We start from the raw sequence: 111,663 nt of genomic DNA, 5'->3' as shown, positions 1-111,663 counted from the left end.
TGAAAAAAAAAATTATCAATGGACCGGGCATAATTTGTAATCTAGGGGATAATGCATGGGTATAGGATAGAATCTTGATTCTAAGCAGCAGCCAAATCTGCGAGCGGCTTCTGGTTTTTTAAGGTTTGCCACTCTGCTGACAACTTTCCATTTCCAGCTGTTATTATGCATGCAGGAGATAACTTCCTGGGTTCAACATTGAGAAGCATTTCCATCAATGCTTGTATTTTAATTCTGGTCGGTATGTATATATATATATATCAGAATAATAATCATGGGAAACAAGATCTTTCTGACTCATCAGATTCTGAAAAAAAAAAAAAAAGCATCGCTATAGAACAATGGCTATAATCCAAAGCGTTATAGTGTAATGACTTGTATTAACCTGAATTGTGGGATCTTCTGCCCATCAATAGTGCAGGAGTCTTGTCCAATGTTTTCTTCTTGTTTAAGCAAAGTTCTTGAAACGTCTACACATTAATCCTCGACTTACCTACAGCAGATGATTTACTCATCCGAAGAATCAAAGATAAAGGACTATTTCGTGTATGATTTCATGTCACTTCATGAAACTGTGTTGTTGTTGCATGGATGATTCTTTATCTTCTTTTTAGACTTGTTAATGGTAGTGGAGAAGTTTTGTGGTTAAGTTCTGCTTTGCTAATCATTCGAGTCCAATCAAACCATACCATATAATCTGGATGAAGATTTGTTTGGGGATGATGATCTTCTGAAATTAGTAATGGTCATCATCTTCTGCTTTAATTACTAGTCGTTTTTGAGTCCAGTCAACCGTAATAAGTGAACCATCTTGCTGAAAAATTGTTTGATGATGACCATCTTCTGTAGAATTACTAATTGATCGAAGTGGACAAATTACCTGGTTTAATACTGCTTTAATTTGCTGCTAATCGTTAGTAAACTACCCAAGTGAAAAATCTGCATTGAATCAAGAAAAGGCCAAAAGACAGTTGTACATGAAGGAGACAGACAAGGCAAATGGAACCTAATAAGAGGTACAAGATGCCTTAATTTTTACCCTTTAGAAGTCACCTTCTGATCCTATAAACCAATATATTCTTTGGGCAAATTCTGCACTACAAACATGAGCTTGGATTTGAAGTAAAAACTTTTGGTAATAGAACCATTTTAGCTAACAGAATTCAGTAAAAAAGAAGGGGAAAAAATTTAAATTAAGGCTCTTTGTACTACTTTTAAAACAAAACAGGCTCATTAAAATTATCTCTAAAAGCGTTTATTTTTTGATTTCTTGGGCCTCTTTTGTTTTGGTCTTTCTTTCTCTCTTTGTTCTCTAATGTACCGCAACACAATAGAGTCGATAACTCGATATACAGAAGCTTTAGATGGAGTGAAGCCTTGTACCATAGTTTTATGGCCTCCTTGTTGAAGAACTCATCTAAAAATTTTGGAAGTTAATGGGCCTAAGAGAACAAAACACTACTATATGATGGACCAGGATCCATGAGAACCACAGTCAAGCCTGAATTTATCTTTTTAAAAAAAAAAAACTCAAGCCTGAATTCCGCCTTTTCTTTTTTATAGTCTTAAAGGAAAAAGAATCTTAAAAAAGCAAAGTCATGTTCAGTAATAAAGAAATATATGCAAAATAAGTCCACATAAAAAATAATTTATTTCTAAATTACACCCATTGAGTGTACCATTTACCACTGATCAATATGAAAAAGACCAAGAAAAAAAAAAAACACCGTGCACTTTCTCCACCTGGAAAATTCCCTCCAAAAGTCCCAAAAGCCCCGAGTCTCCAGCAAAAATGCTCACAATTATTCTCCAAACCTACGAATCATGAATTCTAGGCTATTGATTTCAAGAATGATGATGAAATATTCAAGGGTTCTCAGCTACCCATGTTTCTCCAAACCCACCACAACTATGACCATCATCCCTGTAAATCATTCCCTCCAAAATCAAAATCCCATCTTTTCCCACCACCGGCACCACAACCCCACAACAAATTTCCGGTTTTTTTCTGCTTCTGTTCAAGGTAAAACCCCCTTGCAAAACCGCCCTACTCATCATCATCAACAGCATAATCATAAAAACGTGAATATTATGGAACCCGCTGCTCCGGTGGGTGAAATTCACGTAATTGTGGGTCCCATGTTTGCTGGTAAAACTACCACCCTTCTAAGGAGGATTCAGACTGAGAGCACGAATGGAAGGTGATAATAATATTGTCATCCTGCTTGTAGTCTTGATTTTTGCATATCGTACAATTGCTTGTACGATTTATTTTTAAGCTATTTAATTTTTCATTTTGTTTTCCTGTTGAATTGTTACTTTGTTGGTGGTAATTGGATGCTGTCGAGCTGTATTAAAAACTTGATCTTTGAAGAATTTTATAATCTGTTTTAATTTAGGTGTTGATTGTACGAATATATGTCGGGTTCTGTTAGAGAAGCACTAGGATGGGTGTTCATTGTTAAGCGTGCTTGGGTGAGATGGTATTAGGATTGAGGAATGACTACCTGTGAGGATATTATGTGTTTTAACTGAAAAGTTGTACCCTGGGGCTGCCTTTATATCTGGATATGGACAGCATGCAAGAATGGCAGAGTTTCTGGACTTTTATTTTTCAGAGGAAACCATGTTGGACGTTTTGCATTTTTGGCTGCTTGTAGCCATGGAGGGTTGGTGAATGAGTATATGAGGAGAGAATGTGGAGTTCTGCCAAATGGGAAGCATTATGCAGTTATGGTGGATATGTTAGATTTTGTCAAAATTGCACCTTGTAAGGATCACCCACCCTTTTGTGTAGGGCGTTTCAATTGGGGTTTGTAAGGCTCATGGAGACACTGGCTTGGTAAACCTTGTGGCTAAGAACTTTGAGTTAGAACCAAAGAATGCAGAGGCATCAAGTTTTCAATCACTATGGTGAATTATATCTCCCAAAATCTTCCTGTTCTCTTCGTGCACATCTTTTGTTGGAACTTGATTACTTGACGCTGGTTTAGCGAAAATATGATATACCTGTCTTCCTGTTTGAAATTGTACAGTCTGAACGGAATGTGGCATTTTTGGTGGATGTAAACATGACTTCTTTATACATTGATTTTCTACTTAACGCCGTAATACAGAAGTGTTGCAGTAATAAAATCAAACAAGGATACTAGATATGCATTGGATTCAATTGTGACGCATGATGGAGAAAAATTACCATGCTGGCCAATGGCGGATCTTTCATCATTCAGACAGAAACTTGGTCCTGAGGCATATGATAAGGTATGGCCTGTTGAAATTAACCGTGTAGTAAAGAAACAATGCAGCGTCAATAGCATGGCCTTTCTTTTTTATATGCACCTAAGATATTTCGAAAGGAGCATACAAGTTTTCATGATTTTCTCATATCCATCATAAGGGTATCCTCAATAGCAACTTTTAACATGAATACAGCTAGAAGTAATTGGTATAGACGAAGCACAGTTTTTCGAAGACCTTCATGATTTCTGTCGGGAAGCTGCTGACCATGATGGCAAGACTGTAATAGTTGCTGGGCTGGATGGGGACTATTTAAGGTAGTACTGTTTCTGTCTATGTTTTTTCTGAACATTATAAAATTGTGAGGCAAAAAATTGAGCCAACTCAAGTTTGTATTTCTCTGATTCTGGGAAAGTTTCATGTTTTGCTGACCTTCCTCCTCATGATTTTAGGAGAAGTTTTGGGTCCGTTCTTGAAGTTATACCCCTTGCTGACTCTGTAACCAAGTTAACTGCTCGGTGTGAGCTCTGTGGTAAACGTGCTTTCTTTACATTGAGAAAGACAGAGGAGACTGAAACAGAACTAATTGCTGGCGCTGAAGTATATATGCCCGTTTGTCGAAAACATTATGTTAGCGGACAAGTGATCAAAGAAGCAGCAAAGAAGGTCCTCGAATCTGAACCGGTTCCATGTGCTGCAGTTTTATAGTCCAAAGCTGCTCGTATCTCAGCCCAGAAATATCAAATCTATAACTCAAAGTTGAGTGTACCCTCTCTGGTCCTAGAACGAACAGATACATCTAAATGGGCCATTTCAGCCTCGGATTTTTTTTTTTTTTTTGTTTACCATACAGTAAAGATGTACAAGATTTTGTAGCATATAAAATGGGGTGAAACTCCCATGAATTAGATATACCCTGAAACATGATATGACAGCTGCGGTTCGAAAAATGGTCTCTACCTTGGCTATGAGTCTGTCGTAGCCTGATATATTGGAGCATCAGTCCAACACAAACCAAATTAAAAGCCATATTCTGCAGCAAACTCAAAATTTTGATGCTACTTTACATTTTCTTCGTTATGATGCAATTTATGCAAGGAATAACTGAACTAGAAGGAAATCAAGCAAAATCATTTCACAGCTATACAAGAACTAATAATTTTTACACCGGGAACTCCTCTCTCTCTATATGTTGTGTAAAAGCTGATCTACCTCACGCCTTGAGTGGATGCATAGACGGGATTTGCTGTCATTTGCATCTCTTGGCCCTCTACTTTACCTACTCTTGTCCTCTCAATCCTAGTCCGTCGAACAGCTTCTTGGAGCTGCCGATCGTGCTCCTTTAGCATCTGATCCACTTTATTTGGAGGGACGCCCAATGGACCAGAGAAATGGATCTTGGTTGCCTTGCTAGGATGACCCTGCTAAAGCAGACATGGATAAACAAAAAAGAGAAGACGGAACCAAGTTAGACTGATACCGGGAATCATATTTGGTTTGTGTTCTAATACAGGTCTTGAATGGAAAGATAGAATATTCGTTCGCCAACAAAAAGTAACCATGCTGGGATCAGATGTAGACATCCGTCCAGAAAACATTGTGACACTGACAAACTTTAATTATTGTAAGCAGTGAAAAGTTTAAAAAAAATGAAGTTATAAAAACACCAGTTCTTGGTCAAACAAAATCAATCCTATCACTAGAGCATAACTCAAAACAAACTGCAATAAAGTATGAAGAGTTCACATAATCAATTCAATGTATTATTGGACCTTAAAAGGAATCAAAGATAAAAAAGTAACCATTTCACAGCACTCCCACAGGCTTAAAGTCAATATGAAACTTACCAGCACTGGTCCTTTTGTGGCTCTTCCAGTTTCTAGATGATGAGAACTAGCTAAATTCTCCATGCGACGTTTCTGATCATGCTTTTTCATAGGTTCCCCAGATAAATTCAAAGATTCTTTTACTTGATTTGCTATCTCTACCTGCTGGGAGCCATACTTTTCCCGTGAATCTTCAGATGGCAAAGTCCGAGATGCAACTAATCCAGACAAAGTCGACAAATCAGCTTTATTTGAAACAAATGAAATATCATCATATTTCTTTCCAGACATTGCCCATCCTGATGCAGGACCAAGAGGACCAGAATAAGAGACTCTCTGTGGTGGATGTTCCAAGGTTGCTTTCCTTGTCTCTATAACGCCCTTTGATAGTCTAGGTGGATCAGCAGGAAAACCACGGGAAGTTTCTTCTTTATGGCGGTTGAACTGCTCACTGCGATTCTTTGAATGGGCATTTCTCTAAACAGAAGATGAACAGTTGTAAGAAAATATTATTGAGGACAACTTAACTAACTACTAACTAGAATCATTAGCATTCTCACTTCTTTCGCGTCTAAAATACACAGTAGATTAACAGTAAAATTGAACTTTCAAAGATTATACTATGTATTCTCACATTTACTTAGTCCTTTAGCAGAATTCAAAAACCAAAACCAATTTTTACTTCATCTTTTTCATCTCAAGTATACATATTTAGGCCCGGTAAATTAGAAGACCTTCTCCCAATATCCAAATTCGAACATCAGTCTAAACGACAAAAAACAGGAAACAAGCAAAACTAAAGTAGTTGCAAAACACCACCCTCGTCATAATCTTCTTTGAGAGGAACACTAAAGCTGAAATAAGCAGATAAGTGGCCCATTTCTGTATGACAGGAAAGGATTTTATCTCCGCGTTTAGAGTTATGACTAAGAAAGATAGTCAACCAATACGTTAGTACAGTGGCAAAATATTAACCAATTTAACTACCTATCCTTCTTATGTGTGTTATTGTATGTGAGGGAAAAGATTATAAATCAGTACAACCATAATGATTAGTCTTATCAACATACAATAAGTCATTTTCTCAGAAGCAAAACTAATTCCTTTGTCTTTCTTTACTACCCCCGAAAAAAAAAATTTCTAACTTTACAACATTTTCCAATCAAGCAGAAAGTTCTACAAGAAAGTTCTACAAGATGGCCCAACTCTCAGAATATCTGAAGGTTTTCAAAGATGCAGCATTTTATCTATAGAAAAAGAGGAGAGCTAAATGCATTTCTGACTTCCAATTTCTGACTTAACTATGTAAAAGACAATGTAAACCCATTCATTTAGAACATGATACAGATTTTTGAGTTCTGTTTCCTTTATTTAAGCATAAAGCACTTGGAGATTCAGGTACAGAAAATTGTGCCATAGCATAGACCTGGCTGTTTGACTTGAAATCTCCAATCTAGGATATCTTGCTTTGGGAAATGGAATTGAAGATAAGCTGTAACAATGGAGAAAAATGGAAGCCTCCCAACTACATGATTAAGTAACTACAAAATATTTTTATCTTACTAATTTATTGTGTCATTCTAAGGAAACTTCAAAACACGATATATGTAATGTTGTCCCATATGGAAGAGATGTCACAACCATATTTTCATCAATACGTAATGGTATCACTCTATACAAAAAGAAGGAGAAAAAGAAAATTCTATATATAAATTAGAACATCATCCAATCACCTTCATTGATGAAACTAATTCAGCATTAGCATCAGGTACTGGAACAGCTCGCAAATCTTTAGATCCCTTAACTCCCTGAGCACCTTGTCTGCAAGGCATATTGCAATAAACAATATGAGCATAATCTCAAACAGGTATGCATGTTAACAATAGACTTATTTCCACAAAAAGAAAGGTAGGTACAGAAGCTTGAAAACAAATAATGCAGCTAACTGAGAACTTCAGACAGTAAACACTTGAGACAGCCAGAAAATGACACTTGGATATCCTGAAAATGTTAACTTTTTGTAATTATTGTAGAAATATTTAACATGAGAAGACAACATCCCCCAAAATTTAAATAATGCTACCCCAGAAAATGCTTGCCTAAAGAGTAAGTCAATGAATCTTAAAGCTAATTTCCACTTGGAAGATGAATAGCTTATAAGTCTATACCTTTTAGCTTCCTCTTCCCGTAATTTTGCATCAATCTCCTTACTGGGTGGGTACTTGGGCAAAGTTGAAGGATCACATGCAAATGGCTCCGTCTTGAAGAACTAGTAGAGATGCAAACCATCAGTCATGCTAGCAATTCTAGATTGTGAAAAGTTTGGAAATTGAGATAGAAGTTAAAAAAGCTCAAAAAGGTGTTATCAATGAAATATTAGTCTTATGGCCCCATAATATGCATCATCAGACAGTAGGATACCTACTTAGTACCACCAAATTAACTCTTTCTTTCTGAAACTTGCAAAATTAAACAAGAAAAGCTCCTTTATAACGTGAGAGAGTTTTCTTAGAAGGGAAGGGAACTAAATAATTATCTGAAACGAGCTTCAGCAAAAAATGTCCTTGTTTGGATTGTAAGTTATTTGAGATATTTTTATTGTAGCACTTTTTGTGATGTGATGTATGTGAGATAAAAAGATAATTGGAAAGATAAAAAGGTGTATTGGAAATTGTAATGATGATGTAAGCAAATATATTTGGAGAAATAATCAGCTGTCCAAACAAGGTTAATGATAGTTCCCCTTCTTGTATATGTATGTACACAGGCAAGGGAATGAATACCTCACTCTTGAGGGCAACAGCTGCACTTCCTCGTTCTGCAGGATCTATGGAAAGTAAAGTCTCCATTAGCCCCATAGCTGCAGGAGGAAAATCCTTAAATGTTTCTGTAAGATGCCGCTTATAAGTTTGCTGAGGCCTAAATACCGTTGAATGCGGTAATTTTGCTTTCCTCCAATACTCTTCTGATGGTGAGCCACAAAGTTTAAAAATTTTATGAAGTTGTTCAACCTATAAACCAAATACGTGAATGCATCACGCAACATTTAAGCCAAAAATAAGTACCAGAAGTTAGGGAGAACAAGCAACAGCATGATAACCCTTTATGATAAGAGGGAGAAGTTTGTGCTTACTATACCTCTGTTCTACCAGGCATAATAGGCTTGCCAGCATAGAGTTCTCCAAGAATGCAACCAGCACTCCATAGATCCACTGCAGCTCCATAATGACTTGCTCCAAGTAATAGTTCTGGTGGTCGGTACCACAGAGTCACGACACGACTTGTCAATGGAATTTTTTGATTACGATCATAAGAGGTGGCCAAGCCAAAATCTGCAATCTTCAAGCAGCCATGGTTGTCAAGTAGAAGATTTGAACCCTTTATATCTCGATGAAGAACACTATGAGTATGGCAATGATCAAGTCCACTTAGCAGCTGCTGCATGTAACATTTGACCTAGATAATGTGAAGGCGTTAGTTAATATCATCCAACTGAAAGAAGAAGGCTTAAGGAAGTCACAACTGGCTGACAGCATGGCCAACATTGCACTATGTGAATGAACAAATAAATGAAATGAAACCAAGACTTCAATGAGCTGTGATGGGTGCCTTTACAATTCAACCCAAAATGAAAAATCAATCCATCTAAATTACATGAAAACAAAAGTTCAAATACCTGTGGTTCACTAAACCGAACACCAGGAAGTGATGCCAGACCAGTTAGATCATGCTCCATGTACTCCAAAACAAGATATAAACTAGAAGATGTCCTTGAGGCAACCAAGCCTTCCAGCTTAATTACATTTGGATGATCAAGCCTTCGCAAAATGAGGATCTCTCTGGCCATAAATTTCACACTTTCGGTGTCCATATTGTCAAACCGAACTCTCTTAAGGGCAACAAGTTTATTACGTGTCAGGTCACGAGCCTTGTATACACTACTATAAGTTCCTTGACCAATCTGCAAGAAATAAATGCTATCACGCATGAACCAAATCCAATCATTGAACAATATCAACAGAGAGAATAAAGAAAGAAGTTACAAGCACTTCACCATCAAGAATTATGAACTTTAAACATGTAAATAACTAATCCCACTTAATATATCAAAAATACAATACTGACAGTCAAACTGTTTCCTACAGGTGTAAACCACCTACAAGACCCGGACAACCTTCTTAAACTGAAATTAAAGGTAAATGAAGGATTAAGGAACAAACCTAGGGCATTAAAAATATTACAAAATGAATGACAGAAAGGAAGACTTAAACCATAAGAAAGAAAGATTGACGATTTGACGTGGTCAAAGGTAAATATAGCAAAAATGTTTCAAAAGTAAGGACCAATGTCATATTGACATTGTTTACTTAAAGACTGATGCAAGAAATGCAGATTTCTTTCTTTTATCTTGGAATTGAACCAAATAAAACTTTAGGTAAATTCTTAATCTGCAGAATGAAATGGTAACAAAGAAGGAAAGATTACTTTACATTCATTTTTAAACATATCTTCCTGAAATTACAATAGACCAAAACTAAAATATACTCCACATTCTTCTTTATAAAGGAAGGGCAACAACCTATAATTCAACTCACATAGTATCGATACTAATAGTTAATTTCTGAGCTGTCATAAACTGCTTAACAGCAAGTAAAACACTAACAAATTACTCCCTTTCACTTCAGAGAACAAGGCTACTCTATGCAACCAGAACTCTGCCTAGTGGCTAAGAAGGGGATAAGCATCAAGCTTCCAGGCCGAGCCAGGCAACAAAGCCAGAAAATTAACTTTCATCATGGTAGAAAACTAATGAGTCAAAAAAAAAACAAAAAATTTTGAGGACAAACGGACTGATCACAGCATACCCCTCGGACATATTGTACTTTTAAGCCAAGATCGAATTATAATGCTAGAGAACTTATACCAAGACATGAGTAATGATCAGTTAAAACGAAGTTTAATCAATTTCAGCAGAAATAACAAGAACAATATCAAAAATAAGCAATTTTATCCAAAAAAGAAAGAAGAAAAGACATAGTCTCTGATCTCTCAACCAATAGGTAAGTAAAACCAATAAATATAAAAGGCAGACAAAGAACTTATTATTTGCAGACTTGCTGTGATCAAATGCAAAACCAGAAAAATACCTTATCTAATTTCTCAAAAGTATCAGCTTTTCTTGGGAGCCATCCCTTGATAGCTTCACCAGCTGCAGAAGCAAGCCAAGAAGGCCATCCTGCAGCAACCTGTTCCCCTTCTAAACCTTTAGGAACACTTCCAGGCCCTGGATAATAATTGCCAAGAGCTCCAGAATTCTCTTTATTTTTATCATAGTAATCATCTCTAACCCTTCTTGAACCACTCAGTTTCCTATCAATCATATGAATTTTTATCTCACCACTATTGAATTTCTTCTTCAATCTAAAACTTTCATCTCTCCTTGATGAAACTGCTCTGGTCAAATCAGTTTGCGACGAAGCTTTTGCTAATTTCCTTCCATTTGGACTCTCCCCACCATCCTTGATAGTTGAAGAAGACTTTCCACAAAGATTTCCCATAATTCACCAATATCAATAGCAATAAACAATCTTCCCTTATACTTGAAAAATCAGCAAACCATTATTAACCACATAGATATCCCTCTGTTTCAGAAACCATTCAACAAGTCATCAAACTACCAAAAACCCAATTCACCGTACGATCATGCAAGCACAAAAACTTGCAGAAACCGCCTTCAATAAAGATTCCCAGAAGCCCAATTCTCCACAAAACACCTCACAATCCAAAAAGACTCAAACTTTCCACAAAATTCAATAGAATTACTCCTCAATTCAACCACCTTGAATCGAAACAAGAACAACCCACATGAGATAACATAAAAAAATATTTAAAAGAATTGATCTTCACCACTTCTTCATTGGGATTGGGAAAGCCTTTTAACCCCACGTACACTAATGCCAGAACAAAATAAAAAACACAACTTGGTTCTGAAGAAAGAATGATTTGCTTTGTTCCCTTTTGACTGTTCAACACGGTTATACGATAATCCCAGCACACACAATATAATACTACATTATATACATATACTTTTACTTTCCTTTTATTCAGTTAAAAGTTAAAGGTTTTTTTTTTTTGAGGAAGTTGAAGGCTAAAGATTCGATTGCAATATGCACCCCTGAACTGTCACTAATTTATGGTTTGTATCTAAATTAATAACATATACTATTTTAGCACTTTATTATGTCAAGATGTGGCAAATATCTTTTTATTATTGACTTGATAGTTTAAAGGGTGAAATGCAGACTAATGATAATTCATGGACACATTGCAATAAACACATAATGGTTGGGGAAATCCGAAAATGCAAGGTGCCGGCAAAGCTTTAGGCTTGCATTTAGCTTGCAAACCATATCTGCAGTCAAATTACGGCAAAGGCAAAGGATGGGACTTTCCTCATTCGTGGGACTCTCTTTGTTTTTTTCAACACAAGAAAATGTAAAAGAAGTTGTTTGGAATGTCTGGGGAGGGTATGAATGTTGTGCTTTGACACGGTCTTCTAATAACTGTTTGAACCAAACAACTTTAAGAATGTTTATTAATGGTGGAATCTAGTGTTACATGGCGTAGCAATTGATATAGTGGTCTGGTCTTGACTTTTAAAGTGATTGGATTTTCATGGAGTGATGAAATTTAGGTGTCGAATTTGTGATTGGCTTTTGGAATGTTGCTAGGTGCTGAAATCTATGCAATTCTTGGGGTTAAGTATTTCTTCTGCTCTTATAAAAAAAAAAAGTATTTCTTCTGCTTTGACCACTATGATTTTTTTTTTTTATTCTTCTTCAGTGAATAGTATTTTTCTATTCTTTTTTAGTACCACTAGCATCTCAGGTCAGGTGAAGTGTTGGTGGATTGGCTATGCTGACAAGTTAATTCACCCCAGGGAGGTAGAAGTCAGGAGAGGTTTCGGCTTTGTTTGGATTGAGCATTATTTCTTCAATTTTATTTACTTACATTATTATTACAATTTTCAATACACCTTTTTATCTTTTCAATTACCTTTTTATCTCACATACATCACGTCACAAAAAGTGGTACAGTAAAAATATTTCAAATAACTTACGATCCAAACAAACCCAACTCCCAAAGGTATTTTTCTGGCCCTGGCGGTTTTTACTTTTCTCGCTGTAAATTCTAGAAGGTTTTTAGAATTCTGGGTGAATTTCTAGTGGATTCGTTATGCTACTGGGGTAATATGTGCTATGTGATTAGTTAGGGGGGACCAAGTTACATACTTGAATCCGAATCGGACCAGAATTGGGAAACAAATTGGAATCGAATTATCAAAATCAGAACCTGAACTATGACTGTGACTAAATATTCAATTTCAGGTTAACCAAAAACTTGAACCGAAATCAAAATCAGCAGTTTAGAACTTGTTTAAATTGCCTAAAAGTTTAAAGTTCAATATCAAACACCAGCAGCCTCAATTTTAGCCTAAGAGCCCATTGTCCCATTTCATTGATAAGTCTAAATTCCATAACTAATCGAAATTCAAAAGCAATCCAATCTAATCAACAACAGTTTTTTTTAAAATAAAATTCACATCATTTTTTCTTTTTCCTCACATATTATAATATAATAAAGTACTTATTTTTTCTGCATTTATTGTCATATTTTATTTTAAAATCAATTTTATAATAATAAGTGTTTAAATATAACTAAAAGAACCAGATTCGTAACCAGAAGAAACCATAATCATAACCAAAATAAAATTAGAATTAAAATTGAATCAAAACCGAAAGTTCAAAAACCTTAATTGTAACCACCGCTATAAGGTTTGTTCAAGTTCCACCTTTCAAAGAATTGAAACCATCACTTTTTAAATCTGAACCGATAATTTTGCTATTTGGGGGGCGGGGGGCTAAAAATAAAAGTATCGCGTATGATTCTTTTGACTTTTGGTTTCTCAAATTGCATTTGGATGCGATAGTCTATTTTCAAAGGTCAAAGAAGTTGTGCTATTTCCTTTTCTAAGAGGAGAATAGCAACAAATTTGGAAAGAAGCATAGCTAGTATAGATAATAAAAAAGCATAGTAATAACAGAAGACACGGTTCTCTAAATGAGTGTGTTTGGATTGCATTTTTTATGGATTTTTCGTTGGAAAATTATTATAACGATTTGATGTATGTAAGGTAAAAAGATGATAGAAAAATGTGTTTACGGAAAACAATATCATTTTTCGATGGAAAATGACTATCCAAACAAGCCTGAAGTTATGTACGAAATAAAATGCCACGATTAGGCACTCCCAGTAATGTCATTAAATTGGGATATGTGTTCACAATATTGGGTTGCTTTAGGAGTCTAATGATATTGGATTACACGTTTTTTTAATTTAAAAAGTAAGTACAAAGCGAAATGGCAAATTAAGTTTTTTTGTCTTTCTATCAATTCAGAAAAATAAATAAAAAAGTTTTTTCGCCCAAAAAAATTTTTACTTATTTTTCTGAATTGATAGAAAGAAAGTTGTGCATTTGATATTTTCTGATAGATCCTCTATTTTTTTTCTTGGCGTAGTGTCAACATGTTTAAATGAAATGTTAGATGTGATATGTGGGAGCAAATAGAATATAGCATAAACTTTGTCGAATTAGTATTAGAATTAATTCTTTTAAACACTGACAGCATATACATTATCACTGTTTGATGTATGACAACTAATCTAATTTTAAATTTGAATTTTGGATACTGTATACACTGTATGTGTATGTAATATTAACCTTATGTATTATCTTGGAGTAACCTTTAATGTCTTCATAGATTGTGTATTTTCTTTTTCCTATGATACTTGTAAATTAATAATTACACATATTCGTTGTCCCGACACAACAAACATTTTCACGCATATTCCAAATCAATAATTCAATAAATCCTGTTATTTCCATCAATTATATGTGCAGTTATATGGGTTTAGATGTTGACACGAACTGTCTTGGTTATACATCCAGACTAGATCATCTCAAAACATACAAAAACTTAGAAACATAATAAACAGTTATTTAATCATGCATGGTTTATGGAATTAAATGAACAGTAGAAAGAGGCTACCTCTTCTACAAAGATTTAAGTTATTTTTTTCAAAAGGTTTCATTTCCTGTGCCCATGGTAAGGAGGTTTTCCTGAATTACCTCCTTAGGGTTTACAATCATACAGAATTTCAGTACAGAGATCAAGTATCTTTCTTTTCTTTTTTCTGTTTGATTGATAATGTATATAACTAATTTTTTTTTTTTGAAGGAATGTATATGGCTAAGTTGATGAGTAGTCGAATCAATGCCAATGGAAACCTGACAACGAGATAAACAGTGATAGTATGATTAGTTTTAAAGTCGGCATGAAGCATCATTCGCTTTCTGCGTCTCTTTTCTATAGTAATAGTATAGCTTCGCTTTCAAGTTTTAGCTATGAAGGGGGTAATAATCTTGTGGTGATTACTAATGAAACAATTACCTAGAGATCACCAAAAAAATTAAAGAAAAATAGTTCAAGGTATGATAATCGACGATGCATGAAGATTCAAGACTTAAACCCCAGTATTTTGGCTGAAATAGCTACAAAAACCCATCATCAATTGATGCAAGAAACATATCATTTTGTAATATCGAAACCAAAAAACATGATGGTTTTTTTTTTTTTTTGTGTCTGCACCAATTCTACGTCAACTTTTGGCATTACACACTTTTGATGTTGATGTAAATCAAATTCTTATTATTAGATTTTATTTATCTTTACCTTCTGTTTTCTAATTCTTTGACATCTCCAATCACAACAGCAAAGCGACCAATTGGTACACCATATATTAGTTGAGCAACCATTCATCGGCAATTTCAACTCTTGGTAGTTCAATCCTAAGACTAATCGTCCCACACTTGGAAAGGTCAGTCCTATCATTCAATTGGTCATTTTTGGACTTCAGTACCTAGTCGACCAACTGTAACCAGAACCCCAAAAAAACATAATTTTTTTTTTTCTGTTTCTAGTTTATTGGTATACCATAGATAGATGAATCTTGTTTTGGTCCTTTGAACCAAAAAGAGTGGGCATATATGATTAAGTTAGTATACTTAATTGTATACTAACCCTCTAACTATTATTTGTATATTTTTAGCCAGCCCTTTAACTCCTAAAAGCGTATCTTTCTGACCCTTTTGTTCATTCAAAATGTTAAAACCAACACAAACTACATCATGCACAATACACAAGCAAAAATTTACTCATAACTAGCAAGATTCATAGAAGTTTAGAGTTAGAATCTAATTAAAAAACAGATTCTAAAAATGTAATTTCATCTAATATTCACAACACTATAATAGTTGTCAATTATTAGTCAATAACAATCTATGGTTGGTCATGGCATGTAGTAGTTGCAATGGTGATTAGATGTGATTGGAAATAATCAAAATTATGTCAAATTGAGATAGATTTCGTTAGGACTAAACGTTAAAATTGATAGAATGGCTAGATTATACGTTTTTTAAGAGTAAGAGGGCTAAAAGTATATGAATAATAATTGAATGACAAAAAGTGTACAAGATTAATAGTTCGAGGATCCACGTATGTTTTGCCCTTGAAAATATAATGGGGTCTAATGTGGACAAAAAATTGAAGAAGATTTTGGAGTGGGATTGCCAAAGTGGGTTGATATTTCAATGAGAAAATGCCAACACCAATTTCCATTTTCAAACAGCAATTGAGCTTTGTGGTTTGACTTCAAATGTGAGGTGGGATTTTTCTGCTGTCCACTTGATCCACGTACTCAACTTGTGGAGAACAATTTCCACCGTCTTCTAACCCTTCAACTCCCAAGTCGCTTTGTAAAACGTTGATACAGTCCCTTAGATGGAACTAAAACGTTTTCTAATGATAAAACCTTCGTTTTCTTCTAATGATAAATCAGTTTGACTGTTGAAAAAAATTATTTAACGATGGGAACACAAGGTTGAAGGAACAGCTGTGATAGGTGACGTACGTATACTTTGACGTGGTCCTAAACTTTGAACGCCAAGTCGTAATTGTTTCTTATTAGATTTTTGCTTCTTCATTTGACTAAAAGAGGAAGCTTCTTCTTCTTTTTTTTTATGCCCTTCTAAGTTTTGGGTTAGCAATTCTCTAAGCCAAGTGCATCCTAATCATGGCATCCAACATCTTACTTAAGGCACGATTAGGACAAATTCCCATTAACACTCTAACCCATCATAATTCATAGACTTCCCCTAAAATTTAAATCAATTTTTGAATTTTTCTAGTAACAGACAAGAGGATAGCTCAAATGAGTAATTAAGGATATGAATTGTGAATCCAAATTTGCTTTAAGACAAAAGGAAATATAAATATATCTTTGAAACGGCTTCAATTCAATTTAGATCATCTAATTTTGTTACCACTAATATGTGAAATGTTTATCTTTTTTCCAGTACTATATCAGTATTTTTTTTTATTTTTTGTAGCTACACATATTGATTCAATGAAAACAAAATAATGATTGAACTTGGGTGATGTTTGAAGAATGCCATGATTACAGTTTACACAAATCTAAACTAGTACTCGATCATTTTCTCTAGGAAGAGGGGCAGCAACCGTTCCTGACAGTTCACGGTCAAAATTTGACCAAAAAAAGTTGTACGGTCCAGATCTCATCTTGTACCTCGGTTTTAACATGTATGGGATCCATAAAATTTTATTTTAGAATTACACGTTGTTGAAAATAAGTTACATCATGTATAAACAGAGTTACGACGTGTACAAAATATACATAACTTTCAGAAACGATTGCTCCTGCAATCGTTCCTGCCCTTGATCCTTTTCCCTATGCCCCCAGCAGGGAGCTCAGCGTGACCACATGCGATAGTATCTCGTAGGTTACCAATTCAAATCCTGTTGTGCTAATATTGTTGTGCATCCTTGGGTGAAGCTTTGTACAGCTGCAGGGGGATTAGTCCGGTAAATACACTGGGATACCCCTGTGTCGCCAAAAAAAATAATCATTTTCTCTATAATTTGTCAGCATATATGGCTTGCAGTTGTTGTAATAGGAAATGGAGAAAGGTTGAAAAAAGTTTACCAATTCCTGGAGGAATTGTAATAGTAGGAGTGAATAATTCAAGAACTCGCGTCAGTTTCTTGTGGTTGCAACAACCTAGCTTAAAAGGTGTCCATCAGTAGTCGTACAAGGAGGATTTCATTTGTGGTACCATATTTATTCATAACAGAATACATAGAATTCTGTTCTGTGGTTATAAGCTGCCTAAGGCTAGGTTCCGGTCCAACGTGTGTCCATAGTTGCAGTCATGTACAAAATAATACTAAAGATACATTAACACAGAGGGGATACCTGTAAGCTAGCCGTAACAACTGTGTTGGTGAATGATTTATAAGAATCTCAATAAACAATTTACGGTTTCAAAATCATGTTTTGACTTATGATGATGATCAGATCGAACCCATTCAAATTTTTATCTATAAAAAAAAAAAAAAAAGAGGACATAGGTTTTATTTTATTCTGAATCAAAAGAACACGTATGTTCCTGTGAAAGTGGGATAATTTCCGCGTAAGACTATATACTAAATTATCAGTTATGGACAGATTAATTAAAACTTCTTGAAGCCTGACAAGTTTGACAGATGACTATATCAAATGTTTGTTGCAATACTACAAATATTTACGCTTTCTAACTTACACCAAAACCCCAATTATATAAAACAATATCATCAATTCATTTTTTCTTCTTCTCATACTTATTTTGCCGTCAACAAGCATTATTATTAATGCCCATCACCATCAGCATCATACTCGTTTGAAATCTGCTTGATTAGTGAAGCAAGACATAGATACTGACCCATCAAACTTGGACTAACAATAATGCAAATATGAAATCAGAGTACCACTTCAAGATTAGAGGTTTCTTGCAAAGTTGTCCTACAAACTCATAATATGAAGTCATTTTGGACCGGGGACTGATTCACATTTTGAATCTAGAAGAAGCCAACTGGTATAGATTTCCCAAGATTTATACTCAAATTTCATTTTTTTTTTATATAACTAGGCTCTAAAGCTATTTATTCTTTAGCTGTTTCCAATTTCGGCTATTGGTTTTTATTTTCTAAATCGTTTTCAGCTTTGGGTTTCTATCAGGAAAATGAGACCACAAGTCAGATGCTCTACATCTGTCCTACGCTGAATATTAACATTAGAATCTTTCCAGGAATGATAATTTTCCTGAGGATGTAAACATGCCACCAACCCCTAACTGTAATAAGAAGACTTGAAGTCTAGATGTCTTTGGAAAATCGAGAGTTTTGTTTCCTCTCTTTTACATTTAAAGAAGACTTTAAACCTCTAGAAAAAAAAAATAAGAATTAAAGAATGGAACAGAAACAAAGATTTCATGCTTAGAGTTGAATTTGGAAGAAAATTCTCAGAGCTTATTTCCACCAAAACCTAAAACTTATGAGATGGACCATCTTTTACTTATTTCCAACGGATAAAGTCCTATTGTATGGAAGAAAATTTGCTGCTAATCCATGCCTTATCCAAGGTTTTGTAACATGGATGAATTCCTCAGAAATTCAAGGTAGAGTTTATCAAATGCTGTGGGCTTAATACAATTCTGATTGATCCTGAATTCAGTTTCCAGCCCGTTTGTTTTGACTGCTATATTATATGAGTCAACTGAAGAGAAAAAAAAAAACCTCTAATTAATGTTTTAAAATATTGTTGTGTTTAGTTAATTAGCAAATATTCATAGATAACGAAGGTAGAAATTTCAAAAATTAGAAATTTTAAGTTCAACTTCTGCTTCTCCTTCCTTCCTTCCTTCTTAAACTCCCCTCCTCATTTGATAAAAAAAAAAAAGTTAAAAAAAAAAGAGTAAACATTCAAAGATGACAGTATAAAATTTCGATTGTTGTAGGAATGGATGGACCACAAAGGATTATAATAATGATTTAGGCCTTAGTGGATTTGGAATTTCCGATGTAGAACGGACTTTTTTTTTATGCGCATTTGCAAAGGTAATCAATTACTATATGATTATCTTGAGAAGCAGAAATAAAGTGAGCCTTGTGGCTCACATTTTGGCATGAGTTTGTCGATTAAGACCCCAAAAGTTTTAGCGAATCCAGGGCTGGAGAGTTGCAATTGCTGCACTATTATATCAAAGTATGTGGTTCTCACTTTTTCTGCTTTTCTTCCACACAATACAAATATTTCTGATGATCCATGAGACCCCTTATCATGATTTTGTCGGTATAACAATATTGGCCATTCATCCATACAAGAAGAAGAAGTTGCTTTCTTGTTGCAGTTATGGTACCCCAACTATCCAAGGCCAACTTAGCAATGAGCAAAATAACTGGCAAGTCTTGTCTGTTGAGGCAACTTTAGAGACAAAATTCGAAGGAAAAAGGGTGTAATTTCTGCTCTGTCGAACTTGCTGCACTGGTGTGGCATCCAAATTTTCTGACAATGTTGTCAGAAGTGGTTTTTGAAGTATAGATATAATTTACGCAAGCAAGCAAGCGCGTCCAAGCCCCTTAGGATTGGTTCAGATGGTTTTGGAGTAGCCTAGTTAGATCTCAAAATCGTGTGTTCGAATCATCTCTCTACCGTTTGTATATCCTTGAGGGGCGGGGTGCTCAGGCGCAGAGAGATTAGTCTAACAAATTTGAGATATTCCCTGTGTTTAGAGATGGCAATGAGGCGGGGGTAGGGCGGGGGACACCTCCCCCCACCCCGCCTCATTGCATTTTAAGGCCCAGAAATTCCATAACAAACGCCCCTTCTTAGAGGCCGACGTCCTCGACGGCCCGGTAATTTTGGGACTCCCCCTTCATGGAGGCAGAGCCTCTGCGAGATTCGAACCTGAGATGTTGGGTTCGTTGCTTGGCTCTGATACCACTGTTACGAAAAGGTTAACCTGTCCGTACAAGATCCAGAAATTCCATAACAAGTGCACAGGCGCAGAGAGATTAGTCTAGCAAAGTTGAGATATTCCCTGTGTTTAGGGATGGCAATGGGGCGGGGAACACCTCCCCCACCCCCCGCCCCATTGCATTTTAATTCCCCCCTCTCCGTCCCCCGCTCCACCCCCGCCCCGCCCCACTTCTCCCGCAGAAGCACTCGTGGGATTAAAAAATTTTATTATATAACTTAATTATAATTAAATTTGAGCAAATAATCAAGTATTAAAATATTAATGCATCACCAAATTATTATTGATTGTAACTTTACAATTGAAACTCATAAAAATAATTAAACAAAGATTTTTTTAATACAATCTAATATAATAAAACAAATATAATTAAAATAATCAAGTTTTCATTTTTGATACAACTACAATTACTAAATTATTATTGTGTTTTTTTAGAAAAAGTGTTATTGTATTAAGTGTAGTTAGGAATTTAATATAAATATATTAATAAATTTAGTATAAACAATTAATAATTTTTATTAATAGACATGTATAATTAGTAGTATAATTGATAATATCATTATATATATAATTATGTACATATATATATATATATATATATATATTTCAAACGGGTGGCTGGGCGGGAGAGTGTACCCCCACCCACACTCCCCCGCCCCGCCCCGTTTCTAAACGGGAGCAAAAAATTCCGCCCCAATGACCCCTCGCGGGACAGGTGCCCGTCCCCATTGCCATCCCTACCTGTGTTGAAAAAAAAAAAAAAAAAAGGCAAGCACATACAAAAAACTATACAACGCCTTTTGTTTTTTCTTTTTCATAACAAAAAAGTTTGAACGATTTTGATTCTAATCACCACTACGGATCAGATACAGTGTTATATCAAACAAACAACCGGCAGTTGCATGTATATAACAGGTATTGTTAGAAGGTATATTGCTCGTTGGTTGTTAGTTTCTCACTTGGCCACATATCTTAGTCAGCTGAATATCAAATTATCAACAATGCATAAAAGAATCAGAAAGTATCACTCCAAAATTATACAGAAATGGAGTGCGAGTAAAGTGCACAACTACTAAATGCCTGCAGCTCGCCGCCTACTACATATAGACTAAGGAGAAGTGACAAAAGAAAGACCACATTTCTCCTGTGGCATTCATTTGTGAAGTTACCGAATGAAATTCAGACGTTTTTTTTTTTATCTTCTATATTCCTTAAGAAGCGAATGTTTAGATCATTGTTTATGCGAACAGAAATCTTTCAAGCGTTGCTTCTGTGAAGGTAAAACTCCTTGAAGTGCAGCTAACTTACATGATTGTCGTGTAAATAACTGATATGTTGATGGCCTCTCCCATGGAACAATTGCAAAATCGTCATAGTACTTTTCCATCCCTCCAACAAAGAATTGCCATACGAAGGATCCTGCCCCAGCCTTGTCTCTTTTTGCAGACTTGTAGATGATATCAAGAATAAGTTTCATGAATTTATCTCTTTGAGATGGCGTAAAATCCTTGTTTTCGTCTGACAGTCCAAATTCAGTAAAAAGTACAGGCTTTTTCAGCTCTCCGTCACCATCTTCAATGTGAGAAAGCATCCATTTAGAAACAAATTTGAGTTTTTCTTCGAAGGCTTGATCGTGGAACCTACAAATAAGTAACCCATAGCATGGTTTTAAATCATTTGTTCCATGAGAAGAAAATGAAGCTAACCAATAAAAAAAAATGTAGCTGTCTGAAAATATCAAGTTAAATATAGCACATGCGGCTAACAAGAACCCAAAATGGCATTGAACCTCTGTACAGACGGGAAAGAACCGGATATGTCCCAGGCCATATGACTCTAATTGCAGTTTCAAAGCTTTCTCCATTCACTTATTCTCAAATTTTTACCCAGAAAACAACCAAGGTTCACAGCTTCTGCCTCAAGGTGACTTCAGTAGGGAAATGGACATCAAGAGATTTTTGAAAAGAGCTTAAAATGCTATACCAGTAGGAGCTTACCAGTGGTCAGGATAAATATGGACAGAGGCAAAATCAACGGTTGAGATCTTGGAATTGCGAATGAAATCAGATCCCAGATCAGCAGCCCAAAATTCTGGATTGACAGTCAACCTTTTTGGACTTTTAGGACCATAGAATCCTTCAAGACCCACAGTTATGAGATGATTCCCGTCAATTGATTTTACATAAGTTGACATTTCTTCAATCCAGTCCTGCATTTTTATGACATAAAAGTAATAATTATGAAGAGAAAAGATCAACATCTGGACTAAGAGAACTTCCCCCATGGGCCAATAAGTCATAACTAGCAGAAACATCAGTGAAGAAAATGCCTCCTTCATCCAAATGACTTTGGAAAATAAAATAAAAGCTATCTGAAACTTTGACCGAGCGGATGGATATTTTGTAAATTTTTGAGTGGCATTCTGGAAAGATAGTAGAAAAAATTGTATCCAAGTCTAGAAAATTTATAGACTATGGATACATAAACTTGCCTTGCAGGCAACAACTAGTTCTCAGCACCATGTTCCACAGAATCTGATGATTTAGGTATCTAAAGAAATAATCAGCAGTTAAAACTGCAAATGTAGTCACAAACCAGTTGTAACGTAAATAAGCAGAAAAACTAGCATGTGCCACACATTGAGCAAGCAAGATAAGTTAATGTATCATGGTCGTGGTAACAACATGGTAATAGCTTGAAGTAATTAGTTTGAACATCACAAGCATACACTGATTAACGTGCAGTCACTAAAATGGGTCTAATTCCATAAATTCTGGCCAAACTAATATATAAATCAAACTGCAGAATTCCAGGCCAGAAGAATTAACGTAACCAATTTAAGCTATAAGGGATAGGAGTTACTAAAATGATTACAGTAATAGCAAGTTAGCAACAAAATAGTAATGTCTTTTATTAGTTTGATCATCACAAGCATACAAAAATAATGCCAGGAGTCACTACAATGTGTCGAACACTATAAATACTGCCCAAAATAATATATACATCAAACTGCAGAATTCCAGACCAGAAGAGTTCAGGAAATCAATTAAAGCTAATAAAGACAGGATGCTTGTAATTCACTTGGTATAGTTTTTGGACTACACCATCATCAACACACAAATTCAAAGCAGCGGATGCGACTAAAGACTTACTTGGAGAGTGTCACCTGAAGGGTCAGTTATGCAGCGGGGTTCATTAATTAATTCCCATGCAAGTATAGTAGGGTCATCCCTGTACTCAATTCCAGTGATTGTGTTCTTTCTTGTAAGAACTGTCTGGAAAGAGAAAGATTTATAGAAATTACGAGACATGATAGAATTTACAGTAACAACATTATTTCATATATTTATATTGCTGACAAAGAAGCATGACCATTATTGAGCAGCTGCAAATATTCAAGCAAGAACAAGGACCAACTCACAAAACTATGCATTATTTAATAGATTGATACGCATATATTTAGTCTATCATTTAAGCCAGTGCAAAGAGATTGCAATAAACATTTAAGTTAGTGTCTTTACTAGTAAAGATGAGTTAAACTAGTTACATCGTCGTATTCCTGCACAAAAAATACAAATACTTGTCGCTGGCCAACTGTGTTAAAAGAAAATTTTTTATCATTTTACCCAATTAGCTGATATTTACTGATTAAAACTCCAGTTTCTGAGAAGATTCTGGGACATTGTTGGAGCTGTAATCAGAAAATTTGAGCTATCATAGGCTATTATGGGAGAAATAAAGAAAAATTGAAGGACTCTCATTACAAAATTGCAAAACTGTCAATATATTGACTTAAAATACTTAATTTACTGTCATATGATTGTGTGATTATTATTACAGCATGAACGATTCAGAAACACATTAAGGATTCCTACAAGTTTTGATTTTTATTTTTCAAATCTAAATTGTCTCATAAAATACCTATAACATTGTAAAGGTGTCCCACAAAACTAAATAATGCTACGTTCACTAACTGTCACCACAGGCACTAGGCAGAAACTCATGATGTCTCATCGTTTCTTCTTGCATCTTCGGCAGCCGCTTGGCCACGCCCCAGATCAGAAGAAATCAAATAAGTTTTTGCGTTTGAAAAGACAGTGAGTCAAAAAAACAAAATCTTTTTTGCCATTTCTCAGGAGTGCTGTCAAATTTTTGTTGGTTCTGGGAAATGGATTGATCTGAAAACAACAAAATAATGATGTCCGAGTACTGTCATATGAACTTTGGCACCGAACAAGAGCACCGTATTGATGTACAGAAGAAAACTGGACTGGAAACTCAAGCTAAAATAGTCCTAATAGGTGATGTAATTTTCAGCTGCCGTCTAATAAGACAAGAAATTCAAGACAAACTGGACTGGAAACTCAAACTAAAACAGTCCTAATAGGTGATGTAATTTTCAGCTGCCGTCTAATAAGACAAGAAATTCAAGCTTTCTGAACAGAATTGACTCAAACATGACACAGGAATACTGACAAGTTACCTTGGCATAGTTTTTGAAGTAATGACGGATGGATGGATCGTAGAAGAAAGAATCGTTAGAAGAGCTTATTCCAACACCCTCATCCCACGCCCATTTGACGTATTGAGTCTTTCCACCATATGCTTTCAAGTTGTTGACTAAGCAAAGGATAAGCCTGATTCCTTGTCGTCTGGCTTCTGCTATTACATGATCCAAGGCCTACAATAACACAGCTCATGCAGTCAATGAAGTTGTAAACGCGAAAGTGAAAAATACGACGCTACATTTGTCAAGAAATTAATACCAAAGAAATAAAAAATAATGGTTATTTAATTCAAATATAAATGCTCATATCCCAGAAGCCATGGAAATTATCAAAAGCTTAATCAGAAGGAAAAAAAATCATGACATCAACTTCAGTGTTTTCTCAAGTTTTCAGTAGTTTGAAAAGGCGATATCAGATTGCAGTTCACTAGGTTAGACGTTTTGGCTTTCAAGAGTGCGAAAGAGTAAAATGAGCAGACAAAATTGTTCAGTGAACCAGAATCAGCTGAAATTTGGGGTCGTCAAATTAATCCTACAAAGTTTACACATTTCTTTTTATAGTTCAAATAAAAGCTTAGAAATTTAGATTTCACGTCTACGCAGTTAATTAAGAAAAATTCTCAAGCTAGTCATAGCTCCAATAAATTAGTAAAATGATTTGATTGATAAAAAGTATCTGCAAAAAGGCACAGATCAATGGTAAGCAATTATTATGACGCTCAAATCCTGAAAAGGCTACACTATGTGACTAAATCAAACAAATGCAAAAATTCAATAAATGAAACAAAACTCGCTTACTCTGAAAACTTTTGCATCAAATCGACCAGGAGAAATCTGGAGAGCATTGTAATCACCATCATTGAAGGCCCAAGTCCGACAAACAGTGAATCCCATCTTCGCTCCAACTTGCAGCATTGCTTTCACCCTAGGTCTTTTATGTTCATCCACAGCATGGTCCATCATCCAGTAAGAATTCCAACCATTAATGTAAAAAACTCTACCATCCAGAAAGAAGTGAGTCCCATTCCTCTCCACAAAACTCAGCTTTGTTTCTGTATTGAAATTAATCCAAAGGTCCCCAAATGACAAATATATGAAAGCAATACACGATGCAAAGCCAAGAATTGGATATAGCAGGCCATTTCCTGCTAGCATTCTGCTCATAAATGATTTAACCATGACATAAAAGAATCAAAAACAGAACCACCACAGCACCTCTAGTTGTAAAAACTGATTCTTGAACAGCTTTCCACCTCAATATCAACTAAATCTTGGCGTAATAAATGCCAAAATGGAAACTTTCTTAGCTCCAATGAACAAATTATGGAAATCCCACCGGCCTATATGACTCTTTGATCCCTGAAACCTCTTCAACTTCCACAATTTTTACACTCCACGGAAAAAGACAAGATTTTGAAGAAATCCCAGATCTCTTTCCCAAAAAGGGTACCTCAAAATTCACTTGGAAGATAACCAAAGCCCAAGAATCATAAATGGGGCTTTAAATTTCAGAAGCTCACATGAGACTGAATCATGGTTTTTCTTTTCCCCTCTGTGACTTGTATCCTGGGAAAGTTGGGTTGAAGAAATGACTAACTATTATCACTTTGGCGGTTCGGCCTCGGTTCCCTGTTACTAGTAGGGGGAATAAACCATTGGAAGGTTAAAAGTGATGGTTGGGAAAATGAAACCTTAGACTATATAGGAGAGAGGTAGGGAAAGCATACCTAACATGTTCCCCATTATCCCAAGTCCGGTCAAAAATTAAGGACAAGCATCTGTTGGTGACTTGGTGTTGGACATGAGGTGCAATGTAGTGTCAAATTTCACCTAGTTAGATTAGATCCCTTGCTCTTTGAACACTCAGGCTTTATATTGAAATTAATTTACTATGAAATAAATCATAGGTTTATAGAAACAGTGATGGGCCAACGGTGATACGTGCCTCGCATCTTAATTTAGTACTATTAGATTATAATTGTCAAGAATATCTCCATATTTATTATCAGAGGACTTATGGATTGTCATTTATTTGCTTGTGCCCATTTGATACTCTACTTGTTAGTTGGGCAAAAGAATACATACTGTCTTTGGAAGGACCTTTTACGCTTTAGTTGCAGAACAGTTGTTGCACCGTCAACATAGTTAACCGACATGCTAAATTATCGTCATAACTGACCTTATAGTTTCGTGAGCATTTTATTTTGGCCCTTAACTTTTAGATCAGGGGGTTTTTGGATTCGAGTCTAATAAGTGCATCACGGTTGTCCCAGGTTGCACCAACTTGGGAAATATTTGCAAAATGCAAATGTTTGTATATTTGTGATGCATGATGTGATAATTGATGCTAAATTACTGGCAAGAACCGTCGGAGCAGTAGACTACGTGAATGCTCATTTTGATAAATAAATATAAACTCTAAATAAGTTATGCATGAAAGAGTTGGTCGAATTGTTTTGGTTGTGATCCATATATGACGACACTTTTGACACCTATTGCTTTTTCTAATTTGCATATGATTTTTGGAAAGAAATTGGTAACTCTAATTCTAATTTTGCTCTTCTGAGGAGGCTTTCAAATAGCCGAAATGTTAAAAGCCAAGGGATGAAATTCCATCATCTTTGCATTCTAAGAACTAAAATGAGATTTTACAGAACTTCTGGGGGCCATTGCACCAATTCTCCCTCAGATGTACCTGAAACTTCAAAGGACTTGCCTTCAAAGCAGGGTTTCAAAGACAACCCAAGTCTTGATCTCCATGTGAGATCTGGATTTGGGGCTTAATTGGTGCACCTCTTTATAGTTTCCATCACTTTCTCAGTTCTTTTTCTTTCTCTCTTTTGACTTGTTTAATATATTCTTTTCATCGTAATTTGGTATGCTGGGACTTAACTTCCGTATGACCCGCTACATGTCCAGCATAAAACCATTTCTATCAGCATCATCATGTAAAAGGGTCTATACTCCGTATTCAATGGCATTGTCAACCATATAGCAATGAAAAATCAGTTAATCAACTTTGGCTGACAATGATATATCTTGAAGTATATATATATATATATACTTGTAAAAAGAAAAAAGAAGTATATATATTTATTTGGAATAGAATAGTGATGCTTAATTAGTTAGCTGCTTTAATTTATAAACTATTAATGCTTGAGGCACACCTAATACGTATGCAATTAACAAAAAATATATTTAAAATATTTGATTTGTTTTTTGTTGTAAAATAGTAGTTTAAAGGAGTTAAACTATTTTTGTATTATAGTGAAGTTGTAGCTTTTTGTTAGAAAAATGATAGTTAATTTTAGTGGATGTGGAGTGGTTGTTTGGAAATGAGCAGTTGAAATGATATAATTATATATAAAAATAAAAATAAATTAGGTAATATATTAAATGACTCAATTTGTTTATATAGTAAGGTATTTTTTGGTGTAAATTAAGATATACATATATATATATTTATGTATTTCTTGTTAAAATACTAACTGAAACCTCATTTCAACCCCTAAAGAATTTTTGTACAGTCAAATCCTGCAGAGGTAAAATATGGTACTTTCTTCACCTTACCAAATGCAATTAGTTTCTCCTTTGACGTCTAAGCAGAACTCCACCAACCATTTCAAGTTTGTAATTTCCAAAGTTTTCAGGTCTCCAAAAACTTTAAAAAGTTCAGTAACAATAGAAATTATTGAGCTCGAAAGTGTGTCATGCATTTCAATAAAACGTAAATGCATTTGTTCACAGCGTAAATCAATTTGAATACAATATAAATTTAGTAATCTTTTTTGTACACTCCACAGGCACACATAGTATTAAAAACAATGAATATTTTGTAATTTGAGCCATACATTTTTTTTTTCTTGAGCGATCAAAATCGTGAACCTTTCAAAAACCATTATTGTTACTGCAATCGTTCCTGTCTAAAATTCATATTTATTATAGCAACTAGAATTTTACACATGCCTTAGCGCAGTTTTTTTTTATTTATTGTGAATTTATACAAATATGAATAATTTAAATATAAAAATTAACAACTGTTTCAAATTTTCAACCAAAATTGAAGATGATGACATGGCAAATTGATTACAGAAATAACCAACTAAAAGCAGACCATCATTCATTTTCTTAGTTAGCCCCAAATCATCAAAGATGATGAGAGCAATTAAGGTGTAATTATGACACCAAATACTCCGAAAGAAAGGCAAATCAGTCAAAAACCTGCTGAGGTTACCATTATACTGCATATCATTGTCCTGTGAGTGGGATAGAATATTAATTGTCCCTTTTAATTATGTTTCTTGATCACCACAACGCAGACATGATCATTTTCTTACTTAATTAACCTTTTTAGACTGCATATGAGTTTACCATCTTGTTGAAGTTTCTCAAATAAAAAGAAACTTGTCCGAGTAGTTTGCACCTCCTACAAAGGAACGTGCTGATATCCTTCTAAAGTTAGTATTATTAGGGGTAAAGGTAGGACACACAATAATATGATTACAACTTTGGTAACTTAGCATTATTTAACACCAACATTGATAAGAGACCTATGAAGCCTTAAGATTAAGAATTTGATGATGCTTTTACTTTTCAATACGTTATTGGGTTTTTCTATCTGAATCCTTAGGACACTCCTTAATATATCTAGTATCACCTAATCTATCGTGCATATACACATACTAATAATTATTATCCTCTCTTATATTTATATACTTTTTCTATTTAATTTTACTTACCCTGCATTGTATTTATCAACTTTTCCTACTTAATCTAACTTATATTTTTAAAAATATAACACCTAAAATATATATTAACTAACGAATGCCCTATGGGCACTCGTCAAACAAACCATACATTATTTAGTATGTGATAAACTCATTAATGGGGAAAGAAAACTACACAGCCGCCCAAGGTTCCAAGAGTTGTGTTCTCTCCATTAAAAGTCTGCAACCATAAAGAAACTAGAAGGGTTCTGGTTGTTGCTTGCTCATTTTGGATTGGGTGGTTAGTCATTGACTTGCACCAGGCAAATGAAGAATGGGTTTTGCCCTTTCTCCATTTTTGAAGAATTTAATTTCTTCAATCTCCCCTAATGATGGCATATTAATTTGCTTATCCTTCACCTGAATCCAAGTTTGGTACGGACTTAAAAAATTCAAGATTCTCCAACTAAAATACTTCATCTGGCCCTGATGCAGGATCCCACTTTTTCTTTTCTCTTGATATAGGATAACTTGATGAGAAGTCACTTAATATTTTGAAGTCCACGATCTTGGGCTTTTGGTCATGTCAACAATTGAGACTGTATATATCACTACTAAAGAAGAGATTAACAGTAATTAGCATTTTCTCAACAAAGCTGAAAATGTAATTAGGCTGAAAACAATCCAAAAATCCAAGAGTAGATTTTGAACGTAAAAAAAATCCAAGGGCAGCTTGGACCTGGGTACCGCCGCAGATCAGAATCTGCGAGCATTATTTTTACTAATATATACTTGATTAGTACGTCTAAAATATACTTGATTTATCATATGAATGCACATATTCATATTCATTGTGCTCCTTATAGTTAAATGCTTGTACAAAAATTACTTATTTGCATCACAAACATATTTTTCAATATACTTTTTCTTTTATCTTCTGAACCACTTTTTTATCTAACATAGATCACATCTCAAAAAGTAATACACAATTATTTCAAATAAACTTCTATCCAAACGCAATCTTGCAGGATATTAACACATGAGAACTTCTTTTGAGAGCGTTCGTAGAACACCTGTTAGCTAAACCCATATAGCAATTGTTAAGATGTTTTAACAACTTTCAAATGGTCGTTAGCGTTAAGCATAGTGTAGAAGATTTATACGTGCTAGGTCCTTTTTTAAAATTTTTAAATTTAGTCCCTGTCAAAATATTGACTTAATTAATTCAATGACCAATGTTTGAGCAATCAATTCCTTTTCCATCGGGATTAAATGCAAGCCAAGGTCCATGTTTCATGCTTGTCAAGCTCATGCTCCTGCACGTGTACGAAAGTGAGAGGGAATAAAATATGATGACCCCTCAATCTATGCCGTCTTGATTGTCAGGCGAGATCACATTTGAAAGATTTTGCGTATTTGAACACTTCTCTTTAAGAAATAGACAAAATTTGGCCATATTTAGCTTCTTCTTTTTTTTTTCCCATATTTTGTCCCTCTTTTCTGGGTTGGGATGCCTATATATCTCTTAGTAAAATTATTAAAGCACAGGCATAGTATCTTTTATCCGGAAATTACTAATCATGGAATCTCAATATGATCTTTGTAGAACTAGTTACACTCCCCCCCCCCCCCCTTTATTTTTTATAAATTGAATTTATTTTTTTTTATTTTTTTGGGTGTCAATCAGGGTCCAAAATGATAAGGGATGGACCAAAATTCATCTTTCATTGCAGATTAAGGAGTTATTATAAAATCCAGTATAAATGTGTCATGTCTAGCCTATCTCATTTTCTATTCTTGCTCATGTCTTGTAAATCTCTCATTTTCTATTCTTGCTTATGTCTTGTAAATCTTCGTTGACCTTCATATGACTCTGTGTTATCTCCTATAATAGACCCTAAAACAATCATCGAATTATATTCCTTCCATCTCAATTATTTTGTCATGCATCGAGAATGCAACTTTTAAAAATAGCAATTTTATTGTGATGTTTGTACTTCTCCTTTCAATCTTAACCTCACAAATTCAAATTTCGAATTTAAATAATAATATGCATATAAGTAAAGGAATGGACTATACCGGAAAAAGAGACAAAAAATGGTTTTACTTTCTCAACATGACAAGCATTTTAGGACATTTCAAAATTAAAAAAAAAATGACAATTTTAATGGGACGGAGGGGAGGGAGTATCAAATATTCCCAACATCTTAACCCTTTAAAATACTAGACTAGAAACCACGGGTTGTCCGATATTTGTTGGGAAAAAATTAATTAGAGTTGAGTTTGACTTCCTAAAAATGAAAAAAAAAAGGACTGGACTTGACTCAATTTCTTAACTTGCTTAGTTTACTATCCAAATCTAGCCCATTGGGCTCAAAGTCAGGTAGCCTCCTTTCCAAATTAGCACTTCGGCTAAAAGAGCCATGTGATGTGTGTATCTAGCCTGAATGCTCGCTTAATGGGCCAAGGGAATCATCTTTAATAAGGATAGTTGATCTAACAAAGAAATACTACAAGACATCGTCCATTAAGGGCCCGGAGACAAAAGGCCTGCATAAAATTTTGACCAGTGAAAAGATATACTCCTGCTAATTTTACCTTTCGTTTGGATTGAAGGATTTGAAATCCTTTCTGATTCCTCCGATTACTTAAATGACTTAAGATGGATTTGAATTTGTAAACCATCAATTATTGTAATATTTAAAATATATTTTGATAATCGGTAAATTACAGATTCAAATGCCTCTTAAGTAATGTAAACAATTAGAGCGTTTTGAAAAGAACAAAGAAAAAAGCCCGAATAAGTCCTGAGGGCTTTTGTGATCTCTCTTCTGATCCAGTACAGCTCAGTCAAATTAGGCCTGTGTTTAGCAACGGATATGTGTAAACCCCTTCAAACTAGTTCATGTCCCAACCCTACAGAGTTTCAGAGGATTGAATTTTGCAGAGCTAGTCAATCTTCCAGAGCCAATTTTCTCTTACTCATAAACTTTGGCTTGGGGGTTGTTTTTTTTTTTTTTGTGTTTTTTTGGGGGTGTAGGGTGTGGTGGGGAAGGGAGCAAGAATTCCCAAAATTATCTATTCTAAACAACAATCACTGAACATCATATGAATTTGTCAAAGAAGTTAGATAAGGCTGAATGGTCATGTCACTACCTAATCACTTGCTCCTACCATAACTTCCAGCAAGAGACATATGTCCAGTTCTAAATACTAATGTAGTTAAAAAGAACTACTGTAACCAGATGAACAAAGAAATTAAGTGCAATGAAGAATTTACATGGCATATCTGCCTTCTTTTTTCCATTCTCTGTAGCACAAAGCATAAAACATCAGCAGAAATCCCCCCCCCCCCCCCCCAAACCCCCATCCCACAAAAAAAAGGGAAAAAGTGTTGCTTTTCTGCAAAATTTCACCCAACAAGCAACAGAAATCCACAAATATTTAATTCTGCAGAATCCGGCCTAATAGTCTAAGACCACCATCTGGATTTCGTCAAGGAAACATGCACAAAAATTATTGTTTAGAGTCAGATCTAATAGTCACCAGCAGTAGCATTTTCTTTGCCTCTCCTAACAAATGCAAAATATCCAAGAACAGCACAAAGTGCGGCCACAATATTCCCTTCTTTGAGCAAAACCTTCACCACAAATCCAGTAATATCAGCAGTCAATTTCTTGCCTTCCATCACCAAAGTCCTTCTGGGCTTCCCACAAAAAGTCAGCAAAACCAGCACAGTAATCCAAGTAACCAAAGTAGCAGGAACAGCCACAACCAAGGCTGTCACCATGGAGAGCACTCCAAAAGCCACACCTAAAAGAACTGATGCATACAAAGCTGGCCAACCTGAATAAACTGATGATGATGCTGAACTTGATGAAGAGTTCATCAAAGTTGTTTCATACCAAGCAAGAACTGATTTCAGGAAATTCCAAGAAAGCGATAACAAAACCGTGTAAACACCAAAAAACAGGCATACCCATGTTCTTCTTTTGCTCATAATCCTTAGGAGAACCATGGAGGTGTTCGATGGAGTTGGTAACTCTTGTTGGGCTTGATTTTGCGAGGGAGGTGAAGTTGAAGGTGGGAAAGTTGTGGGTTCTTCTTCCATAATCTGTTCTGCCATGGTTGATTGGATGCTGTGGATGGCTAAAACTTAAAGACTGAGGCCTTCAAAGGTTCAATTTTGATGGCTAATGATTTTTTCTTTTGTTTACTATTGTTTTGTTTTGGGTAGTTTCAGTTGTGTTTCTGCCCTCTTTCCTCTTTGCAGGAAGGAACAGTACCTTTAGAGAAAAGGGGCTGGTTTTCTTGATGACAGCAAGCAGATTGTACTATAGATAGGTAAAGGTTGAGGGGGTGATTTCACAGGCCCTTTGGCGCGTGGTAATGTTATGTACCACTAAAAAGAGATTCGCGGAGGAGCACGCTGTTTTGACTATAGTAGTGTGCTATGGTAAACTTTGGACATGGGGCTACGTTTCCAAAAAAAGGGAACGGGGCTCAATTTATTTACTATTTATTTGGATTTTAAAAAAGGTTATAATCACATAAGTTCATTATAATCTCGGTTTGATGACTCTTCGAGTGTTAATCTAACCAGCCACGGATTTAAGGGGGGGGCTGGTGGGGGCTTAAGCCCCCCCCAAGCCGCCGGAAAACCCCCTAAGTTTCTGACTGTTCTGCAATACTCCAGTGAAATTATGCAGGCGCTGTTTTTTTTTTTTTTTGACTATTGTTTTCTTACTGTTCACTAATTAGTAGTTTCCGCACTAGAATGTTAGAGGACGTGGACATGTTTTTAACTAAATATTCTGGGTTCATGTGTAAAGCTCAAAACTAGACGAAACCTTTCTTTCACTTCTTTTTGATGTTCTTATGCTGCTGCACTCGTGTCTTTGTTTTTATTTCCTTTTCATTGATTTTCCCACTCGTGAATTCTCATCCCAAACTGTCCTAAGCCCTAGCGACTAGGAAGATGCGTTCTTAGAGCGAAACGCTCGATTACGTAATTTGTAAATGAATGTTCCAAGTGAGCTGAATTTCGCAACGTGGCCTTTAAAAAGGCTGGTTCGAGTAATTGTTTGTTGTCCCTAGCTGACATCGAACAATTGCTGGGATACATACAATAGAGGATCAAGAAACCGTTGATTTTTGCTGGAAAGTCTTATACAAAAAAAAAAAAGAGTAAGTCAAACAACCTGAAACAATTCGATCTCCTACCTCAATTTTCTGGAAATCAGACGCATTATAAGCTTCACGGTGGAGTGAAATGCTTGCACCATTTGCAAATGGATCGCAAAAGGAAGTCTGTGAGGCCGAGACTTGGAGCAAATGGATCATTAGCTTATGTCCGTGTTATTCGGAAGTAGTCACGGTTTTTAACACTTTTTTTTTAATGATCTAAACCCCCATCTCAACGATGAAGACTCGCAGAATGCAATTGCCTCCTCTTCGTTATTCGAGTGCAACAACTACCAATACTTCAAGTGTTAATCAATAACAAATTTTTGGGTATGTATAATTATATGTTTTTATTATTTTTATAATTATTGATTCTAAATTTTACTTGTTAAATATATTTATTTCGTCACAAAAAAAAAATTTTAATACACTTCAGTCCCCCCAAAAATAAATTTCTGGCTCCGTCCCTGAATCTAACTGTGTGCGTGTGATTTTTATCCTTTGCGAGAAAAAAATCTCAGTTTGATTGATTATGTTTCGTTATATATTTTTCCCTAACATATTTGGATAGCAATTTTTCAAACACATTTTTCAATTATTTTTTTACCTTACAAATATCAAATCGTTACAATAATTTTTCTACAAAAAATTTAAAAAAATGCAATCCAAACAAGGCCTTAGTTTCCTATATACATAGTCTTTCTGCGTCTTCTTTTTTTTTTTTTTACATTAAATTTCCAAGATTGACAGAATCAAACTTGAGAATAAAATCTTTGACATTTGAATAAAATTAATATCATGCAATACTAGATTTAAAAGTATAGAAGTCTAATGGATCAAACGTGTCAAACTTGAAATAAGGAGCAAATTGAGAATATTACAAGAGAGAAAAGTGCAATCACCCCACGAGCTAAAGAAAGATTTTAGTAGTAATTCTTTGCTTCTTTGCTTTAAAGTTTGTGACTTGCCCTTTTCGGGCGGTCAAACTTACTGGCAAGAATGGAATCTAACATTCTAACCGCAAATACAAATATGATATGAGTTGTTGGCGACAGTTCAATATTCGAATGCAAGGGAAAAAGGCAAGCAATATATTAGAGGAAGAATTTGGGTGAACTGCTTGGAAACTAGTAAATGTCTTGATCGTTTGACCAAGTAGAACTGTCATTAGGGTCGGATAAATTCAAGCTTTTTTTTTTTTTAAGAAAGAAATTCAAGTTTTTTCAGAAATTCAAGTTCAACCCATTTGGCTGAGGAAAAAGTTTGAAAAGTAGTCTAGTCTTTCGTGGACTAAGTTGAATTTGGATTTAAATATTAAGTTCAAATTAAATGTAAGTTGAGTTTGGACCTATTAAACTCAAACCTAATATTAACCCGACCATTTAGTCTGCATATGTATATAAGAAATATTAAATATACAAAATTATATCAAAAGATTCAGAATGACAAATCGTACGAGTAAATTGAGAACATTTGAAAATGTATTGACTTTTGATAATATTTTTTATGTACTTTGAATTAATTGGAATACATTATTATTGAAAAATTCTTGGTTTATATACTTTTTAATGAATTGTTATTGGGTCATGTATAGTTTTTTTATTGTGGTTCTATAGATATTAAATTAGTTTTAGAAATTAATAGTTATAATAATTATATTAAGGAAATTAAGGAGTAATAGTGAGATAAACCCAAATTAGGTTCACGGGCCTTGGTTCAGGTAAGTGTTTATCCATGGGACCAAAAAGATCAAATGTATTTTTCTGGTCGGTGCTCCATTTGGCCGGTTTGATCAAATGGTGATAGAAAAACATTAAACAATTGATGTCTTCAATCAATCTAGGTTTTTTTTTACCTTAAAACTTTCATGTCTAACATTATGATCTATTCTTAATTTATCCAATCTCGAATAAGTTTGGATTGGCTCTTGTATTGATTTTCATCTTTTTGTTTTTTTGTAAGTAGGAAGTTTCGAATCCGTCTCATTTACACTTTTTCCCCCCTCCTCGATGTGACCTAATCCAACTTACAATTTCTCTTCTTTCTTATTACCCAACCCAACCCTCCATGTGATTTTTATCTAGCTTGTTTGTTAGTATGACTGTAATCAAATGTTTTTACAAGAACCCATAATGTCACTTAAATTGTTATACTAGAAGAGCAATGTTAGAGACTCTTCTTTATTTGTTGATGACACTTTTTTTTTGACTTTTGTACTCATGCAAAAGGAAAAAAAAAAACAATAATGATGGGTGATTGTAAATTCAATTAAAGGTAGAATATTTTTTGTATAATTAACATGATAAAATTTAAAAGGCCAAAGAAAGTGCCATTAAAATTGACCAAACTTAGAATTGCCTACATGCCTAGTGACCTTATAGAACCGATCACTTGTATGGCAAAGTAGGAAATGTGCAATTGCTAAATTATTCTGGAAAGAGGAAACTTTCCGGACGGCCTCTAAATTATTGCCTTTATACGGTTTTAACCCTCAATTTTAAATTATCACAAAAAAATCCCTGAACAAAAAAATTTAGTTTAAGAACTTTCGTCAATTTTTGTCTTTAAAAGTGACTGAATTAGGGACAAAACCAACAAGCAAAAAAAATCAACCCATGAAAACAGTCCAAAAGACCTCATTGACTGATTTTTTTTCATCAAATTAGGGTTAGAGAAGATGGAAGATGAAAAAAAAAGAAAGAAAATTAAACGCGGTGTTATTAGTTGACTTAACATAATTGGTTTTTAATTAAATAATATGTTGGTTTTTCTGTTTGGTTGGTTTTGCCCCTAATTCCATTACATTTGACATCCAAAATTGACGAAAATCCTTAAATTAAGTTTTTCTTTTGTTCGGGGGCTTAGTTGCGACAATTTATAGTTGAGAGACCAAACCACGCAAATTGAATAGTTTAGGATCCTGTTGGAAAGTTTCCTCTTTTGAAACTATATAGAAGTGTTACTTCACTGAAAGGGTCCTATCAATAAATTCATGTCATTGAAAATTCATTTCTTCTTTTCTCAGGATCGACAGTTGGAGACTTGAAATTTTTTTCTTCAGCAAAGTTCTGTCAAGAGTATATTGTTGCCGTCCTGCTTAGGTTAGGAATGCGAAGAAACCACATGTATGATCCATCTAACACGCAAGTTCAGGACTGGAATGGTCATGGAATCTGGTGTGAGCTTTACTCTTTTCTAGGAAATGTATTCTCTTTTTCCTTGGTGCTGGGACTTAGGATTGCTACTCTTGTCCTTCTGAAAAAAAGAGGGATTGCTACTCTTAGTGGTCCACGCTGAGCGGCATTAATGCTGTCCTTCAAAGAACTGGTAAATGATTGATTGGTGATGGACAAAATATTGTGAAAGTCAGTAAAATTACTGAAACAGGGCACAAATGTATTCAAAGAAGTGGTAAATGCTTCTCTTAAAAGAAGAAAACAACTTCAAATTTAGCCAAACGTTCAACAGCTTTTGATCTTCCTCTACATGTATAGGTTCCATGATCTCTTTGGTCAAATGCATATCATGTGCAGAACCAGTAATGAAATCCATGGATAAAGCTGAAAAGGTGCCTTTTCTTTTCTTTTCTTTTCTTTTCTTTTCTTTTCTATGGAAGAAATCAGGGCTTGATGTACTGTTGTAGTTGATCCACTTTTTAAAGAGTAAGTAGAGCCCAATAAATATCAACAATTAGAATTAATGATCTTTACTAGTAATCCTGCGACTCTACCGCTTCATATAATTGATAACCCTTTTTGCAGTCTCATCTTACATAGAACGAAGATGGGGAGGTGCCTTAGTGACTCCTGAGGCAAGAGCTGGTTCCAACCATCAATCATGACCCACAATTGGATCTGCACCCCTTTACCAATTTACCAAATCACACAAGAAAACTTGGTTGTTTTGTCCACCCGAAATCAAGACTCTGCAATCAGCGGAGACTTTTGGGCTCTACAACAAATCAGTGGCCCCAATATTTTTGACTTCTAAGTTCATTTCAGGCAAAACAAGACTGCCAAATAATGTGCTAATAATAATGCTCGCTGAAACTTCATCTGTAGATTCTAGAATGAATTGTCATTGTTATGAAGAGCAAAGAACTCAAAAGCGAAAACAGAAATGAACACAACATCAGGCTACTTCTGACACACATAGATACCACAACGAAGAGGAAGTTATTAATGCACAATGTTTAGCATATCATCATCCCCCCAATCTGCCTCAAGAACTGACCTCAATTCACACCTGTGGTGGTGTATATTCAAATTTATCCTTGAGAATGAGAACAAAAAAGGTGTAACCATTTGACAACAATGCTAACTTGCTAACATCCTCAGGAACAGAAGTTTGAAGAATTAGCAGCAATTATTCGACAAGAGATTTTGCATAAAGGTGGCACATCAAACTATATTCTAAGGCAGGAGTTCTTATACATACTCAAAGCATGCAATTAGAGCCAAGACTTTTCTGAAAATATGATAGGCTTGTCACACAGTTCAACTTTCTCATCCGTTTAGATGAATACACTAGTAACTACAAATGACTATTCTTCCTCTCTGTGGAGCACTAAGCAATCATCTAGGCACAACACATAGAATCCATGTTCACCATAGCAATTCCATTAAACAGACGTGGATTTCAGATTCATATTTCCAATTATTCCCAAATCGAATTGCTTTCTGAACTTGATTGGATTTCAGATTCGGATCCAAGCAGAAGTCAGACATCAAAATGGACAGCGCTTCCGGCAAAGAGATTTGGTTTATCATGCTTGCTACTGCCAAACGTCTCAATGTCTTGACAGGACCAGACAACTAAGATTATGTTTGAGAAAGCCAGCAACCATATATAGCATGGTCTCCATCCGTTACTACTGAAACTCAACCAAGTCCTAGCTTCTAGCGTGCACTGCTGCACACATGATGGTCGCTACAAAGTTATGCAGCTATAGAGGCACAACAGTTGAGCTCTAATGAAAAACAAGTTGATGATAGAGAGGCTCATAGTGGACAGAGTAGCTACATAATCTGCTTTCTAGGCAGAAAATTGCACTGTCAGGATAGCTTTGTGATACAACCTTGTTTGTTGCAAAGTAATTCTTTCAATCAGATATTTCAATCAACATGACATGAATTTGTTCAATCAGATGTTTCAATCACCATGACCAGAATTCAACTCCTTAAAATGGCAATATTAGTTTGAATGACGACCAGATCACAAAATAGTATCCAGATGATCAAATGGTAGGGACAAATCAAACCATCCAGAAAAATATTTCTATCTCTTTACCAAGACCAAACTAATTTTCCCTGGATTTTATGGATTTCTAACAGTCCGATATATCAATATAGAAAACCAGAATAGTTTTTGGAAGTCATAAAATAACATAAAAGCTTCATATATCAATTTCTATTCTATTTATTCCAATTGCAATGGTTAAGTACATTTCTGAAAAATCAGACACAGTAAAGAAAATCAAACTAGCAACATCGGTTCCATCAGAGATAAATTACAGGCTAACCAAAGGTTCATGCTGACAACAAACTCCCCTTCAAAATTCAACCACCATTTTATTTGGCAGATAAAACAGGCATTTTAAGAAAGGTGGTATGCTGTGATCCATTAAGCACCATAATGCTACTCTGCAACGCAATAGAAATCTTTTCAGAATGGTTGACCTGCTACCAAGCAAATCTTGTGACTCGGCCAATCAGGAACATAATTGTTCATCTCAACTCGTCTAATCATACTTTTCTCTCCATGAGTATACAAGAAAGAACACCCACGAGAGTGCCAGAGCAAAGTCACCAACCAGCTGCCTTGGCCAATCATGAGCTAAATCCTCAAGCTTTCTCTCAAAATAAACTCTCCAGAGTGCTACCAAGACATGAATGAGAATAAGCCCCTTAGCGAAAAAGCTCTGAAAGTCCCTGTCCTTGACAAAAGCCACCATTAACAATAAAAATCCAATCACAAACAAAAGCAACCCGGCAAATGAATTGGATATCTCTATTAACAACTGATCATGTGGAGTTGATCCCAGCATCTTTTTAGCTGTCTCAATACCGTGCCCAAAAGCAGATATTTCATTGAGATAGAACATTATCAATGCACCGCAAGTTATAGCAATTACTGAATGTAAAGTGCATATAATAAAGAATCCGGATGATGCCATTTGCCAAATTACCACCCCACGATCTATCAACCCAAGTTTCCGCTATACTTCCAGCTCAAACCTCAAGTCTTCAATCAAGTTAAAGCTGTAATATTCTACAAAAGAAAAAGAAAAAAGTGAAGCCCAAAAATCAATCTTGGTAAAACTTCAATTAAGGAGAATGCAAATGCGGGTTCAGGATCATATATTATTACCAGCCTACCTGAATGTTTGAGAATTTGATACGTAAAACGAAGAAAATATGGCTATTTATACAACAATTATGAAATAAAAGGAGGTATTGAAGAAAATAAGATATCAATGTGTGCAAGATGATCCACAATTGGGAACTGGAATACAAAACCCTGGGTCATGGTTTTGAGGTTTGTTGCTAATTCCCAAACAATGGCACGGAAATTGGGGATTTTAAGAGAGACCCATTTGGGGATATCTGCAATTTGAGATAAACCCCAAATCCATTGAGAATTTCGATGTCACAGGAGAGACAAAATCATTGAGGAGTGGTACCATTGTGGAAACCCTAACCCAAGGATCATAGTGCTGGCGGAGAAGGAAGAAGGATGGTGACGGGGTGACAGATGGCGATCTGTCATTGGTAAGTGTGCATTCACAGTTGGCGGGTTTGTTGTCGGTTGCACTATTGGTCAATGGTCATTGTAAACTACTCGTTCTCTTTTTTTTTTCCCCTTTTTTGACAGATAAAATTGAGGTTTCTTTAGGTGTTTCTTTTTGGTTGGGAAAATTATGAATCACTACAGTTTTTAGGAAAAAAGAAGAAGGAAAAATTCTCCCTTTTTAGTTTGGGCAGTGATTTGACTGGTTTTTGAGAATTAGCTTGCTCTTTTTCTTGAAGACTCACACTGTATCTTAATAAGTACAATTTTGTCTTTATTTTATCAATCAAATGGTTTCTTTTTTTTGATGTTACTCAATATTTTGAACTTTACAAACCATTTTCTAATCTATCTTATGAAGAAATATAAACGAAAATTGACAGAAAAAGTAAAAAAAGATGTTCAATTCTTGACCAAGAAGTCGAGAACATACATTTGCTTTCATGATTAACATGTAGAAGCCCCCAGGCCGTTAGTATTATTGGGTCCTTATCCAGAGGTCACGTTTCAATTCCTATTATGGTGGTAATGCATCTTTGGGACCGGCTCTGCATTATCGCAGGAAATGGATACCCCCTGCATTAGGGAAAAACAAAGGAAAAGACTAACAAGTAGAAATCTTGGACCAACTAGAACTCAGCATCACTCATTCTTACATCAGAAGCCCAAGACTCTTATTTTCCCAAATTATTTGTGTTATGACTTTGTTCTCATGTAGTATTTTTTTTTTTGGGGGGTTTTGGTAAGAGTTGCTAATTGCGTAGGTTTAATGTCAAATTAATTAGCATATTATCACTAGCTATATATAGTATCATGTTTAATAACCTCAAATTAATTGGCATTTTCACCAATCCATGGTAGTATTATGCTCGGTTGAGTTTAGAAATTACAAAGTCTTTTTATCCCTAATATCATTGCAGTCTCAAGTCATCAATCAAGTCACTTGTTAAATGGATGCTTTGTTACTTGAGAAAATGAAATTGATCTTTGGCAAAGCTCTGTAAACAAGGGTTTGAGTATATTTACAGCGTTGCTTGAAATCTGGTTTCTGCCCCCAAAAGTACATTCATCAAACGTACATTCATAAGCAAATTTTCATGAAAATGCAAAGAGGTATTAGAACAGCCAAAATCCCTGATTCGTCACTTTCTAATAAATCAAGAAGAATATATACAACAAATTAGAAGGCCAAAAAAGGAGAAAAATCAAAAGCAGAAAAAGATTAGTGCAAGATTAAACCATAAGTCTCTTCTTAAGTATATAGGTAGCTATAAGCCTAAAATTAACAGCAGAATACGCCATTGATTGTCAAATTCATCCTCTCTTTGCTAACCTAGGGGAAGTTCTAGTCCCTTTGGCAGCGACAGCCATATCCTTCTCTCCCTTCTTTTTTCCAATTTCCTTCTTACCCTTCAACTTTCCTTTAATTTCATCCTGACCCCCTTCTTCCTCCTCACCAACCCGGCCTCTCTTTCTCCCTGCCGCCCCACCACCACCAGCCCTAGCCGGACTCCTCTTTTTCTCATTAGCCACCCTGTCAAAATCATCTCCCAACTTCCTAGCCGTCTTCCTAAGTTCCATCCTCTTCTCCTCTACCACCTCCTCCTCCTCCTCCTCCTCTTCCTCCTCATCCACCAACATCCTCCTCCTCCGCTTCACAGCCACCGGAGCCGGCGGCGTCACCGGACTACCGCTCCCCTTCTCCTTCTGGGCTTTCTTAAAAAGCTTCTCTCTTTCAGCCCGGAGCTTCTTAACGTTCCCTTCAATCCTGCCTTGGAGGCGGTGGCGCGTGAAACTCAGACCACCCATCGACCAATGAGCCTCCTGAGCCCACGACATTAGCGGATCCATGACTGGAACCGGTGGATCCACCCTCTCGTCGTTCAGTTTCACGTCTGTGTAGAACCTTGGCCTTGGTAGGCTGCTGCCGTAGAATTTTCCGGGACCAAGAGCCACCACCATTGCGAGATCTAGGAAACGTTGTGTGAATTGGTGCGTGTTTTGTTGGCGCTCGGTTGTATTATAGCACTGGAAAATACGTTTTTTGAGTAATGGCGGAAGATTTTGGCGCCAAGTCTTAGCGCCAGAACTTTTCACCGCGCTGAGATCTAAACGCCGTTACTGTTAATTCATTACCACGTTGACGCCTTTTCACGTAACACGTTAAAATAAAATTGAGCATGCAAACCTGAGATAAAAGACTTTTTCTTTAGGTATTTTCTTTTTTTGGCTTCTTATTTGTGATGGGAAAGGAGAAAAAAAAATTGAGGAAAAAAAATGTTTTCGAAGGAGAGAAAAAGAAAGAAAATAAGGGCGTCGACTAATTAGCAGGATTACTCTTTTTCGTTTTTGGGTACGAAGCAGTATGAGGAATTAATTTCCTATTATATATATATATATTTTTTTTAGACTATTGTAATTTTTTATATTGTTTATAGTTATTAATTTAAGTAAATAAAAAAGAATTCAAATAGGATGCTTATGAAACAATAATAACAATATAATAAAATATAAGACATAAAATAAAATAAGAAATGAGACGGAAGATTTTGCGGCGACTCATAAGTCAGTCATAAATATTAACTAAGGTGTCAATTTTGTTAAAGATTTCATGGGATACTATTAGGTTGTGTTTGGATTGCATTTTCCGTCATTTTTCATGGAAAAAATACTGTAGTGATTTGATATATGTGAGGAAAAAATGTGATAGGAAAATGTGATCACGGAAAACAACAATATTTTTCGACGGAAACAAGCAATCCAAACAAGGCCTTAATTTCTTTGCCAATGTTTGAGATTGCATAAGAGTTTGCTTATCATACCACCACCATGTCTGTTTGCTTGGCGTAAGCACAACACAATTACACTCTAATTATGTGCGTAGTTGTGTTTAGTTATGGAATAATCAGCTCAAAAGCAATGCCTCTTATATTTGTGGCAAGTGCTAAATTGGATGGCAAAGGCCGAAAGCGTTTACTTGTTTCTGCTCAACACTTAATACATAGGTACCGTTTGTACTTTACATTTGTTCTCTCATTTTGGTGCTATCATAAGGGAAAAAAAAAAAAGGTGCTTTTCTTGAAAATGCTGCTTAAGAATTTAAACAACATACCCCTCCAAAAAAAGAAAGAAAGAAAGAGGAATTTCAACAACATAGGCGCGCTTATGGTATGTCGCAGCGTAGTAATTGGAAGGAGTCTATTATATGAAGGAATTGTACCAATTGGTTGTTCACACATCATCAAAGATGATGATATCATGTAATACAAATTTTCCATATTTTATCCGATTACAAAATGATTGCATCTTGGTACTAGTTTTGAAGACGTTATATGTCAATTCATCGTCAAATTCCTGGTACTCTCTCCATCTCTAGTTTCCTCACCCAATATGAGATCTTTTTTGTATCCGGATCAATCCTTACCGGGTCGACTAATTCCCTGCGGTCCGGGTTTGGCGCTCCAACCCGGCCCGAACACGTTAAGTGCGCGGAGGAATCCAGCAGAGCGGAGACTCGAACTTGTGACTTCAAGGTTCACTGGTGAGAGGCGCTATCGCTGGACCATTCATACGGGGGCAATATGAGATTGAATGACTAGAATTCGAAACCAAAAAGGACGACCAATTGAACTCTGGTCACCACTGCAGATCAAGTCGTGTCCTTCAAACCACACATCATTTAGGATTTTTACTGATCTCTTATTAACATAGTTTTGAAATCATAAATTGCTTATAAAAATTTTTAGAAATTACAATATTTGAAACATATCGATAACGAAATTCGAACACATTACCTGTTTTTTATCAATCGAACTAACTTATGAACTAACTTGTGTTGACAACTTCTGTATAAGTTGGATACCATACCTAATCAACTGAGAAATGACTTGTGAGGCAACTTGAGAACCTACTTTTGTTCACTTCTTCTGTACAAGTTGGATGCCATGCCAAATCAACTGAATGTTCATTTTCACACACCATGCATGATGCAACAGGTAAGCTGGGTAATTCTTGACCTTAGCGAGAGTAAAGTTGACTGATATCATGTTAGTTGGGATGTCTTGTTGAAACCGGGAAACGCATGGACTCAAATCAATGGCGTACTAGAAATGAACAGGACGGAGGCCAGTCACTATGACAAGGTTGTGGACATCATTCATGAATCATAGGACAAGAGAAAACGCAGCAGTGTCCTCGGACATTTCAACAGATATAAACTTCTTCTGCAGCTACCATTTGGGATAATGCTGAAGGTCATTGTCGATCCCTGGAAGCACTCCCACTGAAATATGAGAGATTGGACACCACTAGCAATCTCAATTGCAAGCCGAAAGAGTATCTGATCGGATTATGAAAAGATTAAGGACCAATACGGCCATAATTTATGTTTATGTAAGTTTCTAGCGTGCACGTGCCGGCACACACATATAATGTTCAATTTCTTGTATGCTAGGTTGTCAAGTTCTACTTGTCTATATCATATCAAGTGGACTTGAGGTCCTATCTTTTTGTCATGTGATAAAAAAAAATTTTGTTTTTGTTTATGTATTTTTTTGATGGATTTCATTCTTTTTTTTTGGTAACAATTAATTTACAGTTCTTTTTCACTCCATTATTGATAGTAAATTTCAATCAATTATCAACTACCTACCTTTTATGTATTTGTATCAATTACTTACCTTAATTTACAGTCCTTTTACTGTTTATATGTTTGCGCTAATTATACGTTTCGTCTTATTTAATCAATTAGTCAATCAATCAATCAACTCGTGGTTTTAATTCTCTTTTTCAATCATAAGATTGTCTTTTTATCTGTGATTAGGGAAATTTATAATTAGTCACATTTTTTTTCTATTTTTCTACAACTATTTCTCTTTTTTTTTTCCTTGCTCCTATTATTGAGTTTGGTCACATGTTTTTTTTTTCTTAACGCTTTGAAATTTGACTCTTTTTTTCATTAATTAATATCTTAATTTTAGCCTATTACCTAATGCCACTAATTCAATTTCATTAGCTCAGCGCAATGAAAAAGTTTATTTTTTTCATTCCCAAACCGTTTTTGCATCCCGAGTAAAAAAAAAAAAGTTTATCTGTCAACTGAATATTTAGATTTTTAAAATTTGTGTTGTAATTTCTAATTATACTATTGAATGCAATACGAACTTTTTGCATGGGAAAGAAATTAATTATAGATATTACTGTTATATATATATATATATATTACTGTGTATTTAAGAACTTCAGGACTCAATTTAGCCTAAAAATCAAGCAGTAGTGAACCAAGACAACAGAGAGTCTCTTTGTTACAAGATGTTCTCTTGAGCCTCAAGTTTGTGGTCAAAGAAACAGCATGCTAATCAGGCAAAGGAGTTCCAACTTCCAAATTCATCCAAACCCTTTTGACTAACTACCTATTGGAATAATCCTCTTATCTAATTAACAAAGCAGATATCCATGAATAATGTCTAGTGCATGGTCGCATGTTATACTGACTGAAAACCTATTTGTACTACTTTTTGCATGGCTCTTCCTTTTTGGAAGAAAAACAAAGCGTTGTACTTCTTTGAATGGAAACCATCAATACTAACCGTGAATTATGAACTTGTATCACGAGTCATGTTGCGTACAATCTGCAAATTATTCTGTTCTTGCTGATTTAGCACCAACCTAATCTGCAAGGCTAAAAAGCTTGATTGTATAGGAATTGCATGTTTTGAAGTTCAAAGCTTCTGCAACTTGAGAGGTCCAACATATCATTGTCATGATGGTTTTTGATTATCATTTATTCCTGATGGTGATACTTATGATCTGACAATCGTCAGTTCTTTTAACATCATAAGTTCTACTACTTTGATGGATTCAGCCTTGCACATTTGCCCAATGCCAGAACATGTCAAGATTTGTGCCAAGTAACTATGGACTTAATAATTGAATCCCCTTGTGGGATGATTTGAGATCGATGCCCTGTACATCTTACAAAAACTAATATTAATCTAGGCATGCCTATACAAACATGTTTGAAGCTGTGCAAAGTATACTGCGGTCGAGCCAGAAAAAATTCTCAGTGGGGCAAAAACAGCATCAAAATTTTTTACCTACTTTTTTTTTTTAGTTTTTTAAGTAAAAAAAATATTCACCAACAAGTTGAAATAAAAATCTTTTTTCAATTTATTTCAAATGAAATTTTGTGACTCACATATTATTTTAGAATATTAGTTCATGAACAAACTTAGAGGATTATATAATTCTTTCACTCCTTTCAAAAGAAAATTCCAGAGACATACTTGAAATTATATCAAAATTTTATGGATACTATAGAAATTTAAAGGGGTAGTGAGGGCCCGTGCCCCAATGCCGCCTCCACCTTAAATCTGCCACAGAAAGTATATGAAATATGTAGCACTGATCATAGTCCAATACTAGTAACTTTTCACCTAAGACTGATTATATCAGTAAACCTTAGATAATTTTACTCAGAATAGAAGTAGTATCTCCTGATGAGAAGGATCGAGGAAAGAGTCATGAAGCTAGAACTGCAAACTACTTGGGTCTAATCCTTGCCGCCGAAGTCTCTTATTAGTCTTGGTCATATCTTTACTTTCGGCCTTGTCGTCCAAGAATGTGCAGCTTGACTCAAATTCCTCTATTGAATACAATGAAGAGTTCCTACTTTCCAACCGCCCAACTACACACTACCCGGTGTTTTCTTTATCAACTTTTTGTTGCCCACTACCGCTAAACTTCAAAACTCACCCATTTGTATCAAGATTCTTGATGTGATTATTACGTGTGGACAGGGTTTTTGGTAGTTCTAAGGAAAATTTCATAGAAATCACCAGTGCTTTTCATAGACGAAGATGATGTATTTGACTGCTAAACTATTGATTTTTCCCTTTTTCTGAAGTTCGTTACAAGAGAATGAAAAGACTTGTACTGTTCAAGGGATTTGTCTAATTTTTGTTCTATTATTGGTTTTCTTGTTTCTAATAAATTTTTAGAGTGATAAAGGCAAATAAACATCATGAGTAACAAGATGCTAACTAGGGCTGACTTCATTCACCTCAAGGAAAGTTTTCTGTCCTACTCGAGATAGTTGTTAAACTCGTGCTCCACATCAACTCGATAATAATAATGTTAGTAGTTTTATTATGAATGTGCTGGTTGAAGCGGTGATTTATAATATAATAAAATAAAGTACTTAGATTATAAAATGATATAATCATTGAATTAATGGTTCGACATGATAATTTTTTTGGACTCTACCAATGAAATCAATTGTCGTGTTTTTTGAAATTACATATTTATATAAGGTTCAAGTTTCGCTTGACATTTGTATTTACGAAACTAACCATTTGAACCACCAAATCAGGCCGAGTTTAATAACTATTATACGTTACGGATACCCCAACAATAAAAAATGGTAATCGCTTCTTCTAGTAAACTTTTTTGCTTTTGAAATAAAAGACAAACAAATATGGAGTAAAAAATGTTACTAAAATAAAGAGTCGTACAAATTAAATTGTCATTCTGGCAATCAATCCCATTGAAAAGATCTTTTACAAAGTGTGACACAGCGACAAAGACTAGGGGCATATCTGGAACTTCAGAAGTCATCCAAGTCATGCATCTATTCTCTAATCGACGATCCTCCAACAAATATTCCCATACTCCCCATCTCCCATACTCCCCTAATGACTCGTATTCCCATTGGCCGTATCCTTTTCTAACAAATCATCCATCAACAGGTGTCATTCCGCGTGCACCTGAATGTAGCCTAGAAAAGACAGTCCGCCCATAGCACCACGGCAGCGAAGCCTTGGCTACCTAATAAGGCGCGAATAACTCGCTCAACTCGTTAACCCAACCCGGTATATATGTAAAGCCCTCTCGAAACGGGACTCTTTTGCTCTCTCTCTAAAAGCCACTCGGCCACTTTCTCTCTCTCTACCTATACGTACAACTGATGCAGATAACTCTTTCTATCATTACACTCCTACCTCCTCGCCGGCTCGAGGGAAAGAAAAATTCGCGAGGGTTTTTTTGATACAAATATATTTATTCATCGATTTCGGCGTCAATAATTGGGAATAAAGAAACTAACAATCATGGCGATGGAAATCGATCAGTCTGAAGATAACGTCGCGAAGAAGCTTAAAGAAAATGAGGTAACTGACTTCTTCGAATTAAGTGGATTTTTTTTGGTGTTTTAGTGTTTTGGGAGGAGTTTTGGTGATGTTGTGTGGAATTTTGCTTTTGTTGGAGGTTTTAATTGTGGGATTTTAGTTTGTGTATGTTCATTCGATGATCGTCGTGTTTGACTAATTGTAGGGTCGAATTTTCTGTAAGATTGGGTCTTTTAGGGTTTCTTCGTTTGGGATTTAGTAGGTCTGGTGATTGTTTTTCGTTTTTGTTTTTATCATTGTGATAAAGGTGTGAAAATTGTGATATTGAAGAGTAATTTTAATTTTAATGACTGTTGTTACACAAGTAGCACATTGTGGATGTTTATTCTATTTGTATGATCGCAATGATTTTTGAACTGGGACTAGTGGTTTTTAGCTAGTCAGGTAGGCCGGCTGTGGAAAACAATTGGAGCTGTTCTAGTGTTTTGGTGCATATCCTTCACTAGAAAGTGAGAAGATGTACTGAGGAGGAATGGTGCAAAAGCTGGTGGGTCGGGGAGCAATTGGTTATTAGAGAGTAAGAGTTGAGATTGTTTGACTAAGGGGATTATAGTTGAAGAAGGTAATCCTCTCTGAGATTTTCTTTTGGGGTGAGCTGATCTTGCATAATAGAAGTTGATGTTTCAAGTTGGTTAGAGGTTGTTTGTGGGAGATTAAAGGAACAATTGGAATATTTACCCAATTGGGGGTCATGAGGTCTGATTGAATTCCTCGGAGGATTTTTTTTCTGATTGATGATGCTGTAACTGATGATAGGTTTCTGTTACATGTGCAGCTATTGCTAAACATATTCCCTTTTGTTTTGCTTTTCCTCCTGTATTTTCTCTCTGTCCTTGTTTATGGCTGGATCATTGGATTGCGGCCTGCCCTGATAAAGGCTATGCTTGCCTGACTCAAGATAAAGATGATGTTTTTGTGTTTTTTCTCCAGGAGGCTGTTACTAAGGATCTTAATAATTTTACTAGTATTGGCGGGTCGGGCTCTGGATCTCTTTCTGTGGAAAATGTAAATAGTTCAAATTCGGACTTGTCATATCATGATGATGGAAATGACAAACAAGATGCAGTTGATGATGATGTTTCTGACTATGATGATAATGATGATTACATGTTCGATGATGACGATGATGATGGTGATTACTTGAGTATGCAAGCACAGTTTGATAATGTGGATTTGCCTCCAGGTGTGGAGGCCTCGGTTTCTTGGCTGCAGGCATCTTCCATGAGTGCCAGTATACCAACTCCTCCAGCAGTGACAACCCAATTTCATACTGCAGCTCCTTCTGCAGATGCAGGGAGCTCTTCCTTTGTGAATCTGTGTCCCCATAAAAATGAAATTTCTGCTTCAAGCAGTTCAGCTGTGACTGTAGAGTCAAGTTCAAATGGCAAAGAGAAAGAGGAGAGTGAGGATGAAATTATGAGAAAGTATGAAGCTTTCAAATCGTTTGATACCGTTGAAGATTTTTCTGACCATCATTATACTAACATGGGCTTTAAAGGTCAACAGGTAATTTCAGGATGAAGAAAGTTTCCATTTCCATCTTTTTTCCAATTTATGAATTGGTGGAATTCCTTAATGTTTAAGTTCTTGCTTGTTGATCAAGTATTGATGTTTAATTTCGTCATGTTTCTTGTCCTTGTAGCCACCAAAGGCATGGACAAAGAAGATACACGATGAGTGGAAAATTTTGGAGAAGGATTTACCTGGTAAGTAGTGGTTAGGATATATAGGTGGTCTGGATTGTGTAATACTAGTAAGTCTTAATTTTTTTTCTATGAAATTTTTTCTGAAGTTCTTGACAATATAAAAAGTGTTATTCTGTTTTCTCTCAGACACAATTTTTGTGAGAGTGTATGAAGCAAGGATGGATCTCTTAAGGGCCGTTATTGTAGGACCACAGGGAACTCCATACCATGATGGTCTTTTTGTCTTTGATGTTCACTTTCCTTCTAACTACCCAGATGTACCCCCGGTATGCGTGCTGTTGTTTTACCCTTGCTCTTTACCTCACTTTTATCTCTTTCACCCTCGTATTTGAAACTTGTGTGTTTTTATTTTCCTTTTAGATGGTTTACTACTATTCTGGTGGCTTGCGCCTAAACCCTAACTTGTATGATTGCGGAAAAGTCTGCCTCAGCCTTCTTAACACATGGAGTGGTAAGGGAAATGAGAAGTGGATGCCTCAGACATCAACCATGCTGCAAGTTCTAGTATCTATTCAAGCTCTAATTTTGAATGCCAAACCCTTCTTCAATGAGCCCGGTTATGACACTCATTATGTTGGAGCTGAGGGGGAGAGGCGTTCTAAGGAGTACAATGAGAATGTATTTATCTTGTCATTGAAGACAATGATGTACACACTTAGGAGGCCTCCCAGGGTATGCTTTATACTGCCTTTTTGACCAATCCTTACATTTGCCAACATGAATATTTGTTAATTCTGAACATCCATTTTTTCCTTTGCTTTTAGATGGATTAAGTCTGTTTTTCTTTTGTTTTTCTTTGGCAATTTAATTTGAGCTGACCGTGACAACTAACTTCGGTTGTCTTAAATTCAATATCTGTTAAAGAGTTGTATTTGTATTAATTGAGCCCTTCTAGTTATAGCTTAGAGGTCAGTTGCTAAATATTTTTATTTGAAAGAGTCTCACTACAAATACACTAATGCTCTGCTTCATCCAGTTGCCATAGATGTGGTTTATTTTTATCTTGTTGCTGTGTATTATGACTCCGGATAGCTCCCTTGAAATTGTCCGTTGTGTCGTCACTTTGTAAAGTACATGATGTGATAATACTGTCAATAGTTGTGGCCTTTTATGATGTGAAAGATCTTGATATGATGATTTAATCTCTATTTTACTATTCATTGGTTTGAAAGTTTACCTATTCTTACAGCATTTTGAGGACTTGGTTGCTGGTCATTTCCGTATTCATGCATGTGATATTCTCACAGCCTGTAAAGCTTATATGGAGGGTGCTCCAGTAGGCTCTCTGGTCAAAGGAAAAGCACCTGATGTTGAAGCTGCTGACAAGAGTATGTCAAAAGACTTTAAGGAAGCAGTTGCTAAAATGATGAATGGACTCGTTTCCAACTTTACCAAGTACGGTGCAAAGGACTGCGAACAGTTCCGTCTTCCTCGCTGATCATGTTGGTGGTAGGATCACAGAGTATGGAAGATACGGCTGTTTTTGAAGCTCTGAGTCCGGGCATGGTACTCCAGGCTTTTCACACCACTGCACAGCACTACTACATATATAGAACTCTTTTTCAGACTTTGATTAAGTTGTAGATAAGCTAGGTATATTAGAGATTAGGGGATGCCTTTATTGTTGATATGCTTATTGCAAATCTCTGAACATGCCTCCTATTTCATGGAAGTTTTTATTTAGTGCCTGCTGATAGTGTGTTTGGGTGTGCGTCCGTGGCTTTATTTTTTCGTTCCATCGGGCTTGAATTTTTGGCTGATCTGCATTCTTAGATGCCGAGCTTGCACCTTGGAAACTATCTTTGGCTTGAGCTCGGATTAACCAAGAGGCTAAAAGGGAATATATCATAAATCTCTAATTTTGTGCGTGGCGTTCAAATAGACATGTAAATTTGGCGTATGGACCTATCACCGAGATGAAGTACTTGTTGGAACAAGCTGCTGCTCCGTCCTGACAAACATCATATGCAGAATTTAATGCTTGTCTCTAGCATTGCTGAAAATTATCCTTCGGGCTTTAAACACCAAAGGTAGCTTCTTGCTTTCGTGTTTTGGTGAACAGGTTTGAGTGTGGCATTTTAGTGTGGTCCTGTTATTTGGAATCAATGAGAAGGAATTGATGTGGTGAATGGAAATCGTCTGTGATATTCAGGTTTTTTAGTTAGTTATCAACTTAGTATTTTTATCAAATTGTAGATGATCTTAAAGTCAGTTAGTTATTGCCTTAGTATTTATCAAATTGCAGGTGATTTAAAAGTCGATCTTTGAACAGGATCGTCCAATCAATTTGGGCTTCTTGTACTGCTTATGCCCTTTTATTTGATGTTCATTTTTTTTTTTTCTGAAAAATGTGCTAACTTTGTCACCGTCCCTTTATCTTTGAAGTGTTCACAAGACCTGGATTTCGACTTGGTGGTGGAAAATTAGTCCTAAAATTTTGCCTTTAGACAATCAGGTAGAAAAGCTGCTAGTATTACCCAATTCAAGAGTACAAGATTATGCATTACAAACTCTTTTTTGTATTCGGTGATTAGATCGACTAAGATAAAGTACCTAGACGCTTTAAGAGGGTCTCGATAGAGCTTCCCCTTGTGTCAAGCCATTGCTTTTGAATAATCCTTGCAACTGCATCTTTCTTTTTACTATAAAGTTTCTATTGTAGAAGTAGGTCGTGGCCAAGTGGTAGATTAGCAGATGCATATAAGCTAGCTACTACGTTAAGGTATTGTAACTCAATTGTCTAATTTAAAAATCAGTTTGGATTAGCTGTTTTTTGAGATATTTTTTAAAAATTATGCTATAGTAGAGTTTTTAGATTATATTTTAAAATATTTTTAAAAAATATTTTAAAATATTTAAGAGCAGAAGAGTTTTTAGAATATATTTTGAGTTATTTTTTAAAATTTTAAAAAAATTTAAACTAATTTTTAGATTACCTTTTAAAGTACTTTTTAAAAAATTTTATTGTATTTAAAAAATTAGTTTTTGAAAAATACTCCCATCCAAAAAAAAAAAAAAAGAAATAATGTGGATTCTCGGGGAAAAAAAAGCACCTAGACATTTTATATTTCATTAGTGTAGTAGAGGCGCCATTCATTATACACCAAATTTTTATTGATGAAGGAAAGAATGTGCGCATGGCCATGGCAAACACAAGGGAATCTTAAACAGGCACTTGCAGAAAGCTGTGGAACAAGCTATTACGAAGAGATGAGAATGACAATGACCTTACATCAAGATGCAAAGAGAGGAGGGAACAAAACGAAAGCAAAAGGAGCGAGCCAAAAACAAAGAACTGATCTGAAGGAATAAAAACCAGCACGGCATCATCCCATTTCCTCTACCATGCTATAGGCAACTCAAACATCAATTCTTTACATGGCTTAAGCTCTAACACGAGCTGTTGGCCTAGAATGAGAGTAGCCACCTCATAAGTGATTGTTTGTGCTCCCCATTGTTTAGTAGATCCTGTTAAAAAGCAGGGAAATAAGATGAACGAACATCAGCAATTTAGTAACAAAATCTTGCTCATCTGAAGACATACGGTAATTAGCTCTTGTATTATCAAGTGTTAATAGCTATAAAATGTTGACGTTTGTTGGAAAACAGAAGACATACGGTAATGCTTACAAAACTATGCCTGATAAAATATAATTGCTGTTTTCTTTTCTTTTCCAAGGAAAGCAGTAAAGAGTTTTATTGGTTCAAATCTGCTGAACAGAAAATTTCTGTCAAAATTTAGAAAGGTTTGGAGTTTGGACATCCTTCAGGATGATGATATGTTCTACCAGCATGTAGTAGCTAGCTAGCATACTGATCTCTCTCTCTCTCTCTGTCTCTCTCTCTATGTATATATATGCTGCAAGTAACTGGAAAAAGGTGAAAATTTTCAGTCCCCTGGTCAGTTGAAATTTTCACCATGAGGTAAGACTCACTAAACATTAAGTTCAGTAAAATTTTAATCTCTGATAGTTATATTTTACCATTTTACAATAATGCAACCAATAAGGCGTGCTCGACTTCATATACGGTAAGTTCAGTAAAATTCTAATCTTCTTCAGTAATATTTTACCGTTTTACAGTAATGCAACCACTAAGGCGTGCTCAACTTCATAAACATTGTATTATCGTGAAACAAATTAATGCTTCATCTATCAGCAACATGGTAAGGTATACCAATAGTAATGCTTGACATATAAAATACAGTGGAACAAACTAGTGAATTGTGTTTAAATACCAGGATCGAACGGTTTAAGGGGTTGGTTCGGTTGAACGTTGTGTCTTGTCCAGCTCAGCACTTAGCATATGGTGGAGAAGCATATCAACTCTCTGACCTCGTGATTTCATGCTGCAGAGTCAATGACTTGTCAATTGAACGTATCTCATATAATCCAGATCTAAAAAGAAAATTACATATTGAATAGAATGACAAGACATACCCAATATTACGTCGGTGTTCCTTCCGGCTTCCTTCCTGATTGTAGAATAAGGTGGTACAAATGAAAGGTTATTACTTGGTGAAAAAATATGCATCTAAGCCACAAGTCATATCAATAGGATGAAACAGGAGGGAGAAAGAATTTTTAAGATCAAGAAAATCATCTTAGTAGCTTGTTGAGCTGACTGGTTATAATTGATCATTTTCTAAGGCGGTTAACTGCTCTGAAAATTGTGATTGAAGATATGCTCTGAGAATGACACACTGCAATATGTATCATTCACCTTGTCACTGGTGGACAATCAAGAATTATACTGGACTGAGGACCTTAAATGGATGTTTCCATATAGAAAATGAGAGCAAATGAAAATACCACAAGCATCAGATGGGGTCCATGGAATGGCTAACCCCAGAACTTAAGCATCTAGGAAAGAGAGCTGCTACATATTCTGTCAAAAGACTAATGATACTAGGTTGGTGATGTTTACCACAATATTCCTATTTTTATTGGAGACTAAAGAAATATTGTGGGTTTCAATGAGGTTCCCAAAGTAGAGAAATCGACATTAACATCGACCTTATAGAAATCGAATTTAAAGTCGATTTCTTTCTTCCAAGCAGATAACCCTGCAAAACCACTAAGGCACAACTCTTCTTGTTGATTTGAATTGTCCCTTTTCTTCTTCTGCTACTGATGATGTTTCTTGGCTTTCTCTTACTCCTGATTTTGATGAGGACAAGAAGGGCTTTATTTCTGTAGCTGCTAGCCTCAGGATTTGAAAGCAGTCAGGAACGCCTGACCCACAACACCAGCAATATTTTGGATGTGATCTACTTTAACGTCCTTATGATCGTGATATTTTGGGCACCAGGATTTGGATAATACGCCGAATGAAAGAAGGCACCCCCGCGGTGATAGTTTGATATCAATAATGGTGGCAGCGGTGGTCATGGGAGAAATTGTTAGGAGTGAAATATGCTGGATGAGGCAGGGATCCCATGGTGTGCTTTTGTGGCTGCTCTTCTACTTTATTCTCTTCTTGTATGTGCATAAAGGATTTATGGAGAAGAAGAGGAAAGGGAGAGGGAGAGGGAGAGGGAGGGGGAGGGGAGTGAAGAATTTGAGAAAAACAGAAATAATAGTAGCACAAGAAGTAGAAGGAAATGGTAAAGAAGAAGGAGAAGTCAATTTCTTAGAACTTGATTTCTCTATTTCTGGAACCTCAATAAAACCAACAATATTTTTTATTTCCAATAAAAAAATCGGTTTTGGCAAACAACCCTACTAGGGTGTTTAGACCTTAAAAGTAAGCCAGTTTGCAAAAGTTCATTAGTTGTCTGGTGAGAATCCTCTTCCTGTAAGCATGTTGCTTGATGGCGAATCTTTTTCATGCCAGCTTAGCTTTAAACAATGCTTAAACAGGATTTCATTGAGATTTCAATATGCACAGCTCAAAATCTCGTTCTTCAGCTCAAGCTTAGTGTCTTCATGAAATAAAAACAAGAGCTTAAGCTAGAACTCCAGCTACCATATATAACTTAAAAATTTTACATGCTCATTTCCATGTACATCTAAACTTGACATCTTCAAGGCATGTACATTTAATTCCATATGCACACTAAATAAAAGGGTTGCAGTCTAGGCATAAGGCAGTAAAGTTTATACCTCTTAAAACCTTTCAGCCTGAAGCTTGACTTAATTTTGCAAGAAACCAATCAAGTCAACAAAAAAAAGTCAACTGAAATTGCCAAACAAGTTGATCTAGCGATTGACAGGCTAGTGCTCTCAGTCTAGCAGATGTTAATTCATTTGGGACATCATCGTACATATAAAAATTCCTCATTGTAAAGACATCAAGGTTCTCATTTTTCTTAGTTTTCTGCTCTGACAATTTCGAATCTAGCATACAGGATTGCACTAGTTTCACTTATCCAGAAGAAACATGATCTAATGCTTGAATATGACATTTGTGGCTTAAAAGATTAATTTGCAACAAGGACTAGGCCACACGTATTTCCTCCAATGGCTAATTTAAACTTGCAGCGCAGAACTGTAAAGCACTTCATAGAGAGCCAGCCTTGAAGACGTCTATAAGTAAATAACAATAAGAAGGAAATGGAACTACGAAGAATTTCTAAGATATTCAACAAAAATTCCTAAAATGACAGTTTGATTAAGTACCTTTTAGCAAATGATTTACTGATGAACACAATTTTATGGTACCTACAATTTCTACTCTGATAGAGCAGCTCAAATGAACTAAATAGACTAACCTGGGTTTCTGTGTCTTCACATTTCTCTGAAGTTTCAAGCTCCATCTCCGCAAAGAAAGCCTCCAAGACAAAAGCCACAACCTGAAATGAAAATGAAGAGCATAAAGTCTTAGCTTTTGACATCAGGAATCAACAAAAATGTTATATCAAATAAAAGAATCCAACTTGCTTATTTTCTCACAAGATAGAACACCATTCAAAAGCAAGAACACTAGATTTTTATATCAACAAAGAAAACAAAAGTAAGCACAACAAAGCAAGACAATAGGCACTCCAAAGCCATGTATGTATCCGAACTTTATAACTGCTTTCCAATATGAAAGACAATACTTCCCCACCTCTGCAAATAGTTTAAGAATGCAGTAAAAGTTCCATGAAAACTGGAAGGCATTCATTTACAGTTATCAAGTTCTTTTGCAAGGAGAGGTGTTGACACACACCACACACAACTGTAAAATATGACCACTCAATTATCTGGTAAGGATTTTAAATTGGAACAGAAGCTTACCAAATTCAAAAGCAGCAAAACAGTGATAAGGTAGAAGCTGACAAAGTAAGTATAAGCCCAGGAAGTTCCAGTCAAATCCACGTAGCTCTGAAATTTTATCATGAAAGTATCAGAGAATCCAATATGGCAACTAAATAGTCCTAACAAAGAAATTCTCATTATTTCTAAGTTATGTTATGTAAATGGCTGCAAGACAAAGCCACAAAATAGAAATTTCAGCATCTGTTAATCTAAGGCAAAGTTGAATGCACAATTAATAATATCCTGCCATTTAGATAATATGTAGACATATTCAATCTCTGGACAAGTACATAATATCTGTCAATGGACAAAGTTGCAATTCAGGTGAGTTTCTCAAGCAAATTATTTATTGTTCTAACAGTTCATAGAATTGTGAACATATGGGTAGATAATCAAGCAGTAATTGTGATGTAAACTGGCAAAGGACAACCATCCTCTGAAGCTAAGCAAATTTACGAAAATACAATTGTTGATAATTCTTAAGAAGTCTCGCTTGCTACCAAGAATCTGAGAACTTCTCATAACTCCTGCAAGTATCCTTTCTTCTCTGATGAATCTGTATGGAGCTGAATGTGATAAATGAGCAACGGAACTTCCTCTGATTGCAAAGAAAATGCAACTTCAGATAGAAAGCTGTAATGCTTAAGGGTGAATCTCAATGGTATCTCCACGATGTTATACCTCCTTGATTAGTTAGGACTAATAGCGTTTCACACTTTAATCTTAGAAGGGCTTGAGTCAAACCCCAAAGTCAGCTGAGAAAATGAAGTGAGGGTGAATCTTAATGCTAAAACATTGCTGTCTGTTTGTCCCTCCTAATAAAAACAAGAAACCGACATAATAGTTTATTATAATACTACCTAACACCTTAACCTAAATCTGCAATAACTAAGAGCTGGAAAAGACAAACCTTACTGAAAACCAATCCCTAGCAAAAGCCAGGCCTACTAACCTTCATGCATGAACCAAATGAGGTTGGTTTTAAAGCAAAAGGGTAGGCATAGAGAAAGAATGCTCAGACAGTATAAATTGCAATTTATAAAACCTCGATAAGCAGCTTGCTGAAAAGATAAATATCACAAAAAAGAAAAAAATAGAAAAAAAAACAGCAAAGTAGCTTTTTGACAAAAGCATACATTTGGTAACCATGAAAAAATGCTCAAAATTATGGGAATTATAATACCTGCATCCACACTTGCCAGTTCCCCATCACCAGTAAATTGAAGAGTGTGACCATTCCATTCGGGTAATCGTTGAAGTTAAAGAGTAAATAGCTAACTTGTCAAGAAAATACAGAGAAGGAAAGCTGATTCACACAATTCACTTAAGGAAAAGGTCCAATAGTTTGTCAAAAAACAATGTGTGTGTGTGTGATTATTAGACATGCACTCAAACAAGTACATATCACCACATCTCCATTTACATATACAGATATATAAATGCATACATACATTTCCAGAAACATCAGTGGATACTTGTTATCAGCAAGATCAGTGCTCTCCAACTTGGGGTTGCCAGCATTCACAATCCCGCCAAATACCTGCAAGGAGAAGATGTGCAGTAATAGTATCTATAAGAATACACGAACCGATGTCAGATAATATGATTATAGTTGGCTAATGGACTCAAAGCACTGAAAATAATTAAATTGGAGGATTATAAAAGTTAACTGGGCCTAATGCTGAATTTGATGGAAGTAAGCAATATTAGACAGATTTTGTCACATAAATTTCATCTAAAAGCAAGAAATCTGCTGAATAAAACATTATAAATCCAGTCAGAAAAGGATACTTGATTTACCTGTACGCCAATTGAGCAGTAAATGCACATGACACAAAATATGGTTCCCAAGTATGGCATCAGACTTGGTATGAGGGTCAAGAAGGTGGCAACAAAAGCTCGATATTGTGGAACATTCATCAGAAGCCTTATCAATCTTAGCATTCTCAAAATGAGAAGATAGCGGATCCTGAAAAGATCAATAGGCATTTAGAATGTATGCAAATGCTGATTATTCTCGATTACAACCAAATAAGGAAAAATATTAGTTGGAAATTAGGACGTCCAACAAGTTGTCAGCCTGTAAAGAAATGGATTCCATTTATCGTAGTCCTAAATTGTAATTACTCATCAAGAAAGACAAGGCGATGAGCCCTGGATCCCAAAATTAAGAACCAACTTTGGTAACAGTGGCATATTCAAAAATTCGGGCCTACACTGAAAGTTCAGTTTGAGTGGCTAAAATTGTCTAGAACATTACACAGGGTGCTTAAGCTGCTTCACAAATGAAGGATACAATTATTTCATCAACTTATTGCTGAGAATTTAAAATAGACATTATAAAAAGTAATAAAAGTGCTAGACCTGACCATACAATTTGAAGTAATAAATATCGGAGGGGAGAAGAACAAAACCGTGTCAAATGTATAATGAATAAAGTAAGTCATATCTATCAATTTTAACCTTTGATTAGGTGGGAATGTGCAGTACCAGATGAAGCTACGATCATGTTCATTAGATCAAGCTAGTCTTGTACTAGACATTAAATCTAGCTAAATCTGATAACATTTATGCAAATGGAGGGAAAAAACAAGAAAAAAAGAAACTAATTTGGTCTCCAATGATTTAAACCTTTCAACGGAAATGGTCAATCAGCAACCAAGAACAAAATTAGGCATCACACCTAGAGCTTGAAGTTAAGCAGAAACCTCATTATGGCCACAAAAATATCCAAAAACCCATCAAGCATATTCCCATAACATAACAAAAACTCGGTTAACAAGCAAAAAAACCTGGTTCTACATGAAATTTGACTCCCACTGGCAAACTAAGTAATCAGTGAACCTAAATTAACTTGCCAAAATCATAAAGTAGCTGTATGAGCACAAAAAATCAAAAGAAAAAACAAGTAGCTGCAGCAATAGTATTTATATAGGACCATGCATGACCATTGCTGTATTCAGCCGTCCTCTTTTATTTGCTTGGACATATCACCAGATGCATCAGGGAATTACTATGATACAATGAAAGCATATATATAGAGCAGTTTTGAAACACCCATATGCAGCTCTTAGCTCCAAGTCAATCAAAACTTTGATCTGAGCACTACAATAGGAAAACTAAGAAGATTAAACATTCTTACCATTCCCCATTTGAAAGAAAAGTCAGCCTGTTGGGAGCCACAAAAGTGGCCGTTTCTCCAACAACTGCAAAAACAGAAGTCATCTACCACATCAGAGACAAAATGGCAAGTTAGGCAATGCAATATACTTATGGTGGATGTTTCCATTATCTAGTGACTTCTCCAAATGGATGTTGAAGTTATGATTTGCATTATGACAAAAGAGTTCTTATTTGTAAATAGAAAAATCAACTGAGTTCCATTTATTGATCAGCTTGACCCAATTGATCTTTTGGGTGGATTCAGATAAATCCAACCTTTTATTGCTTGTTTGTTTTCTGCGCAGAAATAGTTTTTAAATTGCTGGTAGAAACAGATTTTCCTAATGGAAAAGCTTTTAAGCTCCTTTTAGTGCTTTTACCAAAGATAATAACACCTTTATGCCAAGAAGACAGGGCCTCATTCGTCTGGTCATTGATCCATGATAGTCACAGGATTCCTGGGACTTGTGTTAGTGATCAAGTCAAATCTTACAAGAATTAAGGTTGTCAAAGATGGCGATATTTCGAAGAACTAAAAGCCCAGACCATTTCGCCCATAATAGCCAGTATAGAAGTTCCCGAGGTTCACAACAAGAAGAAACTTATATGGGAGCATCAGATATTGAAACATAGGGAACTGAAGATTGGATGGTAAAAAGTGGCAGCAATAATGAATATAACCTACCTATCACCAAGGTGACAATAAAATCAAAGCGATTTTGACCATCCCTCCAATAGTTTTCAAAACCATAAGCATAAATTTTCAACAGCATCTCCAGGACATAAATCCAACCTGTAGACACAAATGCAGCTTCTTGAACACTGACACGTGAAGACATATGACCAATAATGCGACATCCTTAAGAGAGGAGTTAATTGCATTACATATTGCAGTAAATGTAGTATGCATGTTCTGCAGGAACTGAGAGAGAAACAAATTCATACATATGCATAAATGTAACCATGTAGCTCAAGAGACAGAAAAAGGAAGCTCTAAGCTCATCTACCTGCTTTATTGGTGTGATCATGTATTTGGTAGAGGTAAAGCTAAGCAAAATACTAAACCTCAAGCCAAATTTTGACAAATATTTAGACAGATAAATAAGAAGTTAATGCCTAAGAAGAATTATATACCTTGTCTTTATCATGGTTTCAGACTCTTACAAAGTCAGTGTGAGATTTCTCCCCACCCCCACAAACAAGTACACAACACTGCTGCTGGTACGTCAAACAGCAAATATGCTTTGAATACACATTGTATTATAGTTGATTGATGGCTTACCAAAGACGAATTCAACCTTCTGCCAAGCCTGTTGAGCAGAATTGTCCTCTATATCAAGCTGAAACCAATCAGGTTATACAATGAGCAACATTAAAAAGCAATTATGTGAAACAGTACACACAAATCCCTAGTACTTAGGGGTCGAGAACGCATGTTTATATGCATAAAAGGTACACATAAGATTGATTGTGTCAAATGTCATAATTATACCTATATCACAGTGGCTACTAATTAACTTCACTTATTTGACAAAAAAGTAGATGAAACTCGGCCAACCCAATGTGGGTGACATACTACCATTTATAAAAGTAGTGCACACTAATATTGTCAAGAACAATGTTACTTCTCTGAACACTCCCCCTCAAGGTGGACCATGCATCTCATAAGCTTCTAACTTGTCACAAGTACATGGCACCTGTGAAACCTTCACTCATCAGCAATCAGTTTTAAGGTTGAATTGGTATGTAAGCTCCACTTTTCCAGCATTCCAAACTTGTTCACATTGCAGCTTTGAGATGTGCCAAGTGCTGGGACGATTAATAGAGGTGGATGGTGAAAAGGTCCCTTCAATTGCTCAATCCTAGGTAAGTGATCTCATTCCCATTGGATTATAAAGTGAGATTAAGAGTAACACTTATAATGACTTTCACCAGTAAAAGGATAAAGCCTCAAAAGAAGGAAAATTGATGAAATTTCTCTACTTGAAAGATCCTGTATCCTAATTCTCCTTGACTTCATCAAATTCACAGGAAATGAGTGGATAAGGAATACATACGCATAATGACAGAAAAAAATTGTAGTTAAGGCATGTTATGACAAATACTGCAACATAAACCACTTCAACCCAGCAAATAGGACTTTGTCAAGCTGATGCTAACCAATTGTAACTACTGGAATAGGAGCCAGGATAGTCTAGACAAACGTTGAGATACTTATTGCCACTTCCTCACTTTGAGACCACTATAAACTGTCTTCTATCAAATCATATTAAATATACTGTTTGTTTTCCATATTCATGCTTCAAAGTTCTACAATATCCCTCCCTCTCTGAAATAAACAAGCCTTTGCATATCAGTGAACTTTATGATTCTTTATCTTCTTTTTCTCCAACTGTACAAAACAAAATCAGATACAGCCCTAAGCCAAAAAGTCTGCTTAACCTAGAAAGTTTGACTGCAACGATTCGAATGAAATGCAGAAATAGAAGAATCTTCAAATACCAGGAACAGAAAAGGAAAGAACAATGCTTCAGCTACAAACCCTAAGCTCTTTTCTTTTTCTAATTTTTCCTCAGATCAGTATATTAGAATTGAAATCGAACCCACTTGCAACAAATGTGAACTCCCTAAAATAGCTACCCTGAAATGAATCAAAAGTCCCTAAATATTCCGGATATTTATATGATATTCTAGCATTAAAATGGCATGAATTTATTCAGCTTTAAGGTTTTGCTTCGAGCATACAACCATGACAGGGTCTGTTGACAATGACTTCATTTAATCATGCATGACAATTACGTTGGTAAACACAATCCAAACTGCATCTTTGAGCTTTACCGTTGTCTCAATAATGACAGCAACAAGATTCAAGACAAGAATGAATGCTACGATATATCCAAATGTAGGGCTTCGAACAAAGTTCTTCAATCTCTCAGAAACTGGCGAATGATAGATTGATGGACATTTTTCAAAGATCGGTTCCTGTGAAGAGAAAGCAAGGAATAAAAGAATCAGAGCAAAGCAATGGGAAGCAGGAAGAGACAGTTATAGCCTAGTTCAAAGAAAGTGAACTAACTGAATTCTCCTTTTGAAATCTCAGTGCTATGGCATTGCAAAGATCAGCAAATTCGTTCAAATTAATCTGCACGAGGAAGAAAGAGTGCAACAGACAACATTTACATTCAGTATCACGATCAAAACACTGTTTGTCACTTTCACACACAGCTATGAAGGCCATAAATCCTTGAAAGCAAAACCCTAGCCTCTGGACACATCCAGAAGGAGAAACGGATATGGGAATGAAAAGTACTATCATATACATGTTCAATGATGAATAACAAAATGATGGTGTCAATTGATGACAAAAGTTTTACTGATTGGTGCAAAAAGAAGCACTGACAGCAACTCTTGTGCTCTAACCCACCCAAAAACAATTACATATATTGTCAGAAACTTGGAAAATTGTAAAAGCATCAAAGATAAGATGATCAGAAAATTTTGAATATTTCCTCTAATTGATAGATTTCTGATTATTAAAACCATTAGATAATAGGCATGTCAACAACAACACCAACTTACTCCAACAAACAACTTAAGAATATACAAAATACCTTGAAGTCATGACTATCATCCAACTCATCAAATATTAGTTCGAAATCTTCCTTGGATATCTTTGGTAATGTTCTGAACACATGAAAATCAAGAATGGTATGAAACTAAATTAATGCCAAAAGGATTAGTAAATGCATCGTCAATATAATCAAGACAAAGAAATGATTATGGAACAATAAACCAATAGTAAGTTACAAACCATATAATCCCACAAAATATTTTAAGGAAAAATCATTTAATAGACAATAGTTAATGTTCAATCTTTAGAGAAAATATGAGATTTTTAAAAAGCAGGATTCCTTTTTTTTTTCCAGGTGGGGGGGGGGGGGTGTAGGAGAGCTTGTGGGTGGTTAGGACAAGAATGCATGAAAGAGCTTTTACATAAACGTGACATGTATAAAAGCTTTATACTTCAACCTTGAAATAGAGCCATGCACAAAATCTGAATTAAATACATTTCCAACTTAATTTATAGCTGTGTTCTGGTTGTTAGCAGTACACAATCTGCTTCCTAGTTCCAATAGCCGCCTAAAGAAGAGCACCATCTCATGCTTGAGCCACTTTTTTGGAATAGAATGACACAACCTACCTTTTATGCATCTCATTCAAGCTCCCCATCACATCACTCTTTAAACAATCTTTGTAACTGCATCTCACATGCACTATTTTTGTGGAATTCTGGTTTATCAGCTAGTTTATGTGACTCACTAAATTTCAGACGAGCATTCATCGCTATAAAATCAGTATAACACAATGTTCACCAAAAAATTAAGATGAACCATGCCTCACTACTGCTGTTCGTAGACATCATGACTACGGATCTAAAGATTGCTTCTAGGTAAGATATCTTTTTTAATCTTCACAGTTAAGAATTTTTTGAACAAAAAAAATTACACATCAAGTTCTAAAATTTCAGCAGGAGGTCAGTATTATATATGTGGTTGTAGCTGCTAAGGATCCAATCACTTTGTGAACAAAGCTCAGCTTGGCTTGTATGTTCAAGTCAACGAGTGAACACTAAATAAAAGTACAAACATGAGCCTAGTATGCAAACATAGGCATAAAAATCTTTTCACCATACAGAGGGTAACTACTACTTCCCTCATTTCCCCACTCTGCTGATTATTTCAGAAGACTGCAGTTTCTTTCCAATCACAACCACTGCCACCATTCCCTATGACCACCATCTATCACCACCAACACTCTCTTCCAACCACCAGCTGGCAGCCAACCACACCCACCACAGGCCGACTAGCGGTCTGCACATGGTAGCCTCTGGTAATTTTTCTTCCTCACTTCACTACCCTATTCACTGCTGCCGTGACTCAGAGTTGGTGTTAATTAACTTTGAACTAAATCTCAATTGATGTTTTGTTTAAGGAAGTGTTTTTAGTTGCTTGGCTGATCAGCTCTTGATTGATCTTTAAACAGGTAAATCAGCATGTCCAAGCATGGTTAATTTGTATTAAACAAGCCTAGCTTGATCTCAATCTCTATAATCATTCCGTCTCAAAGTGGGAAAGTTTTTTATATATGATGAGTTGAAGATGGTAGGAAAAATACACCTGTATTTGTTCAGCTCTTCAAACAGTCGGATGCACTGATCTTTGTCAAGGAATCCAAGATTCTGTGCACAATAAAAGAAAATGTTAAAATGGTAACAAGCCAAAAAGGAAAAAATACTAGAAAAGAGTCACAGACAATATTATGAACAGAGGAAACAAATGCTCGTGGCTCCTGTCCGGCTGCAGCTTGCCGTGTCAGCAGTGTTTATTGTTTTACTTCTTAAATCCATTTCATCTTGCTATTGCATCCTTGTTTTTACTGTTCATTCTTGAATAGTGTCCTAAGCTGACAACTAATATGCCATTTCTTAAACCCCCCAGATCATGTCCAAAACCCACATATCTTTTCCAACAGAACAAAGTCCACAGCTTCACATTCCACAGAGAGCACCATAAAGAGGGAGAGGAGACCACAGCATCATGCAGTCAGAGAAATATGAAACTAGAGGTTAGTACATTGTAAACTGTCAGCGACATGCTCGCATTCCAGTCGGAAGTACTTAATGCTTGTCAAAGCCCCAATTTTGTGAATGGACAGGTAAAGATAGCAGATATAGCTGATAGAAGCCCTTGCCTGTTGCTTTAATAAGATTTCATCTTTTTGTTCTGCATAATCTACTTAACAGTCTTTGACTTTAAAAACATGGTATTAGAGAACTCAAAGTTTACTGCAAATTGCAAAAACTGCTAAGTTACTTTAGGACATAGCAGATGGTATGTCCAATTCAAAGTTTGGGCAGAATATCATACATGCATGTTTTGTGAGGACATGACGGGCTCTATCATTTTGTAATTGGAAAAAGGGAAGAAGATGGAAAGATGAAGCACAGGAGCATTAGGCATACAGTTGTGCAGCAATGACTCACAAGACAAAAGCAGGAATCATACTCACATAGGTATCAGCCAGAGTAAAAGCTTTGCTCAGTGTTCTTATCCTCAAACGATCCTTTTCAGCCACTTGTTTTACAAGCTATGTACCATGAGAAGGTGAAAGAAAGAAGGAAACACATATGAATGAGTATTAACCCTCAAATAGTGGGACAAGAAACTGTAACCAGCAATAGAAATAATAAAATAAACAAAATTACTGTTTTTATGGCTACCTTTTATTTGAACTTATTTAAAAGTTGAAAAACACAAATTATTTATGCTAAGAACAAGTTAGATGTAGCACTAAATGTGGTAAAAATAGTCACATCTGAAGAAAAATTCTCAAATGCGATCTTTCGTGAGGATGGAAAGAGATGCCACACAAAGTTTAGAATTCGCAAGGAATAACTCAGACAAAGAGCTATATAACCATTCATTAAAAAAATGGAAAGAATAAAGCACAAAAGAAACCTATACCTCATTTTTAAAGCTATCGTAAACAACGGCAAGGATCAAATTGGTGACGAAGTAAACACCGAGAAGCACAAAAAGAACAAAAAAAAGGCAATACCAACGGGAGGCCCTAAAGAAATTATAAGACAGAGAAGTTTCGTTAGCGCTATGTTAAACATTAATAAAACGAAAGGATTAATAACCATGAAAGATCAGTTATTGTAACAAGTTCAGAAATCTGTTCTATATAGAGTGTCATTTCATGGAAGCTTAATCTCCTTTCCTTGATCTGTATGTTTATGTATACATGGACATACTGGAACTAGGATGATGAAATTAGAATATTATCAATCATTCAATGCATTTAGCAAAACCACAAGAGGTGGACAACAGAACTCCACCAGATGTAAAATAATTGCACAGTTAACTTCCAATTGTAATGAACGATAGACATCAAAGTACAATTTGTGATGTAACTTACTTGTATGCAGGAATCCAGACATCTGGATTGTTGGATGTGGTAAATAAAACAAACATTTGGTAGAGTGTCATGCCATAGGAGGTAAATACAGTGTTCCCCTGTTCGGTGTCTTCAAAGATGACAAATGCTATCCAGCTAGAGAATAGCAGAAATAAAAGCGATAAAGCCTGAAAATAGACATTGTTTAATGAAAGAGGAGAAAAGGAAAAGAACAAGCATTAGATAATGTTGGATAACAGAAGAGTTTCATCACTAAGACAGTCATGTAACAACTTGAAATATTTTTTAAGTTCTCTCCAAAAACATACAAAAACAAGATTAACAAATGATAGAGAGGAAAACACACCAGGACATTGAGATACGTGCCCAGCATTCCAGCTAGTATAACGATGCTGTTGCACAAGTCCCTTGTATTGAAAAGAAACCATCCAATTTGGTAAATCAGAATTCATTTAACAGACTCAAGAAAGATACTAAATGGGGAAAAAAACTAATTATGTGCAATTACAACATATTTGTGGAACACGAAAAATCAAACCAATGATTCTGCGATAAAATTACATGGCTGCTATTATCCTTGGATTTCAACCTTGATAGCCATTCACCAAAAAACTTTCAAAAGCCAAAGAACCAGCAATCTGCTCTGATTTTACAAGTCTGTTTTACCAGCAGAAGACATGGACATTACTTTTAAGTCCTTTTTTCCCTTTTTTTCTTATATAAGTTTCTTGAAAAGAATTTAGAACCTAAGACCTTTTCTCCATAATTGCTATTGTTAATGGCCTACATCCATCTAGAATTACATTTCTACAAGATTCAAGAAATATTTAGATCTCCATAAAAAGATCAAACCTTTATACTTGATCTCTTGCCAAGAACAATAGCAGGACAGGAGGTGATACTTATAATTGGGGAATGAGGTAAAAATGAACTTTTCATACCTAATGCTTAGAATGAAAAACACAACCCTGACATAGGGTGCAATCCTGAATGGAAGAGAGTTGAAGGCCACTGGAGAGAGAGATAGAACATAGACTAAGATATCAGCAACCATAATGAGCAGCAAAAGGACCTGAAAAATCAGTGAGAAAGAAATGACTATTAGTCAATGCCATTGAATATTTTCAGTTGCCTCACAACCTAACGTGTATAGTATTTCATTGATTCCATTAAAAAATCAATTTCAGAACCATCCCCAAATTATTCTGTATAAAAATGGCCCAACAGCCTATGCAATTCTGCCTATATGGTTGATTTGTCATACAGTGTCACCTATTCATATGAAAAATCAAGAAAGCAGGAACATTTATACAAGTTCTAAAGAATTGGCAACGACATCACTAACTGCAATTCATGGCGCAAAAAACCAGTATCAATGGAGCGCCTTTTCTAGCCTTTGAAGTACATCAGACTCGCCTTGACATACAGAAAGAAGACACTGCCAAGCTAACAAGGAGATCAAGTAGGGCAGCCACGTCATGGTGGGTTGAAAGCCACTCAGGTAGCTGGTTGGAAAGAGTCAAGATAAACCTAGATATGCCCAGGTCTACAGTTCAAGGCCTAACTTAAACAATGTGGATCTGCGACCCATTTTAACGTATATTACCAGTTATTGGGCACCATATACAATTTAACTCAGTTCGTGTTACCCAGATCACATAGGATGTCTAAGTGGGTTTGCCTCTTTAACAAAAAGACATGCTGATGCTACATAACCAACTAGTAGGGCCTAATGCATAAGCAATCAAGTTCTGGCTGTCATCGTCAAATCTCCATTACCTAAGTTTCATACTTAAAGGACTTGTCACTTTCATATAACAACCTTAAATTTTTTCTGTGAAGAATAATTACATTTTGGACTTATTTAACAAGAAGAAATAATGATTATTACTTTGAGTATTAATGACTTGTTTGTTGCCCAATCTCGAAGGTTAACAGAGGCCTCAATCTGAGAAGTGATGTACTGCTGTTGGACCAGGACTTATTTTGCATCTTAAAACTTCCTTGATCCCCATATTCTGTCCCTTTTCACATCACAATGAAAAATATTTGGGATCCAAAGAAACAAAAGAAATCAATAGAGGTTTGTAGGGACTTAATAAACCAAATTCAGAGACCAAGTACCTTCAGTTGGTTAAGCAGACGTTTCCAGTAAATAGCCAACCCCTCATATGATAGGGGGAACAAGATATGTACAACGAGAATTAGGAGAGTCACACCCTGTAAAGGGGAGGGATAACAAAAGGTAATTATCATAATAATGACAGAAGAAACAAATTCTAAAAAGAAAATTCAAGAGTTATAAACATTCAAAAATGCAGGGGAAGCTAAACATCAAGCTATCTCCAAAGTAGTAGTAATAAGTAAAGGAATCAAAGTTTCCCAAGGAAAGTAACCGAGCAAACAAAAAAAACTGAAAAAAAACTCAGCCACAGATATGGACCTTACCTCATATATAAGAGACTCAGTAGAAGTTAAGAATGGTAGTTGTCCTAGGAAGAAGTACTCTCTGTCACTGCAAGTATGTACAGAATACTTGGAACACCACAATGGTTTCTAAAACAATTTAAACACCAGCCAGAAAAAATGTGGTTCAGCAAATGAACAGAGCATAATTAGAATTTCTATAATACAGTAAAGGAGCTTCTGCATAAGTTGGGTCAAACAAGAAGCTAGGTGGGGACCACCTACCTCAAGAAAGTTTAATATAATCAAAGCAAAATAGTTAAGGGTCCAAAGGAAATCAAATTTAATGAATGTGAAGTAATATTTTGCAGCATTTGCAAAGCTTGATTCATCAAGAACTTCCTCAGGTAGTCCAATGCCGTCCTCAGCCTGCAAATGCAAATGATTCAAACTGCAAATAAGTTTAAAGGTACCAATTGAAAGTTGAAACAAAAGATTGAGAAAACCGTCTGATAATAAATTACAAGTCTATAAAAATGATTACTAGAGATACTAGTGTGGACTGGTCTTACACATTTATACAAGTAAACCATAACAAATAATTGGAAAGAAGCAAGATAATGACAAAGAAACTGATTGTTTAAATTTCCCCTCATCTGTTCCACTAGAAGTTCCAGAAGCATACCGATTTAGTTCTACAGAATTTTCAAGGCTGGGGAAGGACCAAGATCAAAGAAGAGAATTCAATTGCAGATCTAATTATCTAAAAAGCAATCCAACAGTGACATGTCAGCTCTCTACATTAACACATTTGGCTAGATTTTTAGTTCTAGTATTACCAAGAGAAACTGCACAAAGAAGATAAAGAAGAAATGACTCCAATCCTCAAGTTTTCAACAAGCACCTGAAGGGTAACCAAAAGTCAACATCCATCTTCCACATGCAACGCTAATGCATGAACAACACAGTGGAAATGTGAGTGTAATAAGTACCAGGCCTCTTTTTGACTCAGGAAAAATTTTGTTCACGTTTGCAGACCACTTCTAGTTGAGTATTGATAGGACTATGGCTTCATTGGTCACATCGCAGATTGAAAACAAGAACACTGATCATACTTTATCCTATTTGTAGTCAAATTTTCATTTTCCAAATGCTAAAAGAGATGTGGACCATGTTTCTTTCTCCATCCATGTTTTCTTTTGCATTCAAAATCTTAAATAGTATACAGACTCCCTTGCTTCTCTGTTGGTGTAAATATAGAAACAAGAGATAGGGTAAGAAGGCTTTAGTTTCTTATTCACCAAATTCCAAACCAACACAAGCATGCTGAATTACGCCCTTCCTATCAACAAGAGGAAAAAAGTGAATGTTCCATTACTAGGCTAGCTAACTCAAGTGCTTGATGATAATCAATTTGTAATTCTATTCGTCTGTCTACACAACCAAATTCAGTAAATGACTGAAAAGATCGTACCTTTACAACAAATCATGATACTTAAAACCAACCAGAAAGGGAGATAGGTACTAATAGGGAATAATCATAGACCTCGGAATCTTTAGAATTTTCATGATGTGTAACTAACTGTAGTCTTATCCTAATTAATCTTTTTCAACAATTCCTTCAGTTTTCAAATGGAAAAGTCATGTTCTTTTCACATACAACCGAAAAAACCACTTCACTATAAGAAGTAAGGACCCATTCAGCTCATGCAGGTCCTTTTTTTGAGAAGTTTTATAGAACATTTACTAGCACCAATATTACAAACTAGCACGAATCTTTTAAGATAACAGACTATCTACACAAAATCCAAGCCAAGAATTCCCAAATAAACAGATAAAACACGGTAAGTGTAATAAAAAGTGAGGATAACACACAAGATCAACCAAAGCAGCAGCTTTCTGATAAGTTGATCCATAAGCAATTGCATCTGATCTCCTACTAAAACCCCCTTTTCGAATTCTCCCCCAAGCACTTGAATGGGTTCCACTACTTTCTCCTCCCAACAAAGCTTCCTCCATTGTCTCAGCAAACTGAGAAAAGGGTCGCTCCTTTTTTTTTTTTCCCCTTTTGTTGTTTTCTTGTCTTGATTTTTACCAACTAGTAGCTCAAAAAAGCAACCTTTAACTGTAAAATATACTCTTTCCTCATTTGATAACCGAAATATCAGAAAGGTCGTTATGCATTTGCAGAAGAAGGCAAGAATTACTGCTAAAGAAAGTGTAACGTGTGTCTTTGTTAGTAGTAGGGTCTGGTATAAAGTGGCATAAATCAAGTCAGTGTCAAAATGGGAAGTGCTGAATACGTGGGAAAAATATGAAGCAGTTGATGTCGATTAGTTCAGGGTCCTGGTCGGCTGGTCCTTCTGGAGGTTTTTCAAAATGGATTTGATTTGATAAATTCTTCAGAGTTCCATGTGGGGTAATTACGATTCTGTCGGCAATGCGGCCTTGTGGGGCTGGCATGGTGGAAATGGTTATTGATGCATTTTCATTAATGCTGGGACCGGACACCCTGACGGTCCGCCAATCTGCACACATCTCTTGTCCAGACTGCAGGGGCAAAGTCCTATTGCCATTAACTCTCGAAAATTTTATTTTTTTAATATATTTCTCAATTACTTTTTTACGTCAAATTAATATAATATTTTTTATACAGAAGATAGCAATACAAAAAATTTTAATTTTTATTATTTTATAAATAGCAATTTTCTAATGAGTAATTTCTAAATATAAGTTGTGATTAATAAATTGGTGGCTACAAGCTTTATCAATTTAAACAACTATCTAGCAAATGTTCTCGAATTATTCTTGATGTTTCAGTTTTTTGCTTTAGCAAAATAGAGACCAATATTATTAATAAACTAACTAAAAATGGTTCAGCACGATTTGATGTTTCAGTTCTTGTGCTATTGTCTTCTTAAATTCCATACTGTTTCTTCTTAATATTTTACGAGCTATCACAGAACCCATGAGAGAAGCTATTCAGGAGTTTATACATATTCCCTTTTTAAAGGAGATTTTAGTTTATACAAATTCAATACTATTTCTTCTTGAATTCAGTTCTTAGTATGACCCTGTTTATTATATCCAATCGTCATTAATACTTGAGTCATATAAGGCTGTAATCAAATCGAACTGATCACGAGTTCGAATATCTCGATAAGCCAAGCAAGTCGCAAAAACAATGTTCGAAGGTTCGTTGAGCCTTATCAAGCTTTTTATTTTTAATTATTTAATATATTTATTATTATGAAATTACCTTTATGCTCAAAAGAGTGGTTGAATTTACGAAATGTTTCAGGTCGTATGAAATTTTTTAAAGGGCGATAATGTCTTTCCATTCAAAATTGTTAAGAAAATAAAATTTTCTGACTCGTGTTCGATAAAGCTCTCATTGACTCGAATCCATGCGAGTCAAACTCAAGTTCTACGAGCAATGCATCGAACTTGAGTTCAAATTCTAATAATACTACTTGCTCGATTTCGAATTCGAGCTCGAGTATCCTTCGCCATGCTCGAACTTAACTCGACTCGATTACAACCCTAGAGTCGTAGATACTAATAATGCAAGTCATCAATGCATCAAAAGATCCAAATCAAAAGAGAAAATTGTAGATTTAAATCCTTCTATAAAAATTAGATTTAAATTCATAATAGACCCCATTCTTGAAGTTCCACAAACCATATGATCTCCCAGAATTCGAATTTAGTTATGAAAATAAATTACAAGATAAAAACAATTATTGGGTGCCAGAAAGTCAATGAAACAATTATTATTAAATTGATGACTTTTATTAGTGAACAAATTGGACTTTTAAAAAAAGAAAAGAAAATGTGAACGCGTAGAAACTTTCAAACAACTGATTCGAAAAAATGAGCCGAAATCTAGCGCCAGCTATAGGATCTGATCTAAATCCGAAAAGAAATGGAATATCACATCAAGTTCACGTGGGCCCAATGAATTGGTAATACGGATTATTTCAGAACACGTGGATGGTATTGGACGACCTTGGAGTGAACAATGACCGGTATTGGGCCATGGGCAGCGGTGGAGTCTTAAATTTGGCCCTTATGAGCTGTGATCATTGATGCTGACGGAACATTGGAAATTTTCGAAGGCAAGTGCTGAAAATGAAGTGTACATGCTTGACTTGCAAATAAGGCAATTTTGCTTTCATGTGCTTTATCTTATTTGGGGTCAACTTCTTTTCTTGACTTCCTGCCAAAAGAAAAAGACTGAATAGCAAATGCAGAAGGACAATAATTTTGGTTAATCATGACAATTTTTTCTTTTGTAGTGTTAGTTCTAAGTAGACCTTCCAAAATATATCAGTAATTGGCTGCTCCCACAAAAAACTTGAGAAATCAACATTATTGTTAGTTGAGCCCTTTAACCGAATATTTATAACTTCCATAAATTGTTTTAATTTATAAGTGGATTAATCCGCCCATCGATAAAAGGATTTTATTGCAAAAAAAAAAAAAGGAAAAAGGTAGCTACTTCTTCAGTTTATAGAAGCTATAGTTTTGACCCGTGATAAAGGAAAATAAAGAAATAAGCATAAAAATTGAAAAAGACTAAATTGGAAATGCAAATATTGAATCAGTCAATATACATAGAATATTATTTGGAAACAATTTTAGAAAAGTGATGTCAAAGATCTTAACTCTTGATGGAGGGGGTTTGAAATATATTATGCGCTTCGGCTGAAATTAAGTATTGATTTTGAGAAATGTTAATGGCACTTCATTGTTTTAATGATATTTTCACAATTTGTCATATGATCTAATAAATGAAAATTATATAATAAAAATGATAGTAAAAGTATCATTAATAAAATGTGGATTGCCAGCTGACAGTTCCCTCGATTTTAACAATCTAAAGTAAATATCATTTCAAGTATGCTAATTAAATTTGACCGTGACATTTTTTTAAAAAAAATTGTTGTCTTTTACTCTCTCTTCCCTCCTCATAACTTTCTCAACCCCAAACTATTAGATTCAAGATTTAAGATTTGAATTCTAGGAGCCCTCTTTTGGCAACTGGATCAACTTTAGTGGTTATTAAACCACAAGAACCTAATCCCAAATTGAGCCTAAAGAAGAAATTTGGCAACATACTTTCCATCGGATTCCTAGCAATTGGTTGGGTACTTGGGTACATAAAAACTTCTTATTAGAGGAAATATATTGGGTTGGATCTTACTATTCCGACTTAATATTGTCCAAGCAGATAATTTAGAGGCACCCCCATGCAAATATATTTTTAATGAAATGGCCTTAAAAAAGAAAATGAAAGAGAAAAAGAAACGCAGGGGGAAGATTTGTTATTGGTTCAAATAAAACGTACCATAAAAGTAAGCCTACATTCATATTTACTTGTTGGAATTATGTTTACTTAAAATCCATACTAAGTTATTGGTTCAAATAAAATGTATCATTTTTAAGAAGTAGCAAACACAATTGGCCCCCAAAAGTGTAGTGCAAGAAATTGGTGCCAAATATCAGGTGCCCATGAACAATCCGGAGTCTGCATGAATAGAACTTTCCTGGTACTCCAGACCTTTGGTGTTCAGCTAGAGCGGTCTCTAGGGGCCAAAAATATGCCATGTGGATGTTATTAGTCCACTCGCAGGTTTGAGTATTGATAAGGAGCAGTAATAGGCATTGGTGAAGCGTAAAACATGGGACCGAAAGATAAGATCATGAAAGTTTTCTGTAGAAGTGATGAAAATTAGGTGTATTCAATTGAATGGAAGTCAATTTAAACGATGTTTATACTGCAACAACTCATGAATTCAAATGCTAATTTCTATGTTGTTTGACAATCTATTTGTGTAACAACCAAATTATATGCTTAAGTAAGCTCTGCACACTATGAATCCTGGGGTATTAAAAATGAATGACAAGTTCCCCATCTGGGCACTAGAAATTTGCGCGGAAAAAACTAAGTAATTACAACAATAGATGAAATCTAGCATTGATGAAAAACCAGTTAGTGCCTCTGCCCCTCCAACACTGGAATCAACAGACGCGTTATAGTAAAACTGCTGCTACAATGCACACAAGAAGCTCTACAAATAGAAAACAAAGCTAGGGTGTCAAGTCCTGTACGGTACCTAAGCTTCAGTCTGACTCTAAACCTGCACAAAGACAACCAATAACATCATATGGGAGTTCAAGGTCATGTATAAACAAGCATTGATTGCAGGGCGACAAGGATAGTTTCAAATGAGGAATTAGATAGGAAGAACCAAATTATCACTTCTATCTCAACTCTAGATTCAGAAACCTCATAATCCATCTCTCTACGTGGTCCCTTCCATGTTTGTAACACGCATTCCAGGCACTGAAAAAATTATATATGCTTGTTCCTTCTTTTGGAAAAAAGAATAAGTTCTAACCTGCCTCTGGACTAGACGAATGAAATCTTAAAAGGTTTGGGAGACAGATAGGAAGCGTTATAGCTGGATTATGATTAAGTAGACAATCGATTATGCAAGGTAGCAAGTCAAAAGGATAGATCATCTATATTTAACCCGTGGATGTGTTTCTGAAACATGGTTGGTTTAAGGAGGACTTAACTTGATCTTTCAATGGATCAAGGAAGCAGCAACTCATTACCAAAGACCAAATATACAAACCATGGCAAAACAGCCAAAGGTGCGGCATATTATTTGTTTCAGAGAGACTACAATAAACACCTGAAGATCTTGTGTGACAGACAAGTATTACTATAAGCTGTAGAGATGCTGTAAGAACATTATATATGAACTGGATGAGCAAACCACAGGGAGAACACCAAATGGATTATTATGCAGAACAAACATGTTTATAACTGAGAATAAACTATAATATCCATAATCCCGAAGGTCAGAGTAGCTTTTGGGAAACATGATAACTTCTACTAAAGTAAGTAATGCAGAAAGAATAGAGCATCCATGTTAAGGTTTCACAAATTCTAAGTAAATTATGCCCCATATGCAGAGCCCCCGAACAAACCCAGAGCTCAGGTGATCCAGTTGGACAACCGTCTACTGCCTACTGCAGTAGGCTTGTTTTGTAATGATGCTACAGAAAGTGTAGCCCAATTCTCTGCCCTCAAAGTCTGGAGAGACAACTGACAAAACCAAATAAATCACTCAGCCGCATCCCCCTTGTTTGACCACAGCAATTGTGACAAAAGACAGGGCGCTATCCAGAAAAACTATTATTATGTTTTATAAATCTCTTTTTCTAGCCATCATCACGTAGAGGAGGACCAAGTCTAGTTGTATTAAACCAGCTAGGTGGGCATGCATGCGGAGGATCCCAAAATTCAAAATAAGCTAAAAAAAAAATAGCAAAAATCCAATTTTATTGAACAGCATGACTATTTACAATGACTATTGGAGAAATTATGAGAACTAAACAAAGTAGGACAGATTGAACTTCCCGCTAGGATACAATTATGTCATATTTCTCCAAAAAAGCTACTAGCAACTAAATCCTATGATGGGAGCAAGGATACAATATTGGGCAAAACAAATAGGGCAAAGACAAAAAAAGTAAGATTAAATATACCATAGTGAGAAGCAACTTGAGATACAATGTCACATTTTGTGCAGAAACTCCAAGACAACAGCAAAGCCACCATATGGTCGTAATACATGGCCTAATGCCAACATCTGCAAAAGAATAAATATCTGAAGTCAGTTGAAACTCGCAATGCCAAAGAACAGAAGTCATACTACGCTAGTAATATAATCAGGAAGGACAGACTTTGAGACTAGGGTAAGCAATCAAGTTGTGTAAACCCAAAGAATGACATTGATATGGGCCACACGACAACGAATAGAGACAAGACACTTGAAGACAACAATATTAAAGGGAAACATTACCTCAAATTACACGTCACCCTTTGGTTTTTTCCCTGTTATGATCTGGAATATCTGCAGACCCCTACTAAATGCTTCATTGAACAAAATCCTTGTCTGCATTGACTGGAAACCAGGCAACCATGACAAAACTGCTACTGGAGCCAAGACAATCACAGCAAACATGATATCATACAAGCGGGCAACAGATACAACTATGTCCCAGATCATGGTTTTTTGCAAGAAGGGTCTTAGAACTTGGGCTATCAAAATGAATCCCCAACCAGTAGGAACAAAAGCTAACAAGCTTATGAACAGATCACCAAATTTGAAATGTGTAAATTCCAGCAATGCAATGATCACAACAATGACCAGAATAACAACAAGGAACTGAACCAGACGATAGTAGATATGCTCCTTGGCAGAGTATTTGTCCCGAGCATACACTACAATCAGATAAAGTCCAAGAGCCACCGCCACAAAGATCCAGGAAAGCAAGTAAACCAGAATGCTCTTACTTCCAGCAGCAATACCCAGCTGATATACAATGCCATACTGGAAAAAGAAGAAGCGCAGGTCCAAAATTATTTCCAGCACTTTCCCCCAAAGACCAGTCATCCTCAAATGATCCTGTTCCTCGTACCACCACTGTTCCCAGCTTTGTTCGGCTTTTGCAAACACACCACCTCTGTACCAAATCCAATTCATAAAATCATCAAAATCATAAACGGTCTTTAACCAATCAAATCCCAAAGGATTGAACATAAACGGTGCCAATAACCAGGACACCACCAGGAACCAACTTGAGATAGTCAGTAATATATAAACAAGAGTTCCCTTGGCTATAGGGCTGTATGAAGCATAAACAGTGAGTATTAGTCCCAGCTCAATTGCCTTCACAAAGTGGCTACGTGCATACAATCTATAGTTTTCAGCAAAGCTCTTATGCTGAACCACAAAACCACGCCCTGTTGCCCGGTATTTTGCGCCACCATGGAGAATAGTTCGTCCAAAATAATGGGCACGAGTTCCCATGGAAAATGTGTAGAATACAGATGAAAGCTGAAGCTGCATTGTTATGAATTCCCAAACAGCGTTAAGGAAACCATGCTCAAGAGAATTCTCCACAATCATTGGTAAGGCGGTGAAGATACCAAGTTGGATGATGAACTGTTGGTTCAAGATTGCAGCAAGTGCTCTATTATTGTTGGTTTCACTAGTAGCAGAACCCTCTACTCCACTAAGTGCCAAATACAGCCGGCCCCACAAAAATGCATAAACGGTTAGGACAATCATCATTGTATTGAAAAAGAATCCAACAGTAGAATAGAAGAATGAAAGCATCCTGAAGAAATCCAGCCTATGACCCAATCTATACACATCTCTGCTCAGAACTTGCTCGCCATTCCCACTAGCAACCTTTGCTTCAAACATTGAGACTTGATTTAAGCCAACATCTCTTCCCTTGCCAACTTGAATGTACTCATGGTGAGTGACATTACCACCTCGCAAAGTGCAGTTGAAGCCAGCAAAGATATCCTCACTGATGTTGATAACTCTTGAAGCTTTGCTTATGCCACCTCGTGTTAAAAACCAAAACCTATCAAACACATCAGGGTGGCCGTAATGCATTCGGATTTTCAAAGGATTAGCCAACACACGCTGGCCCAATGTTACAAAACTCATCTCCTGGGCGGACATAAACCATGCAAGTGATGAGACAGAGCCAGTGAAAATATGTTCACGAACTCCAAGAATAGTAGGCTTTCTAATACCATAGCGGTGTCTGAATTCCTCCAATAGGTTCCTCATTTTAAGTGCCTCCTCAAAATAGTTATCTTGGTTCATGTCTATAGTTTGAACGGCATCTCCCCTAGTGAAGATGAAGGCATGGTTCTGGTTCTCTGGCTTTCCCTCTCCAAGCTTCAAGGGACCAGGCAACTGGACTCGATAGATCTCAACTTCTTTTTGCAACTGCAGGTCATACTTCACAAGAACTGAGTAATAGGCCTTCTCATCCCTCCCAACAGTTACCTCATCCACATAAGCAACCCGAAGTGCTTCGTTATTTTGCATCAAGTACAGGATATCATCTGCATGGGGATCTTTTTTGGCCTTCTGAGACCCATATATCTGACATGCTACAACATAAGTGAACTTCATCAAAGCAGTCCCATACTCATGGCCTTTGAATAATAAATTCACTGAGCTACTTGTTCTACTCAAGCTTCTCCCAGAGGGCGACATTTCAGAGCTGTAATGATCCATGCTATCATTACGTCTCATGGAACCAAGTTCACGGGCTCCTTCCCTGATGTCCATCTCTGAGGCAGAATCTAGAAAGGCCAGCATTTTAAGTGCCCGATAATAATACATCATTCCTCTCACAGTACGGGCAAGCGTCTGGCCTCTGTACGATGCCCAAAGGCGAAGATCTCTTATCTTCCTTGTCCATAGTTCTTTCTCATCCACCATTCCTTCTCGCTTCATCCTCTCCAAGAAATTCTTCCAATCATCAGAATAAATTGTCTGCAGATAATAGAGCGTTGAGATCCCATCTTCATTCTCAGTACGAAGTTGTTCCTTGCTGTATAGCACTTCTTCGTTGTAGTAGGGAGTCAAAACACTGAAAGCCATCATTTTCTCAACCTGGGGAGCGTGGGGCATATTCATAAATAATGAGTTGCTAAAGAATGCAATTCGACGTCTTGCCTCAAGATTTGCTGGAACTTTGAGCATTGAATCATGAGATGTGAGAATCGTGTACAAGCGACGTGCCTGGCGATAGAATATCTCATTATCTTGACCAGGTAACTCAACTGAATTCTCAAAAAGCAGTCCAGAACTGGAAGCTGGCCTCTGTGGAGCCAAACCATCTTCCCTCAGTTGATCAGGACTCCTCTGCTCTTTGAGAAAATCTCGAATAGCAGTCTCATAGAGAGCTTGTAAAGCATTGACAACTTTATTAACATCTGTCTTTGGCTTGAGCACTAAATCAAGAAGTTTGACAAGCTTATCATGAATCTTCGGCAGTGCAGTCATCTTGTACTGTTTTGTGAACTTCTCCATCTGAACCCACTCGTCAATTTCTTGAAAGAAGGTCCTGATGATGGAATGCTCCTCACTGTTGCGTTTGACAATCTCCAAGAGGAAGTGCTTGACACTGTCATAAGATTCAATGATGGCACAACGCCTGTACTCATTCTTGGATACCTTGAACCAAAGCCATTTGTCAGGGGCATCCACCAGTTCCTTAGCCTGGCTAAGAGCAAGAAGGAGCTCATTACAAAGCAGTAAACATGGCCAACGGATCACCCGCACATTCCAGGTATTCTGTGGCAGTTCCAACAACTCAACCTCATGATCACTAATGATGTCTTCCTCCCTGAATATCAAGATAATCTCATTCCATATCAAGGCAAACTTATTTGCCTCCACCTGATTGGACTCAAGCTTCTTAAAGGGCCGGCCAAAACCATAGCGCAGCTTCAATCGATTGATGGCATCCCTGAACTTACTTTTCAATGAACCCCTAGCATGCAGTAGCTGCTCTTCAGGCATCAAATTGAATTGAATTGCGCTAGCAAAGAACTGAAACCTCAAACGTAACTGTTGCATATTCCGAATCTCACCCAAGTGCTCAAATAAGCCAACTCCCACACCAACAATTGCAGAGTAGATTGAATACCAGATCTGAATATCCATGAAGTAAATCACAACCACAGGAAGCCAAATCAGGCCAACTGCAAACCTGTTACTTCTGCTGAAAAACTCGTGCCACTCATAGTTAACATTTTTTAGGTCCAACAAAGCCTTCGTCGGAACAATCATAGGTTTGATCTGCATGAAGTAACTGAAGGCAAACTTTGTGGCAAGTACCACAACCCAGAAGAAAGTATACTTTATATTGTCAACCAGCCCTTCCCTCAGACCCCTACCCACAAATGTCCGACTCTGGAACCACCAGGACAGCATATAAAATATCCTCCAATTAGTATTCTCGAGGAAATTTCGGATCCAGGGCAATATAAACAGAGCCAAAGCCAAAATCTCTGGAACAATAAACACCAAAGCGACCTCAAGGAAATTCACAATCCTCCTATTTGTTGCTGCAGACCACCCCCGATCAGCATTCCTTTGTGACCAAATTCTTGCATAAAATGCCCCAAAAACCACAATCCACCCAGCTGACACCACGCTCTTCAACACCATCCTCACGCCAAGCATCTTAGTCTCCCTCGAAACCAGACTATACTGCATTCCGAAATCGAGCAAAGACTGCAAGAATCTCAGACCACTCCAAGTAAAGAACACGGTCAACACTTTGACTTGCACTGGCCGCCTTTCTAGCGCCTGCCATGGATACTGCCTCTGCTCCCAAGCCACAATTATGGCCGCCTGAAGGAACAAAATCAACATGATCCAAAGCTTGTCAAAGCTCCTAAACAGGTTCCAGAACGACCTCTGCTCCACAAAGCCCGTCTTCCCCACCTTCTTCCCCTTATTTGTGGTCACGAAAAATGTACTCCCAGTATCCATAGGCCATTTCAACTTCTCTAAACACCTCCTACTCCAGAAATACTCATTAATATCGTCGTAATTCCTCCAAGCAGAATGTGGGGCCGTCCCATTCCTACTATTCTCGACCTCAGCCTTAATCGCCTCATAAATGGGCTTAACAATCCGATTCAAAAATGCATTTTCCCCCGAAATCGAAGGCAAAAAGGGACTCCCAGTATTCTCATCAGTATAACCTTCCAAAATTTTATTCAATTCCATAGCCATATTATGAAATATAAAACATAAACACTCAGGAGCAAACCGTAAATTCGCAGACTCACCCCATATGAGCAAGTAAAGCGAGACATACAGCAGCTCCCGCCGGGGATCAGAGGCGTGACGAGTCGAATCAGAAATCCACACATTAGACTTCAACCGGAGAAAGGAGCACCAGCTGGAGTAATTCTTCAAGAGTTGCTTCCGGAACCGCCGGAGAACTGAAGGGTCAAGCGAATCAATATTATCCGGCGGCGGAGTAAGCCGCATCTGAGCATTGGACAAATGCAGAACCAGGTGCTCTCTCTGGTTCTTCACATTTGAAGCTTGAAACCCGAAAAACAAAGCCAACCAATCCAACAAATCGTAGTGAGGAAGCCACGGCGAAAACGGGGGTCGCCGGAGGTCACCAACGGCTCGTAAAGCAGCTGCAGCAGCGCGAACTTCCGGATACCGGAGAGATGGGTGGTCCGCGAGAAGATTATGGACGGGGATTATATTATAAACATCGTCCTCTTCAGCTCTGTGTTGTTGTGATGAGGGTGGAGGGTTGCTCTGGGGTTGACGGGTTGGATATTGAGGACCCGGGTTTTGCCGGTAAGGTGGTGGCGGACCCGTTTGAAGCGGTGGTGGCTGCCGTTGACGGTGGCCCATTATATCATGGGTGGCCGGAGATCTCAGATTTCAGATGGGCTATTTTTTTTTTTTTTAGAATCTTTTTTGGGGGATTAGAAAATTGGAGGGGTTTATGGGGGCAGGGAACGAGAAGAAAAGATGGGGAAAAATGAACAGGGGAGACTGGAGAGAGATGTTGTGGGGTGGATAGTGACAGAGCAATGCAGGGGGGCGCGTGAGAGCGTGGAAGATTTTGTACGGGGCGAGGAGGGGGACCCATTTGGGGTTTTTATACGTTTAGTTTTAGATTTGGATTTTGAAATTTTTGAATACTTGTAGAAATGAAGATTTGTGATTGATTAAGATGGTAATTTATTTTATATTCCGTGTGATAAGTAGGGATTGTGAAAGATTTGTTGTACTTTGTGCTGCGAGAGTTGCACAAAGACTTGGCATTAGCGCAAAATGAAAAAAAAAAAATTGGTGGGAACATGGATATGGGCAAACGCTGGCAATGAGGCAATCTCTGCGCATTTTGCATGTGGTTTGTCTAACGGTCAGCTTGGACAACTTCTCAATTCAGACAACAGAAGTTTTTTTTTTTTTTTTTTTTTTTTGGGAGGTGCGTGTTTTCTTCTTATCTTTTTCATTAAGCTAAGGACAGTTTTCTTTTTTTTTTGAAGAAAAAAAAAGTGCCTACTTTTTCTGTTGAATTTTGGGAAGGTAGGATTATTTAAATATTTTACATAGAGAAAGTGTGAGATTTACGAAATGGGAACAAAGGAATATAATTCATGATTTCTATACCTTAAAATCTTTAATTTTAGTCACCAGACTAACGTCTCGTTCATGAATAGAATTTTACCATTGTCAAACTATAAAGGGAATTTTAATTTTCATCATTTTGATGATGATTTTTATGCAGGGAATTCATAAATCTTTAAAACTTTCAATCCAAGATCGTAGTTTTGAGGGAATAGGGGTTGCAATTGGGATCTTCCCCTTTATTTTAGTTTCCTATTCGTAAGGGTCACTATCCACTATGAATGAAACAGGAAAAATTACCAAAACAAGCTTTTACGGAAAATTTTTAGTTTATCCTGTGCATTGATTTATGGAGGACCTGTACTTGTGGATATCGGGTAATTATTATTTTCTTTTTCTATTCAAAATCCACGGCAACATAAGTGGGGTGTTTGAGACAGCTTGAATGGAGCATGGACCAATGATGCTACCTTGTTCTTTTTTCCTTAGGTTGGTCATTTAAACTTTTGCTCTGTATTTGTTTTTTTTTTTTTTTGGTCAAACAAAATGCTCTGTATTTGTTTGCAGTTGTAGATATGGGATCAAACTCTGATTATGCATATTCAATGAAGGTAAATCTGCTCATTAACTACACTGTTTCAGACAAATACATAATCGACTCATTTCTTAAATTATTCTAAGACTAGTTTCACAGCTTTTAAGTAGTTACACGCTCAAAGGAATTATATCATGTTACAGAAAATCAGACTTATGCTATGCATAACTCAATTTGATTTAAATGACAATTATATGTTAGTCATTTTCTGCCTTAGACTTCGTTTGGGATTGTTGTGGTTTATAAAGAAACACTTCTGATACAATACTTTTAATATAAGTTTTTTTTTTTTTTAATTACCAAAAGTTGGATTTTTTAAGTTAAGAGAAATTAGTTACTAAACACTCTATAAGTACTTATAGTGCTTAAAGAAGGGCTTTTTTCTTTTTATGATTACGTAATGATACATGTTAATTTTCAAGACAATGAGAAAAACAAAAGGAGTAAAATGACAATTAGAAACCCCAAAAAAAAAAGCCAAGAAAAATCTGAACTTCGAAACCTCCACCAAATGACGGGAAAAGTGAAATCAATGTTTGTTTGGATAGAATATTATTTGAAATAATTATTATAGTATTTTTTGTGATGTGATATATGTGAGATAACAAGGTGGTTAAGAATATAAAAATGTAGGTTAGGAAATGTATTTATGATGTAGACAAAATATTATTTAGAAAAATTTGATCCAAAAATTGTCATAATTCCCTTCTCTTCCAATATATATACTTGTTGTGACACCACCAGAAAATGGAGAAAAAGAAACAAGATGAGGGTCAAAATCCATCTTTTCAGACAAAAAGCACTTGTCCATTAAGAAACAGGCTTCTTTAGAAAGGAATTGACAAGTAGACTATTCTTTTAAGGACATTTTGATGCCTTTGTCTTTGGTTGGGGCCAAGCCAACGCGTAGATTCCGCTGCCCCGTGTCAAGCACACTTTGCCAAATGGTTTTTATAAGGTGGCGTGTTCAAATCGGAGCTTAAATTAATCAAAGATTTGAGTTTAGATCGATGCAGTCTTTCTTTAGGATGCAATGGACCTAATACCGATTCTAATTAAAACCACTAATACACTTTGTCAACTTCTAAATAGTGTAAAGTTATGGATTAGAAAGCACTGGTGTCACCCCATTCCATGCACTTTCTTATTGGCTTAATAAATAAGAATGGCTTTATCAAAGTCATCTTTTCCTTTTCTTTTCTTATTTTTTTTTATTGATTTTCTAACTGTTGTCCATTGGTGCCCAACGGCCACTGGTTAATATGGACAAGAAGTAACATGCTTAATGAATGCGCTAATTATTTTATATTTTGGAAAGCTATATTTAAGGGATTCGCAACCTGAATGACATACCTAACCTTTTTCCTGAAAATAAACCTAGTAAAGAAAGTGTATACAATTTTGTTTAATTAAGTGAATTAGAAAATCATATATGATTTGCTAGTTTTATCGATTTTTATTGAATTTATTATTATTATTTTTTACAAATCTTGAAAATTTATTATTCTATGTCTTCTCCCAAATTGAATTGTGCTTTTCCTTTCAATTTGTTATTTATGGTGGATAAAAAGTTCCAACTTCATAATGGTCCTTTTCTTTTGGGTAAAGCTATATAAGTATAAAAATAAGAAAGTTGAGGAACCTTGACAGTATTATGCATCTTTTAAACAAAAAAAAAAAAAAAGAAGAAGAAAAATAATAGCACAAAGTTAGCCATACCTTTTGTTCCTAGATTTATGAAAAAGAATTATTAAGCCTTGTTTGGATTGCCGTTTTCCGCCGAAAAATTACGTCATTTTTTGTGATCACATTTCTCTATTATCTTTTTTCCTCACATACATCAGATCGCTGCAGTACTTTTTCCATAAAAAATAATGAAAAATGCAATCCAAACGGGGCCTTAGATATCTAAACTCATGTTAGACCAAAAAAAAAAAAAAGATAACCAAATAAAAAAGAAAGAAAAAGAAGAGATGAAGTTGACTTACAAACAGCTAGGCCAAACATTCACTCAACCTTTGTTGGTTTATTTGAAATGGTCTTTTTTGTTATTTGGAAAATTATTTCCTTATCAGATTTTTTCCAAAATTAAAGACATCATCTGTTAAATACTAAAATTCGTTATCAAATAACATTAACATTAATGCACTACCAATTAATTTATATCCTTCCCTTGTGGTTTTGCGGTTTTTTGCCAAACAACCATTAAATCCCTGTCATTAATTGCATCCAAACCCAATTAAAAGAAAATCAAAATGACTGAACTACCACCAAGTTAACATAGTTATGAATAAAAGGAAAAAAAATATATACAAAAGAGCAAATTTTTTGTAAAGGAAAAAATTGAAAGCACCAATGCCACAGTATAAGATCAAAGACAAAGTTTAAGATTGATATCAAGAAGACTACGGTGAAAAAGCAAGAACCCCCCCCCCCCCCCCCCCAAAATCCAGAAAACAAATGTTAAAAGCCTAAAAGTAAGCAACAATGAAGTATAAATGGATTGGATAGAAGATTATTTTAAAAATTAAAATAACAATGTAGCACTTTTTATGGCATGATATGTATGTGAGATAAAAAAAAATTAAAAACATTTGTTTGAATAGGGTATTATTTGAAATATTATTTAGAATAATTACTGTAGTATTTTTTGTGATATGATGTATGTGAGATAAAAATGTGGTTGGGAATATAAAAAGGTGAATTAAAAAATGTGTTTATGATGCAAGCGAAATATTATTTGAGATAAATTCACTGTCCAAACAAAATGAATAACAAATAACTTTATACAAATTACAAATAGTGGAATGAATGTTATGGCTATTGTGGATGACCACTTTCTTGCCTCCTGTTGTATATGCCTTTCCTCTGCTGCTGCATGTCAATTTCCAACAGTTAATATTGTACTTCGATATGGACGGAGACCCTTCTGTTTTCTGCACCATATTCCTAATGTCGCATCCATGCACAGCGACTTGCATTGAATTGCCTGTCCGGACTATGCCCTTACCCAGTAACGCCTACGCTACGTTGTCTTTTTTTTTTTTCCAAAAAGGGTAAGTGATTTTTATTGATCGCCAAAACTGAACAGTTACGAGCAAATGCCTGATAGAACTGTATAATCAGTGTACTTGGACACTGAGAAATCAAAAGTTCCTCATCTTGGATTATGCCTAGGGCATATGAGCTAATTCTATTACAAATTTGATTATATTCCTTAGATTTGAGTCTTGATAATTTTTTTTTTATTTTTTTATTAGATCTGAGGCTTTTTTTTTAGATTTTGACTATCAGATCTAGAAATTTTTTGGATCTATTCGATAGATCTCACCATAATATCTGAATTTAAAGCAATTAATTAGTAGATCTGACGATTAGAACCATGCACAGATGGCATGGAGTTACAATTATTTTATCTCATTTTTTAAATTTGGAGCTTTATAATGTAATTTTTATTATTTTTCAGATTTGGAGTATTTTTTCTTCAGATCTGTTCTTTAATATCTGTGTAAATTTTACCATTAGTGCAAATTTTAATGAAATTATGATATTTTAGAAAAAAAATTGATTATACTCCTCATTAACGAGACAAAAGGAGCGCATTTGAAATAGTAATTTTAATTGATAAATGTCTTCCCAACAAGGTTGCTAGTCTCGAGACACGAGACTTCCAACAAAGTTGTTAGTCTCATATCATGAGTTTTCCTAGATAGATTTGGTGTTTGGATTGCAATTTTCTATCTAAGAGTTTTTAGATTTTCCATGTGTGTATTTTTTAATTATTTTTTTATTTTATACACATTAAATCTTTACAAAATATTTTTTCTACAAAAACTTAAAAAAATAACGATTCAGCACTTCAAATTTCATATACATTAAATCGCTATAATATATATTTTTTAAAAAAAAAACTTCAAAAAATAGCAATTGAGCAATTCAAATGGGAACCAAACTTCTAAAGTCTGCTCGACGTTGACCTTTATCCAAATTGTAGGATAACTCTATAAATTCCATCAAACATCAAGAGAAAGTTAATTATACTTGGACAGGGTTCAATTAAATTGCCATGAAGAATTCCAAATGCCTCAATAGTCTAGTTAGGTGGCTGGCATTAGCAAGTGCATTGTACTTGGGAGGTTGCCAACCTAGATGGCTAAGACTGATTAGTCAATCAAAGTAACAGCCTGAAGAGTCCTAAATCCCCCACAACTAGTTAGGTTGCCAAAGTCAGTACATTTTCTTTCGGGAGGTTGCCTACCTAGGGCTGTGACTGACTAGTCATTCAACATGGTAAAGCGTAAATTTTCGACTCAATCGTTATCTTTTCAGGACAGATTTTGGAAGGCTTCACTTCAAAAGGAACAATATGAGTTAATTAGAGGGGATCTGTCGAGGCAAAAAAAAAATAATAATAATAAAAAAAAAATTAGAGGGGATCTGTTGGCTGCAGAGCCAAGTTGAGCCATTGGTTGTTACGCACACATACATGAAGAGGAATAGACCTGTAAGATTTTTCATATTTACAACAAAGGCCCCGTTTGATAAATAAGTTTTTTGAATATTTATTTAAAATTTTGTTGCAGCTTACTGTAAAAGTTGTAGAAAATTTTTTTGAAGTGTATAAGTTATTGAATATTTTAAAATGTATAGTTTAAAATTTTTGAAGAATTTTTTGAGGTTACTATAACTAAAAGCTGTTAAAAAAACTTGTAGAAAAGAAATTTGGCCAAAAATTTATTTGCCAAACAGGTCCAAAATCTTCCTTAACTTATTAGGATCCCTAAAACTTCCCCAAATAGAATATTAAAGATTCCCGCACAGAAAAACTTGAAAAGATCCTCCTCACATGTGCATTTTTGGACATTTACTCGTTACAGTTATTTTAGTAACAATTTGTCAAATGCGTTAATTTCAAATTTGATGCAAAATCAAAGGATAATGACTATGAAATTTCATTTGTTAATTTTCATGAAATCCAAGAAATTGTTGAAAAGGACGTACTAGTGGGGAGACTCCAGAATTGATGCCTGGGCCAACAACATGCTACAGGCATCATCATTTAGCCGTTTTACCAGCCAGGATAGGAATGGGACAGATGAGATGGGCACATATCATATCATATTAGTTGATTTTGCATATAAAGAGAAGATACTTTGTAAAATCTCAACAACAAAAAAAAAGGTTTGTAAAAGCTCAAATTGTAACATTTGCAGATAACATAATAGAGTTTCGTCACATACGTATAATGACTGAAAAAATTGTTAAGTCAAAGGGGGCAGACACGAAGAAGTCATGCAAACCGTGTGATCCGACAATTTCAGATCAGACCAAATCATTCATTCCTCTTACGTTACACATATGCTTTGATCAAATGCGCGTTTCATTCTTCCATTTACACCGGGATTTTCAGTTTTATTTAAAAGGGAAGGTTTATCCGATGGACTTGTTCAATAAAAGATGAGGCAAGTGGTAATCAAATGCATCCTCAATTAACTTGCTAATTAAGATTAAGAAAAAGCTTGATACAAGTTTCTTTAGTTGATAATCGGTATATCAGGATGATGGGGGTGTGAAAAACACCTAGGAGTAGTATCTACAATGCCCTGTTTGGTTGGTTGATGAGTGGTATATCAAGTTGCAAGCGTTTTTGACTTTAACTCCGCGTATAGACAAAGACCTGTACAACTGATGCAGTAGAAAGTCCACGTCCTATTCAGCTTCCTAACTTCGTAGACTTTGAGGGATTCGCCATTTTAAAAGACAAACGATCGTTTTACCGTTGATTAGAAACATCCGAGCTTTACTTGCAAGTTATGACTTGACCGTAGAAGCTAAAGAAAAATTGGTACGGAGAATTGACAGCGAAGTTGCACATTCAATTGCTCATGAGGCCCATTCTGGAACAGAAGAAAGAAACGCTAAAGAAGCCTTCGAGATAGCATAGCAGGAGGAGAAATCGACACAAAGAGGGATGCCGAACAAGATCATCATGAGAAACAGTAAGCATAATTATGATTCCAGCGCCACAAGATTCAACATTGGAGTAATCATATTGAGACGGAGAAGAATTATTAATAATGTAATTTATTTGGGAACATTCCCTCGAATCCATTACTGTAACAACTTGTTTTGGGCCTTCAGTTTCCGTATACCCAGGATAAAGAGAAGGAACGAACGCAGGCACCCAAAAAAAAAAACATTAAAAAGGGATCTAAAACAAGGAGTTTCCAAACGAGTGTTTCCCATTGCAATAATACTGCAAGCGTGATACATTACCACCACTTTAAAAAAAAAGGTCAGTAAAGAGATGACAAACAAATACAACGCACCTCTTCGATCCCTATACATACTTGTAGCATTGTCGGAATGACATGATCCTTTATTAAAAGCAAGATGGAAGCTACTCAGTTGTCAGCATAGCTGCAACTGGAGGGGTTGGGTTACGTGCTTACCCAGACCATCCCCTCTGAGGACCCCCAGCAGAGTGTCCATTCAATCTGTCCAGCACGGCATTAAAATCAACAGGCTGGCCGCTCTCCTCTAGCCTTTGTATGGCACTCACAACATGATCCCCCCTGTAACCCATGCTCACCACTTTCTCAATCAAATCACCGTAAGGATGGTTGCGAACAAACTGTGGGGGACGAACAACTAGATTTGAGCCTGTGTTAGGCTGTAAGTTCTGGGGAGGCATTGTAGTAGGAGGATAAGGACTCTGTGGAAAGTGAGGCTGTTGAGCTGGATGATGTGGTCTTCCTGCTTCATCATACATTACATACGTGTTACCAGGTGAAAGTGTTGGATGTGGCCCGCTAGCTGCATACCCATCAGCTGGAGAGGCATAAGTAGCCTTGAGATGCTGGGGCTGAGGTTGTGGTTGAACCGGCCTTGCAGCCCCACCATACCCATAAGGAACTGTTTCTGCACGGACAGGACCTGGTTGTGAAATTCCAGAAAACGGTACTTGCATTGGCATGCTGTTAGGCAATGCCTCTGGAGGAGGAGGATTTGCTTGATTAGGTAAATAAGAGGAGTAAACAGGAGGAGATGAAGGTCTAATCTGAGGCTGCACAGATTGCTGTGGCAGTGGCTGAACCTGCTGAGGTAACTGCTGGGGCCACTGGGGCTGGTATGAAGGTATAGTCTGTACCTGTGGTGCCTGATTTACTTGAGACTGGGCTGGCTGTGGTGCCACCCTAGAAACATCTTGCAATTGGGGAGCTCTATAATGTGAATCAGGTGGGAGATATTGACCCTGAGATGGTTGGGAGGCCGCAGCAGGGACATTTGGCAGCTGATGTGGTGGTAAATAATAAGCCTGTGCCTGTGGCACACTTTGAGATGGCATTGGAGGTGGGGGTGCCACTGGAGGCGGCTGCTGCTGCTGTGGCTGTGGGACCTGATGGGGAAGTGCAAGTGCTAATTGCTGGCCATGCGAATCTGATGAATTCTCACTCTTTTTAGCATCAGAAGCTGGCGCACTAACTCTCTCCTCCTTCTGTGGCAAATTGCTTGCCGACGAAGATTCTTTCTGAGCAAGGTGAAGCTTGGCTAGTTCCTTCTGAGCTTCAGCAAGCTCCTGTTTATCTCTTAGGATTTGAACTGACCTATGTACCTGCCCCAAGAATACAGAAGGATGGGTCAAATCAAGCCATTGTTTCATTTGGGATGCTAAAACAACCAGGAAATCAGGCCAGAAGCAGGAATCCAAAGAAAGTAGCAGAATAAAAATCTAAATCAAAGATCAGTTATTTGGTATTCTACAATTGCAGGAAATAACTTAACCTTGTCCTGAGGAAATAGAAAGCAGATATATTAGGCTAGAACAAGTGCTTAAGAATCACTAAAAGAGTTTAGGTACATAACAGCACCACAAGTACTCGGTCAGTAGTTTCAGGCATTAAGAGGGCTGGAAATCAATTATCCCTATTACATGGATGTCTGTGGTAAAGCTGCTTTTCATGTTGCATATATTGATGCATTTCCTAAGAAAAGCCAACATATTCCTTTTATTTTATTTTTTAGGGCAAGTTGGAGGGCTTGAGCGGGGGATTAGTACCACATTTCCTCTTCGTTTGAATTCACTTTTTGTCCACTCAACAGTGCATAGACAGCGGAGGTAAAAATAAATCTCTCAATGTCCTTGAGCTTAAGCTTCAAATTGTAGCAAAAAAGTTAGCAGAGACCAACAAATATTTGCGTTATCTAATTCTTAAATATTTCTCTTTCTCCTGTCTGTCTCCCCTTCTGCTAAAAACAAACTATGATAGATAATATATAACCCAGTCAAAATATTTCTTCCCTCCTGCAATCTCAACAAATTCTGCATATAACCAACTTAAGCACAGCACTGTTTACTGCACTCATGAACGCCAAGTATATGCAATAAAACTAGAAAACACACCTCTTGGAGATGTTTCTCAAGTGATTTGAGCTTTGTCTCTGCTTCTGTGTGATCACCACCTAATTCAGAACGCATCTCTGCAATGCTTTTATCCAAGTTATAGCAATACAACTCCAGCTGGGACAGACGTGAACTAATACCCTCAAGAAAACGCATGAGATTGTCTGCATATTTCTTCATGGTCCTCTCGACAGTCGCAATCACATCTTGATTAAACGAAGATTCTTCTGGTGGATTGTAAGATGCAGCAGGAAAAACTGATGATCTTGCCATTCTATTTTTGTGGAACTCCTGCTCAACAAAAAGCAAAATTCCTATTATTAAACTGCTAGATTTCAGTGAGAAATTACATCAATGAAAAATGTGATGGTACCCACTGAATTCACCTGAGGTCACTGGTCAGGTAAAAAACGAAAACTTGGAGGGAAAAATAAAATGGCAACAAAAAGCAGGACCAATTAAGAGCTAACACTAAAGACTACGATCCTCAAAACAAAGACTACAGTGTTAAAACATGAGAGGACTTTTTTTTTGCATCTCATAACACAAATAAACGAATAAAAACCAAATTATGAATATTGTGCGACTCCATATTCTGCAACAACCAAGAGCAAAAATACTGAACAAACACTTCTAATTTATTTTAAGTATTAGCTCCATCAGTCAATACTTTTAGTAACATCAAATGCACGCTATCTTAGATTTCCAGCAATTCCAACCATTTAACCGAGAATTGCAGCAGGACCAAAGAGGGATTGCTAAATTCTAAGTTGATGAACTTAATAGAAACTTTACTAGAGCTTGTCCAATGGACCAAAGTTCTACCATTTAGCAAAACGAATATTTTGTTGACATAGTTTACACTCATCTCTTTAAGCAAATAACTAGAAAGCTATGAATTTCATAGCAGCCGGGTTTCAGACGTCAAATTATCAATTCTCATCCATTTATCCGTGAAATGCTCAATCAAAACGACCATCGAACTGATAAACCAAAAAGTCTAGGTCTTGATTCCAAAACAAAGAAGAAAAAAATTCCATTTTCCGCCAATTAAACCATCGATTATCAATCAAAACACAAAAATCCCCAAACCCTAACAACAGAATCCCTCATAAAATACCAAAAAACCCCAAAACTCACACAAAGACTTAACACCCAGTCCAAAACCCTAAAACCAAAACTAAATCCAAACCCAAAACAAAATCAGAATCAACCTTAGCCGAAGTAGCTCCGATAGCCGGGTCGGAGTGGCTAGTCCCATTCGAACCATCCTGATTGCCATAATCTTCATACGGGCCGCACAAGATATCATCCGACACAAAATTGAACGGCTTGGAGCCCGAGTTGCTAGGCCGACCCGCCGATCCAGATGCCATAGTCAAATTTCAGCAATCACAAATTAAATCGATTTCTCCAGTTGTCGGGTATTTTTCGATATAAATAGATAAGCTTTGGATGGGGGTTGCTTAGCTTGTTCGCAAAGTAGCAGAGTAGTCGAAGAAAAATATTAAAAGTTTGGGACCGTTTGGTCTTTCTACTTTTCTTTGTGTGTGTGAATGTGCGTGTGGATGGAGGCGTTTAGTGCGTGAAAACGTTTTTAAAGTGAGAATCGTGGGTGAAAGGATAAGGAAAAGAATGGGAAGCCACCGACCTTTGATGATTGTACTTGATAATTTGCTGACTGAGGGTGAGGGGAGGAGTGAATTTTTAGGGGTTAAATAATAGGCACGTCAATCGGACCAATGAGTTAGGTTTTCATAAGTTCAAATTCAACTCATTTAATTTGAAATATTTTTGAATTTCGGGTTATAAGTTTCGGATTCATAAATGTGAAACTCATATTCAACTTACATAATATTCGAGTTGTGAATCTTAATCGGGTTTAGCTCAAATTCACTTATTACTCCTTAATTTTCTTAATATAATTGCTATAACTATTAAGTTGTATAACTAATTTAACATTTACAAGATTATAATATTAAAACTAAACATGAACAAATAATAGTTCTTAAAAAGTATATAAACCAAAACTTTTTCAACAATATTTATATTTAATTTGTTCAAAATACATGAAAAATAGTAATAAAACATGCGATCATAAACCAATGCATCTTTAAAAGTTAAACTTTTTTTTTTATAATCTTGTGATTTGAATCCAAATATGCTTGATGATTTGTGTTTGTAGATAAAAAAGAAATCAACCAATATTAAGCCAACACAAAAATTTATTCAACCAATAAGAAAAGTTACAGATTCAGTTATGCATAACTAATATTGGCTCTCAAAAAATCTCATGGAAGAGTATTTAGATGTATTTTTATATTTTGTAATATATATATATATATTTAATATTTAATAATAATATATTTGGATATATAATTATACATACATCAAAATATAAATATTATATATATATATATAATTAAAAGGCCGGGCCTATATCGAGTTTGAGCTTAATAGGGTCCAAACTCGGCTCATATTTAATTCGGGCTTATTTTTTAGGCTCAAGTTCAGACCGGCTCACTAAAATGTCTGGTTCATCGGGCTTTTTGTCGGGTCGAACGAGTCGAGCTCGGGCTGGTCCAACCCCATTGACAATCCTATTAATTAAGTGATAACTTTGATTAAAAAAAATAATCGTGCCACTAAACTATGAACCTTTTATAAAATTAATAAGTGTCAATTTGTTTGGAACTAAATCTTGTAGAGTAGCTTTTAGGTTTCAAAAACAGATGTAGCAATGGCCTTTTGGTTACAATTTTATTTTTCCCTTTCTTTTCTTCTCTTCTTCCTTTATTTAATCTCTCTGGTTGTTCTAGTGGAAATGGTTAGTGAAAGAGTGGGTGATCTTAGTTTGAGCACTATCGAGCTTAAATTTCACTTTAATTGAGCTCGACTAATACAAAGTAATGACATTTAGAATTTTTTTTAAAAAAAGGTTTTTCATGAATAAATTATTACAAACAATAAAAGATATGTATATATTTAAAACTCGATTAAGCCTGATAACTTTCGGAGCATAGGATACTCTTTTAACAATTTTGGCAAGAGTTGAAGAAATTTTTGACCTAATTATATGCGAGTAAGTTGATTTGCTTGCAGTTATAATTGAGGTGAAAATTTGAAAACTTTTGGTTAGGTTATGGCCTTATAGAGCACAAAATTGAATTTTGATATTGGTTTTGGTTGTCGTTTAATTGGGGGAGATACAATTATAGCAATTTATGGTTTCTTATGTTTCTTTGAAATGAAATTACTTCCACAATTTACAATTTTAGAGTTTTGTATTTAATGCCTAATTTGGCATGGCTTAAAATCAATTGAATTGACCATGTAAGCAATATCTCTGTTAGAGAACATCAGATTTACTCCTTTGATCACTCATTCCACAAATTGCATTAGTTTTGGGCATGCCGAAGACTGTTTCTTTGATACTTAAGAATTTGTCATAATTTTAATTGTTGGATAATTAACTGAATTTCTCCAGTTGCTAATGAAGAAGGCCACTTTCACAAAACTGAACACAATTACAAATTTTGTTCATAATGCATTAATGCTTGGGCCATTATATATCTCTGTATTCCTTAACCTTTAAATTTGCATTAATTGTTTATTTAAATTCGCATTAATCGCTTACTATTTAATGCTTAAGCTAAATTCTAAAACGTCAATTTCTGTTATCATTGCGCCATTTTTAATCGTGCAATTGACTCTTATCTTATGTACCACTAATACTATGTCAATTACCGTTTTGAGACTTTATCAGTAATTGCTTTTGTGTCGCTTAAACTTTTTGTATGATTTATTATTTCATATTAATGCTATGTCTCAAAAAAGGCTAGATTTTGTTGTGAAGCAAATCGTGCTACAGAATTTTCAGCAACCTTGTTGATGATATTTGTTTGTTCTATTAGAAAAATGCTTTACCGCTCTTTTGGCCATTAATCCTTCTTTCCTTTCTATTTCGACCGATTTTTTTTCCTTATTATTATCCCTCTCTTTTTCTTTTTCTTTTTTTTTTCCTGTTAACAAACTTAATATTACTTCTAAACTTTAAATTGTTTTTTTGAGTCGAAATCATGTCAGCTTTTATTGAATTAGTCCAAATTGAGATTGTTCTTTAATTCAAACATAATTTTCAAGATCAAATAAAAGAGTTGGTTCCAAGTCAACTTTCACAAAAGTTAACTTTAGTTGGTTGGCAAATCAAATTTGACAAAAATTTTTTAGAGCATCAAATAACTTCATTCATATTTGATATTCATTTAAATCAAAACTCCTTCTCAGAAAATAAAAAAATAAAGAATAAGAAGGGAAAAGTTGAAAAAAACAAAAAATAGGCCTTTAATAAATCTAGCAATTCCTGAACTTTTTCTTTTTCCATAAACAGTGTTTCCCGGATCTAAAGGCATGCTCTCTCTTTTGCTAACTGTAACTCATTCCATATCTCGGATTCAAAACTGAACCCTATTCCTTGGGAACAATCAAATCCGTAATAACTTTGAACAGAAATCATTGAGGATGACACTAATAAGATTATTTCACCAATGGAAAACACAATCTAAAAAACACAAAAGAAAAAGAAAACACTCATAAAAACATCTGCACGTTGACTAATTTTTCTTGTTGAAAGAAAAGATGTTTGGCGGAAACGATGAATTTATTGATCAAAATGTGAATAGTAATGATGGAAAAGAAGAATATGATATTGATGACTCAGATGAGATTACTCAAGAAGATGCATGGGCAGTGATCAGTGCATATTTTGAAGACAAGGGTTTGGTTAGACAACAGCTGGATTCATTCGACGAGTTCATACAAAACACCATGCAAGAAATTGTTGATGAATCTGCTGATATCGAAATCCGACCTGAGAGTCAGCATAACCCCGGCAGACAATCTGATTTTGTTGAGGTGCATTTTTTCCCTTTCTTTCTTTTTCTACAATTTGTAATATCACTCTCATTTAAGTGTTTAGTTTTTTTTGGTTGACGTTTTGTATGATTTCATTGTGGGAGCAAGCAAGCATTTATCATTGAAAAGTAATACTGAGATGGCTTAGGTTGGAACATTAATAATGGTGTAATGGGTTGACATTTGTTATAGGCAACATGAGACAGTTGGAGGACATGATTTCTCCATTGGAATTTTGTTTGGTAGAGTTTCAAACTAAAAATACAAAAAAAAAAAGAAGAAAAATCTATAAGTTTTGAAGGATTGGCCGGGGAAAAGTACATGCTTGCATAATTATTGTGTCAGTGTCTAGCGTCTATTATGTTGGCATCTACGTTGTTTTGAGCGATTAGAAGACTTAAATGTAGATATTTGGTGTTTTTTTTTGACTATCTAGAGCTACACTCAAATATAAAAACTAGGTTTACTTGGAATATGTAATTGTATTTTGTTGATGGAAAAATGATCATAGTAACTAGTTCAATCTCATGTTATATTGGATCTTTGAATACAGAAAAATCTAAATCTTTTCTTCCGGTCACATCTATGAACTATACCATTTTTTTTGAAATAATTAAGGATGATAATGTGTGAAAGCTGTTGTAATGGTTGGTATTATAATTTGTGGTTCCCAACTTTGATTTGAAATTTAATTTCCATTTCCCTTTTAAGGACATGATTAGCCAAACTATAGGATGTCGTAGAAACAAAAATTTTCCCCTTCCTTGTTTCTATAACAGGAACATCAAAGCTTACAATAATATTAGTAGAAGAAACGCTATAAGCATTGCCTGTAGCAGATGCTTTTCGCAGCAGTTTCATTATTTAGAATTCTTGCCTCGATCTCTCCCCTTTCTGTTGTTCATGCATATCTGTGCATCTACAGTGAGTTCCAAGGGGTAGTAATTGTCACTAGATCATGATTATAGAAATCAAATGTCAAAGTTATACAATGCAAACAATATGGTCCTTGATCCTATGATTGATCACAAACTTTTGTGCTTTTGGCAGACTGTTTATAGGATAAGCTTTGGCCAAATATACCTGAGTAAGCCGATGATGACAGAATCAGATGGTGAGACTGCTACCTTATTTCCTAAGGCTGCAAGACTGAGGAACTTGACATACTCATCACCACTATATGTGGATGTTACGAAAAGAGTCATAAGAAAAGGGCATGACTGTGAAGAAGTTACTGAGGCTCAGGAGTTTACCAAAGTTTTTATTGGGAAGGTATAAAATGCTTGATAAATAGAGGATTATACATTGAACGTGTGTTTAATGGGTTTATCTACATCTCAGGTTCCAATCATGCTACGGTCAAGTTATTGTAGCTTGTTTCAGAAACCGGAGAAAGATTTAAATGAGCTTGGAGAGTGTCCATTTGATCAAGGAGGATACTTCATAATTAATGGGAGTGAAAAGGTCCTGATTGCACAAGAAAAGATGAGCACTAACCATGTTTATGTGTTTAAGAAAAGACAGCCAAATAAATATGCTTATGTAGCTGAAGTTCGGTCTATAGCTGAATCACAAAACAAGTCACCTAGTAGCATGTTTGTCAGGATGCTTTCTAGGACCAGTGCCAGAGGGGTAACCATAATTTCTTTACATATCATTTTAATCTATCACAGTTTGATCACCTTGTTTTGCTTTGATTCTTTATTGAAAGGGGCATAATTGCAATGCAGGGTTCGTCAGGGCAGTATATACGTGCTACCCTTCCATACATAAGAACAGAAATTCCCATAATAATCGTCTTTCGAGCATTAGGTTTTGTTGCTGACAAAGACATACTAGAGCACATTTGTTATGATTTTTCTGACATGCAAATGATGGAACTACTTCGGCCTTCCTTAGAAGAGGCATTTGTGATTCAAAATCAACAAGTACTTTGTCATTTTGCCATAGTTTTTGGTTTATTTTATCATTGAAGTGCTCTCATCTAGCTGTGCTGGCTAGAGCGACTTATTCAGTTTACTTTTATTGTTTATGCTCTTAAATATGCCATTCATATATCTGTCGATTTATTGTGGTATTAGGTTGCACTTGACTACATTGGCAAAAGAGGTTCCACGGTGGGAGTCACCCGAGATAAAAGAATTAAGTGCGAATCTTGTTATTGCTTTATAGATTTACTACTTCCTGTTAACTAAGATAAACTATTCCATTCGCTTTGTAGGTATGCCAAAGAAATCCTCCAGAGGGAAATGCTTCCACATGTTGGTACTGGGGAGTTCTGTGAAACTAAGAAAGCTTATTATTTTGGGTAAGTTGTGATATCCAAGGAGGGCACACTAATATATATGCCTATGATTGGGTACCAATACATGTTCCTTTGTCATAATACTAGATACATCATCCATCGGCTTTTACTTTGTGTCCTTGGCCGAAGACCTGAAGATGATAGGGATCACTATGCTAACAAGAGGCTGGACCTTGCTGGTCCTTTACTTGGAGGCTTATTTCGAATGGTCTGCTGCCTAAACTTTTCAAATTATTGGCAAGTTGCAAGAATTTTTGGTCTGTAACTTATGTGAAAATGGTGCAGCTCTTCAGAAAGTTAACAAGGGATGTCAGATCCTATATTCAAAAGGTTCTGTTGCTTCTACTTTTCTCCACTCTATAGCATTGCTCGTAATGTGAATGAATATCTTTGCATCTATGAACCAGTGTGTTGATAATGGAAAGGATGTAAATCTTCAATTTGCAATCAAAGCAAAAACAATCACAAGTGGACTCAAGTACTCTCTTGCTACTGGGAACTGGGGGCAAGCAAATGCAGCTGGTACAAGAGCAGGAGTTTCTCAGGTGGAAATTTTACACATGATGTTGCACCTACTTCTATTTTTCTGATTGTTCTTTGAGAAAATAATGTGTATCATGGCATAGGTATTAAATCGCTTGACATACGCATCAACTCTATCCCATTTGAGGAGACTGAACTCACCGATTGGAAGAGAGGGTACAAGTTTTTATAGCATGTTATTCTTCAAAACTTTTTGGTCCTTAGTATGTTTCGTAATCGTCTTATGTGATAAGACATATTTTTTACTTTCATATTGATGTGTATAGGAAAATTGGCAAAACCCAGACAGTTGCATAACTCTCACTGGGGAATGATGTGTCCTGCAGAAACACCTGAAGGACAAGTAATTTTTTGTCCACTTAAGATGCTTTATCTAACATTTTGGAATCATAGCAATTAAGAACTTATTTCTGTCGTATTAGGCCTGTGGACTAGTAAAGAACCTTGCACTCATGGTATACATAACAGTAGGATCAGCAGCAAATCCTATTCTAGAGTTTTTGGAGGAATGGAGCACAGAGAATTTTGAGGTGGGAAATGCTTCAATAGTTGCAGAGCCAAAATCATTTGCTACCATGCTTTCGTAGTTAAGCTCATTGAGAATTGCATAATGTGTAGGAAATTTCTCCCGCGGTTATTCCTCAAGCCACCAAAATTTTTGTAAATGGTTGTTGGGTTGGCATTCACCGCAATCCTGAGCTGTTAGTAAGGACTTTAAGACAATTGAGGAGACAGGTCTGACATCCTTATTACTTCTACGTTGTCTTCAACTTGTATACAAATGTGGTGAGATCTGCTTAAGTAGATGTAGATAAGTTAACTGGAAACTATCCTTTCATTTACAGGTTGATGTTAACACTGAAGTTGGAGTTATCCGTGACATACACTTAAAAGAACTTCGGCTGTATACAGACTATGGTCGCTGTAGTCGGCCATTGTTCATTGTGGAGAAACAAAGATTACTCATAAAGAAAAAGGATATCCTAGCCTTGCAGCAAAGAGTAAGTAGCATGATGGGTTTAACCCAAATCCCAATTCCTAGATGCTATCTGGCTTGCTAATTCTTCTGTCAGGAATACACCGAGGAATTTGGTTGGCATGATCTCATTGCAAAAGGATACATTGAGTATGTTGATACAGAAGAAGAGGAGACCACAATGATTTCAATGACAATAAATGTAAATATTCAACGAGTTTCTTCATCTAAAATCTATACATCTATAAGTTTTCTTTTCCTGGTTGGCAACATGATTAGTTCAATTCCACAATTTTTTGACTTGCCCACTATCATGCTTAGGATCTTATGAATTCAAGACTCAACCCAGATGAGGCTTATTCTGAAACCTACACGCACTGCGAAATTCATCCTTCACTCATATTGGGAGTTTGTGCTTCAATCATTCCCTTTCCAGATCATAACCAGGTTACTTTTTTCATCCCTTGAGTTGCTTCATTAACTCTGTTGATGCAAAGTAACATTTCTTTTTTCTTTACTTTTTCCACTTTTGTTGTCTCTCATAGTAATTATATGATGCAGTCCCCTCGTAATACTTACCAATCAGCGATGGGAAAGCAAGCAATGGGCATATATGTTACAAATTACCAGTTAAGAATGGTAACATTACTCTTTTTGGCTTCTTTTAACCTCTTCTATTGGATAATTTTTTCGTTTAAGTATCTATGAACTTGACAATTTTGTTTGTAGACTGTATTTTTTATTCAATTTTTTCGTCTTGCTTTCTCATATACAGGATACACTGGGGTATGTTCTTTATTACCCTCAGAAGCCTCTGGTTACTACTCGAGCAATGGAGCATTTGCATTTTAGGCAACTGCCTGCTGGAATTGTACATGAATTATTGCTCTTATGCCTTTTCTTTTTTAATGGATTTGGTTCTAATTACTTAAACTCTTTCCTTTCTGTTGATTTTGAAGAATGCCATTGTTGCCATTTCCTGTTACTCTGGATACAATCAAGAGGACTCCGTAATTATGAATCAATCCTCGATTGACCGTGGATTTTTTCGCTCTCTTTCCTTCCGTTCATATAGGTAATTTCATAGTGAATTCATCTCTGGATCTTTTTGTAATTCCTCTAAATAACGTTAATCTATCCATTTCTTCTCAATAGGGATGAGGAGAAAAAGATGGGAACACTTGTGAAGGAGGAGTTTGGATGTCCAAACAGGGAAAATACGATGGTTGAAACTTTTCCAAATGCTGCTCATTTTTACCTGTTCATTAACACGGTCTTTTATCTTAGTCATTCTCCCTTCTTTCTTCAGGGGATGCGTCATGGATCTTATGATAAACTAGATGATGATGGCTTTGCACCTCCTGTGAGTATGATTTGACATTACAGAACTATATACCGCTACAGGTTGGAACACTGTGAATGTGTTGTGATCTTCATCTGCTTCATACTTATTCCAGGGCACAAGAGTCTCAGGTGATGATGTAATTATTGGAAAGACTACATCTGTTTCTCAAGAAGAAGCCCAAGGGCTCGCCTTGAGGTATACCCGACGTGATCATAGTACAAGTCTGCGCCATAGTGAGAGCGGGATTGTGGATCAGGTGAAGCTGTTTGGTTTTCTTTGCTACTTGCTCGAGTGTTTCATTGTTATATATTTCCTTAGTTCTTTTTTGTTAATTTCTAATAGGTGCTCTTAACCACGAATGCTGATGGATTGAGGTTTGTTAAAATTCGGATGAGATCAGTTCGAATACCTCAAATTGGAGACAAATTCAGTAGTAGGCATGGACAAAAGGGTACAGTAGGAATGACTTATACACAAGAAGATATGCCATGGACAATTGAAGGCATTTGCCCAGATATCATTGTGAACCCACATGCCATTCCCTCTCGCATGACCATTGGTCAGCTGATTGAATGCATTATGGGCAAAGTGGCTGCTCATATGGGAAAGGAAGGGGATGCTACTCCATTTACTGATGTCACGGTAATTATATAGAAGCTTAATTTGATAGGTCTCTATAATATTGAACAAGTATCACAGAATTCATTCAAGACAATTTTGGACTTTGTGACACCATGCTTGAGTTCTTTTCTCATAATGATAACATATAACTGAAGTACGTATATATAGCATGTCTTGAGACAATTGGGTTTCATTAAAATAGGGAAAAAATGATTGATTGAGATGTACAGCATGATTAAGTTTTCACATCTTGTGTAAGAAGTCATAATTTGGAGAGAGGTAACAAGATTTTCTAAACAAGGCAATGATTATATGATTGATTGTGCACTAAAGTATGTAAGCATGCTGCCATGTGATATAGTAGTATTTTTAGTTCAATAGTTTCTTAAACTGTAAATCTTATATATATGCCACATTTTCAGGTGGATAATATCAGCAAAGCTCTTCATAAATGTGGATATCAAATGCGGGGCTTTGAGCGAGTGTACAACGGGCACACAGGTCGCATAATGGGTGATCTGATATTCATGGGACCAACTTACTACCAGAGATTGAAGCACATGGTGGATGATAAAATCCACTCTCGTGGTCGAGGTCCTGTTCAAATTCTCACTAGGCAGCCGGCTGAGGGTAGATCGCGTGATGGAGGTTTAAGATTTGGGGAGATGGAACGTGACTGCATGATAGCTCATGGCGCTGCACACTTCCTTAAAGAGAGGTTATTTGACCAGAGCGATGCATACAGGGTTCATGTCTGTGAGTACTGTGGTTTGATTGCACTTGCTTGTTTCAAGAAGAGTTCATTCGAGTGCAGAAGTTGCAAGAATAAAACTGATATTGTTCAGGTAAAAAAGCTTTTCTTTCTGAATCTTTTACTATAAACAAGACATTTTTCCTTGAAAAGTTTTTTTTGGTTAATTTCATTACCTCGTCCATTCAGGTGTATTTACCTTACGCCTGTAAGCTTCTAATTCAAGAGCTCATGGCCATGGCGATTGCCCCGAGATTGTTGACGAAGGAAGTGAATTTGCTAAAAGAACAGAGCAAGAAAGGGGCCTAATGTCCAAAGTAACAATGATGCAATGGAAAGTCATATGTTTTGTCATATCAGCCATGGTGTCTGATGAATAAGGAATTCAGAATATCTACTACATTCATTGCCAGAGAACAAGACGGGTAGTTTTCACCAATATATTCAATAATATGATCAGGAACCAATCCAGAAGTTGCACCACCTTAATCTAGAAGTAGACTTTTTGCAGTAAATAATCTAAAAGTTTTACCATTTTCGGGTTGCAAAAAATTAGTATCACTTCTCTTCGGGGACAATCCCAACATAATTTGAACTAATTAAAGAAAGTCATGTATGATAGTGTCATCTGATTCAGTTCGGGGACTAGGTCAGTGAAACAATCTTTTATAATACATACCTTGTTTTCTACTAATAATGTCTTTTGCCTCATGTTATTAATTCCCAATCCCCCTTTTCTTCTGATCCTCATTTTGTTTTCATTATGGTTTTTATTTATCAGTTTACGGCAAAAAATGCACAGGTATAGGGTGCCATGAATTTATTTTGGCACATTAATAGGTAGAACTTAGGAAACTTTGACATTTGAAAGAGAAATATTTCATTTGAAAAAAAGAAGGGGGAAAAAAAGAGCGAGCATGTCGCTGTGTTCTTATCAAGAGGCATGCATTTACTTACTACAGGTATTACAAAATTTCTCAAGTACATTTCCTTCTTGATTTCTTCCTTTATGCAGGTTGATGCTATTTCACTTGGATAAGAATGCAACAATCCTTTATGCACCAATTGTTTTATTATCCAATCACTTACTTTTGGCATGTAAACAAATTCAAAGACAAATATTTGAGAGGAAAACAATAAGAGTTAATGACACTTTGTCCCATGAAGAAAAAGAATATATGCTTTGACCCCTTAATGTAATGGATTTAGTATTTTGACACCCCCAAAGCATTACACACACACATATATATATAGCCATTTGTTGCACTGGATTTAGAATAAGGGCAAATGGATCGTTTTGGCACCATTTGTTGTCATACTAGGCGTAATATGAGTTTTCGTATGTTTGGATTTCTTGTATTTTATTATTATGAGTTATTTTTTTTAACTATGTTTTTGATTAAAGAATAGAACAATCAAAATCCCAACTCATAGAACTGCTTGCTTAATCCCAGCAATTGGCAACAACAATAACTAATAATTTGCGGGGGAAATGTTATTGGCACTTCTAAAATACCATTTAGTATTCCATCCTGCGTTTATAAGCATAAAGAGAGGATGGAATGTTAGAGGGTATTTTAGAAGTGCTAACATTATTTTCCTAATTTGCTAAACAAGAAAAATAAAAAGGGCGAACCTCGATTGCATGATAGGAAAAAGAAAAGGATAAAAAAGAAAAAAGAGAAGTAAAAAAGAATGGAACAATCAGAACAAAAGCTTGAATCAGGAACATTACACATCATTCTTACAATCCTCTAATACTATAGGAACAACAAATAAGGATTCAAGAACGATTATTACAAACTTGCTTCTCAGTGGAAGTGATTTCAATCAATTAGTGGATAGAGACGCAACAGCCATAAGAACTACCATGAACACTATAACAGAACTTTTGGCTTCAGGAATTTGGCGGGAGCTAGTATGTATATATACATATATATGCATGTAATTAAAATAAGGTGGTTATATGTGACAGTTTCATTGAGAAAAGATTTAGGTAGTCCTTATTAATAAATAAAATTAATTACTAAAAAAAAAACTCTTGATTATTATGAACAAGATGAAAGGTAACAAATGATACTAGGCCTGGCACAAAAACGAAACTACAATTCTCTAGTCTTCTATCCAATAATTGCTTCATCATAGATTTTCTTCAATGTTCGAGTTCATCAAATTAGCAGCAAAATAGAAGAGATTCAGATTCCTCACAGCCAAACAAGCAGGTAGTATGTCCCAAGATTTTTCATTTTATGTTCTTTTGCTCAACCAATATCTCACGGGATTTAAAATTTGCACCTTGAGCTTGGGAACATACAATTTAGCACCTCCTAGCTTGTAAATTTTTGGAAATATCAGATGAAAATCAATCGAAACTAACATTGACAAGTGAAATGTAATAAATTAAATATAAAAAATTTCTTGTGGTGTAGAAAATGTTAAATTTACTTCCCAGAATTTGGAAACCTATAATCTAGTCATTCATAATTTGTGAGTTTTTGAAATCACCACGAAAATAGTCAAAACTAACTAGGTTTGTAAGAAACGCAACGCTAGTACAGGACTCAATCTTATACAGATTTTGATTTTCTGTGGGATTTCATTTGTCATCTTAAATGACATTAGCCATTAAGCGACCATTTCTTCATCAGTGTAGTTTCGGGGGATGAGTAGATAAAAAGTTTATTAGATTTGAGAGGTCTTTGTAATGATTATGGCATATTATGCCCTACTATATATCTAAATTTTAAAAAACAGAAAGTCAGGGGCAAGAACTTTTATCTGGTAGTCCCGAAACCTAACATATGCCATCAGGATACTGTAAATTACCATTTTTCTTGTAATACTCTAGATCAAGTGCAATCATTTTCTGTTTTTGAAAGATGAGTAGAGTAAAAAAATTCCTTTACGACCCTTGCTAATAAATTCAAATTGTACAAAAATTTGCAATATTATTACAGTAAACTATAGCCAAATTACTATTTTTGAAGATGGATGGAGGACATTAACCGCCTAGTTTTAATGTCCTCATTTTCTTTTTCATAAAACTTTAGGCCTACTCCACTTTGTATCCTTAAACTTGTAACACCTTTCTACTTTGTACCTTAAATTTCATTAAATTTATCATGGATTTGCTGGTCCTGAAAATGTTCACTGTGCAGGCTACGTGCACCTCCAATTTTGGCAAACTGCTACTGCTCTTGCCTGGTTGCAAATTGTCTCTCTGTATTTTTTTTTCTACTTTTCTATTCTTCTCTTTCCAACAATAGAGAGGAAGAAATTTTAGACCTAATCCTCAATCCAACTCAAAAGGCAATTGCTGACTTTTAAGTTGGACCAAGGGACTTAAAGGGACTTAAACTCTCATAACTCAATTCTCACTGGACTGATGTGGGAGAAAGGGGAGAGGGAAACACTCAGACTGACACTAACTATTACCACTCTCCATAACTCATGTTTCTTTCCAACAATAGAGAGGAAGAAATTTTAAACCTAATTCTCAATTCAACTCAAAAGGCAATTGCTGACTTTCAAGTTGGACATCACTCATACTTTTCTATTCTTCTCACTCCATCAAATCTTAACTCTTATAACGTTTGCCAAAGTAGAGTGTAGTAGAAGTCTGTCTCCAAGTAACACGAGCTATTTAAAATGATTCTCTTTAAATTATTTCTTTTGTTAATGATTTTTCTTTAGGAAATCTGCTCCTTGCTTCTGTATAGGGTCTCTTACTAATACTTTGATTGATTATTATTACTGATATTTCTAGTTCATAATCCTATTTTGTGATTTAACTTGACAATTTGGAGAGTTGGTGATGAAATAAAACTATGATTTAACTTCATATATTGGAAAATTTTTGATCAAATAAGACTATGATTTAATTTGGTAAATGAAATTTTTGATTTTTCTACTAGAGTGCCCTCGGAGCACTCATTATACATTTAAATTATACTTAATTTACCATGTGTATGCACATACTTGTAATTAATTGCCCCCTTGCATTTAATTTTTTTTTTGAATTAGTTTCATTCTTGTAAAAAAAATTAACACTTTAAAACATTTTAGCGAGTGACTAGGAAACTCGCTAGAAAAACTCGTGAAAATTTACTGTTGAGGTGTTATGAAATAATTTAAAGTGTGGATGTCCTTTTGTATTTCCAAGAGAATTAATTCATGATTTATTGCTACATTATGTATAGAAGTTACAATCCATAAATCTATTCATGTAGTAGAGAAATCGTTTCATAGATTTTTTCATATTCTTATAGTAGTGGGTGTTTAATAGGATTAATGTACATTTAATCTTGTAGTACCTATATATAGAGGTACATTGACACCCTTTGTGAGGACTTTTGTATTAGTTGGAATAATAAGATAATCACTCTCTATTTCTTTCTCTAATATCTTCAATATTTCACTTGATATTATAGTGATTTATTTTATTAGTTTTACAACACGTTATCAGCACGAGTCTTTACTTTTGAGTAAAAGGTGAAAACGGAGGCTCTACCTTGAACAAAAGTGAAACACAAGATTTTGCCAAAATTCTGCCCGTATTTCTTCAAGTAACTTCTGAGGTAAATCTCTGACCCACAAAATTATTTCAATTTCTTATGGCTAACATTTGAATGATCGCAAAATATAAGTGCTTAATGCTGAGCAACCACTAATCACAATAATATACTGTTTGACATCTTTGAGGTAATATTTTTCCTTTTAATTCTACTCATTTATCTTTAGAATTATTTGTTATAAATACTTATATTTTGATACATTGAATTTTGGAGATGCTATTATAGAAAATCAATTATATTTGAGAATGTACTTGTCTTTTGAAATATTTAAAGAAAAAGATTCGATCACCTGAAGATGGTCGTTCTTTAACGAAAATAGTTGACCACTAGAAGATGGTCATTATTTCAAAAGCTTGGTATGATAAATTTATCTGTGACTACAAGAACATAATTATGCAATTTTCAGAATTACTTCTCAGTTGAAATTGTGTCGAGAAAATTTTACTCATAAAATATATTAAGAATGATACTCTCCATAATTGATTTCTCGAATATGCTCCTGTAGTAGCAATATTAAGAGAAATTTTGAGAAGTATTTTGTACTTATTTCATGCTAGTTCTAGTTCATTCCCAGAAGTGAATGCGACTAAATTTCAATTTATTAGTTATGGTTGTTGTCATGACTATGATTTTGGTAAATATATATTTTACCATGACAAGAGAAAAAGTTACCACTTGAAATGAGATAATAATGATAAAGGCAAGAAAGTAAGGATCCTGAAGATAAATGTCCCGAAGTACATTTGACAAATCAAAATTATAATAGAATTTTCACATGGCAAATTTCTTTACACGCCTTGAAGGCGTATGATGATTGATTTAATTTATGAAAATAATTGACTTTTCTTCCTGAAGAAAAAATGGATGTTAAATATTTGGGATCAAAGGATTATAGTGATGATATTCGTCCCATAAGAATTATGGTGACAATGATATGTGTCTCATTAATAAGTGCTACTATATACACCATATTCCAACAAAAGAGATAAACACAATCAGTAGTAGTACTTAAGTGATTGAAAGCTCCGAAAGAGCCATTGCTATATTTCTCTCTGTAGGAGAAAAGTTTATCATAAATAAAGCATTACTTTTTACCATGTCTCGAAAGAATTATTGAATTTGAATATCCGTCGAAATGGATATCAAATTGAGACAATAATATAGATTATGTTTAGAAATCAAGTGAGATAAAGGTTAATTATATTATAATAACCATTTGAGAGAGAAATGGTTATCGATATAATTGTCTTCATTCTCATTTGATTTATAATCATCACCTGCAATAAATCAGAAATTTACTGATCCTAATGAATACATGATTTGACGAAAGAGAAAATATTTGAGAGCCGACAAGTATTTATACATACCCCCTTTATATTATATATGGCTCCAAAAGAAATTTAAAATTTATGTTGGGTATGAATCACCTTTCATGATTAAATATCGTAAATATTGATGGATGATCTATTGAATGATTTATTTATTCTGATGAGTTACGATTCCCAACATTAAGGGGAGGAAAAGATCAACCGAATGAAAATCATTTAAAAAAATTGGATTTTCTCGATCCTTATACAAAATAATGTGAACTAGAAGTTCAAAAAATTATTCATTTGCAGAAAACTGCAAACCAATTGTCAGATATATTATCAACTCCAGAAGAATCATTAAATCAACTATTCCTGCAGGAAATACCTTGATTA

General features: G+C 35.6%; 11 protein-coding genes and 1 non-coding gene across 17 annotated transcripts; 3 read left to right on the top strand and 9 right to left on the bottom strand.

The window, feature by feature from the left end:
• The first annotated feature begins 1,681 nt into the window (after positions 1–1,681).
• Positions 1,682–4,149, top strand: LOC113690431 (thymidine kinase a-like). The gene is made up of 4 exons (XM_027208335.2): positions 1,682–2,201; positions 3,117–3,261; positions 3,433–3,554; positions 3,690–4,149. Exons 1-4 carry the CDS (start codon positions 1,825–1,827, stop codon positions 3,943–3,945), a joined length of 900 nt encoding a protein of 299 aa, XP_027064136.1. The 5' UTR covers positions 1,682–1,824; the 3' UTR covers positions 3,946–4,149.
• A 29-nt stretch (positions 4,150–4,178) lies between these two features.
• Positions 4,179–11,128, bottom strand: LOC113690430 (probable serine/threonine-protein kinase At1g54610). Of its 2 annotated transcripts, none has more exons than XM_027208333.2 (8): positions 10,211–11,128; positions 8,740–9,024; positions 8,202–8,519; positions 7,847–8,074; positions 7,232–7,332; positions 6,797–6,884; positions 5,085–5,540; positions 4,179–4,661 (listed from the first exon to the last, which is right to left on the bottom strand). In XM_027208333.2, exons 1-8 carry the CDS (start codon positions 10,619–10,621, stop codon positions 4,446–4,448), a joined length of 2,103 nt encoding a protein of 700 aa, XP_027064134.1. In that variant the 5' UTR covers positions 10,622–11,128; the 3' UTR covers positions 4,179–4,445. The 2 variants fall into 2 exon arrangements, with proteins under 2 accessions (XP_027064134.1, XP_027064135.1); XM_027208334.2 differs by having other exon boundaries at positions 4,179–4,658; positions 10,211–11,126.
• A 9,912-nt stretch (positions 11,129–21,040) lies between these two features.
• Positions 21,041–26,403, bottom strand: LOC113690861 (mannan endo-1,4-beta-mannosidase 2). Its single transcript, XM_027208952.2, has 5 exons — positions 25,361–26,403; positions 24,539–24,736; positions 23,208–23,330; positions 22,053–22,264; positions 21,041–21,695 (listed from the first exon to the last, which is right to left on the bottom strand). Exons 1-5 carry the CDS (start codon positions 25,739–25,741, stop codon positions 21,287–21,289), a joined length of 1,323 nt encoding a protein of 440 aa, XP_027064753.1. The 5' UTR covers positions 25,742–26,403; the 3' UTR covers positions 21,041–21,286.
• A 6,064-nt stretch (positions 26,404–32,467) lies between these two features.
• On the bottom strand, positions 32,468–33,659 carry LOC113689814 (uncharacterized). The gene has a single exon (XM_027207603.2). It carries the CDS (start codon positions 33,392–33,394, stop codon positions 32,804–32,806), a length of 591 nt encoding a protein of 196 aa, XP_027063404.1. The 5' UTR covers positions 33,395–33,659; the 3' UTR covers positions 32,468–32,803.
• Positions 33,660–39,834: 6,175 nt separating this feature from the next.
• On the bottom strand, positions 39,835–41,306 carry LOC113689716 (uncharacterized). 2 transcript variants are annotated; one of them, XM_072051006.1, is made up of 2 exons: positions 40,822–41,306; positions 39,835–40,722 (listed from the first exon to the last, which is right to left on the bottom strand). In XM_072051006.1, exon 2 carries the CDS (start codon positions 40,625–40,627, stop codon positions 40,193–40,195), a length of 435 nt encoding a protein of 144 aa, XP_071907107.1. In that variant the 5' UTR covers positions 40,628–40,722; positions 40,822–41,306; the 3' UTR covers positions 39,835–40,192. The 2 variants fall into 2 exon arrangements, with proteins under 2 accessions (XP_071907107.1, XP_027063258.1); XM_027207457.2 differs by having other exon boundaries at positions 40,830–41,305.
• A 1,051-nt stretch (positions 41,307–42,357) lies between these two features.
• On the bottom strand, positions 42,358–43,376 carry LOC113690139 (uncharacterized). The gene has a single exon (XM_027207962.2). It carries the CDS (start codon positions 43,201–43,203, stop codon positions 42,556–42,558), a length of 648 nt encoding a protein of 215 aa, XP_027063763.1. The 5' UTR covers positions 43,204–43,376; the 3' UTR covers positions 42,358–42,555.
• A 5,722-nt stretch (positions 43,377–49,098) lies between these two features.
• On the top strand, positions 49,099–52,818 carry LOC113690900 (putative ubiquitin-conjugating enzyme E2 38). The gene is made up of 6 exons (XM_027209021.2): positions 49,099–49,406; positions 50,355–50,930; positions 51,067–51,130; positions 51,257–51,396; positions 51,491–51,802; positions 52,320–52,818. Exons 1-6 carry the CDS (start codon positions 49,347–49,349, stop codon positions 52,566–52,568), a joined length of 1,401 nt encoding a protein of 466 aa, XP_027064822.1. The 5' UTR covers positions 49,099–49,346; the 3' UTR covers positions 52,569–52,818.
• A 1,487-nt stretch (positions 52,819–54,305) lies between these two features.
• On the bottom strand, positions 54,306–73,312 carry LOC113688924 (two pore calcium channel protein 1B-like). Of its 3 annotated transcripts, none has more exons than XR_003448145.2 (24): positions 72,796–73,312; positions 71,206–71,349; positions 70,963–71,070; positions 70,639–70,734; positions 69,456–69,586; positions 68,861–68,921; positions 68,515–68,681; positions 68,058–68,163; positions 67,603–67,680; positions 66,711–66,772; positions 65,145–65,217; positions 64,610–64,675; positions 64,372–64,515; positions 62,816–62,873; positions 62,219–62,326; positions 61,514–61,577; positions 60,172–60,340; positions 59,847–59,911; positions 59,555–59,677; positions 58,351–58,437; positions 57,843–57,923; positions 55,570–55,604; positions 55,368–55,478; positions 54,306–54,598 (listed from the first exon to the last, which is right to left on the bottom strand). XR_003448145.2 is itself a non-coding variant. In XM_027206750.2 (24 exons), exons 1-23 carry the CDS (start codon positions 72,937–72,939, stop codon positions 55,382–55,384), a joined length of 2,259 nt encoding a protein of 752 aa, XP_027062551.1. In that variant the 5' UTR covers positions 72,940–73,312; the 3' UTR covers positions 54,306–54,598; positions 55,368–55,381. The 3 variants fall into 3 exon arrangements, 2 of the variants coding, with proteins under 2 accessions (XP_027062551.1, XP_027062553.1); XM_027206750.2 differs by having other exon boundaries at positions 59,555–59,645; positions 59,823–59,911; XM_027206752.2 differs by having other exon boundaries at positions 59,555–59,645.
• A 3,333-nt stretch (positions 73,313–76,645) lies between these two features.
• LOC113690270 (callose synthase 12) lies at positions 76,646–84,392 on the bottom strand. Of its 2 annotated transcripts, XR_011815167.1 has the most exons (3): positions 78,801–84,392; positions 78,484–78,587; positions 76,646–77,063 (listed from the first exon to the last, which is right to left on the bottom strand). XR_011815167.1 is itself a non-coding variant. In XM_072051005.1 (2 exons), exon 1 carries the CDS (start codon positions 84,204–84,206, stop codon positions 78,807–78,809), a length of 5,400 nt encoding a protein of 1,799 aa, XP_071907106.1. In that variant the 5' UTR covers positions 84,207–84,391; the 3' UTR covers positions 78,261–78,587; positions 78,801–78,806. The 2 variants fall into 2 exon arrangements, 1 of the variants encoding a protein (XP_071907106.1); XM_072051005.1 differs by lacking the exon at positions 76,646–77,063 and having other exon boundaries at positions 78,261–78,587; positions 78,801–84,391.
• LOC113691164 (small nucleolar RNA J33) lies at positions 81,086–81,166 on the bottom strand. The gene has a single exon (XR_003448576.1). It is a non-coding gene; the product is annotated as a small nucleolar RNA J33 (small nucleolar RNA).
• A 7,359-nt stretch (positions 84,393–91,751) lies between the features above and the next one.
• On the bottom strand, positions 91,752–95,437 carry LOC113690271 (uncharacterized). The gene is made up of 3 exons (XM_027208109.2): positions 95,146–95,437; positions 93,932–94,222; positions 91,752–93,142 (listed from the first exon to the last, which is right to left on the bottom strand). Exons 1-3 carry the CDS (start codon positions 95,305–95,307, stop codon positions 91,976–91,978), a joined length of 1,620 nt encoding a protein of 539 aa, XP_027063910.1. The 5' UTR covers positions 95,308–95,437; the 3' UTR covers positions 91,752–91,975.
• A 3,132-nt stretch (positions 95,438–98,569) lies between these two features.
• On the top strand, positions 98,570–105,695 carry LOC113688909 (DNA-directed RNA polymerase II subunit RPB2-like). Its single transcript, XM_027206736.1, has 25 exons — positions 98,570–98,845; positions 99,896–100,117; positions 100,187–100,477; positions 100,576–100,773; positions 100,927–100,991; positions 101,067–101,153; positions 101,238–101,358; positions 101,436–101,480; positions 101,558–101,695; positions 101,777–101,849; positions 101,960–102,036; positions 102,116–102,223; positions 102,312–102,428; positions 102,539–102,694; positions 102,767–102,871; positions 102,991–103,116; positions 103,231–103,308; positions 103,445–103,540; positions 103,629–103,744; positions 103,825–103,894; positions 103,979–104,032; positions 104,127–104,270; positions 104,357–104,656; positions 105,058–105,480; positions 105,576–105,695. The coding sequence occupies exons 1-25, from the start codon at positions 98,570–98,572 to the stop codon at positions 105,693–105,695; spliced, it is 3,606 nt and encodes a 1,201-aa protein (XP_027062537.1).
• Positions 105,696–111,663: the final 5,968 nt, after the last annotated feature.

This window comes from Coffea arabica, chromosome 5c (genome assembly GCF_036785885.1).
Source record: "Coffea arabica cultivar ET-39 chromosome 5c, Coffea Arabica ET-39 HiFi, whole genome shotgun sequence".
Taxonomy (NCBI): Eukaryota; Viridiplantae; Streptophyta; class Magnoliopsida; order Gentianales; family Rubiaceae; genus Coffea; species Coffea arabica.
This window is presented reverse-complemented; position numbering and strand designations above follow the sequence as displayed.

Excerpts from the sequence above, each read along its gene's own strand:
- LOC113689716 (XM_072051006.1), bottom strand. The coding sequence starts at position 40,627 with ATGGCATCATCCGGATTCTTTATTATATGCACTTTACATTCAGTAATT.
- LOC113690270 (XM_072051005.1), bottom strand. The coding sequence starts at position 84,206 with ATGGGCCACCGTCAACGGCAGCCACCACCGCTTCAAACGGGTCCGCCA.
- LOC113690139 (XM_027207962.2), bottom strand. The coding sequence starts at position 43,203 with ATGGTGGTGGCTCTTGGTCCCGGAAAATTCTACGGCAGCAGCCTACCA.
- LOC113688909 (XM_027206736.1), top strand. The coding sequence starts at position 98,570 with ATGTTTGGCGGAAACGATGAATTTATTGATCAAAATGTGAATAGTAAT. Across the intron at positions 100,478-100,575 it reads CTAGGACCAGTGCCAGAGGG|GGTTCGTCAGGGCAGTATAT; the intron begins GTAACCATAATT and ends ATTGCAATGCAG. Across the intron at positions 100,774-100,926 it reads TTGTGATTCAAAATCAACAA|GTTGCACTTGACTACATTGG; the intron begins GTACTTTGTCAT and ends TTGTGGTATTAG.
- LOC113690430 (XM_027208333.2), bottom strand. The coding sequence starts at position 10,621 with ATGGGAAATCTTTGTGGAAAGTCTTCTTCAACTATCAAGGATGGTGGG. Across the intron at positions 8,075-8,201 it reads TTATGCCTGGTAGAACAGAG|GTTGAACAACTTCATAAAAT; the intron begins GTATAGTAAGCA and ends TTTGGTTTATAG. Across the intron at positions 4,662-5,084 it reads CCACAAAAGGACCAGTGCTG|CAGGGTCATCCTAGCAAGGC; the intron begins GTAAGTTTCATA and ends TGTCTGCTTTAG.
- LOC113690861 (XM_027208952.2), bottom strand. The coding sequence starts at position 25,741 with ATGGTTAAATCATTTATGAGCAGAATGCTAGCAGGAAATGGCCTGCTA. Across the intron at positions 24,737-25,360 it reads TTGATGCAAAAGTTTTCAGA|GCCTTGGATCATGTAATAGC; the intron begins GTAAGCGAGTTT and ends GTGTTATTGTAG. Across the intron at positions 21,696-22,052 it reads CATATTTATCCTGACCACTG|GTTCCACGATCAAGCCTTCG; the intron begins GTAAGCTCCTAC and ends ACTTATTTGTAG.
- LOC113690900 (XM_027209021.2), top strand. The coding sequence starts at position 49,347 with ATGGCGATGGAAATCGATCAGTCTGAAGATAACGTCGCGAAGAAGCTT. Across the intron at positions 51,397-51,490 it reads ACTACCCAGATGTACCCCCG|ATGGTTTACTACTATTCTGG; the intron begins GTATGCGTGCTG and ends TTTTCCTTTTAG. Across the intron at positions 51,803-52,319 it reads CACTTAGGAGGCCTCCCAGG|CATTTTGAGGACTTGGTTGC; the intron begins GTATGCTTTATA and ends CTATTCTTACAG.
- LOC113688924 (XM_027206750.2), bottom strand. The coding sequence starts at position 72,939 with ATGGAGGAAGCTTTGTTGGGAGGAGAAAGTAGTGGAACCCATTCAAGT. Across the intron at positions 68,682-68,860 it reads GCACGTATCTCAATGTCCTG|GCTTTATCGCTTTTATTTCT; the intron begins GTGTGTTTTCCT and ends GTCTATTTTCAG. Across the intron at positions 67,681-68,057 it reads ACGATAGCTTTAAAAATGAG|CTTGTAAAACAAGTGGCTGA; the intron begins GTATAGGTTTCT and ends CATGGTACATAG.
- LOC113689814 (XM_027207603.2), bottom strand. The coding sequence starts at position 33,394 with ATGGCAGAACAGATTATGGAAGAAGAACCCACAACTTTCCCACCTTCA.
- LOC113690431 (XM_027208335.2), top strand. The coding sequence starts at position 1,825 with ATGAATTCTAGGCTATTGATTTCAAGAATGATGATGAAATATTCAAGG. Across the intron at positions 2,202-3,116 it reads ACTGAGAGCACGAATGGAAG|AAGTGTTGCAGTAATAAAAT; the intron begins GTGATAATAATA and ends GCCGTAATACAG. Across the intron at positions 3,262-3,432 it reads GTCCTGAGGCATATGATAAG|CTAGAAGTAATTGGTATAGA; the intron begins GTATGGCCTGTT and ends ACATGAATACAG.
- LOC113690271 (XM_027208109.2), bottom strand. The coding sequence starts at position 95,307 with ATGGCATCTGGATCGGCGGGTCGGCCTAGCAACTCGGGCTCCAAGCCG. Across the intron at positions 94,223-95,145 it reads TCGGAGCTACTTCGGCTAAG|GAGTTCCACAAAAATAGAAT; the intron begins GTTGATTCTGAT and ends TTTGTTGAGCAG. Across the intron at positions 93,143-93,931 it reads TTGAGAAACATCTCCAAGAG|GTACATAGGTCAGTTCAAAT; the intron begins GTGTGTTTTCTA and ends TTCTTGGGGCAG.